Source organism: Phacochoerus africanus, chromosome 11 (assembly GCF_016906955.1).
Source record: "Phacochoerus africanus isolate WHEZ1 chromosome 11, ROS_Pafr_v1, whole genome shotgun sequence".
NCBI lineage: Eukaryota > Metazoa > Chordata > Mammalia > Artiodactyla > Suidae > Phacochoerus > Phacochoerus africanus.
The window spans coordinates 317,902-462,080 of record NC_062554.1 but is presented as its reverse complement, the minus strand read 5'-3'; the positions used below and the strand labels follow the sequence as shown (position 1 = coordinate 462,080).

At 50.1% G+C, this 144,179-nt stretch overlaps 1 protein-coding gene across 3 annotated transcripts; it reads right to left on the bottom strand.

The window, feature by feature from the left end:
- Positions 1–35,758: 35,758 nt before the first annotated feature.
- On the bottom strand, positions 35,759–124,913 carry DENND5A (DENN domain containing 5A). Of its 3 annotated transcripts, none has more exons than XM_047753471.1 (23): positions 124,548–124,913; positions 96,379–96,450; positions 95,116–95,225; positions 91,289–91,943; positions 80,687–80,874; positions 74,707–75,024; positions 73,303–73,518; positions 72,567–72,801; positions 61,208–61,358; positions 60,461–60,554; positions 58,103–58,234; positions 54,433–54,585; positions 48,457–48,541; positions 46,631–46,715; positions 46,362–46,490; positions 42,977–43,098; positions 41,879–42,024; positions 41,106–41,224; positions 40,561–40,742; positions 39,656–39,738; positions 38,819–38,942; positions 38,101–38,269; positions 35,759–36,697 (listed from the first exon to the last, which is right to left on the bottom strand). In XM_047753471.1, exons 1-23 carry the CDS (start codon positions 124,648–124,650, stop codon positions 36,514–36,516), a joined length of 3,855 nt encoding a protein of 1,284 aa, XP_047609427.1. In that variant the 5' UTR covers positions 124,651–124,913; the 3' UTR covers positions 35,759–36,513. The 3 variants fall into 3 exon arrangements, with proteins under 3 accessions (XP_047609427.1, XP_047609426.1, XP_047609429.1); XM_047753470.1 differs by having other exon boundaries at positions 60,461–60,590; positions 124,548–124,692; XM_047753473.1 differs by lacking the exon at positions 124,548–124,913 and adding an exon at positions 119,715–119,739 and having other exon boundaries at positions 60,461–60,590.
- Positions 124,914–144,179: the final 19,266 nt, after the last annotated feature.

Sequence of the window (144,179 nt, the reverse complement as noted above, 5' to 3'; positions counted from 1 at the left end):
GTGAGTACTGACTCGCTGAAACGCCTCCCCAAAGTCCGGGACACGAGCAAAGATCCCTTAGAATCAAACAGCATTTATTCAAAGCCGCTCCGGAATCACCCTGTTTTAAAAATACTTATTCAGGAGTTCCTGCCATGGCTCAGCAGAAACAAATGTGACGAGCATCCATGAGGATGCGGGTTCAAGCCCTGGCCTCGCTCAGTGGGTTAAAGGACCCACTGTCGCCGTGAGCTGGGGTGTAGGTCACAGACGTGGCTCGGATCTGGCGTTGCTGTGGCTGTGGTGTAGGCCGGCAGCGACAGCCCCAATTCGACCCCTAGCCTGGGAACCTCCACATGCCATAGGGACAGCCCTAAAAAGACAAAAAAATAAAATAAAATAAATAAATCAAATAAAAATACCTATTCAAGGCCCATGCTTTCATTTTCCCAACATGTTGGCAGAAGAAACTGCAGAGAATAAAACTGTGTTCTCTCTGGGCGAACCAGTTCCCGTCCCCGAACTTAAACAGGGCGGCGACGCTGCTGATAATCGCGACACGAGGGTGCCACGGATTTGGAGCCGCGAAGCTTGAACACCAACAGGCCAGGAAACACACACGAAGGAGCCATGTCTTTGAATCTCTCTCGCTGAATCCCTGCGAGTCCCACTTTCCTTCCTTCTCCTTCTTCGAAGAACGTTTCGACCTTCGGACCCCTGTCCCGAGAAACCAGACTAAACAGGGAGCTCCTTTCTCACTAGCTTTATAAATAAGACAGGTATTCAAAACAGCAAATCCCTCTAAGGTTTTAGTTTAAAGTGACAGCACAAAGAGTCCACGCTCCCTGTGGACAGTGACAGCCTGTGGATGAAGGTACAGGAGCGTCTCCAGGTGTCCAGTTTACACACACATTTTTGTATTGCTTTGTGTGACTTTTTATACAATAATCCTCTATTATTTTAAAACCAACGCAAATGTATAAAAGCGGCAATGCCAGGCAATCATTAATTATTTTTTGCTATTATTTTTTATTTTTATTTTTTTTTTGTCTTTTTAGGGCCGCACCCACGGCATGTGGAAGATCCCAGGCTAGGGGTTGAACTGGAGCTGGAGCTGTCAGTCTACACCCCAGCCACAGCAACGCAGGATCTGAGCGGTGTCTGCAACCTACACCACAGCTCACGGCAACACCGTATCCTTAAACCACTCGGGAGGCGAGGGCTTGAACCTGCGTCCTCATGGATACTAGTCTGGCGTGTTACCACAGAGCCAGGACAGGAACTCCAATCATTAATTATTTTAAACTAAATAGTAGACTTTTCATTCTAAACTGTTAGCAATTCAATTTCATTTGTGTTAAGTCAAACCCAACAGCTAAGACTAACCAAACTTGCCACCTGTTTTTTTGGTTTTTTTTGCCTTTTTGTCTTTTCTAGAGCCACTCCCGCGGCACACAGAGGTTCCCAGGCTAGGGGTCTAATCAGAGCTGTCGCCACCAGTTTACACCACAGCCACAGCAACACGGGATCCGAGCCACAGCTGCGACCTACACCACAGCTCACGGCAATGCCGGATCCTTAACGCACTGAGCAAGGCCAGGAATCAAACCCGCAACCTCAGCGTTCCTGATCGGATTCGTTAACCACTGCGCCACCACGGGAGCTCCTCAACTTGCCACCTGTCATTCAATATTATTCACTAACTATGTACTTTACCCAAAAGAGGCCGTGGCTTGGTGTTCTCCCCCCGAGAGCGTGCAGTGACTGGAGGTGACAGAGGGAACTCTGTTGTCCCTGAGCAGGGTCCCCTCCTGTGTGAATCCCAGCACCGTGAGCGGAGCCTTCGACACGGTCAGGGTGCGGCACGGAGCGACTGGCAGAGACACGGCTCCGAGAGAGGGAGCCCTTTAGCCTCGCAAGACGCCAAGCAGACGAACCTGACCGGGAACCTGAGCGGGACACGTCTCCCCGGAGGGGAGAGGAAGCTTTGCTCCTGGTGCACAAAGGAGACTGCAGACATGAGGATTCCTCACCCCACCAAAGGGGGGCCCGGGAGAGGGAGGGAATGGGAGACACGGGGCTGGGGACCGAGCTAGGTTGGGATCTGACTTTCTTTCGCCCGCAGGCCACCTGTGCGAGCGTGCCCACAAAGCCTTTCCCAATCCCTGCGGGCCTCCGTGTCCCCATCGTCGAATGAGAGATGGGACTGGCTCAGAGCGCCCCAAAGAGCCCTGCCAGCTCCCACATCCACGGGTTCCATGCCCCCGAGCAGCCCCTCCTATGAGAGTCCAGCCTGTGGCCCGTTCTCAACCTCAGAGTTCCTGAGAGGGGGCCGACCCCCAGGGGCCCAGAACACAAAACGGCCAGGTCCAGACTTCAGGCTCTCAGACCTGGAGGCCCAAGGACTGAAAACATCCCTCTGCACACGTCTTTCTAGGGCAAGCCTGCAGCTCCAAACGAGGCAGGTTCTTGGCGTCGGTCCAAAGCCTGGCAGGTCACAATGCCAAACTGGAAAAGTCATGGAAAGACAGCCGCTGGAGCCTCAGGCGAGAGCAGGCCCTGGCACTCCAGCTCCGGAGTGAAGGTGCCAGCTGCCTCAGGGAGGCGCCAGGCCAGCCTTGCTCTGGTGGCATGGCTCTCCTGACCAACAAGGCTGCTGACCTTCTGCCCCCTAAGCTGAGTGACTCGGGGCCAAGAAATACGAACGTGCCTTTTGTTGCTATTGTTGCTTTTAGAAGCTAGACAAAAGGACACTGCAGAGCAGATAAAACAGTATGATCAGCTCTCAGGAAGACCCCATGCTCCCTGTCTCTTAAGGATCTGAAATGCGCTGCAGGGAGGGGCTGATGTCCTGGCGGGGGGGCATAGCAGCACTTTTACCAACATGAGCGGCCACTGCAAGAGCTAAGGAAGCTTCCGCCGCTGGCGCCCCTCTGCTGGTCCCCAAGTCACTTACCCTCACACTGCCTGCCCTCTCCCTGGTAGCCAGGCCCGCAGGAGCACTTGCGGGAGGTGGGTGTGTTCTGACACAGGGCATTGGTGTGGCAATCATCCACCCCCCGGGCATACCCGTCCACAGCTGCAAAAGAGCACAGCAGCTCCTGGTACGGTGCCCTAAGCCCTGAGTGGCCTGGCCCTGACCCCTTCCTGGCAACACCAGCTAAACCGCTTGGGAGCTCCTGGGATGAGCCTCCAGGCCCGGTTTCCAGGCACACCCTGCGCCCTCTGCTCAGGGTGCCCTCTGCCTGGGGTGCCCTCTACAACGGCCTTCAGGACTCTGCTCAGACCCACCTCACCTAGGGAGCCTGTCATGACCCTGGAGTGTCAGAAAACGACCCCTAAGGTGTGTCACATATCACACCACCACTTTTCCTGCCTGTCTCCTGGGCTAGACGGCGTCCCGGGACCACAGCGCAGGTCTGAGTCCCTGAGGCCTAGGCCTGCGCCTGGCACGTGAGCAGGCGGGGCAAGGGCCCGGTGGGGGAGAGTTGGAGCGGGCACAAGCGCTCTGAGAACAGAGCCGCTCTGCCAGCTTCCTCCGGGTTGGGGTCTGAGGCAACCCTCCGGCTCTGGGCTGGCACACACCCCAGACGCGCCGGGCCCCGGGAGAAGCGCTTCCCGGGCTGAGAGCGCTCCGGGGGCTCCTTCAAAACAAAAGCGTTTTGAAAGTATTTCGATTCCAGTTTGGATGCAGAACGGGGTCCCGGCCTGTCAAACAGCAGCTGTTGCGCAGGGAGAAAACTCCCCGGGGCGGACGCGAGGCCCGCGGGCCACCTCTGACCCCGAGGCCGGGGGCGCAGCTGCCTGGACCTCGCGCGGGCCGCGGCCGAGCCCTCGGTTCCCCGCCTCCGCCCGCGGCCGCCCGGCCCGCTCCCCGCGCAGCCCGCGAGCCCCGCCGCCGCCCCCGCCCCGCGCCAGGTGCGCCCCGCGGCGGGACACTCACCCTCCTCCGGCGGCCCCGGCCCCGGCTGGCCGGCCGCCCGCAGCAGCAGCAGCAGCGGCAGCGGCAGCAGCGCCCGCGCCGCGCCCCCGCGGCGGCGGCCCGCGCCCCCCATGGCCCGCGCGGCGGCCCGGAGCAGAGGCGGCAGCGGCGGCGGCGCCGGGAGGTGAGGGCGGCCGGCCGGCCCCCCGCCCCCGCTTCGCACGGGCCTCCCCCGCGCCCTCCCGCCCCTGCTCGCCCGAGGGGCGCGGCCGCGGGGCCCGGGGCGGGGGCGGGCTCGCCGGGTGCCCCGGTCTCTCTCGCAGGCCCCGCAGCCTGCCGCGCCCCGGGCCCTCGCCCAACCTGTGCGGGGTCCTCCGGCTTGGCCCGGCCCCTCTCGGGAGGACAAACGGCGCTTCTGGCCTGAAGTAGGCGGACACGGGCAGCCCAGCAAGTGTCCTAGAGTCCCCAGATCCCAAAGCCACCTGCAAGGCTTACCTGCCTCTAGTGTGGATGGAGTGAGAGCGACCGCAGACTTCAGAGTCGCTTCTCTGCTCCCCTGGCACACCCTGTCTGCCCCTTCCCCATCCTGCCCATCCCAGGCCCCCTTGCACCCCCTGCCCCCCAGTCCTCCCAGGACGGCAGTCCTCTTGTCCCAGCCTGGGGTTCAGTGTCTCTTCAGAGCAGCCTAAAAGGCGAAGGGAAAGGGAGCCGGAGGTCGAGGGTGAGGCACCAGGGACAGGAGACCACCCCACTTTGCCTGGGGCACAGGTGGTACCAGCTGGACTTGTAAACCTCAGGTCAGCCCAGCTGCAGATACCGGCAGCCACCTGGGCCTGCAAGCAAGGCACCTTTACAAGGAAACACACCTACACAGGGGCACAGGTGACCAGAGCCGCCCCCCGACCCCCCAGCATCAGCCTCTCCCCAGGAACAACGGTAGCAGCAATTCCCAGGTGCGACAATCCACCATACTCAGGGATTTGCCTGTGCTTTGAGCGTCTCTGCATTTATTAAATTTTCCCTGTGACTAGGTACATCCATACAGGGGTGTGTGTGTGTGTGTGTGTGTGTATACATTCCTTTGATAATCAGAAAAAAATAAACATCACAAAAAATCCCCACCGAGCTCAGGCACAAAACCTTATCTTCCTGGGGTCCACCGCCCTCCCCGGGGCCCCCAGCCCCCTGCCCTCTCCGCTGCTGCCCCTCGGGGCTGGGACTGCCTCTTCGGGTCTTCATTGCTAGCGCCGCTGCCGTCTGCTGGAGAGTCTGAGAAAATAAGAACTTTGCTGTGGTTGGTTTGTTTTTTTTTTTTTTTTTGACCTCTTCATCCCCAGCAGAGGCAGGCAGGTTTTTTCTTTCCCTCCTCACTCTCGCCCCCTTTTGTTTGGTGCCAAGAGACACTCAGCTATTTCTAGTCCTAAGGGTGGTTTTGCACGTTTGTAAATCTTCACTAGGTGAACGGTTCTCTCCGCCTTTGTCTTTGTGTCCCTAACTGTGGCCATAAATTACCGCCTTCTTTTCTCTCCGCTGCATTAAGCGTCATTGCTTTTGAAATGATCAAAGTTATTTTCCTTTAAAATCCACCCCAAAAGTGCCCATTGTGTGGCACAGACCATTTTGGCTCCAGTCAAGGCATCTAAATACACAAGGCTGCCCAGGCAGCTCTCTAGGCGTCTTCTCCAGCCCCTTGTGCCGGGCAAGAAACCAGACATGCTATTCTTTGCCTTCGCTGGTCCCCCGAGCTTATGTTTCAGTAACCATACAAAGTAGTTCTAAGACCCAATGTTTTTTTGCCTAAGAGAGTCAGTTTTTGTTGTGTTTCCGGGAAACGTTTACAGCTGGCACAGATCTCCAAAAATGTTCTGAATCCTATTTTGTTTGCCCTAACTTCCATACAGATGTGCTCTCAGCGGGTCAGCTCCCGGATTCCTGCGCAGACCTTTCTGACGCTTCCGACCACAGTCAAGATGGTTAATAACTGGGAATTTCCATGGAGGGGCTCCAGGGGAAATCTGTGCTCCAACGTCAGGGACCCGCTGCAGGAGGGGCTTGGCGGGCCCAGGGCCAGCGGCTGTCCGCCCTCTATTGTCCCCCTGAGGTCCCCACATGGTTCCTGAACCTCCCTCTTCCCGCCCCAGGCTGAGAGGTCATGAACCAGACCGGAGGGGACAGGCAGCCCAGCCTGGCCGTCGCACTGGTGGGGGCCTGGGGCCCCAGGAAGACGGCGGAAGCAGAAACCACGTGCGGCTCGGGAGGACTCTGCGTTCGCTGCCCACCTCTCAGTGCCCCGCTTTTTCAGCTCTTCAGCAGCCTCTGGAAACTCCCTTTAGAAATGCTCTCTCCCTTGGCTCTTGTTTCCCTGCAGCAGGCAAGCTCCTGGTTGTCCTCCTAGCTCTCAGGAAATGCCTCCTCGGTCCTCTTCTGGGGATGCTCTTTCTACATCCTGGCCCTGATGTTCGCTCATTCCCGTGTTCCTGTGAGAGAAATCTCCAGCTCGGATCTCCCCTCTCAGCTTCAGTTCTCTGTATCCAGTTGTCTACTGGATGCCTCCAGCGTGAGCTCCCTCAGATCCAAGATGTTCAAGATGAGAGTTCCCCCTGTGGCACAAAGGGATCAGCAGCATCTCTGCCGCAGCAGGATGCGGGTTCCATCCCCCATCCGGCACAGAGGGTTAAGAGGATCTGGTGTTGCCGCAGGATAGGTCCCAACTGCCGCTCAGCTCTGATCCCTGGCCCCGGACTCCACATGCTGTGGGGCGGCCAAGAAAGCAAACAAACAAACAGACGTTCAAAGGGCAGTTCACCTTCTCCCTCGAACCCGCCCTTCTCGAGCGCTTCCGCACTGAGAGAGGCCACCAGCACCCTGCGGACACAGCTCAGACACCTGCAGGCATCCCGACTCCAGTGGCTCTCTCGGCACCAGAGCCAAACCCTCTCACGATCTCCCTACACCGCTCTCCTCCTCCAGGCGGGCATCCAGAGCCCAGGGCCCAGCATCCCTCACCTGGCCTGTTGCTCCTTGTGGGCGCGTCCTCATCCCCCTTTCAGCATCTTCCTCGGGGGCTGCCGGAGGAAAAGCCCGGCCCCCTCAGGCTCAAGTGCAAACTCCCCTGCTGCAACCACTCTGCTGAACTGCTGGGCAAAATCTACGACAGCAAAACGGACAACCTCCTTCTACGCCTATGAGGAGTTACTGCGTATGTTCACCCAAAGACACATGTAACACTGTCCATGACGGCTGTATTCACACTAGCACAGAACTGGAAATAACCCACACCGTCAACTAGGCGGTGCAGGGAGTTCCCGTCGTGCCTCGGTGGGAATGAATCCAACCAATATTCATGAGGATGCAGGTTCGATCCCTGGCCTCGCTCAGTGGGTCTGGGATCCAGCGTTGCCATGAGCTCTGGTGTGGGTCTCGGACTTGGCTCAGATCCCGCGTTGCTGTGGCTGTGGTGTAGGTGGCTTCAATTCGACCCCTAGCCTGGGAACTTCCGTGTGCTGCAGGTGCAGCCCTGAAAAACACCATTCTCGCTGATCTGATCCCTTCCTGCCTTGGCAGCTTCTCCCCGCTGACCCCTCGCCCACAGGCCACGCTGATGCTCTCCAGAGACATCAGGCTACTGACACGAAGAGTCGCTCGTGCCCCTCATCCTCCTTTCCTCTGCTCGTGCCTCTCCCACGCCTGAGAGAGGGAGTGCGTCTCAAAGTTGGAATAAACAAAGGGCAACGTCCTGACTAATACATAAATACCACTGTCCGCCCCCCGCGCAAGGGAAAAAGCTCTTGACAGCAGGGAGATGTGGGTGGAGGGGCCAGGGTCTGCGGGTCAGCAGGTCCTGAGGGCTCATCGGAAAGGGAAGCCCGTCCACTCGCGCACACACCCCGCAGGCGCTCCTCCCCGGACGGCCTTCGCATCTCCTGGAAGACCTTCCTGCCTCTCTGACCTGGAGGCAGTCCCACCTCAGGATTTCTGGGCTCTGGGCCAGTAGCTTCCTTATTATTTGAATTCTTTTTCCAAAATACAGATTTTAGTTTTATTTTTTAACTATATATATATATCTATATCTATATCATAAAATTTACCATTTTAACCATTTTAAAGTGTACAGTTTAATGGCATTGAGCACATTCACGAGTTTACTGCCCAAGTGTTGGCACTTCCTGTCACAGAGCTCACCCCGGAGCTAATCCTTGTGCAGATGCCGCAGGCGGGGGGGGGACACCATGCATCTCAGGAGTGCCCCCCAGTGCCCTCCTTTCTTCTTGTTGCTGCCACTGCCCCAGCTGCCGGTCTGGACTCTGTATTAGGATATGAGCTACTTGTGTTTGTCTGTTGTTTTTTCCTTCTTGGTCCCCTGCACCAGGGATCAGGTCTGAGCTGCAGCTGCAACCTAGGCCAGGCCAGGACTGAGCCTGCGTCCTGGGGCTTCAGAGACGCCGCTGGTCCCACTGGCCTGCAGAGCTAACCCCTGAACTCGTGTTCTTACTCTCATGGTAGCAAAGCCGTAGATACTGTCCAAAGAAAGGGAGGGAGAAGGACATCATAGAAGGATTTCGTTACAAAGGCAACTTACGAGAAGAAAATCCAAGATTTCTGAACAGCAGAAGAGCCATGGCCATAAAACTGGAAGAGAGAAGAATGCTGGAGGCTGAGAAACAAAGAACGTTGTTAAAGAGCTGCCCCGCCTCATAAAAGCAGCAGGACCGGGTGATTTCACCGGAAAAATTCTAACAAACTGTTTTTTGAAAATTAAAGTGTGGTTGATTTACTACGTTACGTCAGTTTCCGGCGTTCGGCAAGGTGGCTCGGTTACACACACACACACACACGTTCCCTTTCGGTAACCGTGTGTTTTCCCGTCTGCGAGGCTGGTTCTGTTTTATAACAAAGTTCGTCTGTAGCATCTTGTTAGACCCACACGTAAGTTGTGTTCCTCGTGAAGACGACTTTTAAAGCATCACGAAAATCATCCCAAGAGAACCTGAAGAAGTGGGAATGTAACATATGCTCCTGGATAAGACACACAACACCAAAAAAATGCCAGTTTTCCATAACTTAATTCAAAACTTTAATGTGATCTGGAGTTCCCATAGTGGCGCAGTGGTTAACAAACCCCACTAGCATCCATAAGAACGTGGGTTCGATCCCTGGCCTCGCTCAGCGGGTTAAGGATCCCGCGTGGCTGTGGCTGTGGTGTAGGCTGGTGGCTACAGCTCCGACTCGACCCCTAGCCTGGGAACCTCCATGTGCCTTGGGTGCAGCCCTAAAAAAAAAGACGGAAAAAAAAAACCCAAAAAACAAACAAACAAAAACTTTAATGTGATCCAAAATCCCCCCCCCACTAAACTGATTCTCAAATTTACACAAAAAAGAAATGAGCAAGAATAGTGATTTAAAAGTATGAAAAAGGAGTTCCCATTGTGGCTCAGTGGGTTAAGAACCCGACAGTGTCTGTGAGGATGTGGGTTTAATCCCTGGCCTTACTCAGTGGGTTAAGGATCTGGCGTTGCCACGAGCTGTGGCATAGAGCACAGATGCTGCCTCGGAGCCGGTGTTGCCGTGGCTGTGGTGCAGGCCGGCAGCTGCAGCTCCAGTTCGACTCCGAGCCTGGGGACTCCCACATGCTGCAGGTGCAGCCGTAAAAAGAAAAAAGAAGTGTGACACAAGCAATGGCAGGAGAAGTTGAACGGTACTACTAGATAGGAAAAGATAGTACGAAGCCTTAGCAATCAGAGCGGGGAATGCTGGCTTATACACAGACAGACAGGCTTGTGCAGTAGAATATAATATCCAGAAATAGTTAGAAAGTCACGCAAAATACAATATAATAAAACTGACGTGGAGTTCCCGTCGTGGCGCAGTGGTTAACGAATCCGACTAGGAACCATGAGGTTGCGGGTTCGGTCCCTGGCCTTGCTCAGTGGGTTAATGATCCGGCGTTGCCGTGAGCTGTGGTGTAGGTTGCAGACGCGGCTCGGATCCCGCGTTGCTGTGGCTCTGGCGTAGGCCGGGGGCTACAGCTCCGATTCAACCCCTAGCCTGGGAACCTCCATATGCCGCGGGAACGGCCCAAGAAATAGCAACAACAACAACAACAACAACAACAACAATAACAACAACAAAAAAAGACAAAAAAAAACTGACGTATCAAGCCACGGGGAAAAATACAGACCACAAATAAATGGGAGTGGAGCAGATGGGTAGCTGCTTAAACAAAAATGAAGTGGAATCCACTCCTCATGCCTCACTGAGTTAACTTCAGATGAATAAAAAATTTAGCTTTTTTAAAAACCTCAACAGTTCTAAAGGAAAAATGGGAAAATATCTTTACTCTTGTGGTAAGCATAAGTCTTTCTGTAGCCCCAAATCCAGAAGCCATGAAAGATTCCTAAGTTTAACTGTACAAAGAAAGAGCGCTGATGCTTGAGAAACAGTGGAAGTCAGAGAATAAATAAATAATAAATTGTGAGCAATGTTTTCGCATCAGATCACAAAGGAGTCACCTCTTTCATAGGAAAACACCTCCAGCTGTCAGTAAGACCCACCTACCCAACAGAAAATGGGCCAAAGACCCGAGTTGAAAGAAGTATAAATGCATCTTAAACCCACGAAACCCAAAGGACTGGCGTGGAGGGGGTTTCATTGTTGTGGCCGCCAGAGTAAAACCTAAAACTGAGTGAAGTCTAGATTCCCATCACTTTGGGAAATCATGGGAATCTCCAGTGTGAGACTTCTCCACAGTTTATTTTCAGCCACCGAGTATAAGCAAGTTTCTCCCGCTGCCGTAGAATTGTTGACACCGGATTATAGTCAGTTATCACCCTGGACCAGTCTAGGCCAAGCAGGTAGCGGGTAACATCTAAATTCTTGTGGCCACATTTTTAACTATTGCCCAAAGCCTGTGGGAAGAGGAGGAGCAGCCCAAACACACACACACACACCTTGGTCGTTATTAAAACCACAGAAGATTGCCACCCTTAGTGATGCTGTAATCCTTTTCAATAGGCTCACAGAGGCCTGTTAATAAGATGTGGCTGCTGATTCCTTGCAATTGTCCATTTCGCAGTTTTACTGCCGGTAACTAGCTATACCCTTTTATTTATTAATAGGTCAACACAAGTCATTTTCTCAATTATCTCTTATTTCTGAAATATTGTTCACGTCAGTGCAGTGCAAAAAAGAAAAGAAAGGAGAAAGAAAATAGAACTCCCGTATCTTTTATCAAAACCTGGGCCGGCTCTGTCATCAAAGCAGCAGGGGCTTGACCGTGACGTAAACACGGTCACAGAAAGCACAGCCCTTGCCTCCCTCCTGCTACCGCCACACCAACGGGACGACGAGAGCGATCGGACATGAACACAGATTATTCTCATAATTTAAAAAAGAGAAGAACTCGTTCATGTCAACAGTGGGCGCTGACCGTGAGACAGACCTGATGTTACCTGAGCGTCTCAGGCAAGTCGCGTCACCGGCTCGGAGTCCGTCGTCCCAAACGTCCACTGAGGGTGACCACGCCTGCCCTGCAGTGGTTCTGAGTCGTGGATGTGCTGACGCTTGTGGCGTTCGGAGCACAGGCTCTGGGGGAACGGGCACCCCGTGAAAGAGGCTCTCTCCCCACACACCGGTGGAGGAGGGACCCCTGGAAGCCAAGCCCGGCTGGTGCCCTGTGTCCTGGCGTCCTCTGTTGGGCTCTTCTGCAGCTGTGCCAGCGCACACGCTCTGGCCCCTGCTTGTCGGGAGAATCCTGGCTCTTAATCCACACGCCCAGAAACCGGGACTGGGGGAGACCAACTGGCACTATCAGATCCCCGAAGGCTGTTCCCCTCATTACGTTTGTGAGGAGGTTTCAGGGCGGGAAACTGGAACGGCTGTGAAAGCATTGAACAGAGAAAACTGAGCACCTCGAAAACGTTTGGAAGAGCTGGAGGGGTGAGCGCTAAGCTGGACCTTCAGCAGCAGTTCCCAGACCTAAGCCACCTGGGAAGCCACTGCCTCTGCACACTCTGGGCGCGCCCGAGGAATGAATTCCTGCAGGTGAGCTTGACAGGTCACTTGCTATCTACGTAACCTTGAACGGGTTACTCAAACCCACGAGAATCAAGACGAAGACACCGCCGTCACAGCAACTGCTTCTCAGTACCTGGAAATGGCTGTTGGACTTACCTCCACAGCCTGGATCATGAGCAAACCCACGCGAACGAAGCCAGATACAGCTGGGAAGTGGCCTCCGCCTCCGGCCGCCTTCTCAAATCTTGAGCATGTACATTTCACCGGCAGGATGTGAGCCACATCCAGGGCCCCAGGGAGGCTGGAAGCTCTGTTGCAGCTGGGGGTTTTGGCCTGTCAGGCTATGCGGTGCAGAAAGGCACTGGAAGGACTTGGAGGTCAGTGCTAACGACCAAACAAGCAGATCCATCACGGGGAGGGCTACTGAGTTCCTGGGAAACTGGGGACTCAGTCCCCTGCCTACACCTGTTTGTGCTGCAGCGGCTCCGAGAGAAGGCAGGGCGTAAGCGCACTGTGCTCCCTGGAAAGTGAAGGCGCTGCTCAAGCATCCCTCACCCATCATCTCCTCCTAACGATGCAGAGATGTTCACCCCTCATTTCACTCAGGGATCCACCCCCACCCCCACCCCCGAGCATGTGCTCTGGGAAACCGGCCCCATTCCCTCCCCCCCACCCCTCACTGGTTTAGAGAAACCAGCACGTTCCATCCTCTTGGCCGTGGTCCTTGGTACAAAGGCACGTCTCTCCCAAGAGAGGCGGCTTCAATTCCACGGTCCTTCTCCACACAGCATCCAAACGGTGAGAGAATAACTCACAACTTAACTTCTTCAGCTGTCGACGTCTCTGCTGCTGCTTGTTCCTCGCCCACGCCGACATCCCTTTCTCCTTCGCTGCCTTGCTCTGCGCCTTCTGTATACATGCGCAACACGGGGGTTTATTCAGCCTGAGGAAGCAAGCGGATCCTGCCGTCTGCGAGTGTTAACGCCGGTGGGCCTGGAGGGCGCTGGACGAAGAGAACTAAACCAGACGTGGAGAGAGGAGGGCCGCAGGAGCTCTCGCGCGTGTGCGGCCTGAACACCGAAAACAGAAAGCGAGCGGAGCAGCAGTTGCCAAGGGCAGCGACGAGGGGGAGGGAAGGGAGATGATGGCCAGAGGCCAGAGTCATGGTTTCTCGGGATGAGTAAGGCCGGACGTCGACGTGCAGCAGGATGCCTACAGTTAATTCTACAACATTCTACAAAGCTGGAAATTTGCTTTTAAAAACAGATCTCAGGTGCTCTCACCACACACACACACACACACACACACCTCAAAAACTTATGCCTAACAGAATAAAGGCAAACCACAGAACGGAAGAAATTACTGCAATATATACTGCCAACTAATAGTCATATCCAGAATATACCAAGAACTAGTACAAGTCAATAGGAAAAAGATAAATAAATACAAAAATGAGCAAGAAACTTAAATGGCTATTTAATACCAAAGGATATCCAAGTAGCAAATAACTTAAGAAGTGCCATCAGTCACCATGGAAATGCAACGGAAGACCACAGTGAGAAACCACTGCACTCCTGCCAGAAGGGCTTACAAATAAAAAGATGGAGCAGGGAGGTGGCGTCCAGGACGCAGCACAAAGAGCGCACTCGCGCCCCCTGCTGTTAGGAGTGAAAATTGGTGCCACTGCTGTGGAAAAAAGAGCTGGATATACGCTGCCTGCCAGCAGTTCCTCGCCCTTGGGTTTATCTCCAGCAGAAACGTTCGCACATTTTCAGCAAAATACTCCAAAGGAACGTCCTTAGTACCGTCACTCCTAACAGCCAAATACTGGGACTAGTCCAAACGACCACCACCAGCAGAACGGATAAATGACATCACACTCAACAGCAGAGTCATACTGCTCAGGAGTTAAAATGAAATGAACTTCAGCTACTTCTTCTAAAAGCATTAATTTCACAAGGTTAATTTTGAACAAAAAACACCATACACCAAAAAGGACAACGGTATGATTCCATTTGGTTTTAGCTAAAGAACATAGGCCAGTGGTTCTCAGCAGCAGCAGCAGCTGATAACTTATTAGAAAGGAAAATTCCAATACAGACCTACTGAATCAGAAACTCTGAAGTGAGCGCCAGAAATCTGTTTCAACAAATCTTCCGAAGTTCCCGTTGTGGCTCAGCAATATCCGTGAGGATTCGGGTTTGATCCCTGGCCTCGCTCAGTGGGTTAAGGATCCGGCGTTGCCGCGGTGGTGTAGGCCACAGATGCGGCTCGGATCCTGCGCTGCTGTGGCTGTGGTGGAGGCTGGCAGCTGCAGCTCCGATTCAATCCCTAGCCTGGGAACCTCCATATGCTGCGGGCGCGGCCCTAAAAAGCGAAAAATAAAAAATAAAATAACATAAAATTGAAAGTATTTCCAAGCTAGACGTCTGTGCTATTCCAAACTAGGAATCTGAGGACAGAATAACACTCCCACATGTGTAAGACCTCAAAAAGTGTACAATCCACAACCACACTTTCTGTGGCTGTCACTGGCAGAAGTGCAACAAGGACCACGCGAGGAAAGACGAAGGCGTGGGTACAGGGAAACAGTGTCTAACAGGGAAGCACAGGGACCAGAACCTCTGTACGGTGGGAAGCCCTGAGGCCCAGGGGGACAGTGAAAGGAGAGCCAGGACCACAGCAGCCCCAGGAGCTCCCAGTCTAGCCTGGAGCAGCCCCGAGGGTCCAGGAGAGCTGCTCTAAGAGAGAAATGCACTGACTATCTGGTGTAAACGAATGCCTTGAGAGATTTCTGACAACTTGCCGAGGATTTGGGTTGACCTGGTGATGAAGGCAAGGAAGCAAAACTACAGGGACGGCTCTGGAGTTCCACCCCGCTGGTCCAGCCCGTGCTCGGCCCGCGTGAGTCTCGATTTCCTCCTCTCCCAGAACCTGGGTCCCGTCTGCTTCCCCCTCTCTCCGTTAGTACTGATCCTCCAGCACTTCCGAAAAACATCCTCCACGCTGAGGCCCGTCTCAGAGTTTGCTTTCTGGAAACACTGACCTGCAACAGAAGACAACTCCAGAAAAAAGGAAAATTGCGGTCAACAGCGCTGACACACCCATAATGATGTTCACGCCACGCGCTGCTCTGACCCCAACCGCCATGTCCTTCTGCCAGGAGGACAGGAGAACAGGGAGACGTGTGGGTGCCCTGGGAACACAGGAGGAAGGCGAGATAAAAGCCCCATTTCCAGAACAAGAAATGAAGAGATGACACCAGAGGCGCAAGTGAACAAGCAGCAATTCTAGGCAGTTACTTAGAGGCACGGAGTAAAGACCGAAATAATTAGCTTCATAGGAGGTGAAAGTGGTTGCCTCTGCTCCTGGGCAAAGAGGCAGGGTGGGTAGGGAACTGCTATTTTTCATAGCAAGTTTTATAGAATTATTTGACCTTTCCAACTATGAGCATGTCTAACTTTCATAAAAACACGGCTAAAATCAAAACATTAAGACTTGGTTGTGTGATCAGGTGGCTTGACTGGTTTCTCCATACAAGATATTATTACACAGCCCCTCAAAATGATGCCAAGATAAATACTTATCAAAGCAGAAGGAAGCTCCTAAGGCCATGTCCGGTGGAAAAAGTGGACTTTAAGCTGAAGGGCACAGTAAATCGACTTTTAAAATTAGATACAGACATGTATGTGTACACAGACAGGAGTCTGAAGGTATACACACCAAAATGTTTGAAGTTACTCTTCTACATGGTGTGGAGGGGGTGCTTTTACTTCCCTGCCTTTGTTTATCTCGTAGCCAAGCCATCTGTGCACCTCCGTCTCCCAGCCTCTCAGTACTGTCCTTTCTTTCAACATTTAAATAAAAATGGCTGAAGCCTTCCTCCCGGGTACTATATATGTAAGCGTGTGTGCGCGCGTGCATGTGTGTCTGTGTCTGTGTGCATGTGTGTCTGTGTATGTGCGTGTGTGCATCTGTGTGTGTTTATGGAAGCGTGCACGTGTATGTATATGTGTGTGTGTGTCTCTGTGTGTTTATGGAAGTGTGCACGTGTATGTGTGTGTGTGTGTGTCTCTGTGTGTGTGTGTGTCTGAGTGTGTGTATGCAAATTCCAATGCCCTCCCCCGACACTGGTGCACGTTTCCAGATGCCCCGTCCTCATGTTCACTGACTTCTTCCTGCCCCCCTCAGTTGCCCTGGCCCCCAGTTTCTGCAGCTGTCCCCTTCTCTGCCCCCAGCCAACACACACGTGGGACACTGTTCCCTTTTCTGATTCCTCCGACTATTATCTCACACAAGGCACTGCTGAGGGGCTGCAGCTCTGCCGGCAACGGTAGACCAACTTCGCCAGAGCATCCCCGTTCCACTGTGTCCTGGCTGACCCTGCTTCACTGGACATTCTTCCTGACCCCTGCCTCTCACGGGGGGCTGGGTCCCCCACTTCTGCCCCTGGGCCCCATTCCTTCAGGTCCTTCAGTTTCCCATGCAGGGGGAAGGGCCTCCCTCATGGAACATGCGTTCTCCAGCAGGAATATCCATATGCTTTCATATCCACAAGACCATGAAGAACCCTTTAAAGAGTCACCTCTTCCAGCTGGAATGAGCAACCAGAGCCAATTCGTTCGTTTGTCTTTCCATTACATGTGCAGTGGCTATGTGTTCTCTATAATGACTCTACTGCTTTTCTAATGAAATTATTTTCAGTTAGAGACACACCATGGGAGTTAGGAGTCCAGGCCATGAACAAGTGTAAACGTTCAGTCCCAGGAACCCAGCAACTGGCCGCGAGCTCCTGCTCCGCCAGCCTGAGGCGATGCCCTTTAGTGCAGCTTGGGCATGGGGCCATGGCAGGCCCGGAGTTGCACCAGGCTGCTGCGCCTCGTGTGGGCAGATCAGCAGCGGGATTGCAAGGAGACACGCGGCCAGTGCGGTCAAGGGAAGGGCCTTGCCCCCACTGACCGTGTCATCAGCCCAGGCCTCCCCAGAACCCTCCTCTGAGCCCTCTCTCCCAGCGGTTCCACTACTTTTCAGCTGTGGCAGGTTAGTCCACCTCCCTTGTGTCTCAGTTTCCTCATTTGTGACATGGGAACAATAATATTTGTAAGAACCAAAGGAGCAAGACTCGTGAAGTGGTTGGAATGGTGCTTGCTCAGAGTTAATGCTGCCCGGTGTTATCACCACCATTCCTGCCACCATGCCCACGGACTCTGCCCTTGACCAGGACGTCCTAGGGACGTGTCTCCCAGGGGAGAGCCTAGTGTGATCTAGCTCCATTCTCCTCAAGCCAGCAGCCCCAGCATGGAACTCATGCCCGCTGCCTACTTGATTAAAACCTTGGAGGGAAGAAACAGCCCAGCTGTTTCCTGCCCTGAAACCCACTTTGAGCTACTCTTTTACATGGTGCTAGGTAGGGATCTAACTTTATTTTGCACGTGGATATCCAGTTGTCCCAGAATATCTGTTAGAAAAAAAAAAAAACGATTCACTCCCCATTGAATTATTTTGGCACCCCTTGTTGACTACAGGGAGTTCCCTTCATGGCTCAGCGGTAACAAACACCACTAGTAACCACTAGGATGCTGGTTCAATCCCTGGCCTGGCTCATTGAGTTAAGGATCCGGCATTTCAGTGAGCTGTGGTCACAGAAGTGGCTCAGATCTGGCATTGCTGTGGCTGTGGCGTAGGCCAGCAGCTGCAACTCCAATTCCACCCCTACCCGGGGAACCTCCATATGCCGCAGGTGTGGTCTTAAAAAGCAAAAAAGAAAAGACAACTATATTCCATCAATCTATCCATTTATGCTTATCCCAGTACCACAGTCTTGATTACTGGAGCTTTGAAGTAAGTTTCGAAATCAGGAAACTTGAGTCCTTTCCTTTTTTCTTCTTTTTCAAGCTTGGATTGGCTGTTCCGGGCCCCTTGAATTTCCATATGAATTTTAGGATCAATTTACCAATTCCTGTGAAATCAGATGGAATTTTGGTAGGAACTGCATTTAACTATAGATCAATTTAGGGAGTATTCCCATCTTACCAATTTGTTTTTCTTTCTTCTTTTCTTTTCTTTTTTTTTCTTTTTTCACTTTTTAGGGCTGCACTTGCAGCATATGAAGCTTCCCAGGCTAGAGGTCCAATCGGAGCTGCAGCTGCCAGCCTACACCTCAGCCATGCCAGATCCAAGCTGTGTCTGCGACCTACACCACAGCTCACAGCAACGCCGGACCCTGAACCCATGGGGCGAGGCCAGTGATCAAACCCGCATCCTCGTGGATACTAGTCGGGTTTATAAGCAGCTGAGCCACAACAGGAACTCCCCATCGTACAAATATTAAGGCTTCTGATCCACGAACATGCATTCTATTTATTTACATCTTCTTGAACTCCCTTTAATGATATTTGGTAGTTTTCAGGGTATACATTTTTGTTATACATTCCTAAGAGTCTGATTTTTTGAAACTATTATAAATTCTTTTATTAATTTTATTCTGTCCTGTTTATTGCTCCTGTAGAGGAATACAATTTATTTTTGTGTGCTGATCTCAAATCCTGCATCCCTGACAAGCTTATTAGTTCTCCTGGTTTTCAGTAGGTCATAAGGATTTTCTGTATACGAGACCGTGGCATCTGCAAATAGAGAAATGTTTACTTCGCCGCCCCAGCAGGAACGCCTGCCAGTTCATTTTCTTGCTTAATGGCCATGGGCTTGTTTTAAAGGCATGTACTTGCCCGATCCTCTCAGCTTCAGCACATGGCAGCGGCACGAGGCTAAGGTGCCGTCTGACGTGTGGGAAACCGAGGGACAGGAGGCGCAGCGGCGGGCACGTGGGCGCCACAGCGCTCGAAGCCCGCAGCCTCCGTGGCAGCAGCCTCGATGAAGGCCCGCCTTTGGAGGTGAGCAGCCTCTCCCCAGAGGAAGAAAGGACCACCCATGAGACGCCCCACAGCCATGAACTCGTAACGGGGGTCTGCTGCAAACAAGCCAGGCAGCAGTGTTAGTGCCGCTTTCTGACTGCTTCCTACTGCAGAGTTGCATAAATCCGTGCGGCCTCAGGATGCTAGAAGGTCCATAAGCTCAGCAAAGGGCACAACCTGGTGAGGTGCAGCTGTGGGCGGAGGTCATGTAATTCCCGCTCTTGCCAGAGTGACTCCAAATGCCAAACGGAAATAAAGAGGTACAAACACAAACCAGGAAGCTTCTTACAAAGTCTTACAAGATCTTGGCTACAGTTTCTCTACCGCAAAGCCTGAGCCTACTGTGCTCTGCGTTTTGTCTCTCGGGTGCAGCCTCACTGACAACAGTAACATCTTGGACCAAGGACATATGAGGCTCCAAAAGAGCCCTCCGGCCCAGGAGGTCCCACAAGGCGGGGATGGTGCCGCCTGCCCCCAGGACAGAATTTGCCAGGCAGAGCAGATCAGGAGTCAAGAGTTGGAACCAAGATGGAAATGAGCATAGAGCCTGGCCCAGGAAGGCCGTGGCCGGGCTTTGGGGTTGCCTTTGAGCTCTCGGCAGCCAACCCTGCAGTTCCGAGGTTGCTGGAGCCGTTCCACGTGTGAAGCCTGAGTTAAAGGTCAGAGCCCACGATAAGCCTCGCTCGGAAGCTGAGACGGCTGTGACCCAAGCCTGAACAGACGTGTTTGGGGCCTGACCCAGGCGGAAGGAAAGGCAGAGCCAACCAGCAGGCAGGGAGGAACGGCGAGGTCCAGAGGTTCCCTCCGCAGCCGGGCAGCCTCCCGCCAGGTCAGGAGAGTAGAGGACGGTCCCAGAGCTCGAGGGCGGCCCCGGCTCCCACGCACACGTGCACCAGGCTGGGCTCCAGGCTGTGGAACACGCACCCCGAGGCCTAGGAGACAGGCGACAACCTTCCCCGCCCACATCAGTCGCCCCCAGGTCCTGTCATCCTGCCGGAGGCAACCCTGAGATCTGCCCTCCAACCTGCTGCCGCGGCCAAGCCACGCTCACCTCTCCTTTGGCCCCTGGCTGGAAGGTCCGTGTGCCTTCCTCTGAATGCCACGCTGAGGTGTCCCCCTCCCCCGCGAGACCTTTGCAGGACCTCTCAGGGCTCGATGGCAAAGACAAAACCCCTCCAGGTGGCCTCAGTGGAGCACAGCTGGGCTCCAGCAAGCGCTCCCCGCCAGCCTCTGCTCCAGCCGCAAGCCTGCCGGTGAGTCCTATGGGCTCCACGCACCTGCCCAGCACACACCCGGCAGGAGGTTGCTCCCTCCGCCCAGAAGTTTCTTCCCTCCCTCCCTCTGCGTCTGCCCGGTGAGCACCCGCCTTTAACCTCAGGGAAGTCCTGCTGGCCCCCCGACCAGGCCCAGCCCCTCCTGGAGGCTCATGGCATGTGGGTCTTCCCACAACTTTCACGGTTGCAGCCCGACCTCTGTGTGAGTTTAAAAATTAGTAACTGTCTCTGCAGCAGACCGCAAACTGCCTAGAGGCAAGAACTGTATGTATCTTAAAATCTTTTTATTATGGAAAGTTTCAAACACACCAAAGTAGAGAACCTGGCATAACGCACCTCACCCAGCTCACCAGTTAGAAACTCCAGGCCAAGCTGGCCTCCTCTGTACTCCCGCCTCTCCCTTTACCTCGGTTACTTTGAAGGAATGCCCCTCGCTGTCTAGTATTTGCTCACAAGTGCTTTCTTTTCGTTCCTTTCAGGGCTGCACCTGCGGCATATGAAGTTCCCAGGTGAGGGGTTGAATCGGAGCTGCAGCTGCCAGCCTACACCACAGCCACCGCCACCGCCAGATCCGGCCACGTCTGCAACCTGTGCCATAACTTGCAGCAACACCAGATCCTTAACTCACTGAGCAGGGCCAGAGATCAAATTCACATTCTTGCAGACACTGTGCTGGGTTTTTCACCTGCTGAGCCACAATGGAGACGGCCACGATTGCTTCCTCAGTGTCTAGAACAGCGGCTGGCACGTAATTGAGACTCGCTAAGTTTTGTTGGATAAATGAATGCAAAAGTGAATGACACAATCTGTGTTGTTTTAAGGGTCAGAGGACTGGACACGCCGACCTACTCCACCACCTGTGAAAAGACCTTGGTGCAGGGTGGCCGCAGGCCCAGAGCCAGGGACTATCAGCAGAGACGATGCTCAAGATGAAAAACCACAAAACGCCTAATCTGGGCCCGAACCCTCATTTCCTCCAAGATGGGTGTTCTGTTCACAACGAAAGGAAAACCACCCCAGGCCCTCACAGTGGAAGAGCACACCACGCACCTGAGATTACTCACACAGGACAACCCACTCCAAGGGGTGTCTTAGCAAAATGACTCGACTTTAAAGGAAAGAAAAACTCCTCTGAGCATTGAGGCCAAAAAAACCAAATAAATAAATAAAGGCATGTGACTTTAAAAAGAAATAAAGTGCTCACCAGACCTTTGACATAACGCCTCATGCCAGACTGAGGCGTGTACTTCAGATATCCAAAGGGAGAACATGTGAGCCAAGAACTTACGACCCAGCAAAACTGGCCCTCAGCTCTAACATGGAAGACCTCAGGGAGTAACATTCCTATGAGTCCTTCCTACGGAACTTACGAAGGAATAAGCATCAGACACCCGATGACTGAAGACCAGATGTGAGGGCACATGAGGAGCAGAAACATACAGTTGCTTCTAGAACTGACAACAGATGAGGTTGGAAGGTCGACCATTTAGTTTGCAATGGGTGCTGGCCACGGAGACGTGCCACTTATGGCTCCGCGGAGGCCAGCCATGGGAGCACAGGGGAGGTGTCGCTGCGGCCAGGGGACCCGCCAGAAGACACATGCCGAGGTGGGCCTGCCAGACACACCATCCCCCAAAGGCATGACTGCCTGGTGAGCAGGAGGTCCGCCCCACAAGGACAGTCGGGGACGGCTCTCCTGCAGGCCCGATGTTACAGAGGCACCCACAGAGCCGGCTCCGAGACAGCCTGGGAATGAGGGGCCCCCCGGGAATGGAGGCCGCGTGGTGGGGCATCACCCCCAGGTGCCAGGAGGCCATAAGCACCTTAAGCTTGGCAAGGGCGGAAGGGCGGCCAAAGGAGCCTGAGCAGCACGGAGCTGCGAAGACGGTTCCCAGAACGTGAGGCCCCTGGGTGCCACACAGCCCTCGGGGGGCTGCTTAACAGCCGCGACCAGAGTGAGGCCAAGACGGAGGGGCAGGGGGTGGTCACCTCAACAGAAAGGCACTCTGCCTGGCTCGGGTCCCAGCTCTGAGCAGCCCTGAGACCCGGAGCCCACCGACTAAGAGAAGGCTGGTCCCGGGACCCAGTGGCACACGTGCGGCACGAGGGTTCCTCCGGGAATCCAGAAGGAGCCCAGGCCACTCACCCCGGTGACTGAAGACTGCAGAAAGGTAACGCCCAGGCACTGCAAGGACTGCTGGGCACAGGGCCTGAGCCGACACTCCCACAAAGACCCAAAGTGCCAGCGTGCCTCACCGCGACCCTCGTTAGAGTGGGGTCTTCCAGGGTCAGGCAAGAGAGTCCTGGCGAAAGCCCAGGTGCAGTCCCCTGGGTCAACCCCACCACCCAAGTACAGCACTCGACTCCCCTACCCCCCGAGTGGACGACTGGCGTTGACAGTCTGACAATCAGAGTGAGCCCACACTGAGCCCTCGGCCCGCGACCAGCACAGCCATGACGGAGAAAATCAACAGGGGCCTCTGAAACTGCGCCCGCCCTCTCCTGCCAACGCATTAAATTAGAAAGAAAACAGTGGCTCAACTTATGGGGGAGGAAGCTGGCAGACGGATGCCACCACGAACGGCCTAGAGGATGCAGGGATGGTGGCCCCGTTATGTGTCCATTTAATTCACCAGTCTGGGTCCTGGACAACCAGACGGACCCTGGAGAGTGACTGCAGAGGCCACCACAGTTCATCCAAGTAGGAGTCCTCGTGGGAGCGGCTGGGCTGGGTGCGCCGTCCCTGCCAGAGCAGCCTCGCCAGGCCTCGGATACAGAGCGTCCGCAGCCAGTGGCGTGAACGTGGTTTTTCCATTTCAGCGGAACAGGAGGATCAGGAACAGTTCACCCGCACATGGGACGGACGATAACAGTTAGCTACACTTTCTCCCCAGGGTCACTTACCTCTCGCTTTCAGTCGCACCAGAGAGAACTGGGCCGGGACGTCTCCTGTGGCACAGCGGGTTAGGAGCCCAGCATTATCACTGCTGCAGCTTAGCTCGCTGCTGTGGCACAGGTTCAGTCCCTGGCCTGGAACCTTCTACATGCCTCACAGCCCCCCAAACAAACAAGCAAACAAACCCAAAGAGATGTGAGCCCTCTGAACATCCCACAGAATCTCCCCCAGACCAGTCACAGTGACTGTGTCAGAAAAACAAGAAGTGGCTAGTTGATCAGAGACCTTAAGACACATGTGCCCCCGGGAGGTGGGCAACGCACCCTAGGAAGGCTCAGGGACCTACCTGCCACCTCAGTGAAGGTTTTAGGCGTCCAGTGGTCATGGCTGTGCCAGAATGTCCCCTTCAAATGAAGACAGACCAACGCCTCTTTCACCCTCTCCCACAACGAAGGAAGCGCAGCACCTGGACGCCTCTCTGGACTCTGGAAGCCACACATTCGCACCAAGGAATCCTCTCACAAAGCGCCAGCTCCTCTTTGGCACGTGCAGCAGAAGCGGGCTCAATAAGAGGGGCAAGCTGCTAAACCAAGAGCCTGTCACTTGGGTCCTTGGGTCCAGCAGACTCTACAGTATGGACGTGACAGGGATGCGTCACGGCTGTCATCGGCAGCAGAGAATTAAGACACCTTTGCAGAAACGGCTCCCAGTGCGTGACTGGGCCCTGGTTTAAATGAAATGCCGGATGGTGAGAGCATTGGGTTAAATTCTTCGAGAACTCCTGCCATGAACTGAGTTTGAGCCATAAAGTCGATGCGGTCTGTAGTCCTTCTCTCTTTTGTTTGTTTGTTTGTTCTTTTTAGGGTCATGGCAGGTGGAGGTTCCCAGGCTGGGGGTCTAACTGGAGCGGTAGCCACCGGCCTACACCACAGCCACAGCCACGCCAGATCCGAGCCGCGTCTGCGACCTGCACCACAGCTCATGGCAACGCCGGATCCTTAACCCACTGAGCGAGGCCAGGGACCGAACCCGCATCGTCATGGATACTTGTCAGGCTCGTTACCACTGAGCCACACCAGGAACTCAGCGGTAGTTCACTGGAAGATGGAAACAGTGGCTGCATGACGATCACATTCAGGGGGTGCCCTGAAAGGCAGCGGGGAGCGAGGGAGGAACCCGCAGGGGAGCTGCCCCGGTCACGGAGCAGCGCTGTGTACAGAGGCTAGCAGCGCCCTCCTCGCCAGGGTCAGGAGACAGGAAGGAAAGGATCTGGTTTCGGGAGACGCACGTGGGTGGACACAGGAGGAGGCCGGCAGGGTGAAGATTTCAGTGTCACACATCAGCACCCACCACTGAAGAGAAGTGAACTAAGCAAATCAAACCTGAGCCACCCTGGAACTGGCCCGATAAGCGCACGAATGGAGTGGGCCCCAAGACAGAAAGGGAGACTCCGCAGAGCCCAGCAGCACAGACTCCCACATACCTCATCCAGCCCTGCTGCCTTGGAGGGTCCCATCCGCCAGCAAGAAACCAACGCTGAGCCCCTGACACAAGGTTGTTCCTTGAGGAGCCCAAACAGCCGGGTGGGGGCAAATCGGCTAGTTCTATATACCGGGCGCCTTCCACCCCGGAAGGGCCAGCAGGCTGTCCTCACGGAGACACAAAGCTACCTGGAAACCAGTTTGCTTTTTCTGCCCACAGAACCTCAGCCAGCACCCGTGTCCAGAAGCTTAGAGAACACCTGACCCTGAAGCGTGGAATCCCATCCAGCACGGCACACGGCCCGCACGCCCGCTGCACAGAAAAGGAAGTTGGTGAGTGGGCCCAGGACGTTAGGGTTTTACACATACACACAGCCTCAAAGAGCACGGGGGTGGCGACTGAGGGAAGCGCCAGCTTAGTCATCTGCGGCAACTGTCTGTAAGGATGGGGTGCCATCCCTCAGGATCCAGTCTGCGCGTTAAGTCAGAGACGTTCGTGTGGTGCTGTGTCCCTGAGGAGGGAGACGTGGGTCCAGGAACCGAGGCGCAGGAGTGGCCACACACACGGCCACGTGCTGCTTCCTGTTCCCGCAGCGCTGGGTCCTGCGGGGTCGGAAGCCCTGGTCTCCATGAGAGGCAGACTCTTGCCAGGGAACAAAGAGCCCCGTTCTGTGGGTCCTGGTGCATATGGGACCACGGCCTCCGTCTGCCACCAGGGCCCTGGGCACTCCCTGTGCCTGAGGACCAGCCGACAAGAAAGGAGTCACCATCTTGGCAGAGGTGAGCGAGCCTGAGCAGCGGGAGGGGGTACCGCTGACTGTGCACGTGGGGGATGAGGCGAACACATGCGAGGAGAATAGCTTCTCGGAGAACAGCTGATTCTAAGTTTAGGACAGAAGAGGAACCCGGGACATCTTGAAATGCCAAAAAGCAGCCACTGGGGTTACGTCCAACAACTCAGGAGCCAACATGACGAGGCTCCCACCAACCAAGACTGGATAATAAAAATGACTGCAATGAAATGAAACCCATCAGATACGTTTCAATTAATGAGTTCAGGATAATATTTTTAATAGCCATGTTCTGAGGAGAGCAGTGAACCAATCCAACTGATTATCTTAAAAGTTGAGTAAATAAAAGGAAAGAATTAAGCACTTATTCTGCCTTTCCTACACAAACTCTCCTGAAAAATCAAATGCAAGAGGAGGCAGCATCTTCTCATAATTTATTCCATCTAACACATGAAAACAAAATGATATATTAGAATATCTCCACTGAGATGGGATTAAGATAGAGTAGAAGGACTGGAGCTCACCTTCTCTCATAAAAGCAACAAAATTACAACTAACTGCCAAACAACCTTCAACCTAATAGACTGCAAACCATTAAAAAAAGATATCCCACTCCAGGAAACAAAGAGGAGGCCCCACTGAGATGACAGGAGGGGTGATCATGCGATGTAAGCAACCCCACCGCCGCCAGATGGGCGGCCCCCAGACTGGAAAGTAACTGTATGGCAGAGTCTCACCCACGAGAGGGAGAGTTCTGAGCCCCACGTCAGGTTCCCACACCTGGGGGTCTGGCATTGGGTGGAGGAGCTCCCTGGAGCACCTGGGGTTGAGGGCCAGTGGGGGAGACGGAGACTCTACTCTTGAAAGGTACATACCCAGGCTTTCATGTGCACTGGGTCCCAGGGCAAAGCTGAGGCTCCATAGGAATCTGGGTCGGACCTGACTGTGGTTTTTGTGGAATCTCTTGGGAAAACGAGTTGACTGTGGCTCATTGTGGAGGAAGGACACTAGAGGCAAAGGTCTCGGGAATATTCATCAGAGTGTGTTCCTCTAGGGGTGGCCACTTTGGGAAAATCTTGCCCCACCCATTAGGGCTGAGAAGCCCAGGCCAAACAATAATCTGGGTGGGAACACAGCCCACCCATCAGTAAACAACCTGCCTAAAGACCCCCCCACCCCAGGCACACAGCCACCTCTAATCTCACCCAGAGACAAAGCCCCACCCCCCAGAGGGCTAAGAATCAGCTCCACCTACCAGTGGGCAGGCACCAGTCCCTCCCACCAGGAAACCTACAGCAAGCTCCTGTATCAACTTCGGCCACAAGGGGGCAGACATCAGAAGCAAGAGGGTCTACAACTCTATTGTCTGCAAAAAGGAAACCACACCAAAAATCTATACAAAGTGAAAAGGCAGAGAACTATGACTCCAATAAAGGACCAAGAAAAAAAAACAATAAAAACATCTAAGTGATCTGGAGATTACCAACCTCCATGAGAAAGACTTTAGATGACAGTGAAGATGACTCAAGATCTTGGAAATAAACTGGAGGCAAAGATTGATAAAGTGCAAGGATCACTGAGCAAGGAAGTAGAAGATTTCAGGATTAAGCAAGCAGTGATGCAAAATATAATAACTGAAGTTAAAAATTCACTAGAAGCAGCCAACATCAGAAAACAGAAGACAGAAGAATGAATTAAGGTGTGGGACAGACTAGTGGAAATCACTGATATGAAATAGAAAAGAGAAAAAAAGATTGAAAAGAAAGGAAGAGAGTCTCAGAGAACTCTGGGATAAAGTTAAACGCACCAACATCCGTATTACAGGGGTGCCAGAAGGAGAAGAGAGAGAGAAGGGGACAGAGAAGATATTTGAAGAGATAATAGCTGAAAACTTCCCTAACATGGGGAAGGAACCACTCACTCAAATCCAGGAAGCACAACGAGTACCATACAAAATAAACCCAAGGAGGAACACCCCGAGACACATATTAATCAAACTGACCAAAATTAAAGACAAAGAGAAAATACTGAAAGCAGCTAGGGAAAAGCATAGAAGGGAACCCCAGTAAGGGTACTGGCAGATTTCTCAGCAGAAACTCTGCAGGCCAGAAGGGAGTGGCACAATATACTTAACGCAATGAAAGGAAAAAATCTCCAACCAAGATGACTCTACCCAGGAAGGCTCTCATTCAGATTTGAAGGAGAAATCAAAAGCTTTAGAGATGAGCAAAAGCCCAGAGAATTCAGCATCGCTAAATCAGCTTTACAACAAATACTAAAGGAACTTCTCTATGTGGAAAAGAAAAGGCCACAACTAGAAACAAAAACATGACAAATGACAAGGCTCGTTGGTAAAGACACACATATAGTAAAGGTAGGAAATCATCCACATACAAATATGCCACCAAAGTCAGAAATCCTGAGAAGAGCAGGGTCCAGATGCAGGACACTGGGGATGCATTTGCAATTAAGAGACCAACAATTTAAAACAATCGTGTGTGTGTGTGTGTGTGTGTGTGTGTGTATACTCCTATATCAAAACTTCAGGGTAACTGCAAACCAAAATCTGTAATAGGTACACACACAAATAAGAAAAAGCAATCAAAATGCAACATTAAAGATAGTCATCAAATCGTAAGAGAACAAGAGAAGGGAAGGAAAAAGAGCAACAAACACAAACCCAAAACACTTAATAAAATGGCAATAAGAACACACATATCAATACTTACCTTAAATGTAAATGGTCTAAATGACCCAACCAAAAGACACAGGCTGGCTGAATGGATACAAAAACAAGACCCGTATATATGCCATCTTCAAGAAACCCACTTCAGTTCTAGGGACACATACAAATTGAATGTGAGAGGATGGAAGAAAATATTCCACACAAACGGAAATCAAAAGAAAAATGGAGTAGCAATGCTCATATCAACCAAATAGACCTTAAAGTAACAACTGTAAATATCTATGCACAGAACACAGGATCACCTCAATATATAAGGCAACTGCTAACATCTTTTAAAGGAGAAGTTGACAATAACACAATAAAGCGGGGGAATTTAACGTCCCACTTACAGCAATGGACAGATCATCCAGACAGAAAATCAAAAAGGAAACACAGGCCCTAAATGAACCATTCGACCAGATGACTTAACAGACATTTAGAGAACATTCCATCCCAAAGCAGCAGAATACACATTCTTGTCAAGTGCACATGGAACATTCTCTAGGATTGATCACATCCTGGGCCACAAACCAAGCCTCGGTAACTTTAAGAAAATTGAAATCATACCTAGAATCTTTTCCGACCACAATGCTATATGACTGGAAATCAACAAGAAAAAAAACTGCAAAAAACACAAACATGTGGAGACTAAACAACACGCTACTAAACAACCAATGGATCACTGAAGAATCAAAGAGAAAATTAAAAAATACCTAGAAGCAAATGACAACATGGACACAACAATCCAAAACCTATGGGATGCAGCAAAAGAGGTTCTAAGAGGGAAGTTTATAGCAATACAAGCCTACCTGAGGAAATAAGAAAGAGCTCAAACAACCTAACTTTACACCTAAAGCAACTAGAGAGAGAAGAACAGACAAAACCCAAAGTCAGCAGAAGGAAAGAAATCACAAAGATCAGAGCAGAAATCAATGAAATAGAAATGAAGAAAACCATAGAAAAGATCGATGAGACTCAAAGCTGGTTCTTTGAAACGATCAACAAAATTGATAAACCCTTAGCCTGACTCATCAAGAACAAAAGAGAGGACCTGAATCGATAAAATTAGAAATGAAAAAGGAGAAGTACATCACAGCAATACAAAGGATCATAAGAGACTACTACAAGCAAGTACATGCCAATGAAATGTACAACCTAGAAGAAATGGACAAATTCTTAGAAAAGTACAATCTTTGAAGACTAAATCAAGATGAAATAGAAAAGATGAATGGACCAATCACAAGTACTGAAACTGTGATTTTATAACTTGCAACAAACAAAAGTCCAGGATCAGATGGCTTCACAGGTGAATTCTATCAAACATTTAGAGAAGAGCTTACACCTATCCTTCTGAAACTCTTCCAAAAAATTGCAGAGGAAGGGACACTCCTAAACTCACTCTATGAGGACACCGTCACGCTAACCAGACGAAAACCAGATAGATACCACAAAAAAAAAAAAAGAAAGAAAGAAAGAAAATTACAGGCCAATATCCCTGATGAACATAGTGATAGCAAAAAGCTAACCAAATCCAGCAATACATTAAAAGGACTGTACATCATGATCAAATGGGATTAATCCCAGGAATAGAAGGATTCTTCAACATCCACAAATCAATCAGTATGATACACCACATTAACAAACCATATGATCCTCTCAATAGAGGCAGAAAACGCTTTTGACAAAATCCAACACCCAATTTCTGATAAAAACCCTCCAGAAAGTGGGCATAGAGGGAACCTGCCTCAACAAAATAAAGGCCATATATGACAAACCCACAGCAAACATCATTCTCAATGGTGAACAGCTGAAAGAATTCCCGCTGAGATCAGGAACTAGACAAGGATGTCCACTCTCACCACTACTACTCAACATAGTTTTAGAAGTCCCAGCCACTGCAATCAGAGAAGAAAAAGAAATAAAAGGAATCCAAACTGGAAAGGAAGATGTAAAACTATCACTGTTTGAAGATGACATGATACTATACCTAGAGAATCCTAAAGACATTACCCAAAAACTGTTAGAGCTCATCCATGAATTTGGCAAAGCTGCAGAATACGAAATTATTACACAGAAATAAACTGCATTTCTACATACTAACAATGAAAGAATAGAAAGAGAAATTAGGGAAACAACCCATTTACCATTGCATCAGAAAGAATAAAATACCTAAGAATAAACCTACCTCAAGAGACAAAAGACATGTTCTCTGAAAACGATAAGACACTGATGAAAGAAATCAAAGATGACATAAACAGATGGAAAGACATACCATGCTCGTGGATTGGAAGAGTTAATATTATCAAAATGACTATACTACCCAAGGCAACCTACAGATTCAATGCAATCCCTATCAAATTGCCAAGGACATTTTTCACAGAACTGGAAGAAAAAGTTTGTTTGAAACACAAAAGACCCAGAATAGCCAAAGCCATCCTGAGAAAGAAAAATGGAGCTAGAGGAATCAGGCTCCTTGACTTCAGACTATACTACAAAGCTACAGTCATCAAAACAATATGGTACTGGAACAAAACAGAAATATACATCAGTGGAACAGGATAGACAGCCCAGAATTAAACCCAGGCACCTATAGTCAACTACTCTATGACAAAGGAGGCAAGAATATACAATGGAGAAAAGACAGTCCTTTCAAGAAGTGGTGCTGGGAAAACTGGACAGGTACATGTAAAAGAATGAATCTAGAACACTTCCTAACACCATACGCAAAAGTAAATTCCAAGTGGATTAAATGCCTGGATATAAGACCAGATACTATAAAACTCCTGGAGGAAAACACAGGCCGAACGCTCTCGGACATAAACCACAGCAATATCTTCTCAGATCCACCTCCTAGAGTAAAGACAATAAAAACAAAAAATAAACAAATGGGACAGAATGGAGTTCCCGTCATGGCTCAGGGGTTAACCCGACTAGCACTCATGACACGGGTCAATCCCTGGCCTCGCTAAGTGGGTTAAGGATCTGGTGTTGCTATTAGCTGTGGTGTAGATCACAGACACGGCTTGGATCCCATGCTGCTGTGGCTCTGGAAGAGGCCAGCAGCTACAGCTCCGTTTGGACCTCTAGCCTGGGAACCTCCATATGCCGCAAGGTGCAGCCCTAAAAAGACACCCCCCACCCCCGCCAAAAAAGGGCAGAAGATCTAAACAGACAATTCTCCAAAGAAGACATACAGATGGCCAAAAAACACATGAAAAGATGTTCGATACAGGCAAATCTACTATGAGGTACCACCTTACACCAGCCAGAACGGCCATCATCAAAAAGTCTACAAACAAGAAGTGCTGGAGAGGGTGTGTGTGTGGAGAAAAGGGAACCCTATTATACTGCTGGTGGGAATGTAAATTGGTGCAACCACCATCGAAAACAGTATGGAGATTCCTCAGAAAACTGAAAATAGAATTACCATTTGATCCAGCAATCCCACTCCTGGGCATCGATCCAGAGAAAACCATGACTCGCAAAGACACATGTACTCCAATGTTCACTGCAGCACTATACACAATAGCCAAGAAATGGAAACAACCTCAATGTCCATCGACAGAGGAGTGGATAAAGAAGGTGTGGTACATAGACACAGTGGAATATTACTCAGCCATGAAAAGGAACGAACTAACGGCATTTGCAGCAACATGGATGGACCTAGAAATTATGCAAAGTGAAGTAAACAAACGTCATATGCTGTCACTTACATGTGGAATCTAAAAAAAGGATACAGTGACCTTTGCAGAACAGACACTGACTCACAGACTGTGAAAAACTTAGTTACCAAAGGAGACAGGTTGCAGGGATGGGATAGGGATTTGGGATAGAAATACTGTAAATCTGAGCTGTGATGATAGTTGTATAACTATAATAAAACTCACTGAGTTAAAAGCTAAAAGAAAAAAAAGAATTTCCCCACGTTGCAACCCCCAGAGAATTACTTACCGGATGCAAGCGTTGAGCACCAGTGGCTGCACCGATAAAAGTCAACAACAAGACCCAGCGGGCCTCCTGACTGACACGGAAGCACACACACCTAGAGTCTCGTCGGAGGGGTCCAACCTGAGGCGAATTGGGTGTCTGGATCCAGCTCCTGATTTGCAGGAGATCCAGAGAATACAGAAGCACGTTGAATTGCACCCCCAGAGCGAAACTAGCAAAATCGAGGGTATGGAAAAATGAAGAGCAACTGGCCCAGGCTCCTCAACACACAAACTGCAAGGAAAAGCAAGGGTAGAGAAGACCCTTTGGATAAGAGACACAAGTGAAAAAGTAAAGCAGTAGAACTAAACTATAGGGTGTAGGGACGCATCCTTGGGTGACAAACTCCAGAAAGCAATTTCTATAAAGGTCAAGGAATGGGGAGGAGGGAGATGGTGGGGTTGGGACGAAGAATGGGGAGCATGGAGGACGCTGGGGGGCTCGGAAAGCTCTCTTCCTGACCCACGTTGTGGGCCGGGGGGGGGGGCTTACTTCGTAGCAATTCACCAACTTCCCCTGCTTGCCTGTTTATTGGTCAGTCCCTGAAACCTGAGACTGAGGAGCACGGGGTTAGAGCCAGAGCCGCAGGCGAGGCAGGAAGGGCTGCTGGTGGCGCAAACGGAAAGCACCTGACTGCCCAGAGCTGCTGGAGAGGAGCCGACTCGAGCGTCTCAAACACGGAGCTGCCGACAGCGTCTGTTCTCTTGGATCCCACACCATTTCCAAAGGCATCTGCAGCGGATTATAAAACAAAATACAGTGAAAGTGAGACAGTCGCAGCACAAGCAGCTGTTAGAAGGAGCAGAGAAAGGCCTGGTTCTGGGAGCTTCCTGATTTATAAAACATGATTCACACTCACCTTCTCAACAGCGTCTGCTGGGAAGAGTCTCCCCTGCTTCTGGTTGACCCAGGCCACCCGCACCCACCACCAAAGTACATGACCAATGCTGGTATGGTGCATGCTCCCCCCCCCCGCCAAGCCAAGCCAGGACCTGCTAGACTGTCTCACAGGCCAGGAGGGTCGTTCACCTCTAACCGGCTCCAGCCCCGGCTCAGGTAACGAGCATCCACAGCTGGAAGGTTAATGAAGACACGGCTCCCCTTGCTCCTCTGAGACCCATGGCCCTAACATGCGGAGTCCACCGAGCAGGCCACACGCTTTGGTGGTGAGTCCAGGCTGCGGGTGACTTGTTCAGGCCACATGCTGACCGGGGACCTGCAGCGGTGTCCCAGCCCAGCAGTCGTGCTCTGACCAGAGGCTTCCACTTCTCACGTCGACCAAGGAGGGCCCAGCGCAGCAGGGACATCCTTGGCGGGTGTTCACGTGCACAAGGAATGCCCCAAGCGGTGGGGTGGCTTTGGTGTTCACGCCTGGAGCCGGTGTTCACTCATTCAGTCAGCCCACCTCTGCGGAGCGCTTGCAGGGCTCAGGGCCCCTGGCGCCGTCAGCTTTCCCCTTGTCACTCACCTTGTGGCAGGGCTGCACATGTGCCCTCCTTCCTGTCTCAGCCTCGACTCGAGCACGAGACTTGTGCCAGCCGCCCCCCCTCCGGCAGACACCGTCACATCGTCAGGCCTCTGGCCGGGCCGCCTGCTCCGCACGCGATCCCCACTCCTCCGACAATCACCACCCTAAGCAGAACTCAGCATGGTCCACACCCACGGGGTGTCACACTCCCCCCAGCACTGGGCTCTGAGCTCCCCGAGGAGTCTGCTCGAAGCCAGGAACCAGGCCGGGATCTGACACAGCCGCCGACATTTCTACACACCTGACCCTGTTCCCAGCACACACTCGTCCGCACGGCAACCCTGCGAGGCAGCCTGTGTTCTTGTTCTCACTTCCTCGACGGGTCAGCCAAGTCATGTGCCTGCTCTGGGTCTCAGCAGCAGGACCCGGATTCAACCAAGGGACTTCGGCTCCACAGTCCGTGATGTTAACCCCTGCCGATGAACCCGTGCTTCCAGAGACACCTACTCGGTCCAAAACTCACATGGTTCCTCCCTTATAAAACCTACACTCAGAATCAGCAAATAATCACAACAGTGGTGGTAAATGTTACAAAGAAAAATAAGCAGAATAAGGGATAGAAAGTGGCCGTATTTTACAGAGTTCAGGGGAAGTCTCTCTGAGGACACCTGAGCAGAGACCCAAACTCAAGGGAGCAGTACAAGACAAAAAAAATAAAAAAGGAGTTCCTGCTGTGGCATAAGGATGCGGGTTCGATCCCCGGCCTCACTCAGGGGGTTAAGGATCCGGCGTCGCCGCGAGCTGTGGTGTAGGTTGCAGACGCGGCTCGGATCCTGCGTTGCTGTGGCTGTGGTGCAGGCCGGTGGCTGCAGCTCCTAGCCTGGCAACCTCCACATGCCGCACCTGCTGCCTAAAAAGCAAAAAAGAAAGAAAGGAGTTGTCCATGGAAAAGGCCCCGGCTTGGAGTGAGACAGCTGTGCAAACCACTCACAGGACGTGCAGCGACAGACAGGCAAGGACTTTCCTGCTCCAAGTGTCAGTGTCCTCGCCCGAAAACCGGGGACGATCCCAACGCACCAGAGCTGGGCGGTGAAGGAAGCCACGTCCTAGGTCTCCAACCTACGCCAGCCCCGGGGCACTGCCCACCCCCAGCCCCCACACAAGCCTGATGACGCCCGGCCCACTCGCACCCCCTGCTGGCAGGATGTGGCACAGCAGCCATTCCGGAGCCTCGGTCCCCCGCCCCCACCTCTTCCAAAAGCCTGACCTACGCACTGCCAGTCACAGGGCGGGGGGATGACAAGAGACCCCTTCTGCCCTCCGGGAGCCCAGTCTAGGGAGCAAGCCCAACGTGAAGGCAGGCAACGACACCTCAAACAGGAGGTCCTAGGACCCAAGAAATGACGGGAACCCATGACAGTAGGATTTGCCCATGACACTCAGAGGGTTAGCAAGTGACACCTAAGCACACTCTGAACAGTGAACAGACGTGGACACAAGGGGAGGTCCCCCAGGCAGAGGGAAGAGAAGATGCAAAATCCAGGAAGCATAAAAGAAGGCACTGGCCGGCCTGAAGTGCTGTGCTTGGTTGTGCCACACTTGTGGGGCCTCCTACCAAAGTGGCTTGGTTGAAGAATAAAACCAAAGGAAGCTCGGGAGTTCTCGCTGTGGCACAGCAGAAGGAACCTGACTAGTATCCGTAAGGACTCGGGTTCGATCCCTGGCCTCGCTCAGTGGGTTCAAGGGTTAGGCGCTGCCATGAGCCGCAGCGTAGGTCGCAGATGCTGCTCAGATCCAGCGTTGCTGTGGGTGTGGTGCAGGCTGGCAGCTGCAGCTCCGATTAGACCCCTAGCTTGGGAACTTCTATGTGCGGCAGGTGAGGCCCTACAAAGCAAAAAAAAATCAGAACCAAAGAAAGCTGATTCCCAGGACCTCATACAGCTCTATCACCCACCATCCTGGGAAAAAACAAACTTCTCTCAAAAAAACCTTGTTCCACAGGAGCAGACAGGTCTCACACGCCCTGCGTTACCACAAAGGGTCAAGTGATGGCCCGCCCTGTCCTGGTCAAGTGACAACCTCCGCAGCCCTGGCCAGTCTTCCCCCCTCTGTTTCTCAGCCCCTCCTCTGAGCAGGGGGAAATTAATGCTTGCCTGCATCCTCTGCACCCTGGAGACACGAGCCCCTCCCTCTGGGGCTGTCCTGGGTAGGGGGTGGGGGGCGACACTACAGCCCAGTCCTCTCCCACAACCAAACGGCACCCTCCGCCACCCACTGCCCAAGTCCTCGTGAAAGCCAGAGACCCACGCGGTTTTGTTTCAGGTGTTTTATTAAGTGGGCCATACTGCAGCTGGTTTCTAAGTTGCAAAACAACATAAATTTAACAATAATAACAGCCAGTTAGACTCTGACGAGCTTTTTCTTTCCGTAAAAAAAAGAAAAAAAGAAAAAGACTTAAAACATACAATGGAGGGTTAAATAAATAACATGTTAAAAAGAAAAAAGAGAAGGCAAAAGAAAGCCTGTGGAAACATGCATATGTTTACCTCCGTGGGCCGTGTGCCAAGAGGGACGCGACGTGCCACGACGGTCCCTCCCGCCACCCGGCAAGACACGGGCTGACTTGGGCGGCCCCGCCGAGGAACCCCGACGGGCCTGCTCAGCGCGCCTGTGTGGCCTGCGACAGCCAAACAGCCACAGCCACGTTAATATAGAAAACGGTGGTTTAAAAACAACGGGGAATGGCCTCGGCATCGTGGCGGGCGAGGACACGGACGGCCCCGCAGGCGCCGCGGGCTCGGTCCAGGGAGGCCGCGGGCTCCACCACGGCGAGGGAGGGCCCGGCTTCAAAATAAGCCGCGCCGCCTCGGTCTCCCTCTGCTGATCTCCCTTTCACATGGAAGTGTGTGAAAAGCACATCGGCAAATAAACTCTAAAATAGATCCTTTTCCCAAAAATCCTCTACGTGTCTGTTTACAGTGAGCGGACGTCCGGGCCTGCACCCGCTGGGGGGGGGGGGAGGGAAAGAGCCCCCCCCCCAGGCCCTGCTGCCAGCAGCGCCGGCAGTCAGATATCGATGCCCTTGACCAAGGACGTCTCCAGCGTGATGTTGAACTCCTGCAGGGTCTGCAGCACGCGGATCAAGGAATTGACAAGCGTGTGGTCTTTGATGAGCGCCACGTCCTCATACATGTGTGCCGTGATGGGGCAGTCGGCCAGCAGGGCGATCCAGTGGTGCAGGAGGTGATCCCTGGCCGGGCGGGGTCGGTCCGGGGGGGGTCAGATGGAAGCGGAAGGGAGACGTCAGTGCGAGGCCGAGGCCAAGGCGGGAACCTCCCCGTCACCCCTTGAACAAAGGCGGAGGCTGGAGAAGCAGGTGTCTCCCCACCGCCCCCTCCCCCTCCCGAGAGCACCTGGCACAGACACCCTTGCACGGCTCCGAAAGGCCCCCACCGAGGGTGCCCCACACAGCCCAACCCAAAGAGGCACCGCCCGCTGCCACAGGGCTCACTCCACCTCTGCCTCCCTTGACCGCCAGCCGCCAGGTTGGGTCGGTACCACTCCCTCCACCCCAACAGCCCACCTCTCCCAGGGCAGCACGGCTCCTCCCCTGCCAGCGGCCACCACCGGACAAAGCAGTGCCCGCTGACATCCACACAGCACGCAGCACGTGCCAGGCCTGTGGTAAGAGAGCCAACCTTCGCGACGACCCTACGATATGTCTGATCTATGGTCCTCGTGCTTTTACCCATCACCCCCACGTTAACACGAAGACGAGGAGACTGAGGTGGACAGAGGCTGAGCAGCTCGTCCAAGAGCCCACGGCGCGGAAGTGGCTGATCTGCCACGGGAACTCGCTGGACCCGGGTCCAGAGTCTGGTTTTTGCCACTACACCGACTCCCTCCCCTCCACGGCCTCCATGAAAACCGCCTTGCCTGCCTGGGCTTCGGGCTCTCCCCTGACCCCCGCCAGAACCCCCAACGGCCTCGCCCCTCGGATGCGACAGTCGGTGAGGTCACATCGCTCCCGTCGCGGTCCCGGATTAACACTCGGCTCCGCCCCAGCTCCTCAGGCCCATCCCTTCCCGAGAGCCCCACATTCCACCCACTCTTCCCAACCCCACGCCCTCTGCTCCCCTGGCCCCTCCGCTAGTTCTGCCTGCCTCGAGCCGCCTTCTCCTTCTACCGCCTGCTAAGGCTCCGCTCAGACACCGCGCCCTCCCCTTCTCCTCTGTTCTCAGCCGCCCCTGCGAACACGGACTTCTCCCAACCCCCCAGCCCTGCCTCGTGCTGCATTTACCTACAGGACGAGCGACCCTCTAAGCGCTAGACCCGTTTTATTCGGTCTACGTCCTCGCCTCCCACGAGGCCTGGCACATTCAGAGGTTTCCTCGAAGAGTGACCAGGGATCTACACGCTGCTCCAAATTTTGTCAGTGAGGTGCTTTTATCCCGTCCCATCAAAGCGCGGCCCCTCCTCCCCAGGGAGGCTTTCACCGCAGCCCCCACGGAGCCCCTGCAGACGCGGCGGGAAACTGAGGGCCTCTCTGGAAGCCTCACCTGCCGCGGGCACCCCGTCCTCAGCCAGCCACGGCCCCTCCCACCCGGCCCCCAGCGCCACCCGCGAGGTGGGGTGCGCACACGGCCGCAGTACCTGGCTCCCAGGCACACCAGCATCTGAAACTTGCCGTCCTTGCCGATGTTCCTCGGGGTGCTGTTGATCGCGGTGACAAAGCGGCAGAAGCTCCGGGCCCTCGTGTGCCAGTTCTCCTCTGGGACCAGTTCGTTCTGCTCCAAAGTCTCATAGTAGGTCTGCGCCTTTTCTGTAAAGAGGGAAAAGCTGGCCGGTGGCAAAGGCCTCGACACCGACCGCCCCGACTGCTGCGCGGGCAGTCGCCACAGGCGAGCACCTCCGTGACGGGAACCTGGGAATCCTGACGTCACGGCGACCCCAGGGTTCCCACCTCTAGGTTTCACATTTCCTTAGGTGGCCCCTGACATAAAGACGGTCCTTTCTCGGCTCTGAAAATGAAACAAAGCTCTTGAGGGCAAAGCTTCGTGCCCAAAAACTCCGGTGGGAGCAGCACAGGGCCTGGACTGCAACGCCATCAACCGGCCTCTTGGACCCACGAGCAGGACGGGTGAGGCGTCGTGACGAAGCTCACGTTACATAAAAGATGCCTGCAAAGGACCCTTCCCGCCCAGGTCTCAGGAGGTCGGGGTAGGACAGCTTCTGTTGTGACCTCCGAGAAGCCTGAGAGCCCCCGACCCGGCTCCTGCACCTCGGACGCTGCTGTTGGTGCCCACACTGGGTGGGGGATCCCACCGCGGCCCCCCTGCATTGCCCACCCTCACACCCTAGCCCCACTCACCCAGGAAATCCCAGATGAAGACATTTTTGAAGAGCCGTGGCGATTTGAACCCATGCTGGAAAGCCTGCTCCAGGGCTGAGACGAGGCCACATTCCCCACAGAGCAGCAGCGTCAGGCTCCCCCGCTGCAGGAGCAAAGGGGAGTGTCAGCTCGGCCCCGTCCAGGTGCCCTCCCGCCACTGCACCCCGAGCGCACCACTCACACCCGAGAGGGCAGCAAGAGACAGGCAGGGACCTCGTCCAGTGCCCCCAGCACCTGGCAGGGCCTGGCTCAGAGCAGCTCTCAGTGAACAGCCTCTGAAGGAAGAGACAATGGATCTGGTCCCAACCAGGGACCAGAGCCCGTGTGGCCCTTGTTCAGGAGACCCAAACCAACTCAGAAGCGGACGGAAACAGGCATCTCCCGCTGTGGCTCAGCAGAAACGAATCTGACTGGTATCCATGAGGATGCAGGCTCGATCCCCGGCCCCGCTCATCCGGCACTGCTGTGGTGTGGGTCACAGACGTGGCTCGGATCTGGTGTTGCTGTGGCTGTGGTGCAGGCCGGCCGCTGTAGCTCCAATTTGACCCCTAGCCTGGGAACCTCCACATGCCGCGGGTGCGGCCAGAAGAAAAGAAGGAAGGAAGGAGGGAGAGAGGGAAAGGAAGGAAGGAAAGAAAGAAAGAAACACACCCTGCTCACTGGAGGCCTGGGACCCCGCTGAGTCAGCGGTGTGTAAGGAAAAGGGGGTAACCCTGGGCACGGCCCCCGAGGAAGGGTCTGCTTGATCGCCAACTGTACGAGGCACACGCTCTATGTGCCAGGCCACGAGCAGCACGAGGCCCTGCGCTGGCTCACCTCTTTCTCGGGCTTATGGAAGTGCTTCACGATGCCATTGACGGCCTCGCCAATGGACTCCTGGATCTGCCCAGTGTTCAGCTCTGATAAAAAAAAAAACCAACTGATCTCAGAGGAGGGCAGTGCTGAGCTTACGGAGCAAAAGACCGAGGACATGGAGACGCGGCCCCACCTGGACTGTGGGCAGCATGCCTCCTGCCTGCCCAACTCTGCTGAGCTTGCTTGTTTTAAAAGCTGGGGACTCTAAGTTCCCATCGTGGCTCAGTGGTTAACGAGTCCAATTATGAACCATGAGGTTGCAGGTTGGATCCCAGGCCTCCCTCAGTGGGTTAAGGATCCGGCGTTGCCGTGAGCTGTGGTGTAGGTTGCAGACGCGGTTCGGATCCCGCGTTGCTGTGGCTCTGGTGTGGGCCGGTGGCTATAGTTCCGATTCGACCCCTAGCCTGGGAGCCTCCATATGCTGCGGGTGCAGCCCTGGAAAAGACAAAAATAAATAAGTAAATAAAAGCTTGGGACAAAATGCAGAAGCTAACCCCTCAGAGTTGTGTCTCTAAGGAATGCTGGTTAGGGTCACTCTCCACTTTGCCCTGGAACTTTCGGCAATGAAAAGAAGGCCAAGACTTGACGGTGAAACCCAGAAACCAGGAGGGGAGGGTCCAAAAGTTGCCCTCTCCTCTGTGGGCATCCACGGAGCACAGACCTCCCGGCTCAGCTCCCAGAGCTCTGCCCTCCCCTTCCAGCCCGCCCAGGAGAGTGCCAAGTGCCCCCCGTGTCCCGAGAGGAGGGTGACACATGCCCCACCGGGTCCTGAGAGGAGGGTGACACGGGCCCGGGCGGCTGAGGAGGCCTGATCTGCCTCCCGTCTGGGCTCCCTGACATCAGCGCCCCCTCGGCCAGGCACTTACTGGGCTTGCTGTTGGGCGACACAGGCACGAGCCTCCGGATGACGCTGGGGGATGGCTGCAGGGGGGGCGTCCGGCACGGCCTCTCGTCCACTTCCGGCTGGGACATGAGCAGCTCCCCAACAAGGACCCGCTCCAGGCTGCCGTCGTCCATGCCCTTCCCCAGCCACCGGCCACATGGGAACCTGAGTGTCAGCAGTGGCCTGTCAGAGTGGCCAGCTCCTCCAGTGTCTGTCCCCCTGCTGCTCAGCAGGAGCCATCCTCAAGCCAATCCCTGGGGACAGGGACCCCTCACCGCCCTGCCCACCATCCCACCTGCAGCAGCAGCAGCGAGGCCCCCTGGGGGACTGGGCGGCCTGGAACCGCTTGGACGGGCGCCAGGCCTCATCGCGTGGAACTCGCACCCACTCTTTTCAGGGCATGAGGCAGAACCAGACAGGAAGGTGCCTCCGCCCATCACAGCCTAAAGGTCTCCCTGAGAACCCCCCACACCTAAGCATCAGCAAGTCCAGCCCCAGGCCCAAGGGCAGAGCTGAGCGAAGCCTTACTTGTAGGTGTGGCCGGTGACCCCGTTCCTGACCGTCACGTGCTCCACCAGCCACCGGGCGTACAGCCCGGCGTTGTCGTGGCCTATCTGCACCGTCGTGAGCTTCCCCAGGTTCTGGCACTGAGAGAAGAACCCAAGAGAGGATGACGCAGCTCAGGGCGACAGGGGTGGGGCCCCTGCTGGCTCAGGGGGCCGGGGCCCCAGTGGTCACTGGGTACGACTGCGGTGCGGGTTCAGTCCCTGGCCCGAGAACTTCCTCAAGCAGCAGGGCAGGAGGGAAGGTCAGGAGACGGTGGCACTCCTCAGAGGCACGGATGGGACTGATGGCTGGCAACCTGGCCCCAGTACGAGCAGGGGCAGGGCACCCGGTCCCACGTGCTGCCGAGGCTGGCAGTACAGAACCACCTCAGGAGGCATGATGCTGAGAAAGGAGACCACACCTGCAGGGCCTGGCAGCAGCAGGCTCCAAAAGCCACGCGGCAGGCTGGGCTCTCCGTGAACACTTGGGCCCATACTGCAAGAACCCTGGGGGCCTCTCGACCCACCCGCCGTGGACAGGGAGGCGGGCAGTGCAGACGGGCGTCTTCCAGCCAGGGACTACTTAGACGGACGGGCGGGCGCCCCCTCCCCCGTCGGCCTTGGCTCTGGTCTCATCATCTCGGTACAGGTCCAGTAGCCCAACTGCACAGATCCTGGCCTCGGGGCCACCCTCAGAAACCTGCCCACCGCGGCTGCTGAAACCCGGCCGGGGGCTGTGGTCCGGGTCATACACACCTCGAAGGTCATCTCCAGCACGTTCCTGGGAATCTGCAGAATCTGTGTCTCCCCCAGTTCTCCTGAGATGCAGATCCACGGGTTGGCGGTGAACATGGAACCGCCCAGCTTCTTGCTCGGCACGATCAGGATGTGGTAAGGAATCACTGGTGAGGGGAAACCACAAAGGCACGGAGGGCTCAGGGCCCTGACCTGCCCCAGGGGTGCTCCTGGTCCAGGGCCTAGAGCAGCGGGCCCCGAGGACCCAGTCCCTGGCCAGCTGCGAATGTCAACCGGTCTTCTCCTCAGTCTCACTCCTCTCAGGGTCACCACCGAAACACCCAAACCCAAGGCAGCTGCCAGCTCAGAGCTAAGCAAGCCTGTTCCTTAAACGACATCACCAACTCAACCCTGCGCTGAACTGCTTTTCCGGGCACTTTTCTCGTGATCATCTCATGACTCTAACGACAGGCCCCAGAGAGGCCAGGCAGGTGTCACAACGCATCTTCTGAGATGCTGAGAGGGCAACAGTTCCCCCCAGATCTCCTCCATTCCAGCCCGGTGCTGCTTCGGCTAAAGCCCGACCCTTGCTCTGAGAGGGACGAGTCCATGCTGCTGGGGCAGACAATCAGCTGCGGGGCAAACCCAGACCCTGTCCCCGCACAGCGTCTCTGGGTGCTGGAGAGACGAGACGCCAGGGGGCCTCCTCGGAGCGTTCTGAAGCCCCTTCCCCACTCTGCGGGCAGGAGACGGAGGCCCCCTGCAGGGCAGACGCTGCTGGCAGACACATGAGGAGGGAGGGCAGGACGGGGCCTGGACCCAACCCGCCCGCTCTCTGCATCCCCGGGGCCAGCCTGAAACCTGTGATGCTGCGCGATGCTGTCAGCCCCCAAGAGGGAGCGCGCCCCACAAAGCGTGCAGAGCGAGGGAGCCGCGCCACCTGCCGCTGCTGCTTAGGCCTCAGAGCGGCACCCAGGACCTCTGGGCCCACACGAGGCCGGGAGCTCCCTCCCCCAGAACAAGAGCAGGCAGCTCCAGGAGCAGCCCCGGAGGGCGCGTGCACGTCGACTAACGGGGACGCCGCGGGCCTGCGGCGCTGGGAGGCGCGGGGCTACTCACAGACGGTGGTGAAGACATTGGTGAAGCAGAAGTAATCCACGGCGCTGAAAGAGAGGAGGTGGTAGAGGAACTGCTCCTTCTCGTCGTCGCAGCGCAGGAAGGCATAGCGCTTGTACAGCTTCCTGCGGGAGGGAGGTGGCCGTCAGTCTCCGCCGAAAGAGAGCGAGAGGCCGGACTCTGCCGGCTCTGGAAGGAGGCCGCTAAGAGCACGTCAAGGCAAGCCCCGCAGAGGGGGCAGAGCCAGCACTCGGCCCGAGCACCAGAGGGAGAGGGGCTGAAGCTCCCGCAGGAACCACGCTCTGCCTGCGTCCGAGGGCTGGACCTACTGTGATGTCAGCTGTCAGGACGCGGGCTGCGGACCCCTCAGGGATGCCGTGGGCACCGCCGGGGCGTGGTGCGTGGGGAGCGACGGACGGCTGGCAGCAGGTCGGGGTCGGCACGCCTGCACCGCCAGTCTCGGGCCCCCAGCAGACCCGAGACCCGCAGGTCAGGGCACCCCTCTGAAGGAGAGCGGGAGCCGGGGACAGCTTCCGGGGAGAGGGACAGAGAGACTGGGGCTCCAGCAGGAAGAGCTGCAGGCCATCCCTTCCCTCGTCTGAAGCCTCCTCCAGTCCCACCTCACCCGCTGCTCCTGCATCAGAGACCAGCCCCCTACCGGGCAGCGCAGGCCCCCTGCACCCACGGGGCCAGGCTCCCTCCCCAAGGAGCGAGGCCATGGAGGGCCGGATGCACAGGGAAGCACACGGAGAACACAGGAAGGGCCCGTCCTGCCGGCCCAGACGGCCCTGGCCCTGCCCGAGAGCTCTGGGCCTCAGCAGACCAGGGCAGGGCCGCCCAGACGGCTGCTGAGACCCTTTCCACAGCTAATCCACCAGCCGAGGCCTCCTTTGCGCAGCTGCTACCCTTAAACACTGTCGTGGAGAATAAATCAGAAGAGGCTGCAGTAGAAGACGGCCCGCACCGAGCGGCCAGGTGAAAAGCTCTCTCTGGGATTCAAAGAGCCATAAGCCTAATGGCCCCAGAACAGGAGGGGCCTGAAGGACGCCACGGACTCAGACGGGGGTCGTCGAGGGGGAGAGGGACAGAGCGGAAAAGCCGAGCTGGCTAGAGCTGCGGCTCCGAGAAGCGGTCCGTTCACGTGCCGGGAAGTTCCGCCAGGATCAATGACAGACCCTCGACACACAGGCGGAAGCACTGGCCATCGGCCCTCCAAGCGATGGATTTCGCAGAAGTGAAGGGAAGGCCGCGGCCAATTTCGAGAAGCTTAAATTTAGTGCAGCTGCAGGTGCAAGGGGCCTGAGGGCGAAGCCCAGGCAGCGGCAGTGAGGGAGGGGCAGACGGAGCCGAGGCTGAGGACCGGGCACACGCAGGCGGGGTGCGGGGCTAGACAAGAGGTCATGCAGGATCCAAACTGTGACCCAGGTGGGCAGAAGGAGTGTGCGCTTCCTGCCACCAAGGGAGCGAGGCTGACGATCGGACGCAGACCCAGGACGAGCACCCCACCCAGCAGCGGGAACAGGGCCACGAGGGAGAACCGACCAGGCCCTGAAAGGAGGGTCTGAGGGGCTGGAGCTTCGAGCGAGCGAGCAGGGAGAGGGCGGAGCGAGGAGGACAGGCGGTGCCAAGTGCCCCCTTCCTCTCCCCACGCCCGCCCCAAATGCCCCCTGTGGCAGCAAACCCTGCTCATTTTCCACTCCCTGGAGAAGCGCAGGGGCAGACTCTCTTGTGAGAAGGTCTAGGCACTGAGTCAATTCTCAGCCTCTGTCCTCTAGCAAAACTATGGCTTAAAACAACAAACCAAACAGCAACCCCACGGCCTGTCCCTGGCTTGCTGCCGCCCAGGCCTTTAGGTTCACGGGCCACAGGCCTATCCGCTGCCCCTGCCTTCACAAAGCACCTTGGCCTGACCCCTCTCAGCCACCTGCAGCAGGAGACGCCCCCACAGCAGCAGGGTCGCGCCTGCCCCATCAGACCCTGGTGCCCACCCTGCCCCAGAGGCAGGTTGTGCCAGGACCACACCGGTCCTCTAGAACCTGGCACACAAACGATTCGCTTCCAAATGCCAGGCTTAAATGTTCACTGTTCTCTTTCAGTTGTTCTTTCAACTTCAAATTTTATTCCGAAGCCCTTTTGTCTCTAGAGGGAATCCAATGTAAGCACTTTAAGAACTGCTCTTTCATAACCTCTCAAAGTGAGCTCTCTAACCTTTCAAGGTTTTAAATCTGGTTTCTTGCTGTGGTTTAAACACACAACAAACAGTCTAAAAAATTACATTTTCACTTTGAATAAAAATAGATTCTGCAGGAGTTCCCATTGTGGCTCAGTTGTTAACAAACCCAACTAGTATCCATGAGGACACGGGTTCAATCCCTGACCTCGCTCAGTCAGTCAAGGATCCAGTGTTGCCGGGAGCTGTGGTGTAGGTCACAGACTCGGCTCAGATCTGGTGTTGCTGTGGCTGTGGTGTAGGCTGGCAGCTGTAGCTCCGATTCGACCCCTGGCCTGGGAACCTCCATATGCCGTGGGGGCAGCCCTAAAAAGCAAAACAAAAGGTTCTGCAGATTTAGTCCATTATACAAAATCTCCCCAAGGTTCACTCCCGTTGCATCGTCCACAGGGGAGTCACATGATAAAGGGTATCGTGAAAAGATACCCAAGGAAACGAAAATCACAAGGGAACGTGCCCAACAGGCCTGCCGATGAAGAAAGAACCAAGCACGTTATACACGGAAAAAAGGCACAGAAGCCTCTAGGCTCACAGGCCACATGCGTAGCCTTGCCCCTGACTTCAGCGGTACCGGGGCTGGACCCTCTCAGCCCGCTCTCCGCCAGGGTAGCGAGAGAGGCAGAGAGGGAGAGCCCCCGTCCCCTCCAGTGACTAAGGCCCGAGCAAACGTGAAGGACGTGAAATCGAGAGAGGGGACTGCGGTGGGAGGCGGGACACGCAGAGATCCGCGCCCGAGCTGGCCCCATGCTCAGGCACGAACGGGACTTAACGGGACATCTCCGGGGGTCGTTTTCACTGTCCCATCCTTCTCCCCGCAAGACGGGAAGGAGACCAAGAAGATGCCCGCGAGGCGTACAGGTCACGTGTGCGTCACAAGGAGAGAAGGACTCCCCAGCTCGGAGGTGCCCACTGAGGGTCCACCCTTCTCACCGCCTCTGTTCAGAAGGCCGTTGTGGGGGGCACGCAGACGCAGAAGGCAGGGACGTAACATAAGCAGACACAGAAGAAGAAGAAACACTGAGAAACGCTCAGCGGCTCCTTGAGCGTCGTCCCTGCATTTAGCAGTAGGGACAAACCCAACACCCCCTTCCCGTGGGGGTTGCCAGCCCCGCCGGCCACTCCCAGGAGCTGGCTCTACTCCAGGTGGAGTGGCCTTACTTGGTGAGCTCGTGGTCTGAGAGAAGCTGCTTCAGGTGTCTGGAAAGTAGCTTTTTTTCCATGGACAGCCGCACCCACGCTCTGGCTTTTCCCACGTCGGTCTTGATCTCCCCGATGTTCTGGATGTGCCTGAGCGGGGAGGGAAGAGGGAGGTGGAGGGGGGCAGAGGCGCCCACAGGGGAGACCCGAGCCCGCTGTTCAAAGGGGACGCCTTGGCGACAACTGGAAACAGACTCTGAGGGGCTTATCACACCTGAGCCCCGCCTGACCTCATGTCCTGAATCAGGGACACTCTCAGGGGAGACATGGCTGAGCCGGCATCGGACTTCCTCCGCTCCGAATCAAGAAATATTCCTACGGCCAAAAAAAGGTGGTTAAGTCCAGAGATCTGACCCCCCCCCCAAACAGGGATGACCCTTCTCGTCTCACGTCACTAATTTCTACAGGAAAAGGCTGCTTGCTTTGGTAGCGCTTTCATCAGCCATTTCGTGAATATTTAGTAAGTACCTTCTAGGTATCAAGACTTCATACTTTTATGCATATTATCTCATTTAACTCTCTCACAACTTATGAGACAATCATGGAAAGTTATCACAAAGGAGGGAACTAAAATTCAGAAGAGTCAGCTGCCTCGCGCCAGTCACCCAAGTGGCAAAGCCGGGACTGGATGAAACGCAGATCCTCCGGCCCCTAACCCAGCAGGTTCTCACCGTAAGTCACGGAAGCAGTGCTTCTACTTGGAGCTACTGCTCATGTCCTGCTTTTGCCTCAGAGAGCCCCAGGCCGTGCAAAGAACATGATCCAGAATGCTCAGCCCCCCCTAGATTCTATGTCTTTCTAGCCTCGTGTCTGGTCCAGTGTTTAAAATTAGTTATTGTGGAGCTCCTGCCACGGCTCAGTGGAAACAAATCTGAGGACGCAGGTTCAATCCCTGGCCTTGCTCAGTGGGTTAAGGATCCGGTGTTGCTGTGAGCTGTGGTGAGGGTCGCAGACACGGCTCGGGTCCAGCATAGCTGTGGCTCTGGAGTAGGCCAGCAGCTGTAGCTCTGATTCGACCCCTAGCCTGGGCACCTCCATATGCCTCCAGTGTGGCCCTAAAAAGACAACAATAAATAAAATAAAATTAGTATCACCATCATTAGCTGCTGAGAACTTCTGGCCATGGTTTATCCCTTGGCAATAACTTCTACAGCTTTTCTGAGAAGACTGCTCTCATACCCAGAAAGTAGACCAACAAACTCCTTAGAGAGTTTTGGTGCCTGGTTTTTAGCCAACTATTTCCCCCATGTTCAGTGCCAGTGGAGATCAGCTAGTTCAAGGGCAAAGTCGACACTGAGTTCAGCCTACCTTTTCACTCACTTAAATCCATCTTTACCATGAGGATAAGAACATCCAGGAAAGGTCAAAAAACTCCCTGGCAGAGAGAGGAGATGCTGCCGAGAAGCAGAAGGAGGAGGGACTGCCTGGAAGGGACACTGCGGACAGTGCAGTGAACAGGCCCGGGGACCAGAGGCGCCTAGTCTGGCCTCCTTCTCAGTTCACTGTGTGGTCTGGATCCCAGTTTCCTCCTCTTGTAAAATGAGGGCCGGACAAGATGAGCCCTGAGGCCCCTGCCAACTCCGATATTTTTATTTAAAAAAATAAAAAAACAAACAAAAAAACAGAAAGCAAGCGTACGGGGGCCATATACACCAGGCCTTGACTTTGAGGATTCCAAAGCCGGACACCGACAAGCAGGCTCTCTGGACCGACCCAGGATAGGTCATCTCAATGCCCATCTCAGAAGAGCGTCTGCTCCAAGCACAGGGCATCCCAACTCATTTAAAACCCAAAGTCATTCCAGGACTGGGTTCCTGCTGATGTAAATCTCCCATCTCACTGATCAAAAGTCTCCAGAAACACGTGATGGAAGCAAACCCCACGGCCTGGCACGCTCTGCGGCCCAGAGCCCTGCGGTGCAACATTTTCACAAGGAAAGGGGACAGCGCGAAGGCTTCACTGACCCGCGACAGTGACAGTCTGCGCAGACGCTGCCTTCAGGGGGCAGCGGGGCGCGCGGAGGGCGAGCGGTCCAGCGGCACAGAGACCGCCTTACCTGACGGGCCGACGCTTCCCGAGGCGAGTTTTCTCTGCTGGTTTTCCTGATAATGCAACAGGTGCGACCACAAGGCTGATTTCCCCTGGAACCAATGCAAGGAAGAAAGACCTCTCACTTTAGATTTCTGAGGGCACGGCATCCAGCCAACAGTCAGAGATGATTTGAACACAGAGATGTGGGCTTCCGCTAAAAAGCATCTGTCCTGTTTCTGATCTCAACCTACTCCTGGACGCAGTGTACACAAACAGACACTCCCCCACCCACTAAATCCAGGAGAAAGATAAAGAATGAAAGGGAACAGAACAAAGAAATGGGTCCTCCACGGAGAATAGGAAAGACGTGGCCAAAACAGACCCTGCCACTGGCCCAGTGGGAAGGACGAAAGAAGCAAATGACCAATCAGTCTCTAAATGGTCTGCTGGCTAAAGGTCCGCTGGGCGAGCAGACGATGTGGCTTCTGCACAGAGGCGCTGAGACCCAGTCTATAAGACTCTATGACAGCTCCACATCCTGAAACATCTGAAGGCACGGCTGCCCCAGGGCTGCCACGGAGAGCAAGCCATCACCAGGAGGATCTACCGCGGGCACTTGGAAAAGCTGCAGGAAAGGGGGCTGGCCCTTAGCTGCGAGCTGAGGCCCACCGCAGTCCACACAGCACAGCCGGGCATTTAAAAACCTAAGACACGCAGCTTCAACTGCTGGAGACGTGCAGTGATCTGTCATTTCACCACGGCGCAACCTGAGCAGCACGTTCGAGCCTGAAATAAGGGAACAACGTGCCTACAGCTAGTGGCCCAGCCGGCCGCCCAGCAACTGCTCTGTCTCTTTCTAGTGCACAGTGACGTTTGCCACAGGATATAAACTTTCTTTCAGATGCACGGGAGTTCTCTAGTGGCCCAGCAGGTTAAGGATGTGGGTGGTCACTGCAGCGGTTTGGGCTGATGCTGTGCGGCAGGTCTGCTCCCCGGCCCGGGAGCTTCCGCACGCCACAGGGGTGGCCAAAAAGTAAAAAGAAAACGAAAAGCGGATTCGTGGTAAATCTTCCCATACAGTCGATAAAATATAAACGTAGTACACGTCTGACTTAGAAGTAGGACTTATTATGATCATTTATATTATGTGACTGTATTTTATGACGGAAGCTACAGAGCACGTCCTGGGGCTTGCTATGAACTAAGCGCTGTGTTGAGTTTTTAACACACAGTATTTTATTTAACGTTCCAGACAACCCTACAAGACCAGTAGCCCTGTCCTCGCGTCTCCAGAAAAGAACAGACTGAGGGTCAGAAAAACTAAGTAACTTGTAGGAAGAGCGCACGGCTAGGCAGGACAGTGCTGGGCCTCAGGTGCCAGAGGAGCTCGTGTTGGAACCATCGCCCTTCGAAGGGTGCTCTCCGCAGGCTCCTTCTGGAAGACAGCGTCTGAACTCCTGAAGCTACACTTTCTGAAGAAAATGTTACGCTCTGCAATGAATGTGAGGATTTAAGGTCCCAGGATTTTCCCCAGGAGACTTTCAAGGCTCTGTTTTATTTTTATCCACCAACTTGAGCTGTTTTGGGGGAAAAAGAATTCAAGCATTTGAATGGGGAAAAAGACCCTCATCTATAGATCAGCAAACTCTTGACATAAACTTTCTGTATGTTTGGATTTCCTGTAAGATTAAACCAATGTAAAACCTCAACGACAGGTTTATAAAAAAAAAAAAAAGCTAAAACTAGAAAAGACTATTTCTTATTCACTGAAATACCAAATGTTTGAGCAAACACCTGGCCAACATCATCAGTGAGATTTACCCTCCTGTGCTGCTACCGACTGGTGCAGCAACACGGTGTACGTAGGAGATGCATGATGAGAGCTTAAAACATCCATGCGCTTGGAGTTCCCGTCATGGCGCAGTGGACATGAATCCGACTAGGAGCCGTGAGGTTGAGGGTTCGATCCCTGGCCTCGCTCAGTGGGTCAAGGATCAGCCCGGCTGCTCTCTCACCTGGCCCTTGCTGTCCTGCTCACTAGTGCAGTGGCTGAGTGCCGTGAGCTGTGGTGTAGGTTGCAGACGTGGCTGGGGTCCTGCGTGGCTGTGGCTGTGGCGTAGGCCAGCAGCTGTAGCTCCGATTTGACCCCTAGTCTGGGAACCTCCATATGCCGTAGGTGCTGTCCTAAAGAGAAAAAAAAAAAATGCTCTTTGATTTAGAAATTCAACTTCTAGAAACCCATTCATCCATCCATTGACCGAAACCACTGGAGCAGACTATCTCCAGAATCAAAGCAGATTAGGAAGGCAGCCGTCTGGATGTGACACAAATTTGGCCGGTCACCAGAGTCCTTACACGCAGTGATGGCGTCAAAGGCAAGAGCGACGCCAGGCCGCTGTGCCCGAGGCCGCCTGGGCACTCAGCCACTGCACTAGTGAGCAGGACAGCAAGGGCCAGGTGAGAGAGCAGCCGGGCTGAGGCCTAGTGACAGGGCAAGGGGGGCGCTCTCGTTCAAGAGATGTGATTGTTCTTTTTCTTTGTTGGCAAAGGGGTTGATTGGGACTGCAAGATTCAATACAGCCCGGCGAGCCATCTGGGAATGTGGCCACACGACTTACAGCACCAGATTCTCCAAGAATGTCACATGCATGAAAAATGAGAAACAATCCCTTTCACTAACCAGTCCTCAAATGGCAACAGTCAGAAAACCAGTGTGAAAAACCAAACCTCACCTCTAACTGTCACAAAACATACTAAAGAAGGAAGTCCACATCCTTGGGAAATGTCTCCAAAAGCCAGAGAGAGTGAGGAAAAGAGAGGCTCTCGTGAGCACCTGCTGCAGGCAGCCCTGCAGGCAGGCAGCTGACCTAGGAGGTTAGCAACAAAGACTGCAGTTTGGGTTCTCCTTTGTTTATTGAAGGTTTTTTGTCTTTTGAGGGCTGCACCTGCAGCATATGGAGGTTCCCAGGCTAGGGGTTGAATCGGAGCTGTAGCTGCCGGCCTACACCACAGCCGAGCCACGTCTGCGACCTACACCACAGCTCACGGCAACGCTGGATCCTTAACTCACTAAGCCAGGCCAGGGATCGAACCTGCAACCTCAGGGTTCCTAGTCGGATTCGTTTCCACTGCTCCACGACAGGAACTCTGCCCTGTGAATTCTTGAAGGATGTAGCTGCAAAGCCTCAGGGGACAGGTTAAAACATGTGATGATATGGTATTATTACTATTTTATAATGCCTCACTAACTAACCCCCTAAAGATTTTTATGGAGAATGTTAAAAAGCTTGGGGAGGGGGGGCATACGTTTCACAAAAAAACTGAAAGACCTTAACTATATTGCCAGGCTTGCTAAGCCTGAAGGAAAATGATAAAATGAGTATGTATGTTCCACTCCTTTATTACAGAGAAAAGGAAAGAAACAGAAATTCTTCACGTCAGACCCAGCATAGTCATAGCTGTCACATGCTGCGTACCAACACGCTGAAACTTACTCTCACTGTATCTAATCACCATAACGACCCCGAAAGGCAGGTTTCATTAACTCTGTATTACAGATAAGGAAGATGAGATCTGAAATCACAAGTCATGTAAAGTCATCCACTGAAGCTAGGATGAAAATGCAAGTCCGGAGTTCCCACAGCAGAAATGAATCTGACTAGGAACCTTGAGGGTGTGGGTTTGATCCTGGCCTCGCTCAGTGGGTTAAGGATCCAGCATTGCCATGGGCTGTGGTGCAGGTCGCAGACGTGGCTCAGATCTGGCATTGCTGTGGCTCTGGCGTAGGCTGGTGGCTACAGCTCTGATTGGACCCCTAGCCTGGGAACCTCCATATGCTGCAGGTGTGGCCCTTAAAAGACAAAAAGACCAAAATAAATAAATAAACAAATAAATAAAATGCAAGTCCTTCTGAACCCAAAGCCCAAGGAGTTGCTACCATCCTGCAGCACTCCCAAAATTTTAGGGGTGTGATACACGATGATTAACATTCTTAAAAATCTGGGAGCTCCCTTGCAGTGTAGCAGGTTAAGGATCTAGTGCTGTCACCGCAACAGCTTGGGTCACTGCTGTGGCGCAGGTTCAATCCCTGGCCCAGGAACTTGCACACGCCACAGGTGTGGCCAAAAAAAATCTGTAATCACAGTCTTGTTTATAATACTGAAAAATCAGAAATAACCCAAATGACCAAGGACTGATTCGTGCTGCAGATCTACACTGTGGCAACAGTAATTAAACCCGAGATTTCAGATGAAGAACACAAACATTCAGAGAACCTCCCATTTGTGGGCTTTACACAAATGACCTGATCACGTCCCCACCCGGATCCCACAGAGGTGAGTACTTTCAAAACTCCACCACACACACGTGGAAACAGCTGAGGGGAGCTAGGCACCGCGTTCAGCCTCATAAACCTATCAACCGGGAATTAAAACCAGGACTCCCTGACTTAAAGTCTCGGCTCTGAAACACTCACTATGCTGTCACCTAAAGCTTCGTTAAGGACATGCAAGAGGTATTTTGAGGGAGAAAAAACAGGTTCCAAGACATTACGCACAGTATGATCCCATTTGGATTTCTTAAAAAACAGCTTTACAGCTCACATAATTCGCGTCACCATAAAATTCACACTTATGAAGTGTACAATTTTCTGCACCAAAAACCTTTCTGGGGGGCGGGGGCTGCATGCTCTGGGCCAGAGAGCAAAGCCGTACAGTTGCGACCTGCACCTTCACCACTGCACCACAAGGGAATTTGCAAAAAATCGGTTCTTTCGACTATTCACAGAGCCGTGTACCTAATTTCAGATCCTTTCCAGTACCCCAAAAAAGAAACCCCACTAGCAGGCACGCCTCGTCCCTCCTTCCTGCTGGCCCTCACCAACCTTCTGTCTACGGGTCTGCCTATTCCAGACATTTTACACAAGGGAGACCGTACACCAGGGGGTCTTCTGTGTCTGGCTTCTTCCACTTGGCGTGTCTTCGAGCCTCATCCTCACTGTACTGGGTCCTGCTTCACTCCTACTACTGCTGAACATTTCGCTATACGACTACACCGCATTTAGCATCTCTAGTCATCAGCTTACAGACATTTGGGTTGTTCCACGTTTTGGATATTGGGAGTAAGACGGCCAGAAGTAGGACCTGCTCCGCCATTTCTCTCGACCAGTAGCTAGCAGTGGACCTGCTGGGTCATATGGCGACTCTAACTCTTCAAGGAGCTGCCAGAGTCTTTTCTGAAGCAGCTGGACCAACTTTATAGTCACATCAGCAACATCGGAAGGGTCTGATTTTTCCACATCCTTACTAACACCTGTTATTGTCTTTTTTTTTTTTTTGCCTTTTTCTAGGGCCGCTCCCACGGCATATGGAGGTTCCCAGGCTGGGGTCTAATCGGAGCTGTAGCCGCTGGCCTACACCACAGCCATAGCAACGCGGGGGGATCCGAGCAGCGTCTGCGATCTACACCACAGCTCACGGCAACGCCAGATCCTTAACCCACTGAGCAAGGCCAGGAATCAAACCCACAACCTAATGGCTCCCAGTCGGATTCGTTAACCATGGAGCCACGACGGGAACGCCGTACCTGTAATTGTCTTTTTTATTTTAGCTATCCTATTCGATGTGAAAAGCTATCTCGTTGTTCTGCTGGATTTGTCAGTTCGCAGCTGTACACGGGCCCATGTGCACAGAGAATGGCTCTGAAGGACTAATGAGGTGGATGCCGCTGTGCTCATGAGAATGCAAACTCCGAGGGCAGGCATCTCGGTCTGTTTGTGCACTGAGGCATCTCAAGTGCCTGTAAGAGTGCCTGGCACACTGCAGGCCCCAAGTACATATTTTCTGGATTCTTACATATATTCTCTAATTTTTCCACTAATTAAACTGCCTCTGAACACGTTTCAAGCCCTTTTCAAATGTAGAAAAGCCGGACAAGTGTGGGCAAGCTACTAAAGAAAAGGGGAAAGGCAGCTGCTGAGCAGGGAGAGGCAGGCAGTCGCTACCTGCTTTACTTGCAGCCCGTGGCTCCAGATGCGCTCCAGGAGGTCGCAGAGGCTGGCGATCAGCGTGTTCTCCTCCACTCCTGTGATGCTCACCTCCCCGTGCCCCAGCTCCACAGCCTCTCGCCCCATCTTCTCCACCAGCATCCTCTTGGTCTACAAGAAACCAGTCAGTGAGACCAGGCACCCACAGTGAGACCCCACTCAGCCGCAGCGGCTGTGGCCGCCTGCACAGCCACCGCCGGACTCGGAGGGCAAGACGGGGTGGACCACAGCTCAGGGGCATCTATGCCCTCCAGGCAGGTTACGGCCGAGCAGCTTCTCCAAAGGCTCAGCTGAGAAGAACAGAACACGGAAACCGCGGCACGATGCCGGGCCAGCGACGTCACCACTCCAGATTCAGTCTTTCCATTTACGAAATGAAAACAGTTGAGCAAACCCTTTGATCAGGCTCCCCTCTGACATTATTGGCTTCTCACCGCTTAACTTATCAAACAATCCTTTCAGCATTTAATCCTGGAAATACATCTAAAGTACCTGTCAAGGGGATAAAAACTGAGAAGGAATAATTTGCTTTTAGGAGTTCCCACTGTGGCTCAGTGGTAATGAACCTGACTGGTATCTATGAGGATGCAGGTTCAATCCCTGGCCTCAGTCAGTGGGTTAAGGATCTGGTGTTGCCATGAGCTGTGGTGCAGGTCACAGACGCGGCTCAGATCTCGAATTGCTGTGGCTGTGGTGTAGACTGGCAGCTGTAGCTCTGATTCGACCCGCAGCCTAGAAATTCCATACACCTCAGGTGCAGCCCTAAAAAGCAAAAAAAAAAAAAAAAAGTAATTTTAGGTAAAAATTTTCACATGCTCATTGCAAAACAAAAACAAAAAAAACATGCTGTATGATGAGAATTGCAGTTTTAACTACTGCGTGCCAGGACTTGTATTAAGCATTACCTTTTCTCAATTAGGCCTAATAACTGAGGATATTACTATTTTCCACAATTTACGATGAGGAAATTGAGGTCAGAGCACTTAAGTAACTTACCCAAACTCACAAAGCAAAGAAGTAGCAGATTTGGTCTTTGAATCTAAAGCTGCCTGAACACTAAATCCAAGTTCTTAAGTAAGATTTAACCTTGTTATAAATTCTGTGACAAAAATCTAAAGACCAAGGCAAAAAAAAAAAAAAAAAAATCACCCATATCTTACCTTTCAAAAGCAACAACTCTCACATTTTGACGAATTTCTTTCCAGTCTATTTTTAATGTTTTTATTGTCAAACAGATCTCACGTACAGACACCTATACGCACACGTGTGTGTGCTATTAGACTATCACAGCCATACCCAGGTTGGGAACCAACCTACCTCCCACCTGCACCCCTGAAAAGCCCGGGTGCCTTTTCAGATCGCCTTCCCGCTCTCGAAGTGGTCACTCTTCTGACTCACACAATAAACTTACAGAAAAGCAAGAAAACGATCATCACGGATGTTTCATCCCTAAACAGTGCGGTTCAGTTTTGCCAGCGTATTTCCTCTCGTCATTTTCTTTTTCACTCAACGTCACGTTTGTCAGATGCATCCGCACTGACAACGACACCCGCGGTGCGCCTCCATCACTGCATCGTACCCCACTGCATAGTACACTGCAACTGATTCTGTGTTCTCCTACTGACTGGCACTTGGGTTGACTCTGGTCAGGGGCTATTACAAGACTCCTGCTGTCAACCTTCTGATACTTTTATCTCCTGGCTCCCATCGCAAAGGCTGCTCTGGGGAAAATACCCAGAATACTGGGGAGTCAATGCGTTCCTGATTTCCAAAGCAGCTGTACCAATTTTCACTTCTAACAGCTTCAGAGTCCCCTGCTGCTCCACAGGCCAGCCAACAGTGACAGCGTAAGGCCCACGACTGCATGTCTTCGATCCGAAGACGTACACTTTCCCGCATGTTAGCAAACCTGCAGTGGGCATGACCTTCGTGGTCATGGCTGGTCGGGCAGTGGACGTAAGGAAGTTGCCACTGCCCGGCCTGTACCTCAAAACTCGAGAAGCAAAGCCCAGAGAGAAGAGAGGAGCCCTCTTCCACCACAGTCAACACCGCCCATGCTCCTCGGGGCAGAAAAGACCACGCTGCTGGGAAAACTGTGGGCATCCAGGACCCGGACGAACCCACGCATTTTCTTTTAAACGCCTCAAGTCAAAATATCAGTACTGATTTATCAACCTGACTTGAAACAGTTATAATTTCCTCTGCAAAAGAAAGTGTATTTGATTTCACTCTATAAATGAGGACCACTTAGAAATAAAAGGCAGGAAAATCTCCTTTTTCCACTGATGAACAAACAGATGTAGGAAAAACCAAGTTTGTTCAATTCTCTTTAAAAGTACAGTGTACTGATTGGGTTGAAAGGCTATATATTTTTATTAGAAATTTAAAGTCATAACTAAAACATTAAAAATTAAGAGTGATTCTCTGGTGATCCAATCCCACTTTTGATATATACCCAGAAAAATTGAAACTGGGATCTCTTATCTCCGCACCCCAGGCTCACGGCAGCATTATTCCCAATGGCCCAGATCTGGACACCACCTCGGGAGCCCTGACAGATGAACCTGTGGTCAATTCACGGGACGGAACGTCACTCAGCCTTGAAAGAGGCGTCCCTGCCGTTCGCAGTGACACGGATGAACCTGGAGGACAAGACGCTCAGTGACACAAGCCACGCAGGGCACACAGCACGTGATTCCACTCACATAAGGCACCTGACGTCGGCCAACAAACTCACTGCCGAGTCAAACTCACTGCCAAAGTGGAGAGAACAGAGTGGTGGCAGCTGGGGCTGGGGCTGGGGACAAAGGGGGCCCTGCGCTCAGGGGGTACGAAGTGTCAGGACTGACGGTGAGATGAGGACGCTCCAGAGTGCGAGCCACTGCTCTTTGGCAGGACAGCGCAGCGCGGGCTAGGCCGGGAGGGCAGACCTCACGGTGTGGTCTCACCACAAAATAAACACGCGAACAACACGAAAGAACACAAGGAGATGTTTGCCGTGACGGCGGTGGCGGCATCACCAGCGTGTGCACACGTCCAACCTCCCCGAGACGCACGTGGGCACGTCGGAGCCCTCTGCACACCAGCTACACCCTAACGAAACTTTTAAAAATGACTACTCCTGTGGAAATGCAGAAAAACATCCGACAACAAGCTTACACTGAATACTACACTGGCACAGAGCAGGCACGCAGTGAATTCTCGCTTCTAGACAAATGACATCAGTGGCCATCAGGTTAAAACAAAAACAGTTTCATGTTTAGGACTCATCTGCTGAAGACAATTCGACTACATTATTTAAGATACTCCTTAAATTTAATGATTTTAAATAAGTAATATAAGAGGTCTAAAATTAAAAACCACATCTGCCTCTCAGGTTTAAAGAATACATGTTAAGTTTACATCAAGCAAGTGCGCTTGCTCTCATTAACGGTCTATTTCTTAAAAAACAAATACACCTAATTCCAAGGTCAGAGGCTCTGAACATTAGGAGGACCCCACTGCGTGCCTGGCATCTTCGCTCTCAGGGAAGAGCACGGGCGGCGCGAAGCCCCGCTCCCCCTCGACGGCCGGGACGCGCGTGCGCAGAGGCGCCCGGGGACGCAAGCGCAGGGGCGCCGGCACCCACCTTGTTGCGGCACTCCTTCAGCAGCCCCTCCACGAACTTCCAGTTGGTCTGGGCGATCACGGACGGGGAGAGGTTGGACAGTTTGGGCTGTCGGATGGTGCTGCCCATGTTCCTGGCTTCCTGGATGTACTTCTAAAGCAAAGGGGAAAAATCAGACTCTTGCCCAGGCACACGGACCACGGGCAAGCAGTCCTGGTGGGCGTCTGAAGAGGGCGCTGCCACCCTGCACGTTCTCACGGCCTCTTTCTAGGCTCGGAGCCCCAAGATGAACAGGCAACACTGTGTTATCTTAGGGGGAAAGTGAAATAAGGTGATAAATTAGTGCTTTTTTTCTGATGTAAAGCCCTCCCTAACTACTGGAATTACCGTGGCTCTAACGTTATGTCATGTTTTTAACTACAACTCAGGCTGCACCACGTGTGAGCAGCTCTTAGGAGTAACCCATTCGGAGCTCAGAGCATCATCACTGAGAAAATCGCTTTGCCCACCCAGCTGGGAGGATTTGATTCCTCTGTTCAAAGACTGCCATGCTCGCTAACTTGGGCCTGGAAAGCATGTCTGCACACTCAGCACGAGTTCCGTTTCCGCTTTTCGACCATTTGCTGGTGGTTCCCCAAATCCTTGTTTAACAGAGAACCCGCACCGATGCAGCAACCCACACACTGAGCGCCTCTCAGGAGTCTAGGTTCGCGACCTACATCTCTCTCCCAACCTCCTCCTTCCCCAGATTCATGCCGGCACAAGTCCGTCCACTCCATTCTGGCCGCTCGTCTGCCCCCACTGACCCCCAGGCTTAGGCTGCAGTCACCGTGGCCTGGGCTGCTGCCACGTGCCTCTGCCCTGCCGGTACCTCCAGGACCTCCCTCCTAAGAACTGTCGGCCCACAGCCTCCGCCACATACCACCAGGCTTTGGACCCTGCACCTCCTCTGCTACACTGCTCGCCTCTGTCTCCTCAAGACTTAAATGCTGCTTCCCCCGAGCAGTTCTGTTTGAGAGTACCCTGGAGACAACGGACCTCTGCTTTCTCTGACCAGTGATGAAACACCAGTGTGCCTCTTATGGGCCCTTTCGAGACTCTTCTACAGAAGCCAGCTGTGTACCTGCCTTTGCTCCCTTAATAAACTAAGATTCCCTAAGGACAAAGGGGCCTCCTTGTCCTCCTTACATTTCGAAGTACTTCCTACAGTGATTCTGACCAAAACGTGCTCAATAAACAGGTGGGAGAGCCGGGGAAACGTGTGATACCCTGCATCCAACACCCATTACGCCACCTCACAGCAACTCTAAGCTAAACTGTACTCTCTAAACCAGCAGTTACGAACTCATAACCGTACATGCAATTTTAATTTAACTCACTTAAAACATGGCAAAAGCAAAATATTTTCCCAATCACTGAGGTGCCAGACACATATGAAAACAACATGCTTTACTGGACTTTACTGGTATAAAAGGCAAACAGCAGAGCCTTTTCTCAAAGAGAAGTTGCTGAACTGTTTCTAAAGATGAAGCTCCATTTTCACAACTTCTCTGCAACTCAGTAAGGCAGGGTCTCCAACCTGAGGTTTATAACTAGCAACTTTACTGGTAAAAGTTACACCAGAACTAAGAAACTCAGCTTACAAGCAGTAAGGTCTCAGGTCAATTCAAGAATCTTCAATAATAAATTCCTTTGCTCCTCTGAGAAAAAAGTCAAGATCACATATTTTAAAGTAAGACACAGGAGGCTCCCTGGTAGCCCAGCAGGTTAAGGATCCAGTGCTGTCACTACTGCAGCCTGGGTCACTGCTGTGGCACAGGTTTGACCCCTGGCCTGGGAACTTCTTCATGCCTCAGGTGTGGCCAAAATTAATTAATTAAGATGCAGAAGAAATAGGAAAAAAGGCTCCCCTTCCCCAGGTTTAGAGATTCACAGCATTAACCCCAGTTCAGCTATTCCTCCTCCTCACTCGAGCAAAACTGACTTCTTTACTACCGTACCACCACAAAAAGCCTCCAAAATTTTAAAAAGATTCCTCCCAAGTTTCAAACTCATCTTCTGAGGTCCCGGCCTCCCCTCCCGCTCCCCCGGCCCCGGGAGGAAGACGCCTGCACGAGCGACTACTGACAGGGCAGCGAAAGTTCTCTTCCAAGCACTGGCATCGCTCCGGAACAAGGCCGCACATCTGGCTCAGCCAGACGCTGCACGTCCTGGATCTGCCGTGACCTGGGCCCACACCAGCTACCAGGAACGAACCTATCAGTAACGCTCCTTGCTGGAGAGGACATTTGAATCAGATCAGAGGCCAAGGAAATGGGGACGAGAAGGGGGTGGAGCATGAAGACAGGGTCATTCTTGGTCACTTCCAAGGAGTCTGACCTCTCTCTGGTCATTGTCCAAACGCAGGTGCTCCGTGTGCTGCTTCTGCCGGTCTTTCCGCCTCCACTGGGCAGGGGCATTTCTTTTTGTCCACCTGGCGAGATCAAAGCCGACGATGAAGACTCTCCCGCTAAGAAGGAAGGTTAACTGACAGGAGGAAACTTAAAACATCCAGGGACCAATGCTGGCCACGGGAAATCCCCACGAAGTCCCCAGAGGTGGCTCCGAAACTTGAAAAGCGCAGCTTAAAGATCAGTGACTGCGGAAGAGCGAGCTAACTCCTCAGCGAACAGAAACAGATGGATGTGATATTATATATACAATATATAACACACAGTCTCAAACACCCACAGAAGCCCTGCTTTCAGATCTCTTCTCCCCCAGCTCTGCCTGGGCACTGACACAATTATCAGAAAAGTAACGAAGAAGAGCAGTCCTGCTAAGGGACCCACTTTCAATTCTGACTCCAACCATTTCGGCCACCACTTCCTGGAGACGGCGCTGGCTGGGCGCCCAGCCGCAGCCTGCCCTCCGACGGCTGACACGTGGTGTCACCCCAGTCTGCACGGCGGAGGCAGCTGACGACCCGCTCTCACCTGTTCCCTTGTCCAAGCATGTGAACAACCTGGACAGGTCATGTCTTCTCCATTATCTGCTTTACAATAGCCAGGGTCTCCGCCAGGTCCCGCACGACCCTCACCACCACGGCTAGAGAGCTGCACGAGGGAGTCCCTGGGGTCGACTCACTTGTTGCTGGCTGGCCCGGTGGAGAGCACGTCCGACTGCAGCTTAGGGAAGAAGCCCGGCTCATACTTTCCTTGTCCGATCTTCATGTCCAGCAGGTGCGGGTGAACCGCAGTATGATCGATTTTTGCCAGTCGCAGCTCAATTGCCTTCTCTGGATGAGAATGAAAAAATAAAATATACTGTATTCTGGGTCACAAAACAAGTCTCAATAAACTCAAAATAACATAAATCTACAAAGTATGTCTGGTGACAATAATCAATAATAATGTCTTAAAACTGAATAACACACTTCTAAATAACCCGAGGGTGAAAAAAGGAAAATGAGAAAGTATTTTGAGTTGAATTAAAAGAAAACACAAAATATCAAAATTTGTGTGACATCATTAAAATATTACTTAAAAGATTTAGAGCTTTAGGAAAAAAGTCTCTAACAACCTTGGCTTCCACCGTAAGAAACTAGAAACAGAAGAGCGAATTACATACCAACAAGGTACAAGAAAGGAAACAATAAAGGCCCGAGGAAACTCCATGAAACAGCAAATAGGCACTCCCGTCGTGGCTCAGCCGAAACGAATCTGACTAGGAACCGTGAGGTTGAAGGTCTGATCCCTGGCCTCACTCAGTGGGTTAAGGATCTGGCGTTGCTATGGCTGTGGTGTAGGTCACAACACCGCTCAGACCTGGTGTTGCTGTGGCTGTGGTGCAAGCCGGCAGCTGCAGCTCCAATTAGACCCCTAGCCTGGAAAACTCCATATGCCACAGGTGCGGCCCTAAAAAGCAAAAAAAAAAAAAAAGAAAGAAAGAAAGAAAGAAACGGCAAACAGAAAATTAGTGAATCTGAAAACTGGTTCTTTCAAAAGATCAGCAAAAATGTTATCAGTCCTTCGGATGACAGATTTTTAAAAGACACAACCACCAACATCAGAAAAGAGGGGCGACGTTGCTAGAGAGCCTGCAGATATTACTAAGGGAGTATTACAGACAGCTTAGCGCCAACAAATGTGACAACAGATGAAAGTCACAAAGCTCACTCAAGGAAAAAAGACAACCTGAATACCCCTATAGCTAAGTTTTAAATTGAACCTATAGTCTAAAACCTTCCTACCATGAAAACTCCAGGCCCAGGTAGCTTCACTGATGAATTCTGCTAAACATTTAAAGAAGAAATAATATCACTTACACAAGATCTTCCAGGAAACTGAAGAGACTATTTCCCAACTTATTCTATGAGGCCAGCATTACCCTGATACCAAATCAGAAGAAGATATTAAAAGAAAATTATGAACCAAATCCCTCATGAAAATAGATGCAAAACTTCTAAACAAATTTTTAGGAAAGCAGATCTAGTAATAAACAAAAATATGTCATGATCAAATAGAGTTTATCTCAGGAATGCAAGACTGATTTACACATTCAAAAATCATGGAGTTCCCATCGTGGCTCAGCAATAACAATTCCAACTGATATCCATGAGGACACGGGTTCAATCCCTGGCCTCGCTCAGTGGGTTAAGGATCTGGTGTTGCAGTGAGCAGTGGTATAGGTCACAGACGTGGCTCAGAGCTGGCGTTGCTGTGGCTGTGGGGTAGGCTGGCAGCTACAACTCAGATTCAACCCCTAGCTTGGGAACTTCTGTATGCTGCAGGTGCAGTTCTGAAAAGACAAAACAAACAAACAATATGTATGAATTTAATTCACCATATTAACAAACTAAAACTAAAGACCAAATAATTATCCCAAAGGAATCAAGAAAGCATTTCAAAAGACAACCCCCACATCTGATAAAAATTCCCAGCAAGCTACTAACAGAAACTAACAGCCTCAGTGATTGGAAACCATGGCGGTAACACCACACTTAACGGCGAATCCTTTTCCCCTAAAATCAGAAATAAGACAGGCATGTCCACGCTCACCACTTCTATTTGCCATTGTACTAGAGGCTCTAGCCAGAGCAACAAAAAAGTAAAAGACATCAAGGCTGGAAAGGAAAAAGTAAAACTATCATTATTTGCAGGCAATAAGATTTGTATACATAAAAAATATGAAAGAATATACAAAAAAACTACCAGTTTAGGATGGCCCTAGGGCAGATCAACACACAAAACTCTATTATATTTCCATACGTTAGCAATGCATAATGAGAAACTGAAGTGTGAAAATACCATTTACAATAGCAGTAAACATATGCAATACTCGGGAACAAATACGACTGAAGATATGCAAAACCTGTTCACTGAAAACTACGTGACTCTGCTGAGAGAAACTAAAGAACTCAGTCGATGGAGAGACGTGCCATGTTCACATATCGGAAGACGCAATAATGTTAAAACATCAGTTCTCCCTAAACTGGTCTATAGCTTCAAGGCAACCCAGACAAAAACTTCAGAAGGCTACCTATAGACTGGCAAACTGATTCCAAATATGTATGAAATTAAAAGGACTACACTACGCAACGCAAGAACAAAGTTAAAGGACTAACACTGCCTGACTTTAAGATTCAATCAAAGTTACAGTAAGCAAGACAGTGCAGAAGTGGTGTAAATACAGACTAACAGATCAATGAAACAGAACAAGAATCCAGAAGTAGACTCATGTACAGAGATCACAGACATTTTCACAAGGGTGAAAAGACAATTTATTAGAGCGAGGACAGTCTTTTTAACATCTGATTCTGGAACAGCTGGATACCCATATGGAAAAAAGAAACCTGGACCCTTAGCTTACACTACTTATCAACGTCAACTTGAAATGGGTCACAGACCTAAATATAAAGCTTAAAAGTTCCAAAACTTATAACTGCCTCCTGCAGCTCCACACCAAGAAAACGAACAGCCCCGTCCAAAAATGGGCAGAAGATCTAAAGAGACAGTTCTCCAAAGAAGACGCACAGATGGCCAGAAACATGTGAAAAGATGGTCACCATCACTCATTATCAGAGACGTGCAAATCAAAACCACCATGAGGTACCACCTTACACCAGCCAGAAGGGCCATCATCCAAAAGTCTACAAACAAGAAGTGCTGGAGAGGGTGTGCAGAAAAGGGAACCCTATGACACTGCTGGTGGGAATGTAAATTGGTGCAACCACCATCGAAAACAGTATGGAGATGCCTCGGAAAACTGAAAATAGAACTACCATTTGATCCAGCAATCCCACTCCTGGGCATCTATCCAGAGAAAACCATGACTCGCAAAGACACATGTACTCCAATGTTCACTGCAGCGCTATACACAATAGCCAAGACATGGAAACAACCTCAATGTCCATCGACAGAGGAGTGGATCAAGAAGGTGTGGTACATAGACACAATGGAATATTACTCAGCCATGAAAAGGAACGAACTAACGGCATTTGCAGCAACATGGATGGACCTAGAAATTATCATGCTAAGTGAAGTCGGTCAGACAATGAGATACCAACATCAAATGCCATCACTGACATGTGGACTCTGAAAAAAGGACACAGTGAACTTCTTTGCAGAACAGGGACTGACTCATAGACTTTGAAAAACTCATGGTTTCCAAAGAAGACAGGTTGGGGGGGTGGGGGGATGCACTGAGGGTTTGGGATGGAAATGCTATAAAATTTGGTTGTGATGATTGTTGTACAACTATAAATGTAATAAAATTCATCGAGTAATAAAAAAATTAGTGTAAAACAAATAAAAATTAAAAATAAGCTTAAAAGTAAAAACTTCCAAAAGAATATGTATAGAAAAAAAATTTCTGTGACCTTTTGCCCATGAGTGCAGACAAAAAGAAAAAAAAAATTTAAGGGAATCCCCCGGTGGCTCAATGGGTTAAGAACTAAACGTAGTGGCCGTGAGGATGTGGGTTCTTTCTTTGGCCTCACTTGGTGGGTTAAGGACCTGGCATTGCCACAAGCTGTGGTGCAGGTCACAGCTGTGGCTCAGGTCCAGTGCTGCCATGGCTTGGATTCGGCCCTTAGCCTGGGAACATCCACAGGGCATGGGTGCAGCTGTAAAAAGAAAAAAAAAAAATGAAGAACTGTTCTTTGAAAGAAACTACTACAAGAGCAAAAAGACAAGCCACAGAATAGGGGAAATATCTGCAAAGGACACATCTGATAAAAGACTTGTATACAGAATACACAACGTTCCAAACTCAGCAATAAACAATTCAGTGAAAAACGGGCAAGAGATGTTCACAGGCGCTTCACCCCATTAGATGCTGGAGGGTGAATAAGCAAATGAGAAAAGATCCAGCGTCATCCGTCATTAGGAACATGCAAATCACAACCACAGTGAGATGCCACTGCACACCTATCAGAGGCACAAACTGAAAAAGCTGAGCACACGTGGGCGAACTCTTAACTTCAAACACTGCTGGAGGGAACGTAAAACATGCAGCATTCGGAAAGACAATTTGGCAATTTCTTCAAAAGTCTACATACAAATACCATATGGGAGTGCAGTCACTCTACTCCTGAGTATTTACCCAAGGAAAAAGAAAACATGACACGAAAACTTCAACACAAATGTCCACACGGCTCACCTGCCCACCAACAGGTAACAGAAAAACAAACTATAGTAACAGTCACGCGACGGACCGTTACATGAATGAATCGCAACATAGTTACCCTGACGACCAGGAGATTACAATAAAGACACACACGGTATGATTCCACTTACATAAAACCACAAAAATCCAAACTCCGTAATGACAGAGATCCTGTCGCAGCTGCCTGGCGACGCAGAGGGACGAGGAGGGATGGAGGGCGGAGCAGCGGCGAGTGTCCCTGACCTGCGCGCAACTGCCACGGAGCTTTCAACACGCCGTGTACTGTACGTTAATGACGTTTCAAAAACTTTAAATGAAGAGGAAGAACAAAACAGCTGCTAATTCTCGCCTGGTATTTTCTAGACACACGTGAAGACATCGCAGCTTGGGCCCGGCTGCGTGTCCCAGGTCAGGTCGCCTTCCCTGCTGCGTTCACCTTGCTCCTCCCAGCCTGACTCTCATTCAGCAGAAACCTCACCAAGTTTCTCAAACGGGCCAGCGCCGTTCTCGGCCCTCCAGCTACAACGGTGAGCCAAAGGGAAAGCCCTACCTGAAACATTACTGAAAGGGTGGAGTTAAGGGCCATCAAGATCCCCTCTAAACGAAACACTGTAAAGTATCACCAAAAGAACCCTTTGCATAGGTTCTTACCATTCTTCAATCACACTGATTCAAGAAGCTGAGGCGTCTATGCAGAGTGGAGGGAGGCAGCTATGCTACTCCTTCAGGCTAGCAAGCCGAGGCCAGTGGCAAGAACCATGCGCTAATACACGGAGTGCACATTTCGGGGCACACCCAGGGGATGCAGCAACAGCGCACACCCGCACCCGGTGGATGCAGCAACAGCAGAGGGAGTCCCATGATTCCTGGGAGCAGAGCCTGAAGGGTCTCTATGACACCCATTTTTCTGAAATGAGTCATTGAAATGAGGGTTAGTTAACCCTCCTTCCATATCCCAAATGCCACATTCTAACAGGACCACAAGAATTCATGTCTTGGCCACAAATGAGACCAGAGAAATTCAAATCAGTATTTGGTATCCAACAAACGGATTACAGAGCGGCTGAGAACTGACTGCCTCATCTCTTTGGGCACAAGGGCAAGACCTCAAGTGACTATATACAGCCTCTCACTGTACAGCCTCTGGCTACAAGCAAACTCTTCCTCGCAGTCCCACAAGCCATATGTCATCTTCAAGTATAACACAACATGAAAAGATTGGAGAGTCCTGACTTAAAGTGACAGTCAGTCTAGGAGACTTTGCTCTAAACCCACAATGCTTTTTTTTTTTTTTTGTCGTCTTTTTAGGGCTGCCCCCATGGCATATGGAGGTTCCCAGACTAGGGGTCAAATCGGAGCTACAGCTGCCCGCCTACACCACAGCCACAGTGACACCAGATCCCAAACCCACTGAGGGAGGCCAGGGATCAAACCCACAATCTCATGGTTACTAGCTGGATTCGTTTCTGCTGTGCCATGACGGGCACGCCTCAACCCACAATCTCACAAACATCTCCGTCGAGCTTCCCGGGCTGAAAGCCTTAGGCAGGGTTCAGGAATCTGAAACGGGGTGTGTTCCGGGAGGTGTGTTCCGGGAGGTGTGTTCCGGGAGGAAGGCAGGACAGTTAGAGCACTCCATGCACAAAGGCAGCATGTCCTCGCATCTCAGCCAAGGGCTGTGACCTTAACAAAAGGCCTGGAGCAAGAGCTGAAAGTCAAAGTCAGAAGGCTATCCAAAGTCAGGCTGAGGAAGCAGGCCATTGTCCAAAACTTGTACCATTTGTATCTTCACAACCTAAAAAAGTACCTGGCACATTCATTCACTCAATACTTAGTGAGCACTTGGAGGAGGAGGATTAAGATGGTGGAATAGAAGGACTGGAGCTCAACTTCTCTCCTAAAAACAACAAAATTCACAACTAAAGGCTGAGCAATCTCCACCCAAATGGACTGGAAAGCTTAAAAAAGATACCCTCCTCCAGAAGAAAAAGAGGAGGCCACATCAAGAGGTAGGAGGGGTGATTTCACGATATAAACAACCCCATACCTCCCTGTGAACCAGACTGAAAACTAACTGGTTCACAGAGAGAGACTCACCTACAGGAGTGAGAGTTCTGAGCCCCACATCAAACCCTCACGTGTGGGGATCTGGCCCTGGGAGAAAGAGCCCCTGGAGCATCTGGCATTGAAGGCCAGTGGGGCTTCTGCGCAGGAGCTCCATGGGACTCGGGGAAACGGAGACCCCATTCTTAAAAGGCACACACAGACTTCCACGTGCACTGGGTCCCAGGGCAGAGCGAGGTCTCCACAGGAACCTAGGTCAAACCTGACTGCAGTTCTTGGGAGACATCCTGGGAAAACAGGGGTGAATGTGGCTTGTTGTGAGGGAGGGACATGGAAGGCAAAGCTCTCGGGAATATTCAGCAGCTGCCTTTCTCTGGAGGGGGCCATTTTGGGAAAATCTGGCCCTACTCTTCAGTCAGTGCTGAGAAGCCCCAGGGCAAACAACAATCCAGGTGGGATCACAGCCCTGCCCCCTCACTAAACAGGCTGCCTAAAGACCCCCCAGGCACACAGCCGCCTCTAATCCCATCCAGAGACTAAGCCCCACCCACCAGAGGGACTAGAATCAGCCCCACCTACCAGGGGGCAGGCATCAGCCCCTCCCATCAGGAAGCCTACAGCAAGCCCCCCATGCTGACTTCAGCCACAAGGAGGGCAGACACCAGAAGTAAGAGAGGCTACAACTCCATTATCTGGAAAAAGGTCACCACACCTAAAAAAACCTATACAAATGAAAAGACAGAGAACTATAACTCAGATGAGGGAGAAAGGAAAAACCTCAGAAAATCAGCTAAGCCATGAGGAGATTCTCAGCCTCCAGGAAAAAGACTGTAGATTGTTGATGCTGAAGATGATGCCAGACATTGGAAATAAACTGGAGGCAAAGATGGATAACTTGCAGGACACACTGACCAAAGAGATACAAGATATAAAACTTAAGAAGAGATGCAAAATACAATAACTGAAATAAAAAATTCACTAGAAGCAGCTAACAGCAGAATACAGGAGGCAGAAGAGCGAATAAGTGAGGTGGAGGACAGATCAGTGGAAATTATGGATGCAGAACAGAAAAGAGAAAAAAGATTGAAAACAAATGAAGAGAGCCTCAGAGAACTCTGGGACAACGTTAAACGCACCAACATCCGTATTACAGGGGTGTCAGAAGGAGAAGAGAGAGAGAAGGGGACAGAAAAAATATTCCAAGAGATAATAGCCGAAAACTTCCCTCACATGGGAAAGGAACCACTCACTCGAACCCAGGAAGCACAACGAGTACCATACAAAATAAACCCAAGGAGGAACACCCCGAGACACATATTAATCAAACTGACCAAAATTAAAGACAAAGAGAAAATCTTGAAAGCAGCTAGGGGAAAGAAACAATTAACACACAAGGGAACTCTGATAAGGTTATCAGCAGATGTTTCAGCAGAAACTCTGCCGGCCAGAAGGGAGTGGCATGATACACTTCTCGTGATGGAAGGAAAAAACCTCCAACCAAGATCACTCTACCAGGCAAGGCTCTCATTCAGATTTGAAGAAACCAAAACCTTCTCAGATAAGCAAAAGCTGAGAGGATTCAGCAACACTAAACCAGCCTTACAACAAATACTAAAGGAACTTCTCTAGGCAGAGAAGAAAAGCCAGCAACAGGAAACAAAAATTCCACAAATGACAAGGCCCACCAGTAAAGGTATATATACAGTAAAGATACGAAATCATCCATGCATGATTATACCACTAAAATCCGAAATCATGAGAAGAGGTGGGTACAAATGCAGGACACCGGAGATGCACTTGCAATTAAGAGACCAACAACTTAAAACAATCTCATATACATATAGACTCTTGTATCAAAATTTCAGAATAACTGCAAACCAAACATCTACACTTGATACACAAACAAGGAATCTCTGAAGAAGAAATATATCTCATAGTCAATAAATGCCTAATCCACCATGAAGGGGGTCATTTGACATCATTCTTGGAATGCTGAAGTCTTCTCAGATCTGATTCTGATTTCCTCTCCATCAAAGAATTTATGATAATTACAATTAAATAATATGACTGTACAATTAAATAATACAGTTCTACAATTGTATTATTCATAACCATTTCTCTCCATGGTACAATGTAAGGTCTATAATGTCTTCTTTATCACATCACCTAGAATGGTGTAATGCCTATACTGAAGAATCAATAAGATGTAACAAATTGTGAAGACATATTTATATAATTACACTGTTTTTTAACCAATTTATGCATTTTATATTTTACTTATTTTCAGGAGGTGTATTATTTTTGTTATTCTTATCAGTTAAGTTATTCTTTTTATTACGCTATGTAAAATATTTAATGGTATATAAAGCTTTCTTCTTTATAAATTTTCGTTGCATAATATACACAATTTTAATATAATGCTAATTTTTAAAGAAAAATTGAAATGTAATAGAAAATACTAAATAGTAAAAATGAAAGCCATACAAAATGGGATAAAGTATAGAATAAATTTCCTATTTATCTCAGCATATTTTCCATTCCACTTCTCCAGAGGGAGTCACTTAATCTGTTTCTTAAGATCCATGATATCATAATCTGTGTGAATGTAATTGTGTTTAAATATATGTATTTCATTCTGTAAAAGAAAACAAGTTGGGAGTTCCCGTCATGGCTCAGTGGTTAATGAATCCGACTAGTATCCACGGGTATGAGGGTTCGATCCCTAGCCTTGCTCAGTGGGTTAAGGATCCGGCATTGCCATGAGCTGTGGTGCAGGTCGCAGACGCAGCTCGGATCCCGCGTTGCTGTGGCTCTGGCATAGGCTGATGGCTACAGCTCCGATTCGACCCCTAGCCTGGGAACCTCCATACGCCGCAGGTTTGGCCCTAGAAAAGACAAAAAGACAAAAAAAGACAAAAAAAGAAAGAAAGAAAACAAGTTGAACCAGTAATAGGTAAAGCCTGCTTTTTTAAATTTGACTCTGAGTAAAGAAGAGAATTAGACAATCTGTCTTATAAGACAAACTTGTTTTGTCCTACTCCGACGTCTATTACTGAGAGTTAAGTGAAGTACACGGATAGTTTAGAATAACACTTTTCTAGAAGAGCCCCTGGTCTAGCTCTCAGTAAAAATTAACTGTATCCAACTGTGTATATATATAAATATATGTGTATATTTTCAACTTGGTGTAGAGAACACTATTTTATAGGTTCCCCATGCTTAATAAGTAAAGTGTCTTAAGTTCGTGAATAATCAAAATTAATTCCTCCAACAGAAGCATATTACTGACTTCTAAAACACAAAGATAGTGGAATCGGAAAAAAATTTCTTTAAGCTCAGATGTAAGTAAAAGCAAATATTGAATTAGTATTTCATTTTAAGTTTTTTATATTTATTCATCCAAATTAAATTAGTTTAAATTGGATGAATAAACACATAATTCCAGAACTTCTCCTTTTCCTTTTGTGTTCTGTCTTAAGATAACATTCTAAAATTTATTACTCAAGAAATACACAAACATAATACTGGTATTAATAAGAATATGTATAATTACCTGTGGTGATTGAATTTGAGTTATTTTTTTAAGTTAATTTCCTTGGATTAATATATATAACTTTGATACAAGCTCTCAGAGCAAGAGAGTAAAGATCATGCGTTGTTGAAAAAATAATAAACACGTAAGTACTTATTAGCACTTACCGTTATGTTGAGCATGTAGCAGGTATTTATATTTAGTAAATGCATGAGCAAAATACACAAAAAGGCTGCAACGAGGACACTGACTGCCCTATAAGGAAGTGCATTTACTACTTAATCTGACACCTCAAGCTGAGACTGTTCTTTAGCTGAACGGATCGCTATGAGGCCTCTGTGAACAGAAAGACGTAGTTCATCCCGCAAGCAGCAAACGGCTTTTAACATCTCTACGCGCAAAGGCACCGTAGTAGAGGACTGGGCGTGACCCAGGAATAGTCCGTCTCTGTTCTTACGCTGCTCCCTGATAACGAGATCTCGAGAGAACAGAGGTTGGCAAGGAGGGGCAAGAACGAAGCCCCGCAGGAGCTCACGGGAAGAGTCGGCTCATCCGAGAGCGTCAGGGAAGGCCTCTCAGAGGGGGAGACACAGCAGCTGGGTCTTTGTCAGCTGCTTCCGGCTCACCCCTTCCTTCCTGCCAACAGAAGCTCAATGCAGGTCAGTGAGAGGCATCACACTCCGGACCACACTCACGTGCCTCGCTCGCAGTTTAGGGTGGCCACTTGACACGGCTGCGGCCTACGACACAAGGGAGGTTGCTGGGTGTTTCCGGGAAAGCTTTGGCTTTCTGATGGGAGAGAGAAAGTACGACTGGCATTGACCTCCCCTCTGCTCTGCATGCGAACGAAAAAGGCCTCTTGTAACAAAGAGGCAACAAGCCTAAGTCCAAAGGTCCACCTGTGGAGGACGCGGAGAGAGAAGCCAGACTCTCCTTTCCTGACCACGCTGTCGAGCAGCTGAGCAACCAGGGAGCGTTTTGCACTTCTTGACAATCTGAGAGAAAACGGGGTCCACTTATCTCAGGCGCTGCTGATTAGAGTCTTGAGGACGCACAGCAGGACCCGTTCCTACCTGACACGGTGGTGAAGGATGAGAAGGCGCTTGCCAGCAGAAAAAGACAGGGGACAGCATTTTGGGAAGTGGGGACAACGGAGGCACCAGGGAAAGACAGCGGGAAAGAAGCCGGCGGGGTCGGGGACAAGGACGCGAGAGGCGGGAGCGCGGCCGCCAGGCGACTCACCTGCTTCGTCGCCGGTGGTGCACTTCTGGTACATGGACGTGCGCAGGGTGGGGGTCCGAACATTCAGCAGCCTGATCTTGTCGACGCGGGCATCAAACACCCGGAGCGCAGGGTCTTTATCGTCGTCGTCGTGACACATGATTTTGTTGTCGATGAAGGAAGCAAACATCTGGGTCTCCAGGAATCTCGAGAGGAAGGGCAGGTAGGGCTCCGGCTGATCTGACAGAAAAGACGCCTGGTGGGACCACAAGGAAAAAGAGTCATCAGCAGGGGAGAGGGGATGGCACGTCAGCCTACATCAGCCGCGGCTACCACCCAAGGGATTCAGCAGCTCGTTTCTTCTCTGGAGCTTCCAAGGTCTTGACGAAAAGCAAACCACAAAGTCTCTTCCTTTTAGAAAAAAAAAAAAAGGCATGTAACTTCAGATGTCCTGAAACGCTGGCACACTGGCCCGAGCTTACTCAAGTAAGCTACGAGGGCACCAGGGTTCCCCGAATCCTAATGTCCAACGTGCTCGTGCGTCTCTGCCCGAGAGAGCTCCTCAAGGTCAATCGCATGAGAGCAAGAAGCAGCCCTCTGCTCTACAGCAACCAGCCCTTCTGTTTTACCACCATCGCAAGGACCATGAACGTGTGTCCAGCACATATCATGAAAGAAAAATTCATCTTCGTCACATCTTCAAGAGGGTCTGGCATGTTCTCATTTCTTACCACCTCCCCAGCAGGATTGTACTCACTTTATCAAAGTTTTGCATCTGCTCCCTGTTGGTAAACCAGGACTCCTTATCCTGGCTGGGCTGAATGACAAACACCTCGTAATCGGCAAACATCTGAGTGAAACGATTTGCAAACACTTCCCGGATCTGAATGTTCAGCTGGTAAATCCTGAGCTCCTCCTCGTCGCACTGGACCTTGAGACTCTTGTTGTTGCTGGGGTCTTCGCGCACTTCCAGCTACAAGAAGAAACAACAGCTGGGAAGAGCTTTTCCTTTTGCCCCAAAGAAATGCAACTCACCCTCTCTTTCTCCAACAGTCATTGACGTTGCAGCAAATGGAGAAAACAGAGAGGCAGAAACGGGGAGGGGCGGAAGGAGGGAGCTCTGACTCAGAAGAGATCAACGCGGGGCTGGGCCTGCGAGCACCAGCTGTGTGGCCAGGGGGGAGGTAAGCTCATCACAGACGGACAAGCCTCCGCAGGAAAGGCGAGGGCACGAGTTCTCTCAAGGGCCAGAGGCAAGAAGGAATCCGGGGTGTCAACGAGAAAACGATGATGCAGAGCAGAGCTCAGACTCCAGCTCTCCCTTCATCTCTGATTTTTTCCCCCACATCACTTTCCCTATCTTTCTCCCTAAAGATTTTTCCTTCCTGGACTTTTCTAATCTCTTTAATCTCTGCTCTGAAGTGGATGTGATTTTCCTTTTTTAAGATCTGTTCTACTAAATAAGCCAGGAAAGTGAAAGGTTTCGCACTTCACTAAAACAAACGGCCCAACGCAATTATTATCCCATTTTGCTCATGTGGAATTTAAGAAAGTTATTTAACAGTGAGAATGGGGGGCGGTGAAGAGATGGGTAAGCAACTACAGAAAGCAGGTCGTCTTACTGAAGGAAGGAAGTGGAAAGCTAAGCATGTCCTGGGACAAGCAGAGGACCAGAATCCAAGGGGACCAGGTTGTAGCCTCAGCTCAGCCACGGAGAAGCATGTAATCTCAGGTGCAACATTCAGGCTCGCGAAGCCTCAGCTTCTTGTGCCACACGGGCGTCAGCAATCCTGCTCTATGTGCTTTGGTTTGCTGTGAAAGGCAATGATCTGAAAGAGGTCTGAACACAGAGACTGGTACCATCAACACTCCAGGTCTCCCTCTGCCAAGTGTGCAGGGAGAAGGACGGCAGCTTCTCCTCGATGCCCACGTGAGGCGCTTCCCTGATGCAGATTCAAGCAGCACTGACACCAGGACGATGTCCGCCAGAGCGAAAGCCAGCATCTGGCACACAGAGCATGTGCCTCTCTACCCACAAACGTGCCTCGCCCTGGCCCTTTAGTAAGCAGGGCATCCCCTTAGGGCGAGGCTGAGGGCTAGGGTACGGGTGAGGGTGAGGGGTGAGGGTACGAGCGAGGGCCATTATTACACAGCCTCTTACCTTCTCCAGGCTCACCCCAGTCCTCCTGACCAAGGCCTGAAGGCGGGCAATGGTTTCATTCTCCTTGAGGAGCTCGTAGGGTTGCAAAGGGGAGCCTGCAACATTCCCGTTCCTCTTGTCGGAGACGAGCTCGGAGGCCCGGAGCCTCTTCAGCTTGGCGGCGCTCTCGCTGCAGGGAAGGGTTCCTTCGGGAGGGAGGCCAAAGGCCATGAGGATCTCCGACACCTCCTGGACAAACTCCAATTTGTTGGGAAACTGAGGCAAGTCCTCCGGCAGCTCAATGAAGTGGTTGTCAATGTCCACAAAGCAGAGGTTGGCCTGGCAGAGTCAAAACAGGACGCGGAGGGTGAGCACCTCCCCGTGGACGGAGGAAGCCTGGGAGGGTAACGGACAAGGCAGGGGAGCGGACGCCTGCCGGGGCGCCGCTGCAGCAGCAGGGCAAGGAGGCCGGCCGAGGTCCGCCGCCCCCTGCCGCGTCTGGCTGTGGGGGTCTCGAGAAAGTTAGGTAACTAACTGTCTCCTCCGCTACGAAATGGAGATAAAGAGACAAAAACGCTAACCTTAAAAAATGATCCGGATTACATAACGACACAGGTGTTTAGCATCCAGCCCAAAATTCTCACATTCGGGAAATGCTCATGAAATATTTGTCGAATTCAGGAATTCTTACAGTAGCAAAAAGAATCCCAGGAGTGCGCCAGAAAGTCTAAGTTCCACTCTCTCCCTGTAGGACCCTGAGCACCACGACCCCTTTCTGAGCCAGGTCCTGATTTGTAAGATCTGAGAGCTGGTCTTGATGACTGCGCTCCCTCCTGGCGTTAGGACTGCTTCTGCGAGGATGGAGAGAAACAGCACTTTCCTGTACTGCTGGGGAGGCAGGTAATCTGAACTAAAAGAAGAACCGCCGGGCAATACCTATCCCTATGTTACAGACAAAACTGACACAGAGAGGTCAAGTAACTTGTCCAAAGTCACACAGCTAATAAGTAGTAGAGCTGGAATTTGAACCTAGCTAGCCTAACTTCAGTCATACCCTCAAGCTCTCCTCTTCAGATGTCTTAAACATTTCTTGTTCAATTTAACTTAAATATTTTACAATTCTCGTCCCTGCTGGAATGTTCTTACAGTGCAGCTTTATATGCCTTTTATTTCCGTGTATTTATCTTACAACCATGAACCTGTTCTAGCCAAAACAACTGTCATTTCCTTCATCGTAATACATTATTAAATGCTTAAGAGTGTTTGTTGGAGTTCCTGTCATGGCTCAGTGGAAACGAATCTGACTAGCATCCATGAGGATGCAGGTTCGATCCCTGGACTTGCTCAGTGTCTTAAGGATCCGGCGTTACTGTGAGCTGTGGTGTAGGTCACAGATGCGGCCCGGATCTGGCATTATTGTGGCTGTGGTGTAGGCCGGCGGCTGTAGCTCCAATTCAACTCCTAGCCTGGGAACCTCCATGTGCCGCAGGAGCGGCCCTAGAAAAGGCAAAAAAAAAAAGACAATGAAGTCAGGTTTAAAAAAAAAAAAGAGAGAGAGAGAAGAAAAAGAGAATTAAAGAGAAAAGAGAATAAAGAGAATTAAATACATATACATAGTATAGCATGTATATGCATCTATACACTGTGTGTGTGTGTGTGTGTGTGTGTGTGTGTGTGCATGCGCACGCGCACACACGCCCGTAGCAAAGGGAATTAAATCACTTAGTTGAGGTCTCCTGCTTCATAAGCCCTGTCCACACAGCTAACAGAACAAAGCTGCTCCGTGAACCCCCAGAGGCACACAATGCAATCATTTATCCTCTTGGTTCTCTTCTCTTTAGAGAAAAAAAAAAAGCAGTTTGTCCAACAGGAATCACAGAAGCAACCAAATATAACTACATCCACTCAGCGATGCTTGGCTGGCTTTTCCCCAACACTACTGGCCAAAAACAGAATGTCTGTAAACAATTTGACGAACTCCAAGTGCGGTGTCCACACTCCGTAGGCATCCTGGTCAGCAGTGGCTAAGGAGAGACGAGCCTCTGCGCAGGCTCCCTTCGGAGATGGAGCCTGGAGCCTCTGCGATGGCACGACGGGCCATTCTCCAGAGCTGAGCCGCAGCGGGAGGGGCGTGACAGCCAAGTGACAAGGAGGCCACTCGACTGTGAGGCTCACACGAGAGCCCCACGCGCTTCCCTCCCAGCACACAGAGGCTCTGGCAACAGAAGTCACTTGCGAACCGACTCAAACTCCTCATGCTCCCTTCTCCTCATCTGACACGAGGCCAGCTCTGCACCACAGCTTGGGGTCAAGCAGCAGCCGGAAGCAGCACTGACTGCACGGGGCTGTTGCCCTCGGTTAACCCCCGCCTTGCCGCAGAGGGGTCCAGGGCAGTGGTCACATGGGTATCCCAAAGCACAGTCTCCTAAAGGCCTTCCCAGCCTGGACTCCTAGCACCAAAGCTGCCTCGCTTGCTAGCCTATCTCCAAGTTACTCATGGAAGGGGGAGCTCAAAGGTTTACTGGGGCGAAGCTATTGAAAACGTATCTTGAGAAAGGAGGGGGAAAAATAGGGAAGAGAGGCCTTTCCTCGTGGCTCGCCGGGTTAAGGATCCGGTGTTGTCTCCTGTGGCTCCGGTTACAGCCATGGCATAGGTTCCATCTCTGACCCAGGAACTTCCACATGCCTTAGGCGTGGCCAAAAACAGTAAAAATAAGGAAAAAAGTAGGAAAGAAAGAAGGGCCCAAGATAGAAAGAAGTAACCCCTCTTCCCCTGATACAGCTGGAGACGAGCTAGCTCCTTCCTGCACTGAGACAATGAAACCCAACAGAGAAGCAGAGGACAAAGCAGCCTCACACAGGCGCCCGCACTCTCACTTGCTCAGGGCCAGCCGAGCTCATGCGTTGGTATAAAGAGAAACACAGGCCTTTTCACAGACTTCTGATGCTCTCACTTGGGGCAGCAACCGATGAATTCCACTATGGGGCTAAGGGAACGTACCCGCTCCACGCCTCCGGACCAAGTCCCTTTTAAAGCAGGTGTGCGCCCCCCACCCCTCTGATGAGCCGAGTGAACTGCCCAGCCTCTAAGCATCCTTCCAGCAGCATAAAAGATCCCACAGGATGTCCACCAAAATGCTGAAAGCAGTTACCTCTGGGTGCTAAAATCTGAGGTAAAGTTTCCTTTCTACTCCTGTGCACTGTTAGGATTTTACTATCATCACTTCGGAGCGTCCCAGAGGGGCCTCGAGACGTATGATCACTCTCCATTCACCACGTGTGCCTTCCGCGGTGCTTCAGCCCGTGAGAAAGCCAGTCTTTTCTCCCGGTCTAATGTGCTCCGTAGGGTCTACACAGACTCGTATCCCACAGGTTATCTGCTCAAAGTCGAGGCAGGAAACGTCCAGCTACTTAACTATCCCCACCAGTATGCGACCTTCAGAAGGACAGGCTGGATGAAGGGAGACCCTGAAACCCTCCACTGCTTAGGAAGCACACACGGGTGTTCCTCGGCCCCGCTGCAGCCACTTCTTCTCAAGTAGGCCGACCACAGAGCGGGCAGAGGCCTGAAGACACAGCAATGGCGAGTGAAATCTGGGGGTTCTCCCATAACCCATGGTTTCTCAGACAGTCCAGGTAGAAGACCGCTGGTGCTCACACGCCCACATACACAAAGCACGAAGGACGGTGCTGAGAGATCCTATAGGAAAGCAAACTTGCCCCAAGGACACACAAAGCTGACGCCAAAGAAAATAAAATTGAGAAATCTGGAGTTCCTGTGGTGGCGCAGCGGAAACAAATCCAACCAGGAACCATGAGGTTGCGGGCTCAATCCCTGGCTCAGTGGGTTAAGGATCCAGCATTGCCGCGAGCTGTGGTGCAGGTCGCAGACGCGGCTCAGGTCTGGCTGTGGCTGTGGTGCAGGATGGCAGCTGCAGCTCTGATCCTGGGAACTTCCAAATGCCACGGTGCGGCCCTAAAGAGACAAAAAACAAAGCAACAATGCAGTCAGTATTGCTAAGAGAGCCCTCTAAAACTGAGCCACGAGGCCAGTAAGGAAGTGTGACTTTTGCACAGTTCAGCCTGGATAGAATCTGGCCTTGTGACCTGATAAAGTCATCGGTTACTCCTGCCAGAAACGAATGATCAGACTTTCACCCTAAAGTAATTCATGAACGTTACCCTCACGTACCTTACGCTGCCTTAAGGACAAATGCTCTGACTCGCATCAGAGTCAATCACAACACTTCCCAGGCAACCTGACCTCGCTCTCAGGGCTACCTGAATCTGTGTCCCCCAACTGCAATTCCTAAGCCCCCAAATGAGCTCTTTGCTTTTGTAGTCTCCAGCGTTTTCAGTTAGTTAACATCGCTTAGATCTTTTCTTATTTAATTAATCCTGCCCCATCCCAAAGGGCACAGAGCTCTACATAACCAAAGGAGCAAAAGGGGTAGAAATGGAAGAAGCTACAAGGAATCAAAATCTTGATACCAAAACCAAAGGGGAGGGAGAAAGAATGCATTACACTATACCCTAAACACTACAGGTGCGGTCCACTCATCAGGCGTGCTCACCAAGGTGCTGCCCAACAAGCCGACAACCTGACTGCAGCTCAGATCCAGTCCCAAGAGAACGGTCTCCCGTCCGGAGGTCCTCTGACTCACATTCCTCAGTTGCACATACAAATCACCCCCCCCCCACAAATGCTGGTGGACGGATAAGACAGAGTTACACCGACAGCATGCATGCACACCCAAAGTTTTCTTCCCAGGTCTTTCTACTGACTACAAATTCAGAGCAGGAAAGCCCACTTTCATACCAGACACAGGATGACCAAAAGAGACAGACCAGGCCTGCTGTAATTCTAGGAAAATAAAACACAAAACAATCTTATTTCTAGCGAGGCTTCAGGTCCATTTTAGAATAAAGTAGGAAATAAGTAATGTATCTCGGCAGTCATGATAGTATTGAAGCAGCAGGAAAGAAGAGCAGACCATCCTATCCTCACAGCAGACGAAAAGCACCCTCTCAGGGCCGCCTTTGTCTGGAGTGAGGCGAGCTCTCAAAGCGGGCTCAGTGCTGCAAGAATCACTACATCAGGTCAACTTTGATACAGCAACTGTGGCCTAGAAAAGACAACCACCGATTTATAAATACATTTCTGGCTCCTAGTTATAAAATTACACAAAATTTCTTTAAACAACAGGAGATGGAAAGTATAGACGTAAAATACAATTTAAATATTTAGCTGGGTTTTTGTTTTGGGTTTTTGTGTGTGTGTGGTTTTTTTTTTTTTTGGCTTTTTAGGGCCGTACCCATGCCATGAGAAGGTTCCCAGGCTAGGGGTCGAATCGGAGCTGCAGCAGCTGGCCTACACCACAGCCACAGCAACGCCAGATCCAAGCCACGTCTGTGACCCACACCACAGCTCACGGCAACGCTGGATCCTTAACCCACCGAGCGAGGCCAGGGAGCAAACCCAAAACCTCATGGTTCCTCATTGGCTTCGTTTCTGCTGAACCACGATGGGAACTCCTATAACTGCTTTTTAATTAGATATTTTTTAATTTTTCTGAAGTATAGTTGATTTACAATGTTCTGTTAATTTCTTCTGTACAGTAAATGTATGATAACTATTGAGGTATTGAAGATACAAGAGATCCATTATGCTATTCTTCTGTGTAAATTTAAAGTTTTTACACAATAAAAATATTTTCTAATAAATGTATTAAAATAACGTAAAATATCATGTTCAAAAAATGTTCATGAAAAAGACAATTCACAATGGTTTAAATACAGATATTACCACAGATGTATGTCAGGTAATAAAGGACACACCTGTGTCTCTGGAATCATAAATTGAGCTAAATGTTCACTGTTCTTACTTTTTTCCTGGAAAGTTATTTATGTTTCCCAAAAATAAAAGAAACTCGATGATACCCTCCTGGCTCATCCCACATCCTACTTCAGGGCGGTGGCACCATCGCTCCGGTGCCCTCACCTCTTGAGGCAGCTCCAGCTTTGAGCGGTCATCCAGGCCATTGGAGTGCAAGCCCATCAGGTACGGCACAGGGGCGTCTAGGAAATGGAGGAGAGACGCCGGGAGGATGGGGACATAGACGTGCTGCCACTGGAAAGGAAACATGAGGGCCGTGATGGTCTCCGCCACCGCCATCAGCCGCTGGTAGTCTGTCAAAACACAAAACACACACACACCCCCATCAAAAAACGATACGCCTGCTCCCCAAAGAGAAGTCAAACCCTTCCGTACAATTTCGCATTAGACAGCAAAGCTGCGCTCAGAGTTCGACTCCCACGTGGGTGTCACAGAGACACCACGGAGATCTCAGCGGACCACAGGCTGAAATACAGGCCCCCCCACCCCACAATTTTATTATTAGGTCCTTGCTATTAATAAAATTCAAGGTAGAACTACCACAGAAACATACATAGCACCTTGCTCTAAACACTAAACCAGGATGTTAGGTTAGATTCTCTTAAGCAGAAGGGGAGTGGGGAACTCGAAAAGGAAGGCGTTCCCGTCGTGGCGCAGTGGTTCACGAATCCGACGAGGAACCACAAGGTTGCAGGTTCGATCCCTGGCCTCGCTCAGTGGGTTAAGGATCTGCCATTGCCATGAGCTGTGGTGTAGGCTGCAGACGCGGCTCGGATCCCGCGTTGCTGTGGCTGTGGTGTAGACTGGCAGCTACAGCTCTGATTAGACCCCTAGCCTGGGAACCTCCATATGCCGCAGGTGCGGCCCTAGACAAGACCAGAAAGAAAAAGAAAAAGAAAAAGGAAGATTGATCTGGTCTCCCTTCAGCATGAATGCAAAAACCTCATTTTACCGCTCACATACATCTACATTCCGTAAGGAGCTGATATGAACTTGGCCTTCCAAGATCAAGCCCGAAGAACCGCCAGGCACAAAGAAGCTGGTTTTCCACACTAGCAGAGCCTGCCCTCCACGCGGCAACCTTTCCTAAACAGAAAGAACATGCAGGTGTCGTTTTAACACTGTGATAAAGGAGTTCCTGCGGTGGTGCAGCAGGTTAAGAATCTGACTTGGGTCGCCGCAGAGGTGCAAGTTCAACCCCGGGGCTGGTGCAGTCAGTTAAAGGATCCAGCGTGGCCACGGCTGCAGTGTAGGTCACAGCTGCAGCTCGAATTTAACCTCTAGCAAGGGAACAAAACAAAGCTTCCCTAGAACTTGAAAGACCCAGCAGACTAACTTTCATTGCTCAAGAGAGGTCACAAGCTGGGAGGGAAGGCTTGTGCTCAAGGTTGAGCTTTTCTTCCGAATGCAACTCTACATCTGTTTTGTTTTCATGTTTTTGTTTTGTTTTCTGGCCACAAGACATGTGGAAGTTCCTGAGCCAGGGATCAAACCCACCACAGCAGCAACTCAAGCCGCTGCAGTGACAATGCCAGATACTTAACCCCCTGAGTCATGCGGAAACTCCAAGACCTGTTGTATTTTTCAAATGAGTAAAAAGTTGGAGTTCCCATTGTGGCTCCATGGTAACAACCTGACTAGTATCCACGAGGATTCAGGGTCGATCCCTGGCCCCACTCAGGGGGCTAAGGATCCAGTGTGGCCATGAACTGTGGTGTAGGTCCCAGATGCGGCTCGGATCTGGCATTGCTATGGCTGTGGTGTGTAGGCTGGCAGCTGCAGCTCCGATTTGACCCCTAGCCTGGGAACTTCCATATGCTGCAGGTGCAGCCCTGAAAAAAAAAAGAGTAAAAAGCACAGCAGCAAGGCCAATAAAATGGATTGATTAAAATTGAAAATTTAAAAATTACTATTCACAAATGGTATAATGGTTTCAACCCCTTAAGGAAAAGGCAGGAACATAAATTTTAAAATCTTGAAATGGCTGATTTCAAATGAATTTTCACAAGGGGTAAATGGCTTTATGTACTAAAAACTCAGCCCACCATTTAAACAAATCACAACTTGGTTCATAAAAGACTTATAAGTAACAAAAAGCTTTCCAGAAAATGAAGAATGAGTAGGATGTGAGGAGACATTAGGCAGAAGTTTCAGTGAAGCATCCCTACATCTGCTCACCAGGGAATTTGGAGCAGCTTACCACCTTGTTCCTAAGCACGATCTGGAAATAGTTTTACTTTGCTTTTTTTTAACTAGTAACGCAAATAAATAAGCAGCTCATGACTAAAACGTCATCATCTCAAGCATTTTGATGCACTACAGTAAGGCGGCTCATGCTAAGGCATTCGTAGATACACAATGTAAACAATCAGTGGATAAACTGAGCTCAGAGACTTAATCGCCAGTAATAGTTTTTTAAAAATACACCTGGTTTAGCAGCAGGACAAAAAGAACACAAGCATTTCACATTCACTAAAGATCAGGGGCAGACTGATAAGGACAGAGTTGTCCTTATTTTTCACTGTGCCCATAAAAAGCACTGTCCCCGCGTTGCTGTGGCTCTGGCGTAGGCCGGTGGCTACAGCTCCGATTCGACCCCTAGCCTGGGAACCTCCATATGCCGCGGGAGCGGCCCAAGAAATAGCAACAACAACACAAAAAAGACCAAAAAAAAAAAAAAAAAGCACTGTCATTCCCCATTAAAAACTAGTTGCTGAGGACTCTCTCCCCATTAAAGCAACAACAAAAATATTTCCCAAATTAAAAAAAAAAAAGCCTATTTCAAGGATTATATTAGATAACTATATATTCTTTCAGAAAAAAATATTTAGTCTAGTCCAACATGAAAGTAAGCAGCAACTGAACAACGAATTTAGACCATCGCAAGTTCCAGCTTCAGCCTCTTTTATCTCTGGGGCACCTGCCCAACTTTATCTGCTTTCTGCTCTGGGAGTCCTCTAACGACTGCTACTATTAAGAAGCTACTAAGATTATGGAGTTCCCGTCGTAGCTCAGAGGTTAACAAGGCCAACTAGCATCCATGAGGATTCAGGTTCAATCCATGGCCTCGCTCAGTGGGTTACAGATCCAGCGCTGCTGTGAGCTGTGGTGTAGGTCACAGATGCGGCTCAGATCTGGCATTGCTGGGGCTGTGGTGTAGGCCAGCAGCTGTGGCTCCGATTCAACCCCTGGCCTGGGAACGTCCATATGCCATGGATGCGCGCCCCCCCCCCAGAAAAAAAGAACTCTAATTATTCTCCAGATGAGACCTCAATTTTTATATTTTCACCTCTTTTTGTAAATAATCCACTAGGAGCAGTAATCTTAAGAATCCAAGATATCATAAGAATTTACTTAAAAATTCAAAATTAAGATGAATTGAAAGAATGTAAAGGCGTGGGCAAACCCTTCAAGTGACATTTAAGGCTGTAAGTCCAGTCTTACTGGATCCCCACACTGGCTCTTAAATGCATATTTTGAATAAATATTACACTGAATAATTCCTCCCTTCTCTTCCAGTGTATAAATGAGTACAGACACACCATTTCTGGATTTCTTTTTCAAGAGCAGGAAGCAGCACGGCCGTTTCAATCACGTGAAAACCAAAAGGCTTCTCCCTCCAAAATCAATAAATCAGGTGCCACTTCTTTACGCGGCTGGCACCCCTGACAAGTCTGCTCAGAGACAAGGCCATCTCACAGCGGCTAACAGGCAGGCCCTCTGACGCAGAGGGCCCCTGAAATGCCTTCATCACGAGGCTTCCTGAGCACTGGGCCAAGTTACAGTGGGTCGGGGGTCAGAGCCTCTAACCATAAAACCGCACATGCTAAAGTATGAAGGAAGGAGCCTTCTCTGCTCCATAAAAGCAGGGTTTTTTAGCGGGAGGGGGCGCACCCGAGGTATGCGGAGGTTCCCAGGCTAGGGGTCGAACTGCCAGCTGCCCGCCTGCACCACAGCCACAGCAACATAGGATGCAAGCCGTGTCTGCCACCTGCACCACAGCTCACGGCAAGGCCGGATCCCCTACCCACTGAGCAAGGCCGGGGACTGAACCCGCATCCTCACGGGTACTCGTGCGATTCATTTCCACTGCGCCACAAAGGGAACTCTCCAAGCAGGTTTTTCAATAGCGCAGACACCGAGTTCTGGTTTTTCCTCGCTCTTTAGGATAAATCTAATCCAGTAACTGAAACTCGACCCACTTATCTTTGCTAGAGTGGGTAACTTCATTTGCCCCAGAACGAAATCCCTAAAGAACTCCCTGTGGCGCACATCAAACTGGGGATTCTTGGAAACAAAACACTTGGGCGTGAGCGACAATCTCCTCTTTCAAGGCTAAGCTGCTTTCCATCTACGTGGTTCAGTTTTACAGATACTGCAAATCTGGGATCTTACGGCCTCTCCAGTTTACGTTGTGGATTTCTTTTTCCCTACATTTTTTATATTTTACAAAAGCAACAAGGCACCTTAAAGGATGGCCTAATAAACAATGCCTCGGGGATCTAGCAATCTGGTACCCACCGAGAATGTGGACTTCCTGGAGCCATAAGCAACAACACAAAACCCATTTCCACACCAGTACAAGCAATACAGCCAGTATCTCCTTCACCACTGCCTCCCTCTGCGCTTATCGCTCCCAAAAGGTGAAACCAAGAAACAGGAAGCAGCTGATGTTCACCTGCATCCAAAGAGTTTTAACCCATCAAAACCAACTTGAGGAGTTCCCCTGTGGCACAGCATGTTAGATCCAGCACTGACACTTCAGCAGCTCGGGTCTCTGCAGCAATGTGGGTTCAACCCAGCGTGGGTCTATCCCTGACCTGGGAACTTCCACAAGAGAGGCCAAAAAATAATAATAATAATCAAAAATCAACACTTTAGCCCCAGGCAGCTGCATGGGTTTTCTTACAGCTCCCATGCTGCTGTAATGAGCAATGACTTATAACAAAAGAAAATAATGCAAAGCATACGAGGAGTACTCCGAGAGGCAACCAGAGAGAATAATAAGCAGCATATTCTTTTTTTTTTCCACACCCACAAAGTTCCCTGGCCAGGTATCGAACCCGCACCACAGCCATGACAATGCTGAGTCCTTAGCTGCTAGGCCACCAGGGAACTCCAATCAGTACACTCTTAATGACTTCTCTCAGTGCAGAGAAAGACATTAGACTTGGGATCACTTTACAGATAAGTTCACTCCTAAAACAAACTACAGGGCAGCTCCTACAAATTAGAAACGAAATCATAAGCTGTACCTGTGAATTACACTTCTGTGAAAATCGTGTAAACAAGGATGCTTCTCATATGCAGTCTTTGTTCTTAGGAAACAGCCTAATCTCTATGTCCTGAGAGCTCCAAGAAATACTACTAAATGAAAGAAGATATAAAAATGATTGGCGTGTTGGGGAGTTCCCATCGTGGCGCAGCGGAAACAAATCCGACTAGTATCCATGGGGTTGCGGGTTCAATCCCTGGCCTCGCTCAGTGGGTTAAGGATCCGGCATTGCCACGAGCTGTGGCGTAGGTCACAGACTCGGCTTGGATCTGGTGTTGCTGTGGCTCTGGTGCAGGCCGGCAGCTGTAGCTACAATTAGACTCCTAGCCTGGGAACCTCCATATGCTGCAGGTGCGGCCCTAAAAATACAAAAAAAAAAAAAAAAGATTGTGTTGTTTATAAAAAGTATATATGCTGAATATGCATGTCCACGCCTGGAAGGAAACTGCTAAGTCGCACACGTCACAATACCTTTACCATTTTGTAACATTTTAAATTTCTACCGTATGATTGAAATGCTTTTTTCTAAGTCTTACTTTAATATACCCTATATATGTCAAAACGTGGGCTTTTAGGTACGGCCCTAAAAAGATAAAAAAAGACAAAAAGGAGTTCCCGTTGTGGCTCAGTGGTTAACAAATCCAACCAGGAACCATGAGGTTGAGGGTTCGATCCCTGGCCTCACTCAGCGGGTTAAGGATCTGGCGTTGCCGTGAGCTGCGGTGTAGGTTGCAGACGTGGCTCGGATGCTGCATTGCTGTGGCTCTGGGGTAGGCCAGTGTCTACAGCTCCGATTCGACCCCTAGCCTGGGAACCTTCACATGCCGTGAGTGCGGCCCTAGAAAAGACCAAAAAACAAAAACAAAAAAATAAGTAAATAAAGGCTTACAATTAATACTGTATAACACATTAAAAAGTGCACTACATAAAGGGGCATGGAAAAAATTACTTCACAAAGATAGGCATCTACATCAAAAAGAAAGGGAAACAGTCAACTCTCTCCACACTTTCTGCACATATTATTTACTTGTTTTTAAAAAGCTATTCTTTTTTTTTTGTCTTTTGTCTTTTTAGGGCTGCACCCAAGGCACATAGAGGTTCCCAGGCTAGGGGTCGAATTAGAGCTGTAGGTGCTGGCCTACGCCACAGCCACAGCAGCACAGGACCCAAGTCGTGTCTGCAATCTACACCACAGCTCACAGCCATGCCAGACCCCTTAACCTGCGGAGCGAGGCCAGGGATCCAGCCTGCGTCCTCATGGATGCTGGTCAGATTTGTTTTCACTGAGCCACAAGGGGAACTCCACTATTATTTTCGTTAGGGATGCACAAGAAACCTGATCCTCCTCTGTCCTGGTCTAAACCAGACAGATTTCACTATTAACCAGGTCTCTGTTTCAAAGCACAGCTGACCCTGGAACAATAGGGAGTCCGGGGATGCCTACCAGCTATGCAGTTGAAGACCCACATGTAACTTTAGAGCCGGCCCTCTCTAGCCATGGTTCCACATCCAAGGATTCAACCAGCCATGGATCGTGGAGTCTTACAGTACATATTTATGGAAAAAAAATCACACAAGTGGACCTGCACAGTTCAACCCTATGGAGTTCCAGGGTCAACTGCTTTGCCCAGCTCCAGTCAAGAAACGGTAACTAAGAAAACAACAAGACTGATACGAGTCTCTACCTCACCCAGGGACAGAGGTCTGAAAGTTATTCTTTTAAACTAGTTGCAAAGAGAAGCCCCAGGAACCACGTTCAATCAACAGATGCTTTTTCTTTGGTCCACAGAGTTTGATAAGAACGTTGTTACCAATGTTTAAAAGTCAAAAATTTCTCATTTAAAATCGGGGTCCTCAAAAAAAATTGGAAGATCTACTAACATTAGGCCAGGATTTCCACAAAGAATTAACTGGAGCTAATTAGTGGGTGTCCACGGTTGGGTTTTTTTTTTAGTTTTTTGTTTTGGGGGCTTTTTTTGTACCTTTTAGGGCCACACCTGGAGGTTCCCAGGCTAGGGATCCAATCCAAGCTACAGCTGCTGGCCTACACCACAGCCACAGCAACGTGGGATCTGAGCCGTGTCTGCAGCCTACGCTTCAGCTCACAGCAATGCCAGATCCCCAACCCACTGAGCGAAGCCAGGGATCGAACCCGCATCCTCATGGATGCTGGTCAGATTTGCTTCTGTTGTGCCAGACAGGAGCTCCCCGTGGCTGTCCACTTGAGACGGACACTCTAGCTGTGCTCCTCAATTCACCATAGTCTCCACCACTTCGCCTTCAAGCCACACCCAGGATCTGACCATTGCGTACCCCTCTGTGCTCCCTCCCTAGTCACAGACCATACGCCGCTCACTTAGCTGACCTACTACAATGCCCGCCTTCCTGGACGCTGCTTTTCTTCATTCCCCATTTGGAGATATCCTCTTAATACAGCAGCTAGTGCTGCAGTTATCAGCATATGTTTTTCATTCATTCAACAAACATTTACTCAGACATTGCCATTATTCAGAATTTGCCTGTGGACCAAATTTGGGACAATTTTAGCATCAAAACAATTAATTAGGGTAATGGGCTAAATAATATATAAGTAAAATAAGAATCTATGAGTCCACACAACAATAGCTACACAAGGGAGAATGTACTGTCCTTACTCACAGCAGAATGCAACCATCACAGGATTGCAAATTCAGACTAGAGTCATTATTGGATGTTAAATCTATTAAGCAAAACTTTCAAGAGGAACAGTGTATTTCTAGAGTTTCAAAGTATCTCCTCGCACATTACTTCATGATAGCAAAGGGTAAAAATGCTAACTTTCCAGTTAAGAAACTCAACAGACGTCATTTCAACCAAGCGATCAAATTAACATTTTACCAAAAATGGAATTTCGTGTGGCCCCCATGACCATAAAAACAGACATTATGTTCCTTTTCACACCATATGCTGAGACAACCGAAATGTCATTTCTGTGATATTCCAGCCAAAAAGTTATCACCTGAATCTAATCATGAGGAAACATCAGACAGACCCAAACTGAAGGACACCCTGCAAGACACCTTGCCTGGGCGCTTCAAAAACACCAGTCAGGAAAGACACGAGGTATTAACTACTAAAAGCAATGCATTTGGTACCTCTACGGGACTAGATGCAGGGCCAGGAATTGTTTTTTAACTTGTCATTCACCTGTATGTGGAATCTCAAAAGCAAAACAAACTAGGGACTACAACAAAAAAGAAGCGGATTCACAGATAAAGAGAACAAACTAGCGGTTACCAAGGAGGAGTGGGAAGGAGCGAGGGCCAGGACAGGGCTGGGGATTAAGAGGCACAAACCATGTGAGAATAAAGAAGTCACAGAGATGGACTGTGCAACGCAGGGAATGGAGCCAGTATTCTAGAACGACTACGAATGGAATACGACCTTTAAGAAGTGGGAGTCGCTATGCTGCAACCTGAAACGTATAGAACTCTGCACCTCAACTGTCCCTCGATCTTAAAAAAAATCTGTCCTGGTGGAGCTTATTAGATACTGCTGAAATCGGAATACTATCACTTTATCAGTGTTAGACTTCCTCCGTCTATTAATCATACCACAGTTGTGTGAAAAGAAAAGGTTCTTACGAAGTAAAAGCTGAGGTATTTAGAGACAGGAGCACGACTCTCAATGATTCGGTTATGTGCCCACACACACTGAGACACAGAGGGCGCAACCACACTGCAGGCCAAACGTGAACGGGGCGGAACTGCGGAAGCGCGAACACGAGTTCTTTGAACACTTCTTACAACTCCTCCACAAGCTGGGGACTGTTTCAAAACAAAAAATTCAACACTCTGAAGACCTCACGACGACGCACCTCGGAGTAGCAGTCTACAGTGGTCTACAGTGCTCTCTGCACAATCTGACCTGGGGGCTCTGGGACCCCCTGCACGGCACCCCATCTCCCACCCCCTACCTACTAGCCTGTGGGCTCTGGGACCCCCTGCATGGCACCCACCCCACCCCGGATCCCTCATTGCTCTTTAGCGCACCAAGCAATCCGCTGCCTAGAACCTTCTGGCTTCCTGCACCCTTGGTCTGGCACACATTTCCTGCAGACATTAACATGCGTCACTCAGAAAGGCCTAACCTGGAGTTCCTGCTGTGGCTCAGCAGTAACAAATTCGAATGGCATCCATGAAGATGCAGGTTCAATCCCTGGCCTCGCTCAGTAGGTTAAGGGTCCAGCATTGCCATGAGCTGTGGTCACAGACGTGGCTCAGATCTGGGGTGGCGGTGGCTGTGGCGTAGGCCAGCAGGTGTAGTTCCGATTAGACCCCTAGCCTGGGACCTTCCATATGACACACGTTCAACCCTAAAAAAAAAAAAAAAAAAAAAAAAGGAAAGGAAAGACCTAACCTAATTAAAAGTTGGAATTTCCCTTCCCCCAGTACTATGCTCTTCCGTGTATTATTTCTCTCCACAGACCGTGTTGCCACCTTATATCCTATATATTTTATTTATTTATGGAATCGCCTCTCTTTCCCCACTGAAATACAAGTTCTATTATGGCAGAGATTTTTATCTATGTTTGTCCGCCACTGAATCTCTAGCCCCCAAAATGACTCCTAACAGACAGCGGACTCTCAGTAGATATGTCCTGAATGAATTCTAGGTACTTATTCGGCTCATTTAATAAACCTTTGTTTCCTTCTGCTCTGCTTCACCATTTTGTTCAAATCTGCTGCTCACAATCGCCTAACCTTCATGTATAAAAACAACTCAGGGGAGTTCCCGTCGTGGCGCAGTGGTTAACGAATCCGACTAGGAACCATGAGGTGGCAGGTTCGGTCCCTGCCCTTGCTCAGTGGGTTAACGATCCGGCGTTGCCACGAGCTGTGGTGTCGGCTGCAGACGCACAGTTGCTGTGGCTCTGGTGTAGACCCCTAGCCTGGGAACCTCCATATGCTGCGGGAGCGGCCCATGAAATAGCTAAAAAGACCAAAAAAAAAAAAAACTCAATTATAACAAATGACAGAAAAAAAGCAAAACATCCAAACATCCTCATCTCAAATGAAATTTTTTCCAATACACGAAAAATGACCACTATCGTCAGCCTGAGGAGGAGCCCGAATAACCCTGCAGAACGACAAGCAGAGGTGATGGGACATCTGCGTCCCAGCGGCCTCAGCTCCTGCCTCCTCCGGAGCATCCATCAGAAGAGCCCTCAGGAGGCAGGTGCCTCCCAGACCGGCGCACGCGGCAGGAGGCCATGCGGAGAGCCCATCGCCGACGGCAGGCTCTCCCGTTGCTTCAGCCTGCGGCCCGGCACCTGCCCGCGAGAGAACCAGGCGCTGCCCCGTCTGCGGCAGCCCTGAGCCTCACCACCCGGCCACCGGGCCGCTGCGCCTGCTTCGGGCAGAAGCGGGCCCTACGCGCGCCCCAGGACTTACGCTGCGAGTAGAGCAGGATCTGAAACTCCAGCAGGGCGCAAGTGAAGAGCTGAAACACGTTCTCCACCCCCAGGAGCTCGAACACCTCTCTGACAGGAAAGTCGAACAGGGGCAGCTCGCTGGTGCTTGGTCTCTGGCAGACGATGGGCGCGTAGACCCCGGAAAACTTCAAGGAGCGGCCAGGGGGCGGGAGCGGCACCTCGTAGAGGACGTTGTATATGTAGCTCTCCAGGGGCAGCGGGGGCGGCTGGGGCGACGTGACCGCCCGGTGCAGCTGCTCCAGGACGCTGCGACACGCCTTCATGAAGGCCATGGGCGTGATGAGGCAGATGCACTTGGAGACGTAGAGCGTGTCCCGGCTGATGTCGTAGGAGTTGAGGCGCTGCAGCTTGGTCCCAGGAGCGCCCCCGCCGTCCCGCAGGCCACTGTGGTCCTGGCCATCCGGGGGCGCGTGGAAGACGTCATACTCGGCATTGTGCATGTGGTAGAGCGTCTGCATCGCGCTGCAGATCTGCTTGCTCGTCACCTCCTCGTAAAACGTGAGGGCAAAGCCAAAGGTCCGCGAGCCGTCCTCCCTTGTGATGATGAAGGCGTGAAACTGAGGCTCCCTGGGGTCGGCCTGGGTCTTGAACGCCAGCCCTTTGGGCATGCACAGCTGCAAGACAAGGGGGCACAAGTGGCGAGACGCTCCCCCAACCCTTCTGTCCGAACCCCAGCACAAGCCGTTCACTGAACGAGCGCCTACTGTGCCGGGGCTGTGGAACATCAAGACCAACACAGCAAAAATCCGCCCTAAAGCACGCCCAGGCGGAGTTCCTGTCGTGGCGCAGTGGTTAGCGAATCCACTAGGAGCCATGAGGTTGCGGGTTCGATCCCTGGCCTCGCTCAGTGGGTTGCCCATGGGCTGTGGCGTAGGTCGCAGACGCGGCTCAGATCTGGCATGGCTGTGGCTGTGGTGTAGGCCAGCGGCTACAGCTCAGCTTGGACCTAGCCTGGGAACCTCCATACACCTCAGGTGCAGTCCTAGAATCGACAGAAAGACAAAAAAGAAAAGAAAAGAAAAGAACGCCCATGCCAAGACACACAAGTAACTAAAACCACGATGCATTTATCGAGGCTCCAACAAGTGTACATAAAATGCCTGAGAACACAGAATGAGCAACACAGTCTGGGACATCAGAAGAGGCTTCAGAGATAAGCTTTCCTAGAATTCACCAGGTAGACAAGAAAAAGAAGGGCATTTCAGAGGCCCAAAGAAAATGCACAAAGGGAGTTCCCTTCATGGTTCGGCAGTTACCAGATCTGACTAGGATCCATGAGGTTTCGGGTTCTATTCCCAGCCTGGCTCAGCAGGTTAAGGATATGGCATTGCTGTGAGCTGTGGTGTGGGGTTGCAGACGTGGCTTGGATCTGGTGTTGCTGTGGTGTGGGCCAGCAGCTGGAGCTCCAATTCAGCCCTTAGCCTGGGAACTTCCATATGCTGCAGGTATAGCCCTTAAAAAAGGAAAAGAAAAAAGAAAATGCACAAAGGAGGTAAAAGAACTAAAGAGTTTTGGCAGGTGGTTAAGCATGACAGCATGTATTAGGAGCTGATGCTAGAAATATATCTAAAACCAGACAGATGCAACTTCATACCTAAAAATAAGTTTTTGACTCCATCAGCTCACAAGTTTCTGTCATCAATAAAACCTCTTTTCATAGGAAAAAAAAAAAAGGGGGTGTTGATTTCATATAAAGCAAGGAAATGACATAATCAGGATAAAGAATCCGTTTTTTCACTCTAATTCAGATGGGTTATATAAAGAAACGTGGACAGCTCATCCAACCGACCTGAATCAATCAGTCCCCACTTCCCGCTCTCACACACACCGAGCTACACACATGGACTGCCAGGAGGCCGGCTGAACAGCACATTACGGTATATCCGTGAGCCTTGAGCGTGTGACTTCTCAAAGCCGAAGGGTTTCTAGGCTTTGCCGAAAGGAAATAAGCGCCAGACGAGGCGTCAAAAAACTTGGGGCTAAGACTCGGTGTCCTCGTTGCGAAGTGAGGACAACACGGTTCGCTGCGTCTGCTTCACAAGGTTCCCTCGGGCATCAAACAAGACCATCCTCGAAAAGTTACTAAGCGTGGCTGGGAGCACAGTTCTGGGACGAGACGACGGTGTTTGTGAAGCTCAGCTGCTCCTCAGCCAGGGGGCCCTGAGCCCGTTACTCAGCCCGTCTGGATCTGAGTCTCCTCGGCTGTTAAGTGTTGTGTGTCTGTGCCTGTGTGGGTTTATTTTTTTCTTTTTAGGGCCGCACCTGAGGCGTATGGAGGTCCCCAGGCTAGGGGTCAGATCGGAGCTGCAGCTGCCAGCCTGCACCACAGCCACAGCGACGCAGGATCTGAGCAGCATCTTAGACCTACACCACGGTTTGTTGGCAACAGGGGATCCTTAACCCACTGAGCAAGGCCAGGGACTGAACCTTCGGCCTCATGGACACTAGTCAGATTCTTAACCTGCTGGGCCACAAGAGGACCTGCTACTTATGTTTACTTAGTGCTATCTACATCCGGGGTACTGTGGGGATTAGACGAGTGAATTCATGTAAGGTACTCATCACAGTACCTAGTACCAAGTGAATACTCAATACAAGTTAGCTTAGTCATGGCAGCATTCTTCTATAGATTTAAAATGCTGCCCTAGGGAGCTCCCGTAGTGGTGCAGCAGAAACGAATCTGACTAGGAACCATAAGGTTGCAGGTTCGATCCCTGGCCTCGCTCAGTGGGTTGCAAGCTGTGGTGTAGGTCGCAGAGGGGGCTTGGATCCTGTGTTGCTGTGGCATAGGCCAACAGTTGTAGCTCCAATTCAAACCCCTAGCCTCCATATGCCATGGATGCAGCCCTGAAAAGCAAAAAAAAAAAAAAGATTAGAATTATAATAAAACAAAAATACCAATTTCTGCCATATTACTTAAATGTGTTCAATGTACCTCTTCTCTTTGGCATGCAGAAGTTCCCAGGCCAGGGATCGAACCTGAGCCATAGCAGTGATAACCCCAGATCCTTAACCTGCTGAGCCACCAGGGGACTCCTATACAACACAGATTAGGAGAAAACTGTTTTTTTCTTTTTTGGCCAAACCACAACACCCCTGGGCCAGGGACTAAATCCAAGCCACAGCTGTGACCTATGCCACAGATGCAGTAACACTGGATCCTTAACCCACTACACTGGGCTGGGGATCAAACCCACGCCACCTCAGAGACAACACCAGATCCTTAACCCACTGTGCCATAGTGGGAACTCCAGAGAAAACTGCTTTATATCATGTAATATCAATGCTATAAGCAGCCAACAGCTCAATCTCACTGAAAAAAAAAAAAAAAAAAAGTTTCACTGACCCAAAACTACGTATTTGATTGCCTCAAAAGAAACATGTTGTGATTTTGGAATATCTGATATAGTGATCAAAATGCAGAATCAGAGTTCCTGCCATGGTGCCGTGGGTTACGAATCCAACAGCAGCACCTCGGGTCCCTGTGGAGGTGCTGGTTCAATCCCCAGCCTGGCACAATCGGTTAAAGGATCTGGCACTGATGCAACTGTAGCCTGAGTCACAGCCACAGCTTGGATTCAACCCCTTGCTCAGGAAATTCCATATGCGGCAAGTGCAGCCATTAAAAAAAAAAAAAAAAAGCAGAATCATGAACAATATGCACGTAACCCCTTCTTCAAGGGTTACTGATGTTTGGTGGAACCACTGCTACCCTAGTCTGAACTCACAATCCCACTGTAAGTTACTCTATAAATTATCTCACACTTGTATCTAACAAATACTAACCATTCCCACTGCATCTTGGTCAAAGGGATTCCAGTCTACGTTCTCAGGATATCGGGCAAGGACCTTAGACTTGAATGTTCGTCTCAACGGTGTCTGCTCAAAATTTTCTCCTGCAACAAAAAGAATAAAGCAAATCATCTCCACAAAGTCCCAAATCGCAGGGTTATGACTGTCTAAGCTTGGCTGTCCCGCAAGGTACAGAAACGAAGGCAAAGGGTTAGTACGCAACCGTCTAAGAAGAGGAAAAGCACAACGGTTATCAGGTCAGTAAAGAAGCTGAAACGGTTTAGCATGGTTAATGATGGATACTGCCAGCTAGCTACCTTGGCCTCTTTAAACTGAAATTATTACTACAAACCCAATAGTTAATCTTCTTCAGGGAAGAGGGGAGAAAACAGAAGGAAAGATAAAAAATTGTACCTTTTTTCCCCCAAAAGCCACACTTAGTTTGTTTAAAGTCAACTGATAACATCATAGAAGCATAAATTATTTTAAATTCAGAATAAAGTATGCATTTCTATGATCTCTGAAAAAAATACAAAGGGACTAAAAAATTCAGTAACATTAGGAACGTAGATTTCAAGGTAAATCTAATGAGCTATTTTCTCAACTCAGAATCATCTGAAGAGTTCCCATTGTGGATCAATGGGTTACGAACCCAACACAGTCTCCACAAAGATGCGGGTTCGATCCCTGGCCTCACTCAATAGGTTAAGTATCCAGAGTTGCCTAACGCTGAGGTGTAAGTCATACGGCTCAGCTCTGGCTGCGGCGTGGCTGTGGCTATGGCATGGCTGTGGTGTGGCTGTAGCTGTGGCGTGGCTGTGGCTATGACATGGCTGTGGTGTGGCTATAGCTGCGGCGTGGCTGTGGCTATGGCATGGCTGTGGCGTGGCTCTGGCTCTGGCTGTGATGTAGGCTGGCAGCTGCAGCTCTGATTCAACCCCCAGCCTGGGAACTTCCATATGCCACAGGTACAGCCATTAAAAAATTAAAAAAAATAAAAAAAACACTTGAAATTTCTGAAATTCTCCTTTGTTTCCCCCTTCCCCCTCCCTAAAAAACTTTAGCATATACTGAAATAAGAACACTGAAGTGAAAAGAGGAAAAATCAAAGAACCCACCACCTAGAAGGATACAAATATGAAAAATCTATTGGTCAAAAAGGCATAAAAAGTTAGAAGGTCAAGGTGCAAAGTGCCACTGGAGAGACTTAAACGAGAGCCCCCAGAAAGCTTTGGGAGCCCTCAACTTTGTTTTTACCTTCAGCTGTACTGGAAGTGAAAGGCCTGGCACCATCCCTGGCTTTAGAAGCCTGTATGTACTGGCATAACGCTACATGACAAATGAAATAACACAGTATTACAATAAAGCAGTGTTGTTCAAACTGTTTCGACTATTACTCCAGCAAGAAACGAATTTACATCATGAAGCAATAAACACACATGACATGTATATATAAATTTAAACAATTTCACAAAGGAAATACTTACCTTTACGAAACAGGATGTCTTTGCATAATCTCTATCTCATTAAAACCCAAAATGCTAACTGCAAACCTACTAACTGTCATGATTCACAGTTCGAAAAACCTTCCACTGTAGTATAACGGGATGAAAAGCTCAACAGATACTAAATTACCATATAGTCACTAGTGCTTTACCCAAAACTACACCACCCCAAACACTGCTTTTTCTCAGGAATTAGGCAGAAGGAGACAAATTAAATGCACTTAAATATTTCAAACAAATAAACTTCGTAGGAATTATGGGAAAACATGGGCAATGTGAAAAAGGACAACGCCGTTGAATTCTTTCCATTCGCACGAGTGAGCAGGTCACACAAGGGCCTGAGGGACCGCAGGATCACGAAGAACCGGATGAAACGCCTGTCCTCAGCCATCACACCGCCAAACGTACAGGAGAAAGAACACACACAGGAGTTCCCATCGTGGCGCAGTGGTTAAGGAAGAGACTAGGAACCATGAGGTTGCAGGTTCGATCCCTGGCCTTGCTCAGTGGATTAAGGATCCAGTGTTGCCGTGAGCGGTGGTGTAGGTTGCAGACGTGGCTCGGATCCCGCGTTGCTGTGGCTGTGGTGTAGGCTGGCGGCTCCAGCTCCGACTCGACCCCTAGCCTGGGAATCTCCACATGCCACAGGAGCGGCCCAAGAAATGGTACGAAAAAACACACACACACACAACAACAGCCCCCCGGGAGGCCCTCGTCTGGGAGGCACCAGCCCACCAGCTCCAACCACTCCGAGCCCGCGCACAGGGCCCTGTCCACGCGTGCCGCGCATCGGATGAATTCTGTGCCAACTCGAGCTTTTCTAAGTTGGCTTGGAACCTAAACGGGCTGGGGGTCGTTAAGGAAGGTGCGATCCGCACCAACCCAGGGCTGGGAAAACCCTCACGTCAGGTGACGCTTCCCTCGGAATCGCCCGGCGGCATCTCCAAAGTCTCCAGAAAGGAGTTTATTACCAACTCTGAGGAACGCGTTCCAGAAACGAACACTGACCCGTCAGAAAGTTACTGCTTTGCTAATGAAAACCTTCGCTTTCATTTTCTCTCAGGTTTTCCTTCAGCAGCAGAAGCCCACCCACTCACAATTTCCAATGCCCAGCAAGACCCAACCGTCCTTCTGTTGGTAAAGCGAGTTTCACCATCTCAATTCCTCTCGTTTCCGACTCCTTCTTCCTTACTGATTTTTTGCAACTCTTTTCCAGCAAATTTCACCTCTCGAAATACATTCGATAGTCTTCACTAAAGACGACGGGCGAAATCAGCAGGCGGCTGGTAATCTCGGCAGCGACGCAGCCCCGCGGCTGTGGAGAGCCCGTGCCAGGGCTCCGACGGGCACCCGCACAGCACGGCCCCCGACGCAAGCCTCGCCCACCGGGCAGCGGCTCAGCAGCAAGCCGCTGACATGAGATCTTGTCTAGAGTCGGCCATTCTCGGAAAGCGTGTTTAAACCACATCCAGTTCTGAGAAAAGATACCTATTCCTGCCTCTAAGCCGCTTGCGTCAGTTTGCTCAGGTCTTCCCAGGCAGGCTGGAAAGCCCCTGGGTAAAAACCGCCCGATGCGCGGACAGACCCCGAGCCAGGGCCCCGAGCCAGGGCCCCGAGGTAAGGCTGCAGAGGAGACGACGTCCCAAGGTCCCTCTCAGACGTGAAGAGACTCAGAGCGTGAAACGGGGCTATTTAAGGGGAGAGTTTGAAAGGGCCCTGAGATGAAGACTGCAGCCAGAGGCGAACATACGGAGACCGCCGGCCGTGTAGACAGAAAGGAGGGGCGCCCCGAACCACAGGGAGCCCAGGTCCGCTCCCCGTCCCCAGCACCCGCTCCTCCCCCTGCTCCTTCCTTAACACCCGAGGAAGGAAATCTTGCCAGAAAAGGCACAACCCAGGGTGCCAGGCAGAAAAAGTCCTCTGTGGGCTCGACTGGACCAGCAAGCGGCAGTGAGCAACTCGGGGTCTCCGCCACGAGCGGAGAGGCAGCGCATCACGAGGCGGTGCCAGGGCCCCGAGGACAGGTCGTGTTCATCGCGGCCGCCCTAGGAAGGGTGTCAGGAGAGTAGCAGAGGTCGGAGATCACACACCTACGACCTTTTTATTACAAACACTCCATCCTTCTTCATTCACTGAGGGCTGAGTTTTTAGAGAATAAGCCACAGGGGCCCAGGGCACTGACTCTAAAAACTGCCTCCTGAAGCCTGTACATGCACCACAGGCCCTTTGATGCTCAAACATTTAGGCCTTTGGAAATTCAAACAATATCCAGAATAGGACATCACAACCACAACTGTCCCAGAAACAACAACTAATACGGAGCCCAGCACAACTGTCAGCAGATCTAGATCTCAGAACTAAAGCCCATTTCTAAGAGCAAATTAAAAATCGGTCACCTAGGTATCAGTCTGTCTTCAGGAATCTGCCCCTGGAAAGCAGAGTTGAAATCATGACAGATTCTTTTGAAGCCTGCATGCCTTACAAGGACTTCTAACAGGTTCTTTGTGGCTTGTCTGCTTTGACCGAGCCAGAAACAAACCGACATTTGTCCTGCCGTCAGCCGGCTGGTACTAGCCAGATGTGAAGAACCCTGGATGAGGGAAGCTTATGCTGAGGAGCTTCAAAGGAACCTCTAAACTCCCTGAAATGACTCAAAATTTTGTATAAAGACATTTGCATTTTTCTGGGGGAGAGAACACAATTTCCATCAGATCTCAAAGGCTCTCGTGACCCAAAAAAGTTAAAAACCACAGCTCCAAATGTCTCTCCTAACTTGAACAGAAATTATTTTGACCACTTAAAGGTCTAAATCAAAATGCATGTACAGGCTAAAAGTAATTGCTTTCCAGGTTTATGACGGCCCAATATAGGACATTATTTTCTCCTTTCTTACCATGAGAAGCCTATGTTGATTGTTTTACACATGCAGGTGAACAAGTTATAAAAGAAAAAAATAATAACATCCTTAAAACTCCTGTCTGAAGTTCTCTGTAAGGTCATCAGAAAATGTTCACCAAAATCTTGAAGTTGCACATTTATAAAATGTATTACATCTGTGGGAAACAGTGATAGTTTTAAAATGGTACAGCAGCTATGAAAAGATAGGTCCCCACACAGCAACATGAGAAACATCCAATACGGTCAAATCTTAAGCTGGTTTATGCTGAACCACACAAAGCTTCTCCAGAACATAGCGTTAGCTTAGATTCAAACAAAATAAAAGGAACATCATTTCCTGGGAAGTTGTCTACAGGACACATTTCAGATTAGATACACCAAGTAAAAGGAAAATTTCAAATTTTCAATGTTGGTAATCAGAGTTGGGATACTCTAAAGGAGCTTCACATAAAATTTGAAGTTAAAAAAGAGAGAGCCAAGGAGATTTTTATATTTGGTCCCTTGGAGGAGGCAGGGAGGAGGATGTTAATACCTGTGAGACAGCAGCTGGAGACAAAACACCCTGACTCTGCCAACAGAGCGGTTGACATGCTGCACCTGTGCGACGGACGGCCTGCTTTCAGACACGGCAGAGGAGCTCCTACGAGACCACTCTCCTGCAGAAAATTACCAACTCTGGACACAATGCTAAAAACAACTACCTGAAGGTCCTTGAGAATGAAAGGGGATACAGGGGCAATTCTTGGAAAAAGTTAACAACAGTGGACAAGCGACCCCTTTATACGGCTTTTGGCAGGGCAGGTCCCCATCTGTGCCATCAGAGGTGGCTAAAACTCAGATTAAAAATTCATCATCTGGAGTTCCCGTCGTGGCCCAGCGGTTAACGAATCCGACTAGGAACCATGAGGTTGTGGGTTCGATCCCTGGCCTTGCTCGGTGCGTTAAGGATCTGGTGTTGCTGTGAGCTGTGGTATAGGTCACAGATGCAGCTCGGATCCAGTGTTGCTGTGGCTGTGACATAGGCCGGTGGCTTCAGCTCCGATTCGACCCCTAGCCTGGGAACCTCCACATGCCGCAGGAGCGGCCCTAGAAAAGGCAGAAAGACAAAAAAAAAAAAAAAATTCATCATCTTGCTAGCTTGAGGAATCAAAGGACTGACTTTAAAGCCATCACAACAGCTGGGAAGTGAGGGAGGGAAATTCAAGAGAGAGCCAAAAAGGGGGTGCCCCTAATTGCATATAAACTCTACTCAAATCTCTGGCTGACCCCTGAACCAAAGATCCCAAACAGCTGAGTTAGGGCTAAAAGAACTGAACCGAGGTTTAAGCAGCTGCTCACTGCAGGGGAATGGTTTAAGAAAGCAAACAAGATTCAGTGATCTTTGAAGGAAGGTGACAGAATCCAGAGTCTCTACAACTTACTGTACACAATGTCAAGGACACAAGCAAAAACTGTTCAGCATATAAAGAAACAGGAAAACAGGATCCATTCTCAAGAGAAGAGTCAATCGACAGAAACTGATTTTGTGTTGACCCAAATATTGGGATTAGCGGACAGGATTTTAAAATAGCTATGTCCATAACGAATGAAAAAACAGTAAATTTCAGCAAAGAAACAGACACTACAATTAAGTAGATGATCGTAACAGCAGATTGGAGATGCAGAAAAGTTGGTGAACTTAAAGATAAATCAACCTGGGAGTTCCCGTCGTGGCGCAGTGGTTAACGAATCCGACTAGGAACCATGAGGTTGAGGGTTCGATCCCTGGCCTTGCTCAGTGGGTTAAGGATCCGGTGTTGCCGTGAGCTGTGGTGTAGGTCACAGACACGGCTCGGATCCTGCGTTGCTGTGGCTCTGGCGTAGGCCGGCAGCTACAGCTCCGATTTGACCCCTACTCTGGGAACCTCCATATGCCGAGGGATCAGCCCAAGAAATGGCAAAAAGACAAAAAAAAAAAAAAAAAGATAAATCAACCTGGGAGTTCCCGTGGTGGCTGCTCAGGGGAAACCAATCTGACTAGTATCCATGAGGACACGAGTTCAATCCCTGGCCTCGCTCAGTGGGTTAAGGATCCCGGACTGCCGTGAGCTGTGGTGTATGTGGGTCACAGATGTGGCTCAGATCCTGTGTTGCTGTGGCTGTGGCATAGGCCAGGGACTGCAGCTCTGATTGGACCCCTGCCTGGGAACTTCCATATGAGGCCCTAAAAAGACAAAAACAAAAACAAAAAAGCAACCATGGGCGTCCCCTTGAGGCCTAGCGGTTACGAATCCGGGGCTGACACTCCTGTGTTGCGGGTTTTCATCTCTAGCCCAGGAACTTTCACATGCCTCCGGTGCAGCCAAAAATTTTTAAATTTTTAAAAATAAAAAAGACATCACTACAGAAGTTCCCCTTGTGGCTCAGCAGGTTAGGAACCCAACTGGTATCCATAAGGATGTGGGTTCAATCCCTGGCCTCACTCAGTGGGTTAAGGATCCAGAGTAGGTCACAGATGTGGCTCAGATCCGGCGTTGCTGTGGATGTGGCATAGGCCAGGCGGCTGCGGCTCCGATTCGACCCCTAGTTGACTGCAGCCCTAAAAAGAAAAAAACAAGCAAAAAAAGATGACATCACTCTATCTTTCCTCTCACAAACATTTCTGAAACTGCCCATAAGAACAGTATTACTATCAACTCACTCTTCGGTTTTGTTTTTTGTTTGTTTTTGCTTTTTAGGGCCTCACCCTCAGCATATGGAGGTTCCCAGGCTAGGGGTCGAATGCGACCTACAGCTGCCGGCCTACGCCACAGCCACAGCAATGCTGGATCCAAGCCCTGTCTGCGACCTACACCACAGCTCACAGCAATGCCGGATCCTAAACCCACTGAGCAAGGCAGGGGATCGAACCCGCATCCCCATGGACACCACTGAGCCGCGACAGGAACTGCCACACTTTAATTTTTGGCACATGTTGAAACACCAGCTTGAGTTTTACTTGCAGCCACGTGCTGCCCCAGCATTTCAATTCCGCCTGTCTTCCAGATAATCCCTGGACCCTGGTGCAAATCAGAGCTCATCTTTTCTCACCTCTGACCAGTAAGAGAAGGGGACGCCAACTTCTAGATCAACACCGCTCTGACTTCTAGATGCCTACTGCACTACTGTCGGCGCTTTTTAGAGACAGCTTTACAAAAATACAGGAAAACGAGCAAGCAGAGTTCGGGCAGCTAAAGAAAACCCTCTTGCACCGCATGCATCATTCTCGCCCTCATCTCCTGCGCCCATCGAACGGAGGTACGGGGACCGCTCCTGCAGCGTGAAGGGAGAAGGCGAGGGCTCCTTCAGGCCACGTCACTGCGGGCCCACGGCACTCAGGGGTCAGGTGCTCAGGCCTTCATCCAGCACGGCGGACAAGCCTCAGGGTCTCTCCTAAGCTACCGTCTGACCCAGGAAAGCTGTTTACCAGGCCCTTCAATGAAAGAGCAATGAAAACCACCTATTACGTGTTCCCCTGAGGCATACTTGTTCACTTTCTTTTTTTTAATGATTTTTTATTTTTGCCATTGTAGTTGGTTTACAGTGTTCTGTCAATTTTCTTTACAGCAAAGGGACCTGGTCACACATACATATGCCTTCTTTTTCTCTCATTATCCTCCATCCCAGTCCATCACAGGTGACTGGGTAGAGCTCCCTGTGCTGCACAGCAGGACCTCACTGCTGATCCACTCCCAACGCAACAGTTTGCATCTACTAACCCCAGACCCCCCGTCCCTCCCACTTTTCTCTCTCGACGTGTGTGTCAGGTAACTTCAGCCTCGTGTAAATGGCCATCCCTTCTACCGACGCCCTGCCTGCTGCCTGACATCTTCCAGGCGCCGTGCTTCGTCCAGCGCGTGAACCTAGCAGGCCCAGGTGGCCGAACGCCTCAGGCACCCAGTTTTAACAAGACCGAGGTTTGAGAACCTATCCAGATCGGACTACTCCAAACCTCCAGGCCACAGCTGAGACAGAGCTTCAGCAGCCGGGCTGAAGACACTGCAGGACACCTATCTGTTGACCCAATGTCTTGACCTTAGATCTGCAACTTGCTCGGTTTCGTGAGGGAAGCGACACGCTGTCAAATTCACGGTTTTTCAGACCAGCCTAAGGAACCGAGCCCTGTGAGTTGGAAATACACATACTTTCCTAAGCAGAGTGAGGGCTTCCAGAAGCTCTATGTGTACCCAGGCACTTTCCTCCGGAGCTAGGCCCTCCGAAAACCCAGTTTAGGCAAATGCACTGGACTAGAATCTCTGAGTAAGAAGGAGCAGAGCCCAAATCTGCACAATGGTCCCTTGATCAGCTCAATACCAATTTTTTTTTTAACATTCGTTTTCATACTCTTTACCATTACGTTTTTTTCCGGGGGGGGGGGTGCGCTGGCAGCATATGGAGGTTCCCAGGCTAGGGGTCTGATCAGAGCTTTAACTGCCAGCCTACATACGCCACCACAACACCACCAGATCCGAGCCACATCTGCGACCTACAGCACAGCTCACAGCAATGCCAGATCCTTAACCCACTGAGCGAGGCCAGGGGCTGAACCTGCGTCCTCATGGATCCTAGTCAGATTCGTTTCCGCCGAGCCATTACAGTAACTCCCATTACAGTTTAAGAGATAACTGAACAGGAGTTCCCGTCGTGGTGCAGTGGTTAACGAATCCGACTAGGAACCATGAGGTTGCGGGTTCGGTCCCTGCCCTTGCTCAGTGGGTTGGGGATCCGGCGTTGCCGTGAGCTGTGGTGTAGGTTGCAGACGCGGCTCGGATCCAGAGTTGCTGCGGCTCTGGCATAGGCTGGCGGCTACAGCTCCGATTAGACCCCTAGCCGGGGAACCTCCATATGCCGAGGGAGCGCCCAAAGAAATAGCAAAAAGCCAAAAAGCCAAAAAAAAAAAAAAGAAAGAGAGATACTGAACAGAGTGTCCTGTGCTGTACAGTAGGACTTGTTTATTTTACATACAGTAGTTTGTATCTGCTAATCCGAAATTCCTAATGTTCCCTCCCCCACCCTTTCCCCTTTGGTGACCATAAATTGGTTTTCCGTCTGCGAGTCTATTCCTGGTTTATAAATAAGTTCATTTGTGTCCTATTTTAGATTCCACACATAAGTGACATCTATGGTGTTTGTCCTTCTTTGTCTGATTTCACAGAGTATGAGACTCTCTAGACCCATCCATGCTGCTGCAAATGGCTTTATTTCATTCTTTTTGTGGCTGACTGGTATTCCACTGTACACATGCACCACATTCTCTCCATCCACACACCTGTTGCTGCACGGTTAGGTTGCTTGCATGTCTTGGCTATTGTGAATAGTGCTGTCATGAACACGCAATACCAATTTCTGAAATAATCAGCCTAAATTAAGTGTTAGCAACAAGCCTAGAAGGCAGGAGAGAAAGTCAAGGTCCCCCCTTGGCTACTAGCTGTAAGACCCTAAACAATTTACTGAGTCTGTGGGTCTCACTTTCCTGACCGTAAAGACAAAGAAACTAGTTAAGGATCAGTAAAGGTTTTCCCGCTTGATCGGTCCATGACTTAACGACTGCTAGGCCTAGAGTCAGCCTAAGCATGGAAGTTCTACCGTTCACACTGTGCCCTGAAGGCAGGCTTAGTGCAGGCTTTGTTCTCCCTCTGCTGGTTCTCCCTCCCAGAATCCCACTGGAACAGTAGCATAGCTGGGGAGCCACAAACCTGCAAAATGAAAGTGAGAGAAATAGCAACAAAACGTTAGAAGCTGAAAAGCAGACAGAAGGGTGGTTGATGACAGTAGACTTAAGAAAGCTGACATAAAACCAAACTTGCTAAACGCCCAGGAACTTGTCACGTCAGATACTTACAGAAGCAGGGATTAAGATGGGGCTAAAAACAGAAGGACTGATTGAAAGTCCAAGAACCAGCTGGCCTCAGCTCATGAACAGATAAACAAAAGGTTGTGTAACTACACAATGGAACATTATTTGGCTATAAAAAGAAATGAAGGACTGTTACATGCTGCCACACAAACGAAACTTGAAAACATTATGCTAAGAGAAAGAAGCCAGACACAAAAGGCCATGTGTCGTATAATTTCACATATATGAAATGTCTAGAAAAGGCATATTCATGGAGGCAGAAAGTGCCTGCCAGTGGATTAGCTGCTAACAGGTATGCATTTTCTGTGGGAGACAATGGAGATGTTTTGGAACTGAGAGAGTGGTGGTTGCACAACACAGTAAATACACTAAAAACCACGAAAGTGTGCACTTTAAAACGGCACAGCTATGTTACACGAAGTTATATTTCAATTTTAAAAAGGGAGCCAGCTGGACCCCACTGCATCCCACCCTCTACCTCTCCCACTCCTTCTGGCCTCCTCCAACCCAAAGAAACCGAAGGTTGATTCTTCACAATGGATAATAAGAGAAAGAGTGGGTGCTGGCGATGAAAAGGTACAGACTCCTGCTGTAACATAAAGAAGGCAGGTGGAGCGTGTGCATCTGTTCTTGATAAAATATGACAAAAGCAGCACTTTACCTCTGTAGGCTTCCTCTCAAAAACCATAACCCCAGTCTGGTCATGAAGAAAAACATCACACCCATCCCAACTGTGGGACATTCTACAAAACAGCTGACCAATATTCTTCAAAACCATCAAAGTCATCAAAAAGGAAGAAAGTCTGAGAGATTTTGTTACAGCTAAAAGGAACCTAAGGAGACATAAACTAATTACAATATGCCACCCTGAATGGAATGCTGGAACAGAAAGAGAGTTACACAAAACTAAGCAAATATGAGTAAAGTATAGTCAGTCCAGGAAGTCTAACAGCCAAATAACAGAAGCCCATAAAGAGGGAACAGAGAAAGTAAAGGGGAATATCTTATCAATAAAATAATTCAACAAAATTTCCCAGAAATGAAGGGAACGGATCCCCAAACGGAAAATGCTCTCCAAAGACCCAGCAGAGCAGATGAAAACAGACCCACAGTTTAACTAATGCAAATAATGTGTCAATATCGGCTCCCTATTCATGACAAGTGCAGCACAGGAATGTAAGGGGTTACTACCAGGGAAACTGAGTGTGGGATAGAGAGGGGCTGCCAGTACTGTCTTCACAACTCTTCTGTAAACTTAAATCTATTCTGCAAAGTTTATTTAAGAGGTTTTTAAAATTATATTCCATTTAAACAAAATAGCCAGAATAAGCAAATCTACAGAAAGAGGAAGGTGATTTGTAGCTGCCTGCAGGGGGGGAATATGGACTTGATGGTACATAAATTAAATCTCAATAAAGTTGTTTAAAAAAAACAAACAACAAAAGTGCCGAATTTAAAAGGTGCTCTTCCAAAACTCAGATTAACCAAGAAGGATGTACACAGGGTGTAGGAAACTGGACCTATCACATGAGAGCATCGCGAAGGGTGACTCCGAGAAAAAAGTATTAGCTCTACAACAGGCCTGCCAAGCCAAGACCCAGCCTGACGGAGCTGGGGAAGGATCCACACTGCGGGTCCGGTTCTCAAAGCGACCTGTGAACCAAAAACAACAACAAGCCACCGCTTACAGTTACCCACTACAGGTCTCGTCCAAGGGACAAGCCACATCAGATTCACAAAAACAATCTTTCAGATACTGCGAATCTCAAAGAGAAGTGACAGGGAGACTAATGAAGATTATCACAGTTTTCCTAACTAGGTATGGTCGTGTAGAAACAAAAGGGAGAAAGTCACAGTTAAAGCACTCAAAAAGCCTAGTGAGGGAGTTCCCTGGTGCCTAGTGTTGGCGTTGTCACTGCTACGGCCTGAGAATTTCGGCATGCCATGGGCGAGGCCAGAAAAAAAGCAGCAGCAGCAGCAGCCTAGTGAATGTGACTTCAGAAGACATCCTGAAGACAGTGGTCCTTCAATTAATTCTGTGATTTGTATCATACCCACCGCAAAAAAATAAGACGGCATATAAGAAAAATCATGTTAAAAATTTAAATCAGGAGTTCCTGTCATGGCTCAGTGGTTAACAAATCCAACTAGGAACTATGAGGTTGTGGGTTCAATCCCTGGCCTCGCTCAGTGGGTTAAGGATCTGGCATTGGCGTGAGCTGTGGTGCAGGTCGAAGATGTGGCTCGGATCTGGCGTTGCTGTGGCTCTGGCATAGGCCGGTGGCTACAGCTCCAATTAGACCCCTAGGCTGGGAACCTCCAGATGCTGTGGGTGCAGCCCTAGAAAAGACCAAAAAAAAAAAAAAAAAAAATTTAAATCAAAAAACAAAAAAACACTAAAAGAAGCAAAGAAACGGATGTTCTTAAGTACCTATGACATAACTTTCCCGTAAACTGCAAAAAATGATGGTTTGCTGACAATATATTTGTGAGCATAGTTGAAGTATAGTTGATTTACAATGTTTCAGATATACGGCGAAGTGATTCAATTGTACATACTACATACCACATGCATATGTGTATAAATACATATTCTTTTTCATATTCTTTTCCACTATGGGTTATTATAAGGTTCTGAATATAACCCCTTGTGCTTTACAGTAGGTGCTTGTTGTTTATCTGTTTTATATACAGTAGTGTGTATCTGTTAATCCCAAATTCCCAATTTATCCCTTCCTCCCTTTCCCTTTTGGTAACCATAAGTTTGTTTTCCATGTCTGGGAGTCTACTTTTGTTTTGTAAATAAATTCACCTGTATCACTTTTTTGGATTCCATATATAAGCAATAATGTATGTTATTTGTCTTTCTCTGCCTGACCTAACTTCACACAGAATGATAATCTGTAAGTCCATCCATGTTGCTGCAAATGGCATTATTTCATTCTTTTTTAGGGCTAAGTAATATTCCACTGTGTATATACACCACATCTTCTTTGTCCCTTCACCTGTTCATGGACACTCAAGTTGTTTTCAAGTCTTGGCTGTTGTGAATAGATCGCTTATGAACACTGGATTGCAAGTGTCTTTTCAAATTAGAGTTTTCTCCAGACATATGCCCAGGAGTGGGATGACAGGATCATATGGTAACTACTTTTGGTTTTTTAGGAAACTTCATCTTATTCTCCATTAGTGGTTGTACTAATTTACATTCCCATCAACAGTGTAGAAGGTTCCTTTTTCTCCACACCCTCTCTAGCAGTTATTATTTATAGACTTTCTGATGATGGCCTTTCTAACTGGCGTGATACTTCATTGTAGTTTTTGTTTGTTTGGGGTTGTTTTCTCTTTCAGCCACACCCTTGGCATGTGGAAGTTCCTGGGCCAGGGATCAAACCCATGCCACAGCAGCAGCAACACTGGATCCTTAACCTGCTGTGCCACATGGGAACTTCCCCCACTGTAGTTTTGATTTGCATATTTCTAATAATTATTGATGTTGAACATTTTTTCATGTGCCTGTCGGCTATCTATACATCAAAAAGAGATTTTCTTAAACTAGGATTTAGAATACTAAATTCCTAAATTAGTAATTCTATACTGCAACAACAAATGTCAACACTATTAAATAAGTACAAGGACATAGACTAGGAAAAAAATTCCTCCTATTTTTATGCACCAATTTAAAGGTGAACACTAGAAGACTACCATGTCATGTATTCCTTTTAAACCAAAGAAACATGTTATGAAAAGTTATACAGTATTAGCACAGTATTTGAAAACTGAAACGAATGAAACTTTAACTCAAAGCCAAAACCAATGTAGGAGTCCCTACGCATCACCTACAAGGGATTCGCATAGCTAATCGAGAGTAATGTGGCTATGAAAACAGCCATCACTCCCTGCCTTGTTCCTAAAAGCCTCCTGGGAGGAAAAGAATGTGAAATTCATCACCCAATACTACGTTATAGTGAAAAATCTACCAAGACTCTAGCTTTAGAGTCAGCATTGCTCTTCCTTCCCAAATCACCGTAAGTGAGGAAAACAGGGGCTCCTCACAAAGAAAATTTTAAAACAATTTCCCCCTTCCTAGATTTCTGCTCACCCAATACGCCCATTCTCCATATTTTTGCAAAGATTTCCAAAGAAGAAAATACAGATCCTTTCCTTAAAGCTCTCACTGTCGAACTCATCTATGTATCTTCTTCAAATCTCAGAAAATTGGGAGTCCCCCTCTTGGCTCAGCAGAAACAAATCTAACTAGTATCCATGAAGACTCAGGTTTAATCCCTGGCCTCATTCAGTGGCTTAAGGATCCTGCGTTGCTGTAGCTGTGGCATAGGCCGGTGGCTACAGCTCCAACTCAACCCCTAGCCTGGGAACCTCCATATGCCGCAGGTGCAGCCCTAGAAAGACAAAAGAAAAAAAAACTTAAAAAATTAAAAGCATTCCTCCACCAAAGGTCAGCTTCATGAACCCAAACCTCCCATTTTATCCACATCCGACCCCGCACACTTCCCCCTCTCTTTGCATGGTATGAAATGAGAAACCTTGAATTAAGCAAAGAAAAAACAGGAGTTCCCGTCGTGGCGCAGCAGAAATGAATCCGACTAGGAACCCTGAGGTTGCGGGTTCAACCCCTGGCCTTGCTCAGTGGGTTAGGGATCCAGCGTTGCTGTGAGCTGTGGTGTAGGTTGCAGATGCAGCTTGGATCCAGCATTGCTGTGGCTGTGGTGTAGGCCAGCAGCTACAGCTCTGATTGGACCCCTAGCCTGGGAACCTCCATATGCCTCAGGTGCGGCCCTAGACAGACAAAAAGATGATATAAAAAGGAAGAAAAAAAAGAAAAAATGTATATACCACCTGGAATCTCTTGAGAACATTTTCACATAGTATGTTATTTCATTAGCTTCATCACAACCTTCAGAGGGATTTTACAGATAAGAAAACTGCCTCAAAAAAAAAAAAAAAAGAGGGAAAGAAAGAAAAAAAACTGGCTCAGAGATAATGTCACCAACAGGCACACGGCAAAACGGGAGGAGAAACCCCTCCACCGACCCGCCCAATGTTCTTCACCACCACTGCACTAGAGAGAGAGTCTCTTGAACTTCAGAGTTGAGAGCAGTCAAGAAGTACCACCTCGGAGTTCCTGTCGTGGCGCAGCAGAAACGAATCCTCAGGAACCATGAGGTTGTGGGTTTGATCCCTGGCCTCGCTTCTGATCCTGTGGGTTGAGGATCCTGCGTTGCTGTGAGCTGTGGTGTAGGCTGGCAGCTGTAGCTCCGATTAAACCATCAGCCTGGGAACCTCCATTTGGCATGGGTGTGCCCCCACCCCCGGAAAAAAAAAAATCACAACACAGCAAGAGTGAGTCACACAAATTTTCTGGCTTCTCAATGCATATACAAGTTATGTTTCTACTATACCATCGTCTAGTGAGGTGTGCAATAGCATTATGTCTAAAAAAAGTACACATCTTAATTAAAAAATACTTCAGTAGTTCCCACTGTGGCTTAGCAGTAACAACCCCAACTAGCATCGATGACGACTCGGGTTCAATCCCTGGCCTCACTCAGTGGGTTAAGGGTCTGGCATAGCCGTCAGCTGTGCTGTAGGTCGCAGATGCGGCTCGGATCTGGCATGGCTGTGGCTGTGGCGAAGGCCAGAAGCTGTGATTCGCCCCCTAGCCTGGGACCCTCCATATGCTGCAGGTATGGCCCTAAAAAGACCAAAAAAAAAAAAAAAAATCACTAATCACAGATAGCCATAAAAATATAACAATGAAAATACTGAAACATTGACTGAATTACCAAAATGTTACACAGAGACATGAAGTGAGCAAATACTGTTGGAAAAATAAGAGCTGACAGACCTTCTCAGTGCGGGGCTGACAGAAACCTCCACTTTGTAAAGATGCAATGTCTGTGAAGCCCAATAATGAGACTGCAATAAAGTGAGCCATGCCTGTCTTAGCCCCAAGTTGTATTTCTAATTACTGCAAGGCAATCAGAAGTTATAATTGCCAATAACAGATCTTTGAAAAATTTTAAAACTCCAGTTGTAATTTTATAAACGCGGGGGAGAAGGGCCGAATATGTAAGCTTTTTCTTACGTTTCACTATGAAAAATACAATGAATTTCCATGTATGCGTCACCCAGTTTCAACAAATATCAATGCCTGCCCAGTTTCACTTATGCTTGTACATCCCACAGCAAACTATCTTAAAGCAAATCCAGACATATTTTATATACAGTATTTCGATATGTATCTAAAAAATAAGATCTTTTTTCTTTTAACATAACCATACTACTAGTACCTCTAGAAAATCCTGATCCTTTTGCTTTTTTAGGCCTGCACCCGTGGCATATGGAGGGTTCCAGGCTAGGGGCTGAGTTGGAGCTGTAGCCACCGGCCTACACCACAGCCACAGCAACACCGGATCCTTAACCCACTGAGCGAGGCCAGGAATCAAACCCGCAACCTCATGGTTCCTAGCTGGATACGTTTCCCCTGATCCATGACAGGAACACCATCTCATAAATGTTTGAAACTAGCTTTTCGATCACTGAGCGGACCTAGAGGTAGGTACTACATAATGGTTTTAATTTTTTTTTTTTTTTTTTTTGCTTTTAGGGCCGCACCTACAGCATATGGAGGTTCCCAGGCTAGGGGTCAAATCAGAGCTGTAGCCACCAGCCTACACCACACCCACAGGCACACCAGATCCGAGCCGCATCTGTGACCTACACCACAGCTCACGGCAACACTGGATCCTTAACCCACTGAGCGAGGCCAGGGATCAAACTCACAACCTCATGGTTCCTAGTTGGATTCGTTTCCACTGTGGCACGACAAGAACTTCTGGTTTTAATAATTTTTAAAAAATTATTTCCAAAAGTTTTTTCAATAGTTAAGAGCATGCGGAGGAAAAAAGGCAATTTCTCTACATTAATAAACCACAACCAAATGTGAGAAACCTCAGGTCCGGCGTAAGATCAAGAAAAAGAGAGGTTAGAGGTAGATATGACTCTCGAGACTGTTTTTCTTTTTTTTTTGGTCTTTTTTATGGCTGCTTCTGCCGCCGTGGCATAGGGAGCCTGTCTACCCCATGCTCGACCACACTGCTTTGAGACACTCCAGCGACTTCTCTACTAACCCTCCCTGAGTTCTTGCTGTGTCGCACGCTGCTCTAGGCTAAGTGCTACAGGGACATAAAAATTAGTCATTCAAAAACAACCCCTCTTGGAATTCACGAACACATCGGAGTAAAGCTGTACCTCACTCTCCAGGCACACGGGCCTCCCAAAGCTGAGTGGGCATCTCATCCCGATGAGGCTGGGAAGGTGCTGCACTGAGTCCTGTGGTGTGGACACCACAGCGGAAGAAGCACAACAGGCGGATCTAGGCTCCAATACTAGTTCCATGACACAGGGAATCTTAAGTAACCTGCCCAGGGCCCCGTGTCTATAAATCTGTTTCCTCATCTGTAATGTGGGGACAATAACACCTATTTCATAGACCTCTTGAGAGGACTGAGTGTGTAAATACATGCAAAGCACCCGGACAAAACTGTAAGGAACACAAGAGGCAAAAAACAGCCATACATGCAAGAGTCACCTCTAAATCCTGAATCATGAAAACAAGACACCAAAATGCCCTGTGAATTCCCAAATGCTTCCCGAAAAGGAAGCCTCTACTGCATGAAAGTGACAACACATATCTGCTTCACAAAAATGAGTGCCAAGCGTAGCTGTGCCAGGAACACGGACATGTCCCTAAATCCAAATTCCAAGTCACAGCTTCTAAGAAAGCACCAAGAGCCGCTTCTTCCCCAGAGCGCACAGGAGACTTCAGACCTGAGGAGGCTCCCGTCGGGTGACCCTCAACGACAGAAATGAATTTTCTTCACCCTTAAGACCCTTTATGACAACAATGATTTGGGTTTTTTTAACAGAGTTTCCTAAACCACTAAAATTTTACCATTTGGTACTAAATCACAGAAGAATGATTAGCATTTGTTTTAATAAATGTGTGTTAAAAGCATTATATCGTCACATCAAAGCCTTGTTGGGAGTTCCTGCCATGGCTCAGCAGTAATGAACCCAACTAGTATCCATGAGGACGCGGGTTCGATCCCCGGCCTCACTCAGTGGGTTAAGGATCTGGTGGTGGTGCAGCTATGGCGCAGGTCGGCAGCTGCAACTCCAACTGGACCCCTACCCTGAGAACCTCCATATGCTGCAGGTACGCCCCCCTAAAAAAAGCAAAACAAAAACAAAAACAAAAAACAAAGCCTTGTTGTACTTCAGCTGTGAGAGGACAAGAAATGTTTCTCTTTCACTTCGCAGAATGCTGATAGATGGCATGGACGGATGCCGACACACCCGCGGAGCACACGCGCGCGCGCACACACACACACACTCACACACACAGGTCAGGGAGCTTTTTCAGGCAGTACAGAATAGTGTCATAGGAGTCCCCACTGTGGTCCAGCAGGATCTGTGGCACCTTTGCAGCCCCTGGATGCAGGTTCAACCCCAGCCTGGAACAGTGGGTTAACGGATCGAGCACGGCCGAAGCTGTGGCCTCGGTAGCAAATGCAGCTCGGATCTGATCCCCGGCCTGGGAACTCCACATGCTGCAGGGTGGCCAAACAAGAACAAATGAAAAGAGCAGTGTTATAAGCACAGTGTTTATGGACGTTAGCACTGAGACTGCAGATCTAAATGTGAAAGGCAAAGCAATAAAGGCTTTAGAAGGAAACAGAATACCTCTGTGACCCTGCACTGCAGCAAAGGTAGCTTAACAGAATACTACAAGACGCTCGACACATAGAGAAAACTGATAAAATGAACTATAACTAAAAATTTTGGCTCCTAAGTCATTTTTATCCTAAAATCCTACAGCACATCAGCACAAATCAACTGCACTTCAATTGAAAAAAAAAATCCTATGGCATCTTGAATAGCAAGTGTAGTAACAGTACAGAGCAAAGGCACTATCGGGTTCTTGCCACCTTCAGGATTCCTTCCAGCTCTCCCTCTCTCTGCTTCTTGTTTACACTCGGAGAAATTCAAGACCCACCTTTTAGACCCTCTGTAGTGGGTTGAATGGTATCCCCTCCAAAAAAATGTCCATATCTTAATCCCCAGAACCTGTGAATATTAGCTTATTTGAAAATAAGACGTTATCACAGATCTTGAGATGAGGAGATCATCCTGAATTAGCTGAGTGGACTCTAAGTCCAAGGACGAGTATCCTTACAAGTCGGGCACGTGGAAAAGACACACAGAGACGGTGAGGTGAGTGGTGTGGCTGGAAGCCAGGAAATGCTGGCAGCCGCCAGAAGCTGGGAAGGGCCAACAGTTATGCTCCCCAAGGGCCCCTGAAGGAATGCAGCCTCCTGACATCTTCACTTTGGACTCTGGTCTCCACAACAGAGAGGGAAAAATAATCAGTATTGTTTTAAGCCACCTGGTTGGTGGTAATCTGCTGTAGCCGCCGAAGGAAACTAATACACCCTCCAAAACAGATTTTTTTGCCCTTTACACCTGTAGCAAACTCACCAACTTTCCTAAACAAAAGAAATCTATAATTATCCTTCGAAAGCACCACTCCTACCCAGGATCTCCGAAAAAAGAGCAATAAGATAAATTATAAAAAGTTCCAAGTTTATCAGAACTATTACAAAATTTAGCTTTATAAATTAAAAATTCCAAAACAGGAGTTTCCACTGTGGCGCCATGGGTTAAGGATCCAGTGCTGCCACATCTATGGCACAGATCGCTGATGCAGCTCAGACTCCATTCCTGGTCCAAGAACTTCCATATACATGGAGGCAGCCAAACCAGGGTTAATTAACTAGTTTATAAGCAGCCTTTATCATTTCACAAATATAAACCTTTATCAAATACCCACTATGTAAAGCACCATCTTCTATCAAAGCTAAGATCTGCCCACCCAACTCTGGGACAAGAAAAATTTTTAACGTAGTCTGGACTATTTTAATTTTTATAATACAATGACCTATGGTTTTTATAATCAAGAAAAAAGTAAAAAAAAATTAATGCTTATCATCAAAGATTCTGGGGAAAACAAGAAAAGAGACATCTAACTTACTCAAAATGAAATCTCTGGTTTTCCTCAACAATATAACTGTAATTAATACCTATCTTCACAACACTGTTAGAGAGCCATTATTCTAAAACTACAAAAACAGAGAGAGACAAGGATGGCGGAGACGACGACTGAGACCGGTACCAATTCTTCTGACGTTTGTGGAAAGTAACCCTAAAGTATTATGTTTGAAAACGAATGTAATGTGTTATGAATTAGATTTATCCACTTAGAAATCGTGGCTTATGATTATCATTTCTAAATTATTTCCTTCTGTCTTCCTGACGTTAAAAATCCTGAACATTTCTCAGTCGCCAAATCATTTCATTACAAGGAACATGGTAAATCTTGGGAGCTCCCGTTGTGGCACAGTGGAAACGAATCCAACACGTATCCATGAGGACTCAGGTTCAATCCCTGGCCCTGCTCAGCGGGTTACAGCTCCAGCATTGCTGTGAGCTGTGGTGTAGGTCTCAGGTGAGGATCGGATCCTGAGTTGCTATGGCTGTGGTGTAGGCCAGCAGCTGTAGCTCCAACTCAATGCCTAGCCTGGGAGCTTCCATATGGCGCAGGTATCGCCCTAAAAAGCAAAGCAAAAAAATATACATGGTAATGCCAGAATTCACAGCCACCGCCCAACAAAAAACCACCAAAAAATTGCAGGCTACACTGAGGGATTTCTAAGGTTAACACATGCAAACCTTTCTTTTTCTTTTCAAAGAAAACAGAGCTCAGACAAAAAGTATAAAACATCCTGAAACAGCCACACAAAGAGAGCTTCTTAGAAATAAAGCCCCAGAAACTATTTGGTGCTAAAAAAAAAAAAAAAAGCCACTTCCAGAACTGATAAGAGTGGGGAGACAAGAAACATATATATTTAAAGTAACAACAAGATTTAACTACAATTCAAAAAACAGTGCTTCTCCTCTGCATTGTGGAGAATGTGGTTGGGGACTGAATCACAGAGGCTGCTCCACAGCTCTGCTACTCAAGGAGCAGCACCGCCTCAGTCTTCCCAAATACACCGCCTTAAAAGAAAAACCTCATCAACGGTGGAAGAGCAGACAGAAGACCTGGATTCTAGCAGTTCTTTCTAACGTGCTGTGTGATAGTGGGAAAAAAACCGTATTTTCAAATGGGGCTGAAAATATTTTTTAAAACTTTATATATAAAGTCATTTACAAGTATTAATCATTACCATCTGTCAAAAGTGGTGGCTGGTCTATCTCAGACCAGCTCCGATCATTTTTGAATCTGCGACCACTGTAAACACATGTGCACTCCTGCTATGTTTTGCCAACTAGGAGCAGTTTAGAAAACAAGGAGTCCCAGGAGTTCCCTGACGACCAGCAGGCTAAGGAGGATCTGGCATTCTCACTGCCATGGCTCCAGGCGCTGCTGCAGCGCAGGTTCCATCCCTGGTTGGGGAACTTCCCCATGCCAAGTGTGTGGCCAAAAAACATTTTGAGAAAATAGAAAAGGAACCCCACACTCACAGGTGAACTTAGTCAACAGGAGGAAGTGCCCACCTCTTCCCCTGCTCCAGGCCTCTCGGCGCCCCATGAAAACATCCTAGACCCATGCAGCCAGTTTAGCCCATTCAGGAGACAACAGACGGCCCCGCAAACTTCTGACCATCAGACCAACAAACAACGACGACAACATCACTAACCTGGCTCATCTCCGTGACAGGAACCTACAACAGGTCCCACGAACAGCAACCAAATAGCCGAAGCATAATAACCGAACACTCAGAGGCCTAAACCCTGGCTGTTCCTATCGAGCTTCCTGGAGCCATACCCGACCCCTCGGAAGCACACTGCACAGTCTGAGAGCAGGCCCGTGCCCTCACCTTCCATCGTGACAGCACTCTTGACACTCGTAAACCCAGGTCAAGGCTCTACACACTCCAAACAAAAAACCAGCCATCACAAAACATCAGGAACATGGACCTTTGACCAGTATCTGCCTCACTTAATAACTTTTAAGAACTAAATCTAAAAATCTGGCAACGAGAAGTTCCCGCTGTGCTGCAATGGGATCGGCAGCATCTTGGGAGCACGGGGATGCAGGTTCGACCCCTGGCCCAGCAGACTGGGTTTAGAATCTGGCATTGCCACAGCTGCAACTCAGGTCGCAACTGCAGCTCAGGTCTGATCCCTGGCGTGGGAATTCCATATGCCAAGCGGCAGCCAGAAAAGAAAAGAAAAGGGCAACAAGAGCCTGAGTGTAATCGCTACATTCCATTAAGAACTCAAAGCTTCTAAACGGCAAGGCTTTCTCTCTTTTACTAGGTTCTACGCCACACCCAGCAGGTTCCTCAGGTGCACCTCAATTCCAGAGAGACCTCGAAGGGCACCTGACGGTAATTCAAACCCAGGGATGACAACAGGAATTGAGAAGCCAAGGCGGCCCGAGTTAGCCCGAAAAACAAGCTTATAAAAGGCGGTAAGACTGGAAATGGGTGTTGCAGAAGGAGGCCCTTGGCAAAGAAAACTATTTATCATCTAGGAAGGAAGGAGGGAAGGGCTGATCGGGGTCTAAGAGAATTAGTTTGGAGTTCCCTGCTGTGGCTCAGCAGGGTGAAGGACCTGCTGGGAGGATTCGGATTCAATCCCTGGCCTTGGAGTTCCCATCGTGGTGCACTGGTTAACAAACCCAACTAGCGTCCATGAGGAAGTGGTTCGATCCTTGGCCTCGCTCAGTGGGTTAAGGATCCAGCGTTGCTGCAAGTTGTGCACAAGTCACAGATGCAGCTCAGATCCGGTGTTGCCATGGCTGTGGTGCAGGCCACAGCTGCCGCTCCAATTCAACCCCTGGCCCAGGGAACTTCCATGTGCTGCAGGTGTGGCCACAAAATAAAAAAAATAAGAGAGAATTTGGTTTAAGCACCAAACACTGCAACTCGGGATTTCCTCCTTAAAGGAGAGGAGCAGGGCCCACTGTCATCACCGCCACATCTACTTCCCTTCGACGGGGTCCTCCCCACCCCAGGGAGTGGGGAGTGGGACCTCTTGGGCTTAAGAACATCGCCTCTCCAGCTAAATTTAGCATCTACAATTTTAAACCGCCTCAGGGCTTCTCTGTAATTGTTTTCTGGGTGTTGTCTCCACTCCTGACTCATTTATAAAAGGAAACACAGGACCTCCTCAGGAAATCAGTTCCTCCTACCTTGACCTCTGAAAGTATCCACAGATGCCTGAGGTAAACTATCAGGATTTGAGTTTTGCTTCAGCTAGAAGTCTGAGCTTCAGAACAGAGATGCATTTATAAAATGAAAGAATCTGTACAGAATGGAATAGATTGGTAGAAGAAAGTGAAAACTAAGGTGAGCTCGTCTTGACTCCTTTTTGAAAATCGCTCGTCAAACTTTTTATACCCACTTCATCTTTGATAAGAGATAGCCTCTTTTCTTTAAGTAAGATATCCTTCTTACTCATCAGGAATATGCAAATCAAAACCACACTGAGATACCACTTCACACCCACTAGGAAGCCTCTGATCAAAAAGGCAGTAAGTGCTGGTGAGGGGACAGAGAGTGGAACCTTCAAACACCACTAGTGGGAATGTAAACCAGGGCAGCTGTTTTGGAAAACACTCTGCAACTTCTCAAAAGGTTAAACACAGAGATGCCCTATGACCCAGCCACGCCAGGTACGTACCTAAGAGAGCGGAAGAGCTGTCCACACACAAGCAGGTATGCAAACGTTCACAGCAGCAGTATTTATAATAACCCAAAGTGTAGAGATAATTCAAATGGCCATCAACTTATAAAATGTAGTTTCTTCAGACAATAAAACATTATTCATCCATAAAAAGAAAGGTACAGGAATTCTCTTGTGGCACAGCACGTTAAAGATGCGGTGTTGGCACTGCAGCAGCCTGGGGCACTGCTGTGGTGAGGGTCTGAGTCCTAGCATGGGTACTTCTAAGTGCCAAGGATGCAGCCAAAAAAACCCCAAGACAAAACAATGTACCCATACATGCGACAACATACATGAACCTTGAATACAAGCTAAGTGAAAGAAGCCAATCACAAAAGATACATCGTATGACCCCCTTTATACCATTTCCAGAAGACAAATCCCTAAGGATCAAAACGGTCGTAGTTCTCAGTCAAGTTACTGCCCTCAAACGCTCTCCTTTCTCCAACTCATCAGCATCTGTTTTCACAAAATTATAATTACAATAATAAGAGTACCTTTCATTTTTATGAATGGTCTAGAAGGATCTAAATCAAAGTGCTACTTCTAGAGGACGAGATTACGGAGTTTTCCCGGTGTCTCAGATGGGAGCGACAGTGGTGTGTGCGTGCTGGTACTCATCTGCAGAGAAGACAATAAACATAAAAGGCTTTGCCCCCCAGGGTGGGGGACAAGGGGGATTAGTGGCGGCCTAGGGCTGGGCCTTGGGGAATTGGAAGGAAATGGGAAGTGACTGCTCACGGGCATAGGTTTGGGGGAGTGACAGAAATGGCATAAACCTGACTGCAGTGATAACTGCCCAGCTCTGTGAATATACTGAAACACTGAATTGCATACGCTAAATAGGAGAATCACAGCTCAATGAAGATGTTTTTGTGTATGAGAGAAAGACAAAACATGTAAGTGGTAATAAAGCAGATGGGGCAAAATCTAGAAAAAGGATGTACTGAAGTTCCTTGTAAAGTCATGTCAGTCTTTGGTGTGAAATTACATCAAAAGGAAAAGCTTTAAGAGTTCCCGTCATGGCAAAGCAGAAACGAATCTGACTAGGAGCCATGAGGTTTCGGGTTCGATCCCTGGCCTCGCTCAGTGGGTGAAGGATCCAGAGTTGCCGCAAGCTGTGGTGTAGTGTGTCGAAGACACAGCTTGGATCTGGCATTGCTGTGGCTCTGGCATAGGCCGGCAGCTATAGCTCCGATTAGACCCCTAGCCTGGGAATGTCCAAATGCCGCGGGTGCAGCCCCAAAAAAGAAAAAAAAAAGGAAAAGCTTTAAAAAATGGCATCTCTCCATGATAATCACACATAGTATCCTTGCTTAACAGAAACAGAAACCTACACTAGAAAAAACAGCCACGTCTGCTCCTGCCTCTACCAGGTAAGCATTTTTCCTGTCTCCCCTCTACTCATCAAACTACCGTAAAGCAACCAAAGCATCACTCAAGTAGCAGGAAAGGCGAATGAAATGTGGAAAGGGAGACAAATGTTCTCCAACTTTCTCAGGGCCTCAGTTTCCTCATCTGTACAATCTCTAAGAGTGCTTCCACGTTTGACACTCGGTGATTCTGTTGTTCTAACCTCACTGCTCAGTACAGTTAAGGAAAAGTATGATCTGAGCTCAGGCCTCTCCTGGACAGTGAGCATTTTTTCTCTTTTCTTTTTTTTTTTCTTTTTTTTTTTTGTCTTTGTTGTTGTTGTTGTTGCTATTTCTTGGGCCGCTCCCGTGGCATATGGAGGTTCCCAGGCTAGGGGTTGATCGGAGCTGTAGCCACCGGCCTACGCCAGAGCCACAGCAACTCGGGATCCGAGCCTCGTCTGCAACCTACACCACAGCTCACGGCAACGCCGGATCGTTAACCCACTGAGCAAGGCCAGGGACCGAACCCGCAACCTCATGGCTCCTAGTCGGATTCGTTAACCACTGCGCCACGACGGGAACTCCTTTTTCTCTTTTCTAATGATGACATTAAGAGATGATTTCAGTGTATTATCAGTGTTCCAATGTAGGTTCATACAGGACCCTGGCCAGTTTCCCATCTACCTGCATCCCCAAGCCCTCTCTCCAATGCTTGGGAAGGCCCACCACTAAGAGCCTGGGGAAGCTGGAGTAGTGGGTGCACGGACCTAAGATGCTCACATCTCAATGCTGGGTGCAGGTCACTGCAGAGAAACTTACACGTTCCAAAGTAAGAAACAGGTTACAACCATTCTGGAACCTGAACTCTCAGGCAGAGATGGGAAAGTAAACTCAGGAAACCCACATTATGTAAGCCTTCTGCAGTTCGGGCTGCTGCTGTGGCAGGGGTTCAGTCCCTGGCCTGAGAACTTCTGCATGCTGCAAGTGGGAGGGGGGAAGGGAGGGAGGGAATGAAAAGAAAAAGGGAAAATGAAGATACCCAGAACATCTACCCAGAGGCAGAAAGGGGATGGCACTCTACTGCCTCCCCACTTAGGATGGACCAACAATTACAAAAAATCAAAATCAAAAAAGTTTCTTCCAGGAGTTCGAGTTGTGGTGCTTGTGGGTTAAGGATCTGGCATGGCTGTGTGTAGGTTGCAGCTGTAGCTCATATTCGATTTGTGGCCCAGGAATTGCCATAGCCTGTAGGTACAGCCAGGGAGAAAAAAAAAAAAAAGTTTCTTCCAGATTTGCTTATGTGCCTGACAAAAGCTAATAGGCAGATACCAATTCCTAAAGCTGGCTAGACTTCTGCTTCATTAATAGATTGTCTTCCTCTCCTTCCATCCAAAGCCTTCCTCAACTAACCGGAAAAGAAAACAAAATTAATTTTCATATCTTCCTCAGTTCCTTCATAACTATGGAACTTGCCTAAAGGCTTGCATCTGGAAGAGGTGAGAGGGAGAGACTGCTATAAAACTCAGTGATCTAAGTCTATATTCAACACAGCAAGCGCTATGCTTATTGCTGCAAATAGAAAAGAATTACTTTCTCCATAAAGCCAGAAGGAACACTAAGCATCTTTGATTTGCTTATTCTGGATTCACCTGTTAAGAGCATAGACGCTTTCTAAGGTATATAACTTAATTTGCCTGAAGAGAACACAGACTCCTCAGTACCTCCCTAGAGAACTGGGTGCAATCCACAATTTCCTATAGTTTCATTTACTGTGACATCATCAGTTTGGGACTCTAAGGCAGAAAGAAAATGCACCCTGGAGAGTCTCAAGACTGACCCGAATAGAGCCATTTGTACTCTGTCTTGTTTTACTCAAAAGATTCCCTCTGGGTAATCCAGATTCCCTTATCAACCCACCAGAAATGAAATGAAGGAAAAAAAGAAATCCTTCAATCAGTGCTGATTCTAACAAAGGCCATCTATTGAATAAAGGGTCTTGGCATTCCATGACTGCAACTACATTTAAAAAGACAGAAAAATACCCTTCTTTACACATTTTATACGGTTCCTCGCCTCCCCCTTCCTTTATTCTCTCAATAAGCTTTCACAGGGATATAATTCGGCTTGCTGAAAAACCAGATAATTCACAGATACTCACCAAAAGAAAATTAACAGTTTTGAGAGTCTACCTAAGGAGATACCTTTTATTTACATTCTCTCTTTTATCAATGAGGACCCCAGCAGAGTTATCTAACTCTGCACCCAGTCACAGAAACTCAGTAACAGAGTGGGAATATTTAACTCTAAAACCCATGCTCTCACTAACAAATCATTTCCGGCCTCCACTCCCATGCTTTACCATGTGCACACTATTCTCTTAGTTTTGACAATCTAACGTCTCTGTGATTTAACAGACACTCAGAAGTACAGCATAAAAATAACACTGGTCTATTCCACCAATTTGAAGGGGTTTTTTGTTTGTTTGTTTGTTTATATTTTTACTGGTGAGAACTGTCCTGGTCTTTCTTAACATGTTAGTGTTTTCTAAAGACTCAGTCAAGCACTGAGATGCAGTTCAGTGTTGCAAGAGGAGCCCTGGATCAAAGTCAGGCCTTTAACCAGCAAGACATAGGCCCTACTTTCCTGGGCCACATTTTCCTCTCTCAGATCCCTTCCAGTTTTTCAGTACCACAAACTGAATTTCAGCAACACCACCCCAAAGTCACAAATTTAACAAATACGAAATACAGACGAAAAATTAACAGCTGTATTATAAGATCTGAAGATCTAAAAAAGTGAACTTAAAGCTACCCCAACGAAAGGCCCAATTAATTGTATTACTGCTTCATGATTTTTTCTCCACCTGCTCTTAATTTGAAGAAATAGTGTATTTGCTCTGACCTTAGTAAAGGTCATCCATTTATCCCTTTTTAAAAAGATAGTCCATTTTGAAGTACGAATCTAATTTTTTTTCCCTAAAAGACACTGAAATTTTTCTGTAGTAAGGGAAAAAAAAAAAAAAAAAAAAAAACCTGTCATCACTGAAGCAACGTAGAACCAGTCAAGAGGATAATCACTTTCCGGAGAGAAACTTTCCAGGTTCGAGACACGTCCCCTGGAAAGGAGCCTCCCGCACCGTATCAGGATGACACCACAAACCCTCACCACAGAAACCTGCAAACGGGACACTCCCGACAAAAACTTTTCCACAACCGTCACGACTCAAAGACTCCGACGACGGAGCAGCGGGGCCCGCGGGGCTTGCAGAGTCCTGACCCGGGGGCAGTGTCATTTCCAGGACGTTACGGCTCCGACCCTCTTGCGCCAGGCGGGGCAGATCCGACCCGGGCGCGCCTCCACCCCGCCGCCACTTCCCCTCCGAAGGGCGACCGGAGAAGCAGCGCTGCGCAACCGCCTCTCATTCGCACACGACGGCGGCCGCGGCCGGACAGAAGCTACTTTCACGTAAAAGGGCACGGCCCAGGGCCCGAGCCCTTCCCACAACCAAGGGAGGTGCCAGCCTCCTCGGAGCGGCCCCCGTTCGCTCCGTTACTCGGCGTCCCAGCCCGCGGGGGCCCGGCTCCGGGCCGGGCAGCTGCGTTTGAGGAACTGCCGTCGCGGGCTTCTTGGGAAGAGGCCAGACTAACTCACCAAGTTTCTGTTTTGCTTTTTTAAAGTCTGGGTGGAACTTACGCTCCCCGGGACGTGGCTGCCTTCCTCCCTCCCGCAGGCGTGTTCGAGGACAAGCCTCCCTTTATTTTACCCCAAGTCACTGCACCGTCACCAGACCGAACACCCAGCCCTGCCCTCCGGCTCCTCCGGGGGGCCCGGGCCCCGGCGCGGCGGGGCGCGGGGCCCCCTCTTTCGGCCTCCGCGGCTCCGGCCGACGCCCCCTCCGACCGCCCTCGCCCGGCTCCCGGGACAAAGCGGGGCGCGGGGGGCCTCCGTGGGGGACCCGGCCGCGGCGACACTCACCCGACAGCTCGTCCGGCTCCAGCCCGGTCTCGGTGTCCAGCCCGCAGATGACAAAGTAGTCGGCGAAGCGACTGGGCGCCGAGCCCCCTCCGCCGCCGCTCATGGCGCCGGGGCCGGGCCGGGCCGTGCGGAGCGCGGAGCCCCGGCACCCGGGCGCCCGGCCGCCCGCAGGCCGCCCCTCCCGCCGCCGCCGCCGCCGCCGCCGCCGCTACCGCGGCTCGGGCCGCCGCCCCCGGCCTTGGCCCGGTCCCCGCGGCCGCCGCGGCTGCCGTGACGGGGCAGGGGGGCGCCGGGCCGCCCCGCGCCGCATCCTGCACGCCTGGCCCTCCGCGCCGCCGCCGCCAGCCGAGAGCGAGCCCGGAGCGGGGCGGGGAGCGCCGAGGAGCCCCCGCGGCCCTTCCCGCCGCGCCTGCGCAGCGCCGTCGGGGAGGGGCGGGCGCCGGGCGGAAAGGATGACGTGATGCTCTTCGGGCCCCGCGGTCTCCGCAGCGCGACGGGCGAGAGCCCGCGCGCCCGCACCCGCACCCCCCGGGGCTGCGACGCCTTCCGCGTGGCTGAGAAGCTGCGGGATGCGGGAAGCTTCCTGCAGAGCCAGGCCCCGCCTCCGCTCCCGCTAGAGGTCCGGAGGTGTGCTGCCTAGCCCGGCCCGGTGCCCGGGATAGCATCTCGAAAGCCCACCTCTCCCCAACCCCAGGCTGCCGGCCTGGACCCCAGATAGCGCCCTCTCCCTGACCCCGCTCCCTGAGCTCCAGGCCCAGCTCCTAGGAGAGCCGAGGACGCCCCCTGTTTTGGAAGAGGGGAGCAGCCTGCGCTGTATTTACCCTTGGCTTACGAGTGGGGAAACTAAGGCCCAGAAGGAAGCCAGGACTTTCCCCAAGGTTACTCAGTCTAAGAGACAAAGCCTGACTAGAATCCTGGGCCTGTGGCCAGCATCCCTCACCCCCACTCCAGCCTGGCCTTTTCTCTGCACCGCGCTGTCCCTTTTGCTGTCCTAGAGTGTCCAGAGGCCGCTGCCACTTGGGAGCTCTCTTTCTGCTTCTGAGAATTCCCACTTCCATCCCTGAGCCCATCCTCCTGGGGCGGGGGGGGGGGGGGGGGGGGCGGCGAGGAGAGAAACGTACCTCCTGGTACTTGTGTCGGGCCTCTCCAATTTGTTTCTCACGGAAGCTAAGCAGGAAACTGGAGATCAGAATCCGAGAAGGCAGTATGTGGTGTGGTCACTAGCATGGGCTTTAGAAACAGCTCAGATTTGAGTCCTGACTCTCGTTTACTGTGTGACCTTGGGCCATCTCCAGGCGCCAGCAGCCGTGGCTCTTGTGAAGAAAACAAAAGGTAAATGTGAATACAGGTTCCGTGGTCAGAATAGTGCCTGGAGCTAGAAGGCGCTCAGTAGGTGGGAGCTGTTAGAGGACTATGCCAGCAAGAGATGTGTTCAGGGTTTGCTCTGGCTGGCAGGCTGCTGCCAAGGGCCTGAAAGGCAGCTGGCTTCCCCAAGGGCTGACCCTGAGCTCTTTCCTGGGTGCTCTCGTGGGTACTTCTCTCAGGTATTGGTTCCCACGGGGAGGGTGGCCCCGAGGTCACAGCCAACGTCACTTGCAACCATAGCACCTGCGCCTCCGTGTGTGTCACCTGCCTGAACGGGGCAGAGGAAAGTGCAGAAAAGGTAGCTTCACAAAGTGTGTTTAGGAGGACGCCTCCCCCATCTTGCCTGCTGGGGACGCAGAAACAGCGGACGGGCTCAGACAGCGAAATGGTTACAAGGCACCAAAGAGGGGTATCTTTCCAGAGTGGGGAGGTCAGGGAAGGCGCCCAGAAAAGGTATAATCTGACCTGGGTTCCAAAGGAGCAAAAGGAATTTCTCAAGTAAAAGGGGCAGGAAAAGATGTTTCAGGCAGCATCGCAACAACCGGGAGTGACAGGTTAAAATGCTCACATACAGAAGTTGGTACAGCCAACTGTGGAGAACCGTATGGAGGTACCTTAGAAAACTATACGTAGAACTACCATATGAGCCAGCAACCCCACTCTTGGGCATGTATCTGGACAAAACTTTGTTTGAAAAAGACACATGCACCCGCATGTTCATTGCAGCACTGTTCACAGTAGCCAACACAAGGAAACAACCCAGATGGCCATCGACAGATGATTGGATTAGGAAGAGGTGGTACTTGTACTCAATGGAATACTATTCAGCCATAAAAAGAACAAAACAATGCCATTTGCAGCAACACGGATGGAACTAGAGACTCTCATACTGAGTGTAGTAAGTCAGAAAGAGAAAGACAAATACCCTATGATATCACTTATATCTGGAATCTAATATACAGCACAAAGGAACCTTTCCACAAAAAAGAAAATCGTGGACTTGGAGAACAGACTCGTAGTTGCCAGGGGCGGGTGGGGAATGGGATGGATTGGGAGCTTGAGGTTAACAGGTGCAGACTCTTGCCTTTGGAGTGGTAGGCAATGAAATCCTGCTGTGTAGCCCTGGGAACTCTGTCTAGTCACTTATGATGGAGCAAGATAATGTAAGAAAACAGAATCTATACATGAATGTGTGACTAGGTCACCGTGCTGTACAGTAGAAAATGGACAGAACACTGTACACCAGCTATAATGGAAAACAATAAAAATCATTATATATAAAAAATAAAAAACATTCAATAGATAACAAAAAAATGCTTATGCACAGGCAGCAACAAGGCACTCATTTCTCTGAGAGACAGAATTAAAAGGGAATGAAATCAGAGAAAGAGGAGAGGAACAAAGCAGCAAAGGCTACAACACCAGGCTAAAGAATGTATCCTGTGGCGTGTGTGCGTCAGAGGACGGGGGCATTAAAGGAAGTGAAGCTAAGGAGTGACAAGACCTGATCACCTACATCTTTGGTCACTCTGGGAGTCATGTGGAAGGGACTTGAAAAAGACTTGAGTATCCTCGATTTGAAGCACAACAACTTTTTATCCAGTGTGTCCGGGGTGACCAGGTGCTAGGAGACCTCTCGCACGAACTCAACTCATAAAACAGCTAGAAACAAAAGACTGTGTTAATCTGCCCAGGGAAATGTAACCGCTCAGAGGCCCAGAATACTCAACGGTAAAGTGAGCTCCTTCCCAGTAGGAAATATGTTTGGCAGAGTGATTGCTTCTTCAAGAGTCAGAGAAAAACCAAACAAAACACAGCGCTGGATGCTCTTAAGTTTTGTTTGAATCCTCACACCCACCCTTACCAGCTCTGTCAGCCGAGGCACATGGGTTAACGCCTCTGGAATGGGAATAATCATTCTTACCCGGCTCAAGAGTCATAAATTAATTTTGCAAATGAATGAAGAGAGGAATTTTAAATAGCTAAAACACTATACTCTTAATACGTGGCAACCTGGGGCATCCATCAGCACGAAGGACCTGGGAAGAGCAAGCCGACACCTGCGGGAAGGTAGATCCAGGAAAGGGCTTGAGGCAAAAGTGTGCCTGGAGGAGTTCCCTGGTGGCACAGTGGGTTAAGGATCCGGTGTTGTCACTGCTGTGGCTGGGGTGACTGCTGCAGCGCGGGTTCAGTCCCTGCCCCGGGGACTTCTGCATGCTGCAGGCGCGACAGCATCAACACAGAAAGTGTGCCTAGAGTGGTCAGGCCACAGTAAGGTGACTAGGGTGCCCGGGAATGGTCGGGGCCAGCGGAGGGGGAGCAGATGGTAGAAGGCATAATGGAGGTGGCCCCGGTTCACCAAAAAATTGTGTTCCCGTGCACGGTGTGTGGAATTATCCCTAGGAAGCAGCTGCCTGGTCAGGGACGTTTCCCGCGCCACTTGCAGTCAGACGTGGGCCGTGGGCCTGGTTCTCACCAGTAGAATAAGCGAAGGACTTTATGTGCGTCACCGCTTGCTTAGGGTATTGAGGAAGAAAAGGAGAATAATGAATTAAGTGATTAAGCAAAACTTTAAGGAGTTCCCGCTGGGGCGCAACAGGATCAATGGCGTGCGTCTTGGGAGCTCTGGGATACAGGTTCCATCTGAGGCCCGGCCGGCACAGGGCGTTAAGGATCCGACGTGGCCCAAGATTCGGCTTAGGTCACAACTGCCGCTTGATCTGATCCCTGGCCGGGGAATTCTATATGCAGCGGGGGCCAAAAAAGGAAAATAAAATAAAATAAAAAGATATGATATGGAAGGCACTGTTTTAAGTGCTTTGTAAATATTAATTCTGCCGAGGACTTGTCCCTGAACTCAAGACGTGACTATCCACTCGCCCTCTGGTCGTCTCCACCTGGAGCACTGAGCGGCCTCCCTGATTTACTCCAGGAGATGCTGCCCCCCCACCCCCGACAAGTTTTCCCCCGTTCCAGTAAATTGGCAACTTCAGACTTTTCTTTCACCTTGTGCCAAAAACCTCACACTCATTCCTTTCTCGGTCTCTCCCCCCACCCCACAAACACACACACACACACACACACACACACACACACTCCATGCCATATCCATGAGGAGTTCTCTTGGGGTTCATCAGGTGAAGGATCTGGTGTGGTGTTGTCACTGCTGCAGCTCGGGTTGCTGCTGTGGCAGGAGTCCGGTCCCTGGCCTGGAAACGTCCACATGCCACAGGTACGGCCAAAAAGAAAAAAAAGAAAGGAAAGTTCTGTTGGTTCTGAGAATGTTAGCAATGAGTAAAGCATAGCACAGTTCCGTCTACCCTTAACCTTTGTCTGGTTCAGAAAGTTATGAAAAGGAACTGAGAAAAGATCAGGCTAGGCGTTCTCATCGTGGCTCAGTGGGTTACAAGCCTGGGTAGTATCCATGAGGATGCGGGTTCAATCCCTGGCCTCACTCAGTGGCTTAAGATCTGGTGTTGCTGTGAGCTGTGGCATAGGTCACAGACGTGGTTCAGATCCCGCGTTGCTGTGGCTCTGGCATAGGCTGGCAGCTAGATAGAACTGAAAATGTTTGTAATTAACTAAAAATTATCATACAGAAATTTATGCTAAAATAGCCCTTTTCAGTTAGTGTGAAAAGGATCAGTTCTCTGATTGATACATTTTACTGTTGGGAATTTTCAGTATAACAAATACTGGTATTATAATGTGTTCTAGTAATAGCACAGATTTCTGAAATCAGGCACCCCATGTTCAAACCCCAACTTTAATCATTACAAAATCCGTCATTTTAAGCAAATTTCTTCTACCTTTTTTCTTTTTTTTGGGGGGGGGGTCTTTTTAGGGCTTGACCCATGGCGTATGGAGGTTCCCAGGCTGGGGGTTGAATCAGAGCTACCGCTGCCAGCCTACACCACAGCCAAAGCAACACCGGATCCAAGCCAAATCTGGGACCTACACCACAGTTCACGGCAACACTGAATCCTTAACCCACTGACTGAGACCAGGGATCAAACCCCTGTCCTCGTGGATGCTAGTCAGGTTCGTCACCACTAAGCCACAACAGAAACTCCCATTTTAAGTAAATTTCTTAACCTCTCTGTGCCTTGACTTTTTCATCCGTAAAATGGAGATAAAAGCATTACTTGCCTCATACTTTTTTTTTTTTTTTGGTCTTTTTTGCTATTTCTTGGGCCGCTCCCGTGGCATATGAAGGTTCCCAGGATAGGGGTCGAATCGGAGCTGTAGCCACCGGCCTACGCCAGAGCCACAGCAACGCGGGATCTGAGCCACGTCTGCAACCTACACCACAGCTCACGGCAACGCCGGATCGTTAACCCACGGAGCAAGAGCAGGTATCAAACCCGTAACCTCATGGTTCACTAGTCGGATTCGTTAACCACTGCACCACGACGGGAACTCCCCTCACACGTCTTCTGTGTGAAGTAAATGAGGTGATACATGTTAAAAGAACGCCATCATCTGTGTAAAAAAGGAGAAAATAAAAGAAATATGTGCTTCATTCTTTGTTGTAAATGCATATAATACTATTTTTGGAAGAAGCAATATTCTGTTAAAATTTATTGCTTCTAGGGAAGGAAACCGATCACAAGGATCAGGATTAGAAGGGAAATGTTTCATTATACACTGTTTTGTATTTTTTGAGTTCCGAATCATAAGAATGTATTATCTACTCAAAAAAATAAACAATATTAAAACTCTCAAAAATACCATGTCTGGAATTCCCTGGTGGCTCAGTGTATTAAGGATCCAGCATTGTTCTTGCTGTGGCGTGGGTTCAATCCCTGGCCCAGGAACTTTTGCATGCCAGGGCATGGCCAAAATAAAATAAAACATAATAAAATGCCACCCCTCCCTCCAGTCTCCGCTGCTCACACATCGAGATTTAGGTGCCAGATACACAGCTCTGGTGGTGCAATGCCCTGCCAGTCAGAATCCTTAGCAGGGTGCAAGCGCTTCCTAGTGTGACTGCCAAGGCTTTCTAGGACCCAGGTTCGACCTGCCCATCCTGCTAACCTTCCAACAGCCCCTTCACACCGGCTACTTCCAGTCAAGCCCTACGACTACCTGCTTTCCAAGCAGCCGCCCAGCTTGGGACTGAAGCACCCGTCCCCATCCCTCCCTCGGCACTGGGAAAAAGCCTGCAAGGGGGACTTCTTCGTGCATCCTCTTTACGCCTCCCCTGTCACCCCATGGCCTCTGATTCGTCTCTGCCAACACCTATACAACCTGAACCTGACATAAACCTAGACATTCAGGCCTGAGGTTGGCCCCCAATTTCGGCTTCCACCTCTGAAAAGGAGAAGGAGCTTTGTGGCTCCAAAATTCCCTGGGCCAGTGGCCTCTTCCTCCAAAAATACTTCACAGGCCAAGGCTTCCCTGCTGCCTCCTGTCAGACGGGGCCTGCCCCGAACACAAAGGGAAAAGCAGTGGAGGGACAGACAGACGGGGTCAGACAGACGGGGGGACCCTCACCCGCCTGACGTCCTCAAGGCAAGGAGGCTGGGCCAGGCCCCGGAAGCTGCCCACCTGTACAGTCTTGCCTGCGCCCCAGGAGGAGTCGCGGAAGAGAGGATGGGCCCAGGCTGGAGCCCAGGTGAACACCGGGTGAATTGCCTTCCTTCCCTGCTGGCCGCTTTTCTTTTTTTAGGGCCGAACCCAAGGTAAATGGAGGTTCCCAGGCTAGGGGTTGAATCGGAGCTGCAGCTGCCGGCCGGCACCACAGCCTCAGCCACACCGGATCTAAGCAGCATCTGCGACCTACAGCACAGCTCACAGCAACGCCAGGTCTTTAACACACTGGGCGGGGACAGGGATTGAAACCGCATCCTCGTGGTTCCTAGTCCGGTTCGTCAGCACTGAGCCACGACAGGAGCTCCCCTGCTGACCTGTTCAGGACCCTTCCACTGGGCCTCCTAGAGCCCTCTCCTTCTTATCACCCTGGGTCTGGATACCAGCCACCCAGTTTCCTTCCTCCAAAGCAGCCAAGGTCAGCTACGCCTGCTTATCGGTTCAGAGGTAGCCTATGCCTCTGCTAGCAAGAGCACCTCCTCCACCGAGATGGGACTCACCTTACCCAGCCAGAACCGGCCCACTCCCAGCTCACATACAGCATTCAGGAAAAGTCAGCTGGTGAACCACAGGTGCTCAAACCCTTCCTCCCCAAAGCTCACTGAAGGGGTCGATATGTACAAACGGAAAGGGGAGTTGCTGCTGCGGCTCAGAGGAAACCAACCCGACTAGCACCCATGAGGATGCAGGTTCAATCCCTGGCCTCACTCAGTGGGTTAAAAGATCCAGCGTTGCCATGAGCTGTGGGTCATGGCGAAGGCCGGAAGCTATAGCTCTGATTCGACCCCTAGCCTGGAGAAAACCAAACAAACTGAAATGAACTGCACTGATCATACGGAAAAACCTAAGCTTCGTAATATCGGCTTTCTTCCTTTTTTCTTTTTTTCTTTCTTTTTTTTTTTTTTTTGGCCACACCCACAACATGTGGAAATTCCTGGGCCAGGGAATGAACCCCTGCCTCAGTAGCAACCCAAATCACTGACAATGCCAGATCCTTAACCCCCTGCACCACCAGGGAACCCCATATCCAGGCTTTCTTAGGATAAGACGTGCAGTGGAGTTACTGTCATCGCTCAGTGTTTAATGAACCCGACTAGTATCCAAGAGGACTTGGGTTCAATTCCTGGCCTTGCACAATGGGTTAAGGATCCATCGTTGCCGTGAGCTTTGGTGTAGGTCACAGACACGGCTCAGATCCCGTGTTGCTGTGGTATAGGTCAGCAGCTGTAGCTCCGATTCGACCCCTAGCCTGGGAACCTCCACATGCCGTGACAGCAGCCCTTAAAGAAAAAAAGAGAAGCTGGGGATAGAGTGCCACACCCAGAGCCATCTGCAGCAGTCAGCCCTCTCTGCACACGGATCCATGGCCTGCGGTGCGCCCATCCCACAGGCCCCCAATCCCTCGCCCACAACCCACATGGAGCTTCTCATGTCTCTCAATGACGTCTACCCCTAAACTGGTTGAAAATCAGACCCCGCCTTCAGCCACCAGGACCCACGGCGATGAAGACGCCCTGAAGGAGAGAGAGCCAGCCTCGGCAGCCTCCGGGCCCTGGGGAAGTACGCGCTTGAGCAACGGGAAGAGCGGGTGGCAGATCTGGGCCACACGTGACGCAACTTCCCCGAAGTCGAGCGTGAGCCTGTGCACGCGTGTGTCTCTCTTCATGTCTGTTTCTTCATATGCGAGTGAGCGTTTGTGTGGGGTCGATGCCGTATGTGGAGGCATTCTCCCTGTTAGACGAGTGTGTTTGTTGTGTAAATAATTGTGGGTGGCGTGTGTGTCCAAGGAGGCCGAGACGGGGCGGAAGGGCCGGACGAGATAGGCAGAGGGGTACCTTGGGCACCTGACAAAACTGGGAGTCACTCCCCGAGGCGCCCCTCCGTCCTCCGCGGTTGAGAGCCTTGGGGCATCTGAGCGGACGGCCTTATAAGTGCTGCCCTGGCCTTCCCCTTGCCCTGTGAGCGTCCCCTCGCTGTTCCCATCAACACGCGGGCCAAGAGCTTCCTGGGAAAGGCCAGCCCGCCGGCGGGAGGGCCACGGAAGGCCCTTGGACCAAATCCCGAGGGGAGATATGTTTAACTGCGGCTGAGTTCTCACAGTGTTTTGGGGGCATGTGTGGGATGGAATTATTATGTATCTCAATTGTGATAATGGTTACATAATTGTGTGTGTTTGTCAAAACCTATAGAATTGTACACTAAAATAAGCGACTATTACTGTGAATGATACCTTAATTTAAAAAAGGGGGAGTTCCCGTCATGGCACAGTGGTTAACGAATCCGACTAGGAACCATGAGGTTACGGGTTCGATACCTGCCCTTGCTCAGTGGGTTAACGATCCGGCGTTGCCGTGAGCTGTGGTGTAGGTCGCAGACGCGGCTCGGATCCTGCGTTGCTGTGGCTCTGGCTTAGGCCGGTGGCTACAGCTCCGATTCGACCCCTCGCCTGGGAACCTCCATATGCCGTGGCAGCGGCTCAAGAAATAGCAAAAAGGACAAAAAATAAATAAATAAATAAAGGGAAAAAATCTATACAACTGACAATTGAATATGTTAGTATTTTTTAGCTGGCTGTAAACAAAACCATAGTGTCTGTCACACTCTCACTTCCTTTTGAAAAATTATTATTGTTGATTTACAAGGTTCCGTCAATTTCTGCTGCACAGCAAAGTGACCCAGTCACACATTTATATGCATTCTCTTTTTCACCTTATCCTTCACCATAGGTGACTAGAGGCAGTTCCCTGCGCTGCACAGCAGGAGCTCATTGCTGATCCGCTCCCAATGCAACAGTCTGCATCTACTAAGCCCCAACTCCCAGTCCTTCCCCTCCCTCCCCCCACCTTGGCAACCACGAGTCTGTTCTCCAAGTCCACAACTGTCTTTTCTGTGGAAAGGTTCGTTTGTGCCATATAATAGATTCCAGATATAAGTGTTATCGTATGGTAATTGTCTTTCTCTTTCTGACTTCACTTAGCTTGAGAGTCTCTAGTTCCACCCATGTTGCTGCGAATGGCATTATTTTGTTCTTTTTTGTGACTGAGTAGTATTTCATTGAGTGTGTGTGTGTGTGTGTGTGTGTGTGTGTGTATGACACAATCCATTCATGTGTCAATGGACATTTAGGTTGTTTCCATGTCTTGGCTCTGGCGAACAGCACTGCAGTGAATATAGGGGGCCATGTATCTTTTTCAATGAAAGTTTTCTCTGGATATATGCCCAGGAGTGGGATTGCTGGGTCATATGGTAGTTCTATATTTAGTTTTCTGAGTCCTGTTCATTTCCACTGAGCCACAGTGGGACCTCCCCAATAGCAGCATCTCTGAAAGTCCTTTGCTGCTTTTCCACCCCAGGGGCCCTATAATTAGAAAGACGTCTGTGAAACAAACTGCACTGATAGTCAGTTTTCGCATCTTTTGTTAATAAAACATACATTAATCTGATGTTTGAACCTTTTAATTAACGCAAGTTACAGAGACACAAAGTTAATGTAATTCTACCCAAAAGCAAGGGAAAAGGAGGGGTACGGGTGATTTGTTTGTTTGTTTGTTTGAAGCCTCTATAGGCTTCTCCTAGATAAAAGCATTATTCTCATCCACTAGGAGGAGAACTATCCAAAAGCCCCCACCAAGGCAGTCTTCATGGGCCCCCAGGGACAAGGCGATATAAAAGGAGGAACTACAGGGTTTTTGGTTTTTTTCCTTTTTTGGCTGCCCTGAGGTTATTATAAGAATGTTGCATAACTAAGAATATGCAGGGATCAGATATGAGCTGCAGTGGGGACCTAAGCCACAGCCGCAGCCACTCGGGATCCTTAACCCACTGTGCCAGGCGGGGGATGGAACCTGCTTCCCAGGGCCCCATCCACAGCCGGAACTCCAGGAACTTCAGGTCCCGCTTCTCAGCCGAATGCCTCTGAGACGGCCGTTTGGAGCTGTGCCTGGGCCACCCTCCAGCCTCTGCCCGACGCCTGCCTGCCGTCCTCGAGGTCCGCCACACTCGGGGCGCGAGTTCTCCTGTTCGTGCCTCTGACCCCTGAGGACGCTGAGGATGACAGCAGGGCTGCCCTCATGCTTGCGCAGGCTGAGCGTTGCCCAAGACCCCATCCCCGGGCGTCCCTGTTAACTGATGCCATTATTACGGTTTCCAACAGATGGCAGTGAAGCAGCCCCAGAAAGGAGCGCTTTTCCTCCCCACCTCGCAGTACCAGCTGCCAGTGGGGCCGCCTTTGTGTGCGCTGCCCGACCTGGCAGCCCGACCTTCTGGGAACCAGAGGGGCCTCAGGGAATTGGGAGGAGAACAGCAGCCGTGCTCGCTCTCTCGCCTTCATGGCTGCGCCCTGTCCCTCGGCCCCTGCTCCTCGCCTCCCAGCCTCTCTCTGCTGTTTACAAGGGCTCTGTGCCGGACACCGCAGTGGGAGTCCGTGTCCATTCTGACCTCCTTCTATTACACCCAGGGGCACCTCCTTAGGTGTCACACCCATGCTCAGAGCTCTGTGTTCAGGAGGGCTCCTGCCATCATATATAAATACACACGATGCATATACACTTATATACTCATATACATACGTCATACATACATCATTTATATACATCACATACATGTAATATATATATCTTAGGGCCGCATCTGCAGCCTATGGAAGTTCCTGGGCTAGGGGTTGAAGGGGAGCTGCAGCTGCCAGCCTGCACCATAGCCACAGCCACACCAGATCCGAGCTGCATCAGCAACCTATGCTGCAGCTTGTGGCAAGCTGGATCCTTAACACACTGAGTGAGGCCAGGGATCAAACTGCATACACAAGGACACTGTGTCAGGTTCTTAACCCACTGAGCCGTAATGGGAACTCCCATCAGACAATTCTCAATGATGTTTTCTTTGAACTTGCGTCCTTCAGGTGAAGTCTGAGAGGATAAGGATGCATGCACGTGAGCAGGTGCTGGATGAGCAACACGTACATCCACTGTGCCTCGCTGCCTCACGCCCGTACAGTGCCTGCAAGGCCCCATGGGTGGAGACCGGCAGTGCATCTGTGGTGCATGGGAATTCGGCGAGACTCAAAGCCAGCACAGGCAAGCATGCTCTTTGGTACCTGCATGAGCAAGGGTGCTGGCTATCCTGACAAGGTGTGCTTTCTATCCAAGACAGAAATTGCTTCTAACACAGAAGGAGGCCAATAGCATTCCGAAAAACACACAAACAACTGAGGAACCACAGCATATTCTTAGTTACGTGACCTTCTTGCAGTAACCAGCGACTTGCTAAAAATGGTGAGATAGAGGGAAAGGGCAAAACGGGGCGACCCAGAGTTCCTTTTTTGCAGTACTTTCTTACTGTCAGTCGGTCAGAGGGGAAGGTTGGTAGAACGCGGGCTCATCAAGAAGACAGCAGAGCCGCTCTTTGCAGCATTTCCACTATTCATGTGAGAATGAAATGGGTGTGCACGTCCGAGCTTCGAGGCATAACTTTGATGATTACACAAGCAAGTAAACACTTCTATCTGCATTTAAAACGGCCACTGCACAATATAAAGATAAAATTCAAGCTAATAATTTACAATTCTAATTTTTCTCTGCTTAGACCAACATTGAATAGAAAATGAAACACCACGACAAGTCGAGAAGGAAACCCTAGAAGGAAGGAAAGCTTTCACATGTCAGTACTTTTCCCGGCACTACTTTTTCCTGCTTTTCCCCTTTGGTTGAGGTCCGGTCTTACGTGAGTTCCAGACGCACCGCGTGGCAATCTGACATTTGCAAATACGGTATGAAAGAATCACCAGCCAAGTCTAGTCACCATCTGTCTCATACAAAGTTACTGCCGGATCAGTGGCCATATTCCTTGTGCTTATTTACTTTATACTGGGGGGTTCGTACCTCTTAATCCCCTTCACCTGTTTTGCCCCTCCAGCATATCGCTGAGTTTGTTTTCATTTTGTTTGTTCTAAAATACCATTTTTTAAATTATACAGGTAATCCACGCACTAGAGCACAAGGAAGAAAATAAACCCCGCACCCGCTACCCTCAGTGACAGCACCGCACCTCAGCACACGTTGTAGGCGACTTCTGTCCTGCCTAATGGCACGTCAGCTGGACCTGGGGTCTTGAGTGCAGACCCATAGCTGGGTGGGACTTCAGTGTGAATTCTGCCCACAGTTTATCTATTACGTTTGGGAGCAGGACGCTGCTGAAAGGAATTCGGCAAACTTCCCTCTACATCCATTTAACTGTGATGTTTTTAACTCTTTTTTTGCTTGTTTCTTTTTAAGGACGGCCCCTGTGGCATGCGGAGGTTCCCAGGCCAATCAGGTTGAACCGGAGCTGCAGCTGCCGGCCAAGGCCACAGCCACAGCCAAGCCAGATCTGAGCCACCTCTGTGCCCTACGCCACAGATTGCAGCAACACCACATCCTTAACCCACATCCTCGGTGATACCATGTCGGATTCTTAACGCAATGATCTGCAAGGGGCGTGCCATCTTTATCATCTTGAATGTACTTACTGTTTATTTAAAAATCTGCCTGATCCAATTAGTCCGCTTTGAGGATTAAACGTTGTTCAACGTGTCTTTCTTCCACAGTGAAGGGGTGACTGTTTCTCTCAGGTGTCTGGTTATCTTGGTTCACGATCCCATGCTCTCCGGCACTCGCTCCCTCTTCTGTTCATATGTATCCAGCAGAGGCTGAGGGCCCAGGCTCAAGGTCTCGTCCAATGGATTCAAGAGACAGGGTGGAAAACAGTCCAGGGTAGAACGCCTCAGATACCACGTTCCTTTGGCTGCCGCTTTCTTAGGCCACTCTTTGGGTCAGGAATTGACCCCAAAACTCTTTGAAAGAAACCCCAAAGTAGGAGGTAGTCTCCTTAGTTTGACTCCTCAGTTCTGGATGGACTTGGGGGTGGAGAGACGTCCACTGCAGGCCTGCTCGCCCATATCCATCAATCCGTCGCGCGCACAGCACTTTCGCTTGAGCCTGTGGTTTCTGGGGGCCGCAGGGAGTCTGGGCTCTTCCTTAAGGTGGAAAGAGGGGAGATGGAACTTCGGAACTTTCAGCCCACCGTCTCATTGCTCTCCGGCCTCTTGCATGGCTCTAGCTCGTAGTAATAGCACATGCACACACACACAGCGTTATTAAGGCTTTCATTCTCCCCAGGGGTTTCTCAGGATGCTTATGCTCTTTCTGCCAGGGCTGCTTTTGGATAGGAAGCCAGCAGGCTGTGCCAGTTCACAATCTTGACAGACAACTGAAGTTTTCAAGGGATCATGCTGGCTGCTGTGTAGAAAATGGAGCTCAGAGACACAAGCCTGGCCAAGGCAGACAAGTCGGGAGATCAGTGAGCCACTCCTGGTCAGAGGGACGATGAGCTCCGACTAACAACAGTGCTAGCAGTAGAGATGAAAGAAGTAGTTGGATTCAAGGAGTTCCTGCTATGGGTCAGCGGGTTAAGAAATGGACTTGTACCCATCCCTGGCCTCGCTCAGTGGGTGAAGGGTCTGGCGTTGCCGCGAGCTGTGGTGTAGGTTGAAGATGCAGCTCTGATTTGACCCCTGGCCTGAGAACTTCCATATGCCTCAGATGCAGCCCTAAAAAAAAAAAAAGAAAGAAAGAAGAAAAAAAAGAAAATGGTTGGTTCAAGGGTTCTGGAGGCACAATTAATAAGCTGTGTTGATGAGTTGAATTCAGGGCGAAGAAAAGCATCACGGGATAACGAATGGCTACTAAAATCTAGACATATGAATGGAGCCCTCCCCCTCCTTTTTTTGCGTTTTGGGGCTACAGCTGTGGCATATGGAAGTCCTCGGGCTAGGGGTTGAATTGGAGCTGCAGCTGCCGGCCTAGAGCACAACTGGAGTGGGGCCATTTTTAGAGGAAGACCGCAGAAGAGCAAAGTTGGGGGCTCTCGATTTTAGACATTCAGCTCATTCTTATTGGGTAAAACAGAAATCCCAAATTGGGCCAGTTCCCACAAGGGGTCTTCTGCCGCCCTCCCCACCCACCCTCAGAATCAGGTCTCGTTCTGTGTCCCGCACCGAGAGGCAGACCAGGAGGTGGATTCCTGCCCGCTTCCTATCAGGGAGTCTGCGACGGTTAAGGGAGAGGACATGGTGTGTGTGAGCTCCGAGCTTTCTGCTCCCAGGGATCAGTCACTCCAGCTCCTGGCATTTCCAGCTTTCCATGTGCTTCTTAGCCAAGTAAACTCATCTCCCCTGCTGGAGTCCCCACCGTGGCTCAGCGGGTTAAGAAACCAACGTAATCTCCATGAGGATGTGGGTTTAGCCCCTGGTCTTGAAAGGCCAGTGGAAAGAAAATCCCTCTCTTGGAAGAGGCGACTCCCCAAATCACTCACGAGAAGCGGTCTTGATGCAAACAGCAAGAGGATTTTTATTCCAAGCGCGCTGGGGCCCACAGTCGTACACCACACAGGGATAGAGGACTGCGGCCCGAGTGCGGAGTCAGGATAGTTTTTATGGGATTCACAACAAAGCCAGGGGTTCACAGCAAAGCCCGCGCTTCACAAACCAATCATTTCAAAATATCACAAACCAATCATTTGCGAACCCGTGCTTCGTGGACCAATTAGTTTTAATTTGTTCTGGAGTTACGTGTTTGGGCTTGTTCCTGGGAGGGGGAGACATGTTGTCGCCAAGGTATGTTTACCAGGATATTTGACATTTTATGGCACAGCCGATCTTACTGGGGTCGGTTTAGCGATTAACTTCCCCTCCTTTCATCTTATGCAAGCAGCTTTACAGAAGCCAAACAATCAGTTAGAGACCCTTTTTCCTGTTATCTCAAGCAGTTTCAAGGAGTTTCATGCCTAGAGGCACGTACTCAGGTGCCTGTTTTTTTTTTTTTTTCTTTCTTTCTTTTTCTTTTCTCCTCCACATAGTTTTGTACAGAACAGAAAACAAGCCCTAAGATAGCAAGAAGTATGGTCTTTTACCTATGGGGAACAGGGTCCAGAATTCGAGGGCATTTAGAGCTTTTTATTAACTTCCTGGGTTCTGGGAGGGTTAAGCCGCATTTTCATCCTTTCAGTCTCACTCATTGGGTTAAGGATCTGGTGTTGCCACAAGCTGCAGTGTAGGTCACAGAGGTGGCTATGATCCTGTATTGCTGTGGCTGTGGTGTAGGCCGGCAGCTGCAGCTCCAATTTCACCCCTTGTCTGAGAACTTCCATGTGCCGCTGGTGCAGCCATGAAAAGAAGAAAAAAAAAAATTCATCTCCCCTTCCTACCAGTAGTCCAAGTTCTTTTAGTCTGGTGGGACTGTGATCAGATGCCCTGCTCTCCTCCGGCTGAGTGGTGACCCCTGGAATGTGAATGCTGAACGCCTAACTGCTCACGAGCCGCGAAGCTGCACCTACTCAGCCCACAGGCAGAGGCCTGACTGCGATCCTGTCACGAGGCCACTCCAGTATTCTTGGGTCCCAGTCCCCAGAGGTACCAATGAATACCCTTTTGCTCAAGCTGGAGTTGGCTCTGTTGCTTGCCATCGACGAATCCTGACTAATAATGCACTTTACAGAGCGCCAGGACACGAGGGCAGCCCACCCCAAATGCCCCGAGTCCACACCCCCCACAGATGGGTGTTTCTGCCCCACCCCCTTCCTCTCCACCCCCGCCCCCACCCCGGGCAAGCAGCCCTTTGTTTTCTCAGAACTTTCCCCAAAGGCTCTAAAACCTGCTAGGCTTCCGCTTTGCAAAGCAACTCCACGTGTAGGGGTTGCTCTAGGCAGCATTTTGACAGCTGCTAAGGAAGGAGTGTTTACTTCCATCTCCCAGATCTTTACGCACCGCGCTTTGAGATCTAATCCCTCTAGTCCCGCTCCGCTCCTCGAGTCCGAACTGACGCCTCCCTTCCCAACAAGCCTGGCTGGAACTTTTGTCTAAAGATAACCAGTCTGTCATGCTGCTTCTCCACCCAAACCTGAGATGTGAGAAAGATGATTCAAGTGTCTCTCGGGCCTTAGATAGAATCTTAGTTTCTACACTCAAACGTCACTTAAAGTCACTCCTGTCATGCTCTGACTACAGCCAGGCCTGATGTTCCGTGATGTATCAGTTGGCACCCTTAACGCGTGCCACGACGCAAAACCTCCCACCTGTCACACACGTTTGTCGGGGGGCAGGCAGTGCACGCCCACGCCCCACGCCGTGTGGAGGTTCCCAGGCCAGGGATCCAACTGGAGCCGCAGCAGCGACCGGAGCTGCCGTGGTGACAACACTGGACCCTCAGCCCGCTGAGCCACAAGGGAACACGCTTTCCTATTTTTGTGTAGAGTCATAAATTGTAAATTCTGACCATTACCCACATTGCCAAGTACCTTTTACATAAAGAGGTACACAGACCACACAGTGACACAGGCATGTGCACCTTCGAGGCCACATGTACCTTTTTTTTTTTTTTTTGGATATGGGCCTAAAAGGACTCTTCTGAAGAGTCCTTTCATTTTAGAAATACCTGGTACAAAAACCAGAACCCAGGAGTCCAAGTACCTTACATAAAGAGGTACACAGACCACACAGTGACACAGGCATTTGCACCTTTGAGGCCACATGTACCTTTTTTTTTTTTTTTGGATATGGGCCTAAAAGGACTCTTCTGAAGAGTCCTTTCATCTTAGAAATACCTGGTACAAAAACCAGAACCCAGGAGTCCCCATCGTGGTGCAGGGGAAATGAATCCGACTAGGAACCATGAGGTTGTAGGTTCAATCCCTGGCCTTGCTCAGTGGGTTAAGGATCCTGCGTTGCCGTGAGTTGTGCCGTAGATCGCAGACGTGGCTCAGATCTGGTGTGGCTGACTCCTGCATAGGATGGCGGCTGATGCTCTGATTAGACCCCTAGCCTGGGAACCTTCACATGCTGCGGGTTCAGCCCTAAAAAGACAAAAAAAAAAAAAAAAAAGAAATCCCCCAAAACAAAACCCCAAAACCGTAATATCAGGTCTGATGACCACTTCAAGTTAGTAAGGACTGTACTTTGTTTTGGTTTTGATATTGATTGATTGATTACAGATTGTCTTTTCAGGGCAGGGCCATACCCAAGGCATACGGAAGTTCAGCAGCAAGCTCCCAGGCTAGGGGTCAACTCAGAGCTGCAGCTGCCGGCCTACACCACAGCCAGAGCAACTCGGGATCTGAGCCAAGTCTGTGACCTACACCACAGCTCACAGTAAGTAACACCAGATCCTCAACCCACTGAGCAAGGCCAGGGATCAAACCCACATCCTCATGGATACTAGTCAGGTTCCTTACCAGTGAGCCACAATGGGAACTCCTGTTTTGTTTTGCTTTGTCCCGCCCACAGCATATGCAAGTTCCTGGACCAGGGATTGAACTCATGCCACAACGGTGACTCCAGGCACAGCAGTAACACCGGCTCCCTAACCACCAGGCCATCAGGGAACTCCAAGTTTGTCTATTTTAGACGGATAACTAGTTACATTTTAGCATTGTCTCTCCGAATCTTCATCATGGAATCAGACTGGAAGGTGGCCTTTTGCCTAGCATCATCTGACACTTCCTTCAGAAAAGGACTTCTTTCCTGGAAAACTAACAAGGCCCCAGGGAGTCTGGAGTGTGCCGACTTAAGGCCATACCTACCTTTCACCTTTGAGCAAGCCCCACCCAAAGTGCTCATCTAGCCACCAGAAGCCAGCTGCAGTGGCTCGGTGGCTGTGGAGGTATGGGTTTGATGCAGTGGGTTAAAGGGTCCAGGGTTGTCACAGCTGTGGCGAAGGCTGCAGCCGCGGCTCCAGTTCCACCTCTGGTCAGGCAACTTCCATGTGCCCCAACCGCAAACAAGCCAATGAGAACTTTAGAAGGATCCTCTACAGAGAAATCACCATCTACGCTAAATAGCTAAATAAATGCTTACCTGTGCTTACCTCTACAACTGAAAAAAATTTTGTCTTTATAAGCAGGAAGATGTTCCCTGACTAGGAACCTAGGGGTTGGATGGGAGGGAGCTGAAGCTGCTGGCCCACAGCACAGCCACAGCAGCAGCCTTGCCAGATCCGAGCCTCATCTGCGACCTGCACCACAGCTCACGGCAACGCCAGGTCCTTGGCCCGCTGAGCGAGGCCAGGGACGGAACCTGCATCCTCATGGATACTCGTGGGGTTTGCTAACCACTGAGCCACAACGGGAATGCCTTCAATGAAAGTTTTTTAAATACAAATACTTGCATGAAATAAATCCCAAGTACTACATTTAAGTTTTTTCAGTACAATTTATTCTTACATTTATTAAGTGTCTTAGAAATATATCACACTCAAAGCAACAGAGCTCCAGAGAGGGGCCAATAACTCAGAGGGGAGCAAGCTCACCTGCTGAGTCGACTGCTTGGCCTGCCGGCTTCCCCACTGCACGCACTTGCTTCTGCGGTTATTACCGAGTGACTGTCTTCGAGATGCGGCCAAAGCGCCATCGACAGCTGGCATCAGGCCAAGTGTGTAACCCTGGAGACAGGCCACTACCTGCATCTAGGGTGCAAGGGATGGAGGTGCTTTCTTAGCCAACAACAGGCCGGCTATCGTCTTGGGAGAAGAAAACATACCCGCCTTGAGGGGCAGCTACGGTTTTCTAACAGCAGCGATACTCAGCAAAGGGAAAAGATCACTGATCAGGGCAGGGAACGTACCCTGAGACCAGAGTAAGTCCAGTACACAC

Excerpts from the sequence above, each read along its gene's own strand:
- DENND5A (XM_047753470.1), bottom strand. The coding sequence starts at position 124,650 with ATGAGCGGCGGCGGAGGGGGCTCGGCGCCCAGTCGCTTCGCCGACTAC. Across the intron at positions 41,225-41,878 it reads TGCTGGAGATGACCTTCGAG|TGCCAGAACCTGGGGAAGCT; the intron begins GTGTGTATGACC and ends TTCTTCTCTCAG. Across the intron at positions 36,698-38,100 it reads CTGGTGTGCCTGGGAGCCAG|GGATCACCTCCTGCACCACT; the intron begins GTACTGCGGCCG and ends CCGCCCGGCCAG.